At 35.9% G+C, this 144,179-nt stretch overlaps 1 protein-coding gene and 1 pseudogene across 1 annotated transcript; one reads left to right on the top strand and one right to left on the bottom strand.

The window, feature by feature from the left end:
* Window positions 1-39,182: 39,182 nt before the first annotated feature.
* LOC106667747 (extracellular serine/threonine protein kinase four-jointed) lies at window positions 39,183-126,905 on the bottom strand. The gene is made up of 3 exons (XM_014395886.2): window positions 126,742-126,905; window positions 61,698-61,743; window positions 39,183-41,819 (listed from the first exon to the last, which is right to left on the bottom strand). The coding sequence occupies exon 3, from the start codon at window positions 41,742-41,744 to the stop codon at window positions 40,515-40,517; it is 1,230 nt and encodes a 409-aa protein (XP_014251372.1). The 5' UTR covers window positions 41,745-41,819; window positions 61,698-61,743; window positions 126,742-126,905; the 3' UTR covers window positions 39,183-40,514.
* On the top strand, window positions 53,204-53,316 carry LOC112127747 (annotated as a pseudogene).
* Window positions 126,906-144,179: the final 17,274 nt, after the last annotated feature.

The raw sequence follows: 144,179 nt of genomic DNA, 5'->3' as shown, positions 1-144,179 counted from the left end.
GTGGCTCTTTATAGAGAGCGAGTAGGAATGCTACCCGATAAGAAAATTGTGCTAGATCACGGTCAATTTTTGGAGGAAACAGGGTTGTTCACTTTAGCAACAAATGGTCTTATACAAACCCCCAATTAATTTTTTTTAAAATGTCACAAAAAGCATACCACTTAACGCGTCGTCCGTAGGGCATAACTCCAAAATGGTTGATTCTATCCAAATTTTCCAAGGAGTACAAGTGGCGTAATATAAGCTCTAGAATCGAATGTACAATAAAAATAGGAGATTTTCATTTTAAATAACAATGTTAGTGTCATTTCCCAGCTAGATGAAAAAGTTATGTTAAATCTGTTACCACCACGCGATTCCTAGCCAAAATTAACTTGGGGTTTGTGTAAGACAATTTTTTTGTTAAATTTAATCGTTTTCGAAATAAAAAGCAAACCCCTAAGCGTCTTCCGTAGAGCATAACTCCGAAATGGTAGTTCCTATCAAAATTTTCCAAGGAGTAAAAGTGACATAACATAAGATTTTGAAATGTGTGGTGATGAGTGACCGTTAGTCGATGATTATTCGGAAATCGTGAGATAAGGTCTGGTGTGACGTCGGTTTCAGAAAAACATTTTCTTTATCGTGCCACGTTTCAATCATTACTGAGATCATCTTCAGGGCTCAAAGTGTTTGTTGTCTGCGTAATTGTGCCATTCTTATGTGTCGTGCTGAGAAAGCCCACTACACACAAGAATGGCATAATTACGCAGAAAACAAACACATTCAGCCCTGAAGATGATCTCAATAAAGATCGAAACGTTGGCACGATAAAGAAAATGTTTTTCTGAAGTCGTCACACCAGACCGCAGCACACGATTTCCGAATAATCATAAGCTTTAGAATCGAATGTACAATGCAAATATGGGATTCTCATTTAAAATATCAAGGTTACTGTCATTTCCCAGCTAGATGAGAAAGTTATGTTAAATATGTAACTACCACGCCATTTCCTAGCCAAACTTAACTTAGGGTTTGTATAGCACCATTTTTTGCTAAAGTTAATCACTTTCCGTTAAAAGTTGATTCACCCAGCATATATAGTTAAAAATAGGAACATGCTGTAAATGACTAGTTTTTTTAGTTTTGAGGTAAATTGAATAAAAATGATGCAACAATTTTTACACATTTTCCTTCATAAGCAAACTGACATGGACACACATGGACAGTAACATGTTACGGAAGAAAATCTATCAAGAGTCAGTACCAGAACTATACTAAGTTCCAAAGTAATTTTCCTGTATGTTATTCTATTGCATTTATCTTGTTAAGAAGGCTGAAGTAATCGCGATCTTATAATATAGAAATTTTTGTAGCTTGTCTTTCGAAACATGGACACGCACACCTGTGTTTGCCGCGGAACCGGTCGCCTCACGGTACACGAGTTTGAACGGGACAATTTCGATACCCCGGTCTCACCGTCCGCCCACCCATTCGACAAAACAATGGGCAGGCGAGGATGGGATCCTGGTCCGATTTTGGTGTAGATGCTTCAAGATAGTGGGCATTGATGGGTGTGTTGCGGTGGGCGGGAAGAATTCCCTTGCCTCGAGGCCCTACACAAGATAAGACACACCCTCTCCACTTCATTTAGATCCGCGTATAACCCCGGCCTCGATATAAACCCTTTATTACGGCAAATTATGATTGAAACTATAATAATGATCTCCTGTACGAGTTATGTAGCGCCGTTCGGTGACCATTCTCACGATCTGATATTTGTTTAGTCTCAAATGATATATATGCAAGAACCGAGTATTTGTTCATACTCCAAATGGTCAAATGGATGGCTTTTCAACTCTAATATTTTTTTCATATTTAAAACAATCCAAGGAAAAAGAAGTCCTACCTGAATTAGTCAAAATGGCACTGTAATTCATCAGATTTATTGTAACCTCCTCAGCTGCAGGTAACAATAAAACCTCGGGAATGTGAATTTTAAAGACTTTAACGTTAAAGAACTTCCAAGAAACAGCATTGAAACATTTAATTTGAGTACAAGAAGGATTATGCTAAACTGAGTTGTCAGTAATATATTATATACAAAAAATATAATAATGGGAATAAACCAAATACCCTTGGCAAAACTTAACTTCCCCTTCTTTGCGATAGAAATCCTCCGTCAAAGGATGTTATAACCTCACAAAAGTACAAGACAGAAGGTAAAGGAAATTTCTAAGAGATGGACGGCTCTCACAGGAAACATGAAATCCATGTCTCCAACTGTCTTACAGTTAATTTCCTAAACAGTTTGCCGATTAATTAATTAATTTAATGTTATGCCCACTATTTCACTATTTTAAATCTAGAGACCTTTCGTCCATTTGTTTTATAGGATGGTAGGGGTAGAGAGTCAAATGTTTGGAGGTAGGAGATAGGAAGAGTCCTTTCACAAAAGGAATGGATTTGAACCAATGGATTACGTTTAGGTTAGACAGCTTGCGAGTATTCCTAAATTCAAATCCGTAAGTCCAGATGGGTATGATTCTGTTTTCTATCAAGTTTCTTCATAGGTCTTATGAAAAAGCTTGTCGTCAATGACAGGATAGAGACCTCGAAATCTAAATTTCCTGGGAAGTTCGTAGAACTCCAGGTTATAGTCGACTCTTGCGAGATTGTGAACAAAGATGGTTCGTCAAATGCTGAGGATCTGATAGACGTAGAAGTAATAACTTACAAAATAAACATTAATGACCAGACGATTCCAGGCCACAAAAAGTGTCAAGAACTCATAAGAAAAAAGCTTTTACCTTAGCTTAGTAATAATGGCTACAGTGCAGGGGCTTAACCATATTTATAACGAAATTTTCTACCTGTTTGTTAGAATTTGAGCTCTCAAATTGTATTTACGCTGTTCAGCCAAATGGTCTGTTTTACACAATTGCTACGGCTTTATTGAAGGAAAGATGTATAAAGTTGATGTATTTTTAGCGATTATTTCTGCTTGTTTATACATAAAACAGCTAAATATTTTAAAGTTGTAAGACCATATGTATTTTATATACATTTTTAGGAGTCGAGATTCATGAAAACTTTTACGAATTGTAAAATGTTAACTATAAAATAAACAATTTTATTATGTGTGGTGATTAGTGACCATTTGTCGATGATTATTCAGAAATCATGAGATGCGGTCTAGTGTGATGTAGGTTTCAGAAAAACATTTTCTTTATCGTGCGAACGTTTCGATCTTTATTGAGATCATCTTCGGGGCCTGGGATTTACAAACATGTTTAAATTTAACAAAAACATGTAGGATGTGGAAAAAAGTGAATTTATACAATGTAAATGAATATTTTTTTTATATTCAATCGAAGTATTTGTATCAAAGTACAATCAAAATACTTTGATTGAATGTAAAAAAGTATTTATGTGAACGTCAGCTTAATTACTTAAAACTCACCAGAATGCAAGAACTTCAAGGGGAGACATAACACAAGACACAACGTAAAAAGAAAATAAATAAAAATCTAAAAAATAAAATGTAACTCGGATAAGATATGTACCCAGAGAGGTTGTCCACCAAGTATAAATTTTACCAGAAGCTCCCAGTCAAGAATAAAAATGGAAGATATAAGGACATCAAGACATAGCGCATGCGCACTTCGTTCAATTTGGCGTTACCGTTTACGCTAACGTTATTCAAAAGCTCATCATCAACCATAGAAAAAAAAAGAGCCAATTTTCCAGTCTTCAGGCACATAATGCGGGATATAATAGATCTGAAATTCTACATTTCAAGAACTAGACAAATTTTAACGCAATTTTTAACGAAAACTACAAATGTCATTGTTTAGTGCAGCATTATCTGGATGAATTAAAGGAAGAAGGAAGACACCCAGAATTATAACACATTTACTGACAGAACTTTGTCAAAACATGACATCGATGGCTCGGAATTCATAGATTAGACAAAGAAATAAAAGAACATCCGAATCATCCAAAAACAGGCCTGGAAAGAACAGCTTTTTGAAAGCGAATTCTACATTATAATCAGAACTCATGCCTTAGGGCTTGATTTAAAAGTTCGACCTTAAGATTTCGAACACGAGAGAACTCTAGATGTATACTAAACACCAAAAATAAAAACCGAGGTAGTATTCATAATTCTTCGTCACACAGCAAAAGTAAAATATACAAGGTTACCGTCCTTGGCAATGTTGAGACAGTAATCAAATAAATTTGAAAACGTCTCAGAAAAACGTGATTATGTCGATTTTTAGATGCCCTGATGATGGGTCGAAAACAACTGAATTTGTTTTTTCATTAAGACCATACCGTAATCCAGACTATTCGTGAACATATAAAATACATATATGTATAGAGAGAAAATACTTTATTCTTCTAGAGTCCCCTAAGAATAAGGTGTCAAATTTTTTAATGATTTTTTATAAATCTGGCACTTGAATAAATGAAGGTTTGACGATAACATCTAGTGAAATAAATTGTAAATAAAACACACAATACGATAATAAGAATTATGACGAATCCTTCATCATAGGTATCATTGGGACATGAGCGGGCGTTAAGAGCGTGGATAGAAGATTTGAATTGAATAGCTGGAAAATATTGTGAGGTAGACGAGAATTTATGTATTGGTCAAGGAAGTTACCTAGGAAATATTTCCTACGAAAAGAGGAGCTAGGATAGGTCTGAATACAGCTATGAGGCTACATATCCATATATGATATTACATAAAATATATAAAAGGGGCAAATTAATTTATAATATTATAAAACTTTTTTTAAGGCTTTAATTTAATTTTTATGCTTTTTTTAAAATAAGCAAAATTACTTTAAACTATTTCCTGTTCGCTAAATTCTATTGATGGGAGAGTGGATCTGGTGGTTAGTGGAGCAATGAGAGCTGTTGAATTGGTTTTGTCATAAATGGAGGTAAAAGGACAATTCTTTCAACAGAACCTGTAAAATTTATAAACGGCCGAGGAACAATCCCGAAGGTGAATTCAAATTGGGCAATGGCATCAACTCGGTCAACATAATATATATACAAAGCCGTTCGGACAAATAATCTTTCAACAAAAGAAATGGTGCTTACGAAGCGATAAATTTTATTTAAGCGCATAGGATCGTGTTCGGAGAGATATGGTGAGCTTTATATACTGCTAAGTTTGTAATTGAATAAGTGTTTTGTTATCGCCTTGAAATGACTCTTTTTTTTAATACACCTCTTCCTGCTGAATTTGAAGAATCGCATCTAAACTTCTGTCATTAAAATGCTTTAATGTGAACAGAATCCGTTCTCTGGACTTTTCAAGTCGTTTATCTCCGAGTCCGATGGCCGTCGTAGCGATTTATTTCCTCAGGTGTTTCTTTTTGTGTTTCGCACAGGAAACTACTCTGCAAAGGCACGGACGGGAAAAAGTACAAATGGCGGAACGTTCGAAATTCTCTTCCTCGGCTCCGAGTCGCATCCGGTCGTATTTCAACAGTCCGATCGCTCGTATTAGTGACATGACATTATTTGACTAAAAAGATGGGAAATGATGGCTTCATGTCAACGTTATTGAGGAATAGGAAACGAGTCAATTACAAAAGCTATGGAGGGATTGTTTATGAGAATCGGTAATCTCCACTAAATATAGTTGCTACAAGCGGATAGTTTATTGTTTTCTTTATGGGAGTCAGTCTCCGCGGAGAGCTTCACTACATGGCGATGAAGAATTATGATAATTATTACGTTATCCCTTAAATAAATTGTTCACGGGCTCGAGGGTGTATACCAAGGTCGTCCTCTTCAAGGCAGGCCCGCCTTGTCGAAAAACGAAAAAGTCCATCATATATTTTCGTGCAAAGCGACTCCATCATTCGATCAACGGCAATTTAAACATTTTTGCAAACACTACAATCAAAACTTTTCAAAGAAAATAAAAAATAAGTAAAGAATAAAAACAAGATAAGAAGACAGATTTTCATCGATAATTTTTTAATGCATACACAAAAAGACAAGTGTGAAAGTCAGCTTAATTACTTAAAACTCACCAGAATGCAAAAACTTCAAGGGGAGACATAACACAATACTCAACGGAAAAAGAAAACAAATAAAAATCTAAGAAATAAAATGTAACTCACATAAGATATGTACTCAGCGAGGATGTCCACCAAGTATAAATTTTACCAGAAGTTCCCAGCCAAGAAAAGTAGAAGATATAAGGACATCTAGACATAGCAAAGTAATAGGTGACAACTCGAGCTACATACGAGCATTTCCATACATTAACACAACGTTGTAACCAAGTTTCAGATGGGATCTCAGCTTCCGGAAGAACATCCTCATCCCACTGACTGTCTTCGCTGACACAAGGCACATGAAGTAAATGATTCTCCACGTCTCTTCCACATACAGTCTCAGTCATCTGAATTCCACAAACCAAACCGTCTCTCATCTGTGAAGAGAACAGACCCCCCCCCATTGTCCAGTGTCCAAGTGATTTGCGAATAGTTTTACTTGATGCCTCTACAGTAATAGAGAACCTGATGCGGGACGTCTAGAGACCAGGATAGTCTCACAAAACTTATTGATGACAGTTTTAAGTTCACCATTACGTTATGGACTTTTGGAGTTGACTTTAAAGGAAGATGTTTGACCGTCCGATAGAGCAGGAAAAGCAATAAAACTATCGCCTCTAGCAGTCGTACATCGCGTTTGACCACTACGATTGAGATTTCTGGTAGTCCTTAAGATCATCGTGGATGATAGAGTGTGGCATAACCAGAACTTGGGCTACCTGATAGAGGTCTGTCATTAGCCAAAGCATCTGCTCAGGCGAGATCTGAACTTAAAACCACGCTTTTATGAAAAAAATTAATAATTAACTTTATTTTTTCATCAAATCACCCTTCCTTTTCCTTTCATTCTAAATGTCGATTGTAGCGTTAACAACAACAAGCAAATACAACGGTGATAGAGAATATAATTGACTAGTACTGTCCTGAGCGGAAAAGTCAGTCAGTAGTGACACTCAGATATAAGGGGTATTCACGATCTTTGTGTTAACCATGTTAACTCTGTTAGGTCCTGTCTGATCGAAAAAAAATGATGACCTAGACTTGTAAGAATCGGCGGTAACATTGCACGATCTAACAGGCCAGAACCAATGTTAGGTGTTAGGTTGAAAAGGTAATCACGTTGCTATCCGTTAGGGCGTAGGTAACCAACATGGCACCAATTAATTTAACAGCTGTTTTTGTTTACACTTATTTTTATTCTTAAATGTGCATTAACTAAATCCGACCAATACATTTCTTTTGTTAATTTCTGACCTGTCCTTATACTCTCATTCATAATAGATACATCCCCTATCGTTATAAAGTTGTAGGCTGTTAGATGTTAGGATACAATGTAAGTATGTCAGTACGAATTGAAGCGTGTTATTTGTTAAATTCACTATTTTTCGTGATCCGCTTGTCCAATTAATATCATTCAATTAATTAAGGTTTTTAGTTGAGATAAAAAAGTCAGTGTCACGAGCGGGATTCGAACCCACGACCTTCGGCTAGATACTTATTGTTATTTGTCTTTTCGAGTGCATAGATAGCATTATTAATGAAAGAGTTGATTAATTTTCCTTTTTTATTAATTTCTGGCATCTTACAATTTAACACAAAAGAAAACCAAAACAAACAACAACCCTTAAAGGACTGTTATAGCTTTATTTTTGATTATACCAGTCATCACGCAAAGCATTGCTAAAAAATTAACGTTTAACATGCTAAGACACGAGTTAACATCTTGCAAACATCGTGAATACCCCTATAATCTGAGTATTTGTATTATTGCATTAGCTATCACTTGTATTAAGATCAAGAGGCCATCTGTCGCCTTGGCAGTTGTGGAATATCGGGAAGTATGGTTAAGGAAAGCTGGGTTACGGGATAGGGATGAGCAGTGAGTGAGGAGCGGAATTTGTTGAAACTTGATTTGATGGCGTGGGAAATATTATATTGATGTCATAGTGAATTGGATACATAAAAAAAGGAGCATTTGCAATACAATGGAGGGATTTGGACTAGAAGGATTGGAGAGCGGTGTGACCTACCATCTAATCTGGAAATAGTTCTTATACATAACACTGACTTCAAAGATAATCTTACTAGGTACTTAAAATTGATAAGTGCGTATGGATACATATAACCAACCACACGAGGTATATCTCAATTTTGCAGTGTGAATGTATTTATTAGCGTGGGTGATGAGGCCTGTCTGGGTGTAGGTATGGCTGTGACTTAATATCGAGTAGCTCACAGGCCCCCCAAATAAGTTTTGGTAATTATATATTTGTTGTGTGATGTGAGGGTCAGGGCTATCAAGGTTGTAGTAATACTACCGAGATGCTGCGACCTTTCCAATATGAATGTATTTATTAGCGTGAATGTTTTGTGTAAATGGATGTGGATGTCGAGGAATATCGAGTAATCCACAAGCCCGTCAAAAGGAAATTAGTCTAATGGAGGAATGAAATTCTGTACATACTGTATGAATGTATTTATTAGCACGAACGGAAGGGAATCGGTAGGATTATGCCAACTGTAGATTGGGTAATCATTTTCTTAGCGTGAGTGGGTATCGAAGTAGTTTTAACAAACCAAGTGAGGGATGGTAGGAACGAGCAACAAGACCCTACTCTGTTTGGTAGGTAGGAAACAAAATTAAAATAAGAGATGTAGTGAATGAGATAGAGATAAAGTTGAAATAAAACAAAGAAAAATGCGAGAAGCTTAAATACGTGAAGTGCCGGCAATGACCCTAGTAGTTAACCGCCGAAAGCGAAAGAAAAAAAAAGGATTGGATTCGAAAGGAGTTGGATGTTTTCCTGTGCCCCATATTTTCTTACAGTAAGTCCACGTCGGTTTCATTAATGTGTTGTAGATTAGTCTTTTATTTTTAAGGGATAGTTTGGATCGTATGTCTTAGCCAAGAAAAAAGTTTGTATCTTATTGTATCGTTTAAATCTATTATGGAGACTCCACGTGAGGCATTTGTTGTATAATTCTAAGTAAGACGGATTGCTCTCCGTACTGTGAAATTAATCTGCTGACATTTATTTTGCTTCATTGTGAGTGGACAGGATTGCAGTTCATCTGCAAATGTGAAAAGGGAAGTATTGGGGTGATTAGGGATGTCAGCAGTATGTAGTAAATAAAGGATTCGACCAAAAACACTACCTTGGGAAGTCCTGTCCGGACAGGATGGATGGGTGAATGGAAAGACCAGTAGTTTAGAATAAGGTTGTAGGTAGCAGGGAGGATATCTATAAGTTTACACAGCATCCCTGCATGCCAGACCGCTTGAATGCGCAACGTCGGGAAAGACAGTACAGTTTTCTCAAAAGAGGAGGCGATAACGTCAACAACGCCGTGAAATTGTTGAAATGGAGATTCGGAAAACAAACTTATGATCAGTGATTAAACGAAGGGAATTAAATGTTGGATAAAGACGTCCTATGATGAGTTTTTTAAGGATCTTTCCCATCAAGGGAAGGAATATGTTTAAAAATAAAAAACACAATGCCAACAATTAAGGCATTCTTTATATTTTAGTAAATGTGCTGTTGAATTATTAAAAATACTAATATGTATGACCATATGAGATTTTCATCTGCTAAAATTCAGGTACGTTATTCGAATCGGTTTTGTGAACTCATATTCGTTGGTTGATAACGATTAATTGTTACTTTTAAAATGCCAAAGATAAATAACTGTTTAAAAATGCATTCCAAGATGGAAATCTTTTGATAAAATTCAATTTTATCCTACTTTCACTGTGTTGTTGATCCTTCCTTTCTCAATCTAAATCGTTCAACCATTTCCGAATCTTTTGAATACACTTTATACGAAACAGTACACCGGCACACTGGTTCACAGTACAAATATCAGCCTGGAGACACAAAACATTTCTATTTTTGTACACTTAACGCGATTAGCACAATTAACGCGAATATTCCTAATACGGAAGGTCACAGGCAGTTTGAGAAGTATAATATAAAACGACAAACAACAACAAACAGGAAAATTTTTGTTATAATAAAATTTTCAATCACAAAGGTAAACCATTAAAAACAGAATATTATTATATATATGACGCAATGTATAAATACATTCGATAAATAATCGCTTGTGTGTTTTACTTCGTTGAAAATCTAAATTGTGTTCTGATGTACCAGAAATTTTCAGTCAAAACTTGAGCTTCAAGTAATGATCAACAATCATTGCATAAACATATTTTTTCAAACACTTTTGTTACAAACTAAATTCACTTTGTCACTATCAAAATCACAACTTATTACACTGTGCTTACACAATAAAATAAAATAAAATAATTTACGTTCTCGATTAAATAATTTAATTTTAATTTTCATAATTTATTTTTGAATTTATCCCAGTACAACTATTCAAATAATCACGTGGAAGACACAAGCATTAGTTTTCTACTTTTAGACTATGTAATTAGGTTGATGAATATGCCAGATGAAAAATTTAACATAATAAATTCACTTGGGTTAAGTTATTTATAAAGTAAACGCCAATCTCTTCCAAGATAATTATGCTGTTGTCTATAATTAAGCGTTGTCTGGCTAGGAAAATATCAAACTTATCAAATATGATATATGGATATGCAAAATATTTAATGTATGGAATAAAATAAATACATGTTAAAGTGTTTGCAAGAGAAGTATTTTCTTCTTTCTTTATATTTATATCATTTAACCTATTTTATTTTATGCACAAGCGAAATAAAATACTTATTTACTAGAATGATTATATTTTACAATGAAAACAACAAAACAGGCGAAAAATCTGGACGTAATTCAGGTTCAGAACGAGAAGAAGAAGAAAAGGCAGAAGCAAATCGTTTTATTGCTAGACTCCGATGATATACCACTATTGTCAAAACTATTGAAAATTTAATAATTTACATGTAAGGAAAATATTATTTTTTTGTATGTTTTTGTAAAACGCATGAATACGTAGGGACACAATTGGCACTGCATTAATCATTTTGATTACCGACAATAAAACAATTTGTTTCTGTTAAACCACCTATTTCACCCGTATTTTTATTGAATTACTACAAAACTGTTTATTATCATTTTAACAAAAAAATCGTCTTTTTAGTTCGATAATTCGGAACCATAAGGGAGTTAAGGCGTGGTTGAGCTTTCCGTCGTGTACTTTTTTTCCGTTCCTACGACCAGAGGGGATTTTCAAATTCATCTAGCAACGTACTTTTGCATAACAGCAAAGTTAAACGTTCCTTTGAAAATGATTATTTCGTGAGATGTGGTTTGATATGACGTAGGCTTAGAAAAACATTTTCTTTATCCCACGACACACCATAATGGCACATCAACACACAAAAAAAACATTTTGAGCCCTGAAGATGACCTTAATAAAGATCGAAACGTTGGCACGACAAAGAAAATGTTTTTCTAAACCTACGCCACACCAGACCGCACCTCATGACCTCCAAATAATCATTAATTATCATTAAAAAACGGTCATTACACACCACACGTTCCTTTGAAACTTTTCATACCTGAAACGTTCATTTTCTAACGCCATAGTTTTACCCGGATGTGCTAAAAATATATGGCCTTCTTATCGCAATTAAAAATGTGTTTGGGTTTCAAAATCGGCGCAATAGTCTTAAAGTTTTTCCGTCCAGTTTTGTATAACGTTCGCTCCATTAATAATCTTAAAAAAGTCTTATCCCGTGCTCTAAATTTGACAAGCCGACCTGAAAATGGTTTAACATCCGTTTGTCTTAAATGTTTAGCAATTTTTAAGGCCTTTTCTCGGAGTGGTATGTTGCAAGCCCAAGCCCAGTGAAAATATTCAAATATTTGGCCGAACCAGAAGTTTTAGTGGTGGGGGATTAGTAATTTCCATGTTTGTAAAATTTACCTAAACGCTCCTTTTTGCACTTGAAAATTTCAATTGACTATTACTTCGGACGGAAACCTCCGCAGTCAAGTCTCGCCCATTTTTTTCTCATTTAATCGCTTTAATTATATTATTTTCCCTTTATATCAAACGCGCTGAGAAGTGCCTAAACTTGTTTGCAAAGAGGTATAATCAAAACCTAGGAATTTTGGGAAAATATTGTAAGGCGAGCAAAACACAGAGACGATATGGCCTTTCTCAAAAAACGTTCATTTTCTGGAGGCTGCTGTCCCCTTTTGAGAGTGTTTTAGACTCAGAATACAGTCTAAAAAGCTGCATGCTTCCGTTACTGGGAGGGTCCGTTTTACGGAAGATATTAATGTGAAAAAAATAAATGGGAAAACAAACGCCTGGGAATCAGAATTTGTCCGTTCATGTAAGCTTTTTAGAAGTGTCCGTTAAGTGAAGTTTCACTATATTTAGTTAACAATGGATAATATATTGATCTATAATTATTTCTAAATGAGGATTTGGGTTAACTAAGTTTCTAAATAAATATTATTTATCGATGTTTTTACTAATTCGTTAACTTATGTAGACCGGTCTTGACTTGATGAAAACATCACCTAGGCATTTATCTTGAAACAATATTTCTATTCAATTTTATTTAATCAGTTGTCTTATTTATAATTTGATTTTTGACCGCCTGTCTTCGCAGGGTTGGTTTGAATTTTGCCATTTTCAGTGTGTTTGTATATCTTCTTCGTGTTTCTTTAGTGTAGCTACGTTTTTATTCTGAGCCTGAATTCTTTACTGTCTGTAGTTGTTACATTTTAGGATATTACAAATATTCATCCAAATAATAAAAAAAAAGTGCGAAGGGAAGGTTTGTATTTTAATAATAGTTATGGTACGAATGACGAAGTCTTTTAGTGAAGGAGACACTTTGTTTTGAATCCTTAAAATCCTCCATCCGCTTATTACAGGAGCCATCGCATGATAAGTTCTCGATCACGTCTTCTATTTCCAGCCTGTGGGAACAGGACTCCAGGCCATGATGCTTCCTTCACGTCTTCTGTGGGAAAAGAAAATAAAGTTTAGAAAATCCTTTCGTGTCAACTTATTAGAATAATAGTGAATCTTTTTCCCATGGCCGGCGTTTTAACATGGCAACTGACTCGGGAGAGGAAAATCCCTCCTGTCCTGCGGGCATATACGAAAAATCCTTTCGCGACCTGGACCGACAAGTTTCTCCGCCTGATTGCTGGTCATTTGGGGCGCAGATAGGATCTAAATTTATTGTTGTATTATAGGAAGGTATAAACTCGATGTTAGAGAACTATTAGCGTTGATATGTGAAAGCGTGGCCCGGGGGTAGAACACGGTGGTTTGTTATTACAGGTAATGGACCCGCTCGTCCCCCTTCTCGCCGACCGACTTGTATTTGTTTATTATCCGAACTTCGATGTGAGATAGGACCGTAGACAATAGAGCTACAGTGTTGTATAAAATTGACGATAATTATACAGACCGTGGGGGGGGGGGGTAATTGGCCATTAAGGAATGCACTTCTTGGCAAAACCTATGGGACGTTTGCAATATTACTGTTTGTTATTATTCAGAAAAAAACAACACCTCTAAATAGAATGTAACAATGGTAAAAAACCAAATTTGAAGGTTCGCTTTACCACAATACTTAATGAAAAAAAATTACAACTTAATACCAACGGGTATGTCTTGAGGTCTTATTTTGTCTCCATTCACCCTGGTCTGACTAATCTGGGGCTGCTTTGGATTTGTATCACAATCTCTGACATACCCAACGTTGAATAGGTGGTGAAACTTGCTATAAGCCTACAAAAAAAGACGAAACCGACGGACCAGTATGATCGGTGACAACTGAATTTATAGCTTGTAACTTATTCAGCTCAATCTCAGATCATCATTTATTTATTTATACACAACGTGTTCGGCTACTTGTATTACAAACTTTGCCAGTAGATTCTACATTCAAAATGGAACCAATAAGTCCTAATTAACTATGGTCCGAATCTCAACAGTTTCGGAGTTATTCCCCTTTTTCTGATTTTTTAAGATTTCTCGTAGAAAGTAAAAGGTTTTGGACAAATCCGTTAATACCAGTGAAAACTACATTAAATTTCCACTAAGATGAGATAAATGTAGACATATAAACGTTGGTGAAATAAGCGTTTTAGTAGCCAGAACATTAAATTTTTTTTTCAAAGTTGAAAAACATACTATGGTGATTCTAAACAACTATTTATAAACGTACAGACAAGAAAATTTCAGGAAACGTACTCCATTTAATAGCCTTTGTAGTGGCGTAATTGCTTTTTTAATTACTTAAGATGAAGAAAAAGAAAAAAAACCGTGGTTGACGAATTGGTATGGATTAAAAAAACTTAAGGAAAATTTACACATACACTTTTTAATATGTTTTTAGTGGAGTAATGTCTTTTTTTCAAAGATGAAGAAATTGAAAAAGGAAAGGAAAAAAACCGTGGTTGACTGATGGGAAAAGTGGGTAGATTAAATTAAAAAAAAACCTAAGAAAAGTTTGAATGAAATTATTAAACGTTTTTTAATTTTGATTCGAAATTCTACCCTCCGCAATGCATAAACGAGCCGTTTTCGCTTATTAGCCATATTATTTAAGTTTATGTTTTTAGCAACGGACAGAATTAAATTAAATACAATTACAACTTTGCTACTTCCATATCGTAACTTCACTTTTCATGAATCCTCAAACGAAATAGACAAGTTTTGGTAAATAAGTAAACACTTGAACTATTTCGGTTTCGAACCCAAATTAAAAATTGTTTAATAAATTCATTCAAAATTTTCTTAAGTTTTTTAATTTAATCTATCCACTTCACCCATCCGTCAACCACGGTTTTTTCCTTTCCTTCAATTTCTTCATCTTTGAAAAAAAGACATTACTCCACTAAAAAAGATATTAAAAGGTGTACGTTTTCTGAATAGGTTTGAAAATAGTAGTTTAAAGTCACCGTAGTAAGTTTTTCAACTTTGAAAAAAAAAACTTACTTTTCAAAGTTCTGGCTACTAAATCGCTTATTTCACTAACGTTTACAAGTTTAGTATTTATCACATCTAATTGGAAATTTATCATAGTTTTTAATGGTATCAACGTATTTATAAAAAACCTTTTAGTTTTGGCTTTATCATTGTTTATTAGAAGGAAGAACGTGATATCTTAAACAATCGGAAAAAAAGGAATAACTCCAAAACGCTGACATTCGGACCGTAGTTAATTACTTTTTGGTTCCATTTCGAATGTTGAATCTACTGGCAAAGTCTATAACACGAGTACCTGAACACACTGTACGGATCAAACATACTTTTATAAAGAATATAACAATAATAAATTTTATAAAGAATACAAACAATTTAAGTAGCAGATAAAAAAAAGATAAAATAAAAAGCCCAGAAACAACAACAAACATTAATAATAAACGAACTATATTTATATATTTTATATAATAATACATAATAGAAGAATTATATTTTATATAATACAACTAGATTTATTTTAACACAATATATACAATTGTTGCCTTTACTTTATGTTTAAATGTATTAAAATTTAGATGAAAACAATCAATATTTGGACTTATCTTATTTCCTTCTATCATTCTATTTATTGGTGAATAAAATATTTAATTTGTTTTACAAATTGGTACTCTAAACATAGATGAATGCATGGTAGCATAAATTGGGACATTGAATTTGATACATGGAATGAGGTCAGCAAAATTTAGTCGCCCATTTATTATACTGTAATGAAATAATAGATTAAAAAACGTTTTCTATCAGCTAGGTCTCGAAGATTATCTCTCTGTAATCTTAAACACAGTACTGAAGATGAAAGGAGAGGAAATCGAAAATGAAAAATTCTAATAAGTGTATTTTGAACTTTATTTAAAAATTCAGAATGAGAAGAAAAGTGTGGATTCCATACAACAGTAGAAAATTGAAGAATAGGCAAAATAAGTTTTACAATATCTATGATGAATTGAGATTATGAAAATTGCGAGTGTTTGTTATTAGAAATTTCGAATAGAATTTTATGAGCTTTCTTTTAACACTGATAATATGCTTTCAAACAACATACCCAAGTCTTTGGCACTCTGTTTGGTGTGTATTATTGAGAGAATAATTATTATAGATTGGTGTTAGAAGAACGATTAGAGGAAATTACTGTGCATTTAGGTACATTTAAATTTAAATAGTTAAGTTGATACCAGAGACTAAATTTATCAAGAGATGGCTGCAAGAAAAGAAAGTTTCCTGTTAATTTTATCGAGAAGAAAATTTTAAGATAATCCACATATAATAGAAATGGCATAAGAAAGAAAAGACCTAAAATCATTTATAAAAAAATCATGAAAAATAATAAATGGCCTGGATCCCTGTGTGGTTCCGGATTTAACTGAAATTGGTTTTGAAATTATTTCAGTTCGACAATCTGTGTTCTACCGGTTGCATACACTGACAGGCAAAAAATTCCACCCAATTGATTTTTTCATTTTTTTGATTAAAAAAATTCTGCCTTTAATTTGTCTCATTGATTTTTACCAATAATATTTGTATATGCTATGTTTTGAATTTGGAATATCAATTAGAGGTGAACACACTTAATCCTTAATCCAAAATAATTATGAAGGATTTTAGGATGTTTACTTTTTACGAAATTTAAAATGTGGTTGAAATTTTGGAACATTTGCCTATACTCAATGAAATCAGCGACAATCCTATTCTAATGCACGATAATCCTAATGTCGCTCGCATAGTACAAACGTATCTTCAACAGCATAACATCAGGATCTTAGCCAGCCCATTCTCCAGACTTTTCTCCAGAACTTTTATAACCTCCAAAAACGTAAAGAGCACGTCCATCTCTTCCTGATACACTCCTCCTTCTTGAAAGGTCTCTTCGTGAAAAATCGACTAACCTCCAGCAAAAAAAAAAAAAAAAAAAAATTCCAGACTGGTAGAAAGTATGCCGAGGCGTCTTCGAGATGTAATTAAGGCAAGAGGAGGAAATACACGATATTGAAATGTTAATTAAAAATCGAATTAAAACAAATTTTTTTCTGTCCCTTTTTATTTTCCTCTTTCATTTTCCTCAGCAATTTACTTTTTTTACCTTTTTAGACAAAGACCCATTTATTAAACGATAAAAAAACGTGAAACTTGGATTAATATATAAAATATATACAAATCAAGTTTTATTACAAATGAGTAGAGTTTCTTGCCTGTCAGAGCATGTATATAACTGAAGCTAATTTAACAAATTATACTCTGCATTCCATAACATTTTAATTTAGCATCTAAAGTAGCATGATCAACTGTGTCAAATGCTTTGGAGAAATCTGTAACTGTCAGACCGAGTCAACTTGAAAGCCATTGGATAAGTAGATTAGAATATAATTTTGATAGCAAAGTAGGTTACATACAGGTAATAGAATGTCCGGAAATGAAGCCATGCTGTCATCCCGGTATATCTTCCTCGCTGATTTGGTGAAGATATGGTGAACTCATTCTATGAAATACAAAAATTATAAACGTACAAACAACACTGATTTACGGCTAAAAATGCCCAATACTAAATGGCCCACAATGATGGACGGCGATCTAACTGCATCAGTCAGTAACTGCAGGTTTCGTCATGCCGATCATCCCCATTTGCCTTGTCTGGCAGAATTGTCGGGTATTCGCCTCCTTCAGACATGTTCTCCATCGGATTAAAAAAAACCTTCAAATTAAAGCATTACGCATCCTGACCGGACAAGGCGAGCCACCATGTTTTCTTCCAAATAGAAATGATCTCCCCATCCACCATTTTTACATCTCGGGGCCGGGGATCGGGCGAAATTGTGGGCGTACTGAAGAAAATCTGCTGAATAATTCTGACGCCCATCACTGAGCAGACAGGGAAAGAAAAACGATCCGTCGTAAAAGGCCGGCCGAAGGATTGACGATCGCTCCGGCCGATCCGGAGTTATCGCCTCGGCTAGTGTACGGGGCGGATTATTTACTGTCAAAATTCGGGATGCTGAAATAACTCTTATATCGCACAATGGCGGATGACGTGATGTGATCAATGACTGGACTCAGCTGCAGTCAGTACAGTTTATGCTGTCTTTCCATTTGCAGCCGACAATCGTTACTGTACAAAAGTTCCACAATCTCTGAGAACGCCTTGTTAATTTCGACATGATTTTATCTTGTAAGTCGCAATTCACTTTTCATTCAGTATAACATCTAGTTGTCGCACAATAGCAATAAACTTATAATAATATGACATAGCATAATTGGTGTTATACAACAAATATTAAGATCTATAGAGTTTTTAAAAAAATAACCTAGTTTGTTTGGCATTAAAATTTTTTTACAATCGCATTAAAACTATCTATATTTTTATAAAAGATTTTATTACAAAATTTAACATGAAGTACATATATTTTTTATGATAAGATTTTTCTTAATTTAATTAATAAAAAAAGTTCAATAGACGAAATTAGAATAAAATAGCAATCTGGTTTGACTTTTGAGTCCAAAAGACAAAAACATTTCTTACGTTTTGTATATTTTAAAATTCGTTATTTTAAACAGTCTAGTAGGAAAATAAATTTATTTTTATTTTTATTTAAAATATATATTAAATGCAGTGGCTTTGTGGTGTTTCTGTCTAGCGACACTTGTTTCCAGCTGGTTAAGTTCATCAAGGAACTTGAGTAGTAGGCCCGGTTTCAGTTGGTGAATCTCTTCTACGGTTACTTTGTAATCCCCAAAACACTTCCTTCTACCGGCAAGTGCAGCATTACAGTTTGTTAGTAGATGTACCTGTGTCTCATCTGCTTGTTTGGATTATGCTAATCTTTTTCGGATGTCCATTTAGTTTGCTAAATCCTGCTAGGATTCGCCGTTTTTCCTGCTTCCTTTAATGCATTCTGTTATCTCTTTCTTTCCAAAGTTTGTTACGAGGTCCTTGGATTTGTTGAGTTCTATTGTTCCCTCATTTTTCTTTTTATCCTTCTGTCCGAAGTGCTCAATGATAGTTGTATTCCTATGCCACAGAAGGATTCGGGCCCTATCAGCGATAAAGCCCCGTTTTCTTGCAAGCAAATTCGCTTTCTTGTTGCCTTCTACTCCCACGTGTCCTGGAACCCAGCAGAAGCAGGTTAAGGCATAACTAAATTATTAATAATTATATGACATCATGTTCTATTGGGAAAAAAACATATTAAAAACCCAAGCTATCTTGTCCAAAGTTATAGGAGATCGTTTGTTTCTTTTCCTGTGCATGTACTTCTCTTTAATCTCTATAAACCTATAACCTCTCTAGTAATTACCTATTTGGCAGAAGATTGTATTAATACTAGCTTCGCATTACTTAAAAATTGTAATGGTAACATCTCTGATGTATTCCAGCACCATCAACATGTTTGTAGCATTGTGCAGTTCCGATTTGCGTAAATCTGGTCGAGTCTGAATCCTCAGAAGCATAACCTGCAGGCTGGTGACATCAGACACGCATGTGAGACTTTAGGAGAGACACGCATACAGGAGAATAGGCCTAACCACCTCAAACCATGACAAAGTTTTTTCACATACATTACATACAGCCCAAATCTTTGGTTGGACGCCAGACATGGCGATTTTCACCTTTACGCCCTCCTTTCATTCACGCCAACAAATCCATTTAAGAACAATAAAAATCATGCATTCATTTGCAATCTAATTAGTTCGACAAGTCTGTGGGTATTCGCTATTCCATACACACTGTGTCCATACACATTTAATTACAATTGGTTAGCCAACATGTTTTCGTTATTACACCCCCCTATCACATAGTAAAATAAAAGATGACACATTTTCACCAATTCAATTTGGAATTTTTTTATACAGCGACGGTGTATGCTCGCTGAAAACTATTGTCTCCGTTTTATTATGATAATTTAAATTTTCCACAGTTGCAGAAAATTCCTACACAGCGCATTGCGTTGTCTACTTGTTCGATATTGTATCCATCCTCCAAGAGGAAGAGTAGAGTGCGACATTGTAAGCGTAAAGAGCCAGTTTTATATCTTTGGGGCGAGATATTGTTTTAAAATATGGAGGGACCAAAGATAGCGCCTTGAGAAACACGAGCAACAATGTCTCTCGGTTGGGAAAGGCAAAACAATTAATATTATTACAACAATAAATAAACATTTCTACAATTACTTGAACAAAAGGATCTTCAGTGAGGTCACAACAGAAACGACAATTCTTTAAGTTTTTGCCTAGCTTTCGACGATTATTGCTCTCCAGATGTATTTCAACACTCATCGAGTTAAATCCCTGATGATGACGATGTAACCGTCGAAAGCTGGGCAAAAACTCTAAGAATTGTCGTTTCTGTTGTGACCTCACTGAAGATCCTTTTGTTCAAGTTGTTCAACAAGCAGGTCGATACATCATCTCATCTTTAATTTCTACAATTCTCCGCATGCATGTTGTCCGTATAATATCGAAAAATATTGTAAAAGTTACGACAATGTCTTAGTTAAATATTATTCTAAACTTTAAATCTAATAGTGCTTGATGTTTGATTAGCAATAAAATGCAGTAGAATGTTTATAAATACATAGATTTTCTTTAAATCATAACCTGATTCTTCTATAACTCTCATTGCTTAGCTGGAATGTATATTTTAAGTTTTATTCCTTACCCTTCCATTACCCAAAGTCGAGTTATAAGTAACTATTTTAAATTAGAAAAGTGAATTCCCAAGGGGATGTTTCATTTACATTTGTTTGAACTCATGTTGTTTAATTTGGATAGCAAGGTTGCAGCTGGTTCTTTTTAACTTGCCCTATGACAATAAAACTAATAAATTCAACGTATCTTTTTTCTAGGACATACTGTTTCTTTATTCACAGAGCCCGTGAGCACTATAAATATTCGGAAGGACTTCCTTTACAGATAAAAATGCGGACAAACTTCTCGAGATAACAGAGATTACAGGAGCAAAGTTCAAACAAAGCGAAAGGGAGAAAAAACTCTGATCTTACATATATCACATGAGTTGTTTTTTTATGCTAAGTCATGATCTTAACTCGGCAATTTATTATTTTATTTAAAATAGATTCTTTATTGTTCTTTTAACTGTATATTTTACTTAAAGCTGTCAACGTAGCCGAAATAACTTGATTCCTCGTTTTGCATGGATTATTTTAATATATTGACAATAAATTTGTTTTAAGTGTACAAAAGTAAACGTTATTTCTGAAAATAGGATTGCAGATGCTTTTCGTATTTCTCAATAGAGGCGTTTTGTCTGTTCCCTGTCAATTTCCATAAACATAATTTTTCAAAACTGGTTTCTCAACCCTCGGGCTAATTCTTCATTATTACATTTTGAAGGGCCGTTCTTACCTGCGGGCTGTTTATTTAAGGGCACATCATTGGAGAAAAGTGTGTTTCTACTAAAATATATCGATATGAAAAACCGAAGCCTTCATTAGAAACACATTTTTTTTATAGTGAACATTAATAAAAACTCTGAGTCGAATATAGTTAAACACCTTAGATCTTTTAATTTTGTGTAGAAATATTAGTGTTTAATATAAAAACACTAATATTTCAACATTTCAATTCAACATTCACATATAACATTTTTCAGGCAAAACTAAAACAATTAACGCTTAAAAAAGTGAAAATTAATCTTCTTTTTGTTGAAGTTTATGTGGAAACTCAAGAAGATTCTTCACAGTACCTTATCCTCCGATCCTACCTGACAGACCGATATTGCCGTGAGGATATCCCTTTCCTCTTATATTCCGGCATAATCTGGAGTCCCTCATGGAAGTATCCTTGGCCCGATTCTCTTTACAATTTACACTCTTACTTCCCCAAACACAGTCATCACCACGTTTGCCGATGACCCGGCTATCCTCGCTTTTGACCAACCCATCCATTGTAAGTTTCTATCTGAAAAGTTAGAAGACTGGAATCGCAAATTCAGAATCAAACGAAAGCAAATGTGCTCAAGTCACTTTGACACTAAGAAAGTCACTTTACCGACTGACCGACATACCTGGGTCTGTACATTGGTGACTGACGTTGAAAATACACACTCGCATGAAACGACAAGTCATGAACCTTAAAAAACAAACTGACGGTTTACAAAATTCTCTCGTCCGATGTGGACTTATGGAGTGGAAGTTCTGGGCTCAACCAAACATTCCACTTCATCCTGTCCCTCTGCAATCAAAAATCCTAAGAAAAATCCTTAATGCGCCCTTCTACTCCTCCCATAAACCCTACGTACTCCATTCGTTCACTATGTTATAAGAACACGTTTTTCACAAATTCCACAGTATTCCTCTGTAAATCCAAACCCCCTCGAACAATTTCTACAAAACCCCTACCGTCTGCTGAATAGCCAATGCTAAGGGATTTGCTTCAGCAATATGTGTCTAGTGTGAGAGCATGTCACCAGGGGGTGGCATATCCCGTCATGTTTGATTATCATGTTACACTATGAATTTCCAAATTTGCTTATTGTAACTAATGCTTCAGGAGTAAATAATAATAATTTTCAAAAAATCTTTCTCGGTGGTTGACAAACTGTGTTTTTATTAATATAATAATTCTAGTAGCTAGTTAATATTAATAATAATAACCCATTTATGTTTAGTAGTCTAATTGACCAACTTACTTATTTCAATTAATTATTATTTTTATATAAGGTCTTGGTTGAGATGAATAATTAATGATTAATAATAATATGAATTAATAATAATAGTTAGTATAATGATAGTTTTACTCTGAAGATGTATATATAGTAAAAGGAGAAATTTTGAGCTTGAAACAAACGTTAGTGTGAAAACTACTTTATTTTTGGTATTTTGGATCAGGTTAGAAATTAAAACCGACCAGGAGGAGATTTTGTAGTCTGTTCCTATACTTCAATCATCTGTTTGTTAAATTAAATTTTATATTATTTTAAAATTAATTGTTGGTGTTTTTTGCATGATTATGCTCTGTTTGAAGAAAGAAACGTTATAGATTGTGCTACTATTAAAAACTACAGAAACTACAAAAAATTAAAGGGTGTATGGAGGCGTTCTTTTATAATAAAAAATATTTTTTACTAGTATATTTTTCTTCTACTACACTTTCTAAATAAGGTTATAGTCGATGAATGTTTCAAAAGCTTTATTGTCGAAATTTATAACATTTTGTGACCTTTAACAGTTACTCTCCTATCTCTTTGTCTTGACACGCATTTGGACTTTTTGAATGGTGAGGTGAGGTTGAAAAACCGTAATTACAGATTATACTTGGAAACAAATTCAGGCCCGTTATTTCTTTTTACATTTAATTTACATTTCAAATAGATCCAAAAGGATGACTGAAACACGATAGCCGATGATCCCGGCTGCTGGTAACTTAAACAGATTGTTTTTTGTCGTAAAAAATATTTAGGATGGGAACGAAGGATAATCGATTTATAATGTAAGATATACATATTTGGACGAAAATTTTTTAATTTTTTTAAAATTCTTCTTCTTTATATCTTGATTCTTCGACGGAACAAGAAAAACATGTAGTATCTTCATATACAATATAAACACTAAGATGTACAGAAACCAGTCAGTGATGGAAGCCACAATTACAATATGATTAGTGAGAAGGACTCCAACCTAGGGGACTTATGTCAAGTAGAGAGGTTGTCGCGTGGCCACCGGCTCTTCAGTCTCCCTTTAGGATTGATTATTAGGTAACCTGGTTGATGGCAGGTTTTTGACAAAAGGGTTCAGATGATGAGATAGTTCGATCGGTAGATGACTGACAAGAGGAACATTAGGCCGGTAGGGATCGTGTGATTGGAAATAGAGAAAGGGTCATTTGTTCTGAGATTCTACATCGAAGGGAATGGATTCGATTAAAGTTGGAACGCTTTGCTGTCTCGCAAAGTTCAAGCCCGTACGTCCAAATGGGGACCAGGAGGAAAATGTACAGTTTTCTTTTATTTTCAGAGAGATTTTAGATCAAATGTCGAGTAGTCGTGTATAAGGGTTCTTGTAGAGTCCGAGGTATCGTGGATGGTTCGCAACCGGGATGGCAAGATTGTGATATAATGGTGGGAACATTTTCTTGTTTAAATAAACCATAGTAAAAACTTTATAATTTTGGGATTATTCGAAAATTACATCAGATCAATTTTTATGATAATGCTTTTACGTTCGTAGAGTCCCATCCTCCCAAGGAATTCCGGCATCTGAAGGGGATTACAGGGCTATGTTTTAAGTCTCTTATTATTTTCTGTATTCTTGTCCGACATAGCTCAACTTTTCACTAACTCTATTGGATTACCAGTGGCTTGCGTTATTCACTAGATCTGGTTACTCTGTCGAAAAAAAAGGTTTTATGTACGGAAGTGCTTCAATAGTATTTGTAGAAAATTTTAATTACCTGGGTGTTCCGTTTTCATCTTCAGCTCAATTCTCACAAGCCAGTAAATATTTTTCGGGGATAAGTACGATAGCGACCCACTCAGACACTGGATTATTAAAATCAAGTAAAAGTGATAATTGGGCTTCAAAGTGCTGTACTCCTCTACCTAGGAAAATGTGTTACTGTATATCTCGGAGATTTGGGCATGTAAATACACTAACGAAATTGAAAGAGGACAGATAAAATTTTGTAAACAAATTTTACTTCTCCCAAAGAGCACTTCCCATCAGCCCTACGTCAGGTTAGAATGACGAAGGGTTCATTCAAAATCTAAAGTGTTTAAAATAATTCCTGGTTGGTAGCAGACAATTCTGAGAATGCCAATCTGGGTTCAGATTAATAGGGTTTTGTATGATAATGCTAGATCTGGTTACTCTGTCGAAAAAAAAAAGGTTTTATGTACGGAAGTGCTTCAATAGTTAGGGATGGTTAGGGATGGTTATACCGAGACGTACATACGACGTACAGTACGTTCGTATACTGAGAGTCCAAGGAATTCCGGTATCTGAAGGGGGGTTTCAGGGCTAAGTTTTTAGTCAGCATACACTTGTCCAAGCAATTTTATCTAAATTTGTTTGAGTTAATAGATAATAAAATCTCTTTCAACTGGTGAGAGAACTCGGAAATCCCTTGCTCAGTTGCCATAAACATATATTTGGGGCCCAAGAATTGAAATTTGTTGAGAAAAGTTCTGAAAATTTTATTGATTTATTTAAAAAGAATCTTATTAGTTTAGATGTAGAGTCTGAACTAAACAGTGGGTTTAATAATTCTTATAGTTTTTTATGCACCTTTAATTAGAATGAGCCACATTTCAATATTAATTTTAACATTAACAAAGTAAGACCCATTGCACAGCTTCGTTTAGCCAACAAAAAGATTATTATTTATATTTATTTTAACAGAGAGAAATTTGATTTCAATTAGGATAGAATGTGTACTTTTTGTGCATCTGAGGCACCTAATGACTTAATACACTTTTTAATTAACTTAGAAAACGTAATATTGTTGCTAGACTTAAATCCTGCTGACTTGAAATACAAACTAAATGACATGTTTTATATTCTGTACAGAAAGCTTTATTCATAATTGGCTGGCCTGCATGTTTAATGCAACTAATTTTAATTAAAATGTGAGTGTTTCATTGATGTCTACGGCACAACGAGCATGTGATTATGATTTTTCGATCATACTTTCCATGTTCCAAATGCTGGAAATATGGAAAATGTTTCGTACTATAAATTTTATTTAAATGGTGAGTGCTTTCCTTAGGGTTTGAGATGTGATGAACCACTTGTTTCCTATCGTCCTGGTTCGTCTATCCTCGCTGTTTTGATATATCAGTCGCGTTTTGGCATTCGCAACCATCCATTGTTGGCCGATGTGATGTTCATTCTTACATCTTTTTTTAAATATACTTTTAATAATACTTAATATACTTTTTTTTTATTTTAAGGCTTATTTTATTCTGTAGTAATTTGTATGGAAACATTGTCATGATGGATTTTTTAAAGTAACACACATTCCAGGTGAGTATTCTGTAAATAAAATTGATCGCTACGTAAAATATATTGCATTTTCTCTTTTGCTAATTAGTCAAACTGTTTTGCCAGGTGTGCAAGTAGGAACAGGAATTTAACAAAAGATAACGTTGTATTGAATATTTCATTTATTATTTTAGGAATTTGTTCGTTTTCTGTTTAATTCTCGCATAAAATCTTTGCCATAGTTGATGTATTACCTACCATTTTACTATAATCTCTAAAAATTAGTTCCAACCAATGCCTGAATGCATCGACATGCACGTTGAAATAGCGAAGCTTGACGTCGCCAACCCCCCCCCCACACTGGGCGATGGCGGTTATCCGAGCCGGTTTCGATAAAATCGCTTGAGCGGGGGAAAAGTTTTGGAAGCGGGAGCGGTTCAATTGTAAGGATGGAATGGAAGAAGAAGAGGGTTGTCACATTATAACGGTAACAAATTACACGGTTTTTGTTTCGAAGCTGGAATATGCAAATACATTTTACCTTCCGGTTGTCACGCGAGGATCGGGCCCTTATGTATTCTATTGTGAAAAACGTAGAAAATTAAAAAGCCAACAGCACTGCTACACGACCTTTCAATCAAACGGAAAGGTTTCCATTGTGCAATCCACGTTTCTGAGACGTGCTCCTCCATTCAGTGTTTTTTCACAAAGCGCTCACAGCCAGACCTCCAAATCAGACAAAACACAAATGAAACACAGGTCATAAATATACATAAAACAATGCCAAAAAATATGTACTTTGTTGGTATAGAGAAATCTATCAACCTATCTGCCAATACTAAACCAAATGTTCGCAAACGATTGTTACTTCCAAGTATCCCACTTTATTATCGCCTATCCATTCCATTCTAAATAGGTGTCCCACAGGGGAGCGTCCTAGCCTCTCTGCTTTACACAATTGATATCTCAGACCTACGCAACCTAATACTATCACCCTCACCTTTGCCGATGATACCACAATACTTTCTCCCGGTAAAGATTCCGACACGGCACAACCTCATTTAAGAGGTTAATTTCTGACATTTTCTATTTTGTGTATTGTCTTGTAGAAATCTTTTATATGTTTTTATGGTACAACGTCGTTAAAAATACTACGCTCCTTTTCTTTCAAATGGTATGCTTGATGTTAAAATCTTTTTAGCTATTTTAGAATTATTCTTTATCTTTCCGGACGTTAACAGTTTCATATGAAATTTGTATAGCACTTTCTCATTGTTTTCTTGTTCCTTCCGACCGGGCTGGAGGATTTTCGTTTTTAGTTAGGTCTTTTGTGGCGTGCTTTTACGTGTTCACTGTGTGAGTTATTTTCTCGGTTTTCTACCTTCCTCTTTCTATCTCTCCAAAGCCACCCTCCTGGACATATCTCGTCGAAGTAAAAAAAGAGTGCAGTCGGATTCGGGTCCGAAGTCCTGCATCTCCTGGACGCCTGCCTAACTGGAGCCAGAAGGCTAAGTTCCCGTATTCTTTCTATATTACAGTTGGTTATAATTTTTTTACGTAATTTTATTTTCTTTAAATTTCCATTGGCACAGGGGACTCCTGTACAAATTAAAGCGTGTCCTTCCCAATACTGTTTACCTAATCCTCCGCTCTTATCTAACAGAGCGGTTCTTTCGGGTCCGTCGATGGTCAGATTACTCCGAATACTGCTCTCTGGCTGCGGGAGTACCGCAGGGCAGTGTGCTCGGACCAATCCTCTACATCCTTTATACTGCAGATATTCCCACTAAACCTGCCACCCCACTTGCATCCTTGGCCGATGATACAGCTGTACAATCCTCCAATTCCGATCCTGCGGTTGCTTCGGAAGATCTGCAGGAAAATATCTCATGTATAGCAGATTGGTGTAGACAATGGAGAATGAAGATAAACGAAAGCAAGAGGCTCTATGTCACATTTACACTCCGAAGCAAACCTTCTCTCATGATATACTACAACAACGTTCCTATCCCCAAATCCGACTGCGTTCGCTACCTTGGGTTCCACCTAGACTCACGACTGACGTGGAATCAACATACACGACTGACACGACAAAACCTAAACAGACGGTATGGTCTACTGCACAGACTTATAGGACGACAGACTAAACTATCGAAAAAAAACAACTTACAATTTACAAAACACTACTACAACCGATTTGGACGTACGGAATAGAACTGTGGGGAACCGCTAAACCTTCCAATATCCAGCGTCTCCAATCCTTTCGATCTAAAGTCCTCAGATCCATTGTAAATGCTCCTTATTATGTCTCAAATGCTACCCTCCACAACGACCTTCAAATTCCTTATATTCAAAAATTTATTCCTCAAAACTTTACCAAGTTTCACAAAAAACTCTCCCACCAGTCAAATAGTCTTGCCCAAGCCCTGTCCGATAGAACCCATCCCTACAACCCCATAAGGCGTCTTAAGAGGAAATGGCCCCGCGACCTCCAAAAACAAAAAAAAACAAAGTGAAGAGAGAGATAACATTGATTATTTTCTCCCCTCAATGTAAATAGTTGTACATAAGTTCAGGTATCCGCAAATTACATATTGTATATAATAATTACAGATTGTAATAAAAATAAATAATAATAATAATTAAACAAAATTCATTTTTTTAAAATCCTTATTATTTTTATTCGGAGCCCTGCCGAAACAGGAATTATAGCGGTTTCAATCAGATATTCCTTAAAAATCAAAACAATTTCAGAGGTAAAAAAATTGAAAGTAAAAAATTATATTTAAGGGTCCTTAGAAGTGATAAAACGAAATTTCATATTAGTTTCACGAAAAAAATGTATGATCTGGTCTACTTAAAAAATATTTGATTGTTAGAAATTAGTCTTGGTCATTGATAAACTTTCCTAGCTTTTCCTATATTTTTATTGCAATCTATTTAAAAAATGCTGTTAACTGAGATATTTACATAGTTGACTTGAGCAAGTAGAACGGCAAAATAGGAACATTAAAAATCGGAAAATTTCAACTTCTCAATAAATTTTTTGTGAAACCTGGCCCTACTCACAAGAACTGGCAGATAGGTGTCCGATATTATGGAGTGTAGAATCACCAAAAAAGTAAGGTCCAACCCCCTTGTTAGCAAATCTTGAGAGGGGGCGCAGCTCTGTGACATACCATCTCTAGATGCTTATCCCAAGACAATTTTTGATCTAATTAAATCCTATGTTATGCTTTCAACCCCCTCAAACCTTTCTGATATGAGATAGACTCTCATACTCTGTGTTCGTTTAGTTATAGAGACATGGTTCCATATAGAGAGCGTGTAAGAATGCCACACTATGGTAATTATGCTTAAGGACAGCAGCGATGGGTGTTCTGTTCTGTTGTTTAGAGAAAACAGGGCTGTTTCACTGTATATAATATCTTATAATTAATATATCGTCTTGTGTTTCTTAGTGTATTTTGATCCTGAATGTATCAAATCATGTATGTGAGAGGGCCGATGATTTATGAGTACTCAACTACCCTAATTGTATGGGTTTGTATTTTAGGAAGGAATGTATTTAAGAGTGAGTGAGAGTGTGAATGGGTTTGGATTTAGAGGCTGATTGCGTTGGGGGCTGAAACTACCTAACTATTGACAGCCCCTGGCGTCCAACCTCGGTGGCTGGACGGACAATACGGAAGTCTGATTGGGCGGGTGATTCTCCAGGTTAATACAGGTCTCAAGCCGGTAATTTATTGTAAAGTACATAAAAGTTGGAATGTACATTATGTACATTCGTGTGTAGAGTAGGGCTTGTATACATCAGTAATCAGTATTAAGCTTGTGCTTGATCGCAGGTATTGCAATTCAAAGCAAAATAATCAAAAACTATATCAAATTGTTTTCTGAAGCGTGTTCAGAAAATCAAGTTTTCTGGTCTTTGAGGTCAGTACTTTGGAATACCTCCAGAGATTTTTTTTTCGATCCCTGGCTTTCTGTCAACAACCTTAACGAAAATAGCGGAAATATATTTGCATAAGGTATGAGTAAAATATGTGAAAAATGAATTGCTATATAAATATCAAAGTATGTCATATTAATGACAAGCTTTTATTATATTTACAAGAAAATATGGTAGGCGCATGAGCCGATAAATAAAATAAATGCAGTTTTATGTCTATTAAGACCTTACACAAGTCTTTCTGAGAAGCGATAAAACATTATTGCATAAAAACGCGAATTTGCGCAGTTACGAACGTCATGAATATAAATCCGAGGGAAAACTTATAATCCCGGTAATAACCGTTTGCAAATAATGTGTAATGTTGCCCTGTATTTTTTAATGTTTTCAAAACGCCGCTGATCATTTTCACATATGTTTAAAACGAAATATCCGAAGGTGAAAGGGATAGGGGAAGGAGAGAGACAGATCTTCAAGAAAGATCAAGGATGCAAGTTCGCACCGAGTCATAAATTATTCATTTCTGCCACATAATAAAAGTATGGGGTTTACGCGATTTGGGTCTTGTATGCTATTCACTCCTCGGAATATAAAACATTTTAAATATAGTTCGCAGACAACTTCCTATTTTTTTAAACTATTTTACTATACGTAAATTGTTTTCTTAAACGTTTTTTATTGAGTAATAATCGATTATTTATTCCACTTGTGTTCTTATTACTTAATCAAACACGTCTGACAAATAAACACGTTATTTATAGATAGATTAAAAGATTCCATACAGAACAATTTCTGCGTATATCTTCCAAAAAGGTTGATCGTCAAGGTTTGGCAAAAGTTGAGCAATATGTAATTACATAGGCAACAGAAAGGGATTTACTAGGATTCTCATAGTGTCCGATGTAAAAAGTATTGTGGCTAAAAACACCCTTTTACATTTTTCAACAAAATCGGTAGGGTCAGGTGGGGTAATTGGAAAAAAATCAAGATTTCACATCTAATCTTTCAGCTTTGGGCGACTTTATAGAAAAAAAAATTGAACCATCTAGTTAATACTAGACACCTATAAAGCAAATAGGACGCAAAAATTACCACTCCTTCACATTTGTAAGCGAGTGATAGCCTGTTTCCCCTGATCTCAGATTTTTCCCGTAAGAAGCAGAGATTTCTTCATAAGGTTGATGGAGTGAAAACGTAGCAAATGGAGTGATAAAGGACTTTCGTTTTGCTAAGTGCGAGGCATCCAGAAAATAATAGATAAAAAAAAACGATTGTGCTAATGCGTAAATAAAACCAAACAAAGGTCAACTCGTTGATTAAACATGAACCCAGAATCATTGTAAAATCATCTTCCTAAACCTCATCAAAATCTAATTTTACTGTAAATTTATAAGAAATAAGTGCGAACATTACAAACCAAATAAAAAAACTTATTTTTATAGGCTCACAAAAAGTCAGAAATAACCCTAAATTAGTTATTTCCCATTACCCAAGCGCACAAACTATACGGTGTATTTGGAAACATTAATTACTCCATAACATTCTATATAAGTAATAATAAAACTTTATATAGCTTATTTTGCATTTGCAGGTCATCAAATTAGAAAAACGTAATGCGTCAATTGAACGCCAACGTTTTATGCTCTGCCACATCCAAAAAATGAAAACAGCTGATCGGACAAAGTGGTAACCAACTCAATCTCTTCCAAAGATTGGAAAGTAAAGATCACCGTAGTTGCTGGACACATAGAAAGAGCAGTGATGACAGCTGTTTCCAATTACCCCCTGACCCTATACAGGTCGATATATAAATTCTTCACCTCGCACCTTTTAATAAAATCTCTCCTAATTATTGCGATTTTGTCATTAAGTAATGCTTTAATAAATTATGTGTACTCCCGTCGCACTGTAGCGTATACATGGCAGAATTGTGTGAGATTTATCACGCGCTTGGGGTGATTGGTGGCTTCGCTTACCTGGCCTGCCAGGCTCCCTCAACGCGGTTCCTGCTGTCCGCGACGAGTATTCGACTATTTTGTGAAGATCTACTACAGAAATGATCTGTAGGAGTATGATCTAGCCCCACTGCCTGTGGCCTTCCCTATCTAGGGAGCGCGCGGGAGACCAGGCTGATGTATTTCGGCTTAGGTAGTCCTTTGCGCGCGGCATACGGTTCGATGCTTAATGCGGACCCGACCATTCAGAATGGGCAAGCGGGAAGCGAGGTTGTCTTGGCCCCTCGGGGCTGAACTGCCTCTATACCAACGCTGCGGCAATAACACCCTTCTGTCGTATGCGGAGGTCCGTCAGGTCTCATCTTGTGAATCAAAGCGTCCGATAAGGCCAAAAGGTGCGGGCATTGTCCTTTTTTCCGAGGGGATACCCAATGTCCAAGACGGGTTTTCTTCCCCTCTCGTAATTATTTTGTTGGAGAGATACCGCGAATTGGATCGTTTCGACAAAACGGTGGTTGACTACACAGGTCTGGAGTGTAATAGAAAAGTGGACAGAGCGGCTAAGGACGTACGGAATTAACCACTGCAATTTTGCCCTCTTACGCTAAAAAAGCATAATTAAAAGAAAGTGGCAGCGTCGATGGCCTGGATCGGCGAAGAAGCTACCACGGATCATGAACACTGACGATAGGTGGCCTTCGGAGGGAATAATAATTCCAAGTATTCCACTATCCTAATTGAGTGAATGGTATGTAAATAGGAAGGAATGTATATGGAACTGCGTGCGTTCGATGAGAGAAGTTGAGAAGCTTAAACCTAACAAGACCACTGGGTCGCCCTGGAAGGATCTGAATCGTAGAAGAAGAGTCACCTTATCACCAAGGATAGGCCATGGGAGGTAGACATACGGACGCTTTCTTTTAGACCAAAGCCTCAATATGTCTGACATAGAGAGAAAGGATGCTCGATGTGTTCTATATAACTGAAAGGCGCAACTCCTTGGCTTTATATAGAGAGCGTGTATAATTGCACCCCAATATGAGAATCGTGCTTGAGAACTGCAGCGCGTATCTAGGTCCGATTTTTGGAGGTTGTTTTATCGTATATGGAAATGATAGTGTTGTGTCCTCTAACGTGTGTTGAGAATGAAAGTATTTATTGGTGTAAATGTGCAATGTGACGGGGTGAATATTGAATACTCCATTGACTCTCAATTAGGTTAGTTATATAATAGGTGTAAAGGGTTATGGAGGAAAATCGTGTTCCACCACTCTAATTGAATGAATGGTATTTATATAGGAAAGAATGTGATTAAGAATGTGTGAGAGTGCTTGGATCTCGGAACTGCATGTGTTGGATACTGAATTGATCTAGCTATAGGGCAACCGTTTCCCAACTCGGTAGCTGGACGGATAAGACCGAGGTCTGACCCCGGACAGCCAACATTCGAAGAGGCGATTCTAGAGGACTGCCGACAATTATTGTAAATTACAAAAGTTGGTATTGCCGGGGGACTAGGAGAAGTGATAGGTTCTTGTCTGTACATGTGTTCATATGTGTACATACATGTACAGATTTGAGCTTGTATAAATGCCACTCCAACTTTTGCTTAACTATTATTTTAGGCCCTCCTGTCTTCTGCTGTCCTCTGAAGTTGACTCAATTTCACGTTCGTTACATTTATGACACTGTCTAACATCTCATCTTTTGCCGTCCCCTTCTTCTTTGACCTTCATTCTTTCTCAGCATCAGGGTCTTCTCCAATGAGGGCTCCCTTCTCATTTGGTGGCCGAAGAATTCGTGTTTCACTTTCTGGCCTTCCAGGGAACAGTCAGGGTAGATTTCTTTTAGGATTGACTGGTTTGATCTTCTTGCAGTCCAAGGGATTCTCAAGAGTCTTCTCCAGCACCATAATTCAAAAGAATTTATTTTTCGACGCTCGGCCTTCCTTATAGTCCAACTCTCGCGGTCATTCATGACTACTGCGAATACTATTGCTTTGACCATGCGGGCACCATGCAGGGAGTTGTCTCTATTTTTTATCATGCTATTTAGATCCGCCCTCGCTTTCCTCCCAAGGAGCTGGCGTCTTTTAATTTCATGGCTGCTGGTCTGTGGTGTTCTGGGATCCCAGGAATTCTGTCACTACTTCCACGACTTCTCCTTCTATTTGCCAAGGGGTGATGGGGCCGGTTTATGTTACATATGAGTATCCGCTATTAATTAAATATACATCCTTATTACTCCTCAATCAACAACCAATTGCATTTTTAAATCTGAATGCGTTTTCTATAAAATAATAAAGGAAACGAAACTTGAAATATTCAACAATACTAGAAATTGCTATTGCTAATGAACACCTATCAAGCGCAATTCCAATATCGTAACCTCTTTTCGATCATTTGTTTTATTTTCCAGGACCAGACCAGATCCAGGATAGTTTATTTTATTTTTTATTGGTATTTCAACTGCGGGATTATTTGAACCCTCGGGGTGCCGGGTATGCACGTATCATATGAAACAGTATCTCTACATCAGGTTACATGTCAGCCAAGAAGGTTATGTAAATTTGTTGCCGGAAAAAAGCTCATTTGTAAGTATGTCGTGTTCGAATGCAGGGCCGCTGGATTCGAACCCGGAACCTTTACCTTACAGTGATGAGCGGCCGTGTCAACACAAAAACCGTTGCGGTCACCAACGCCCATAGGCCGGATTTTTAAAAACACTCTAAATTAATATACAACCAGGCGCTTTATAAAAACATATTAAAGTAAATATGACATCAATTAACCCACATATGGGCTATAATTTTCCTTTTAAAAGCTGATAACCCATTAACTTTTTATAACGCTTTTTTCCCCTGCCGCTACTGAAGGTCTGCTTTGTAGTGTAAGACATTTGAGACCGACTCGGAACTATAATAACTATATGAAGTTATCTATGTATATTTTTTACTTTTAAAATTACTGTTGGTTTTAATAATCAATTTAATATGATCACCCATTTGATCTGTCAGACTAGTTGTGGCAATGCTCGAGAAAAAATAAATATAAATATTACTATTAAAAATAATGAACCTGGCGTGAGTATATAGATACACTTTGCATAAATCATAGTTTAACTCAAAGATGTTTGTATGTCTCTGTTCCAAATCTGAGTAGAAAAATCATTTAAAAAAAAGAGATGTTTACGCCATGTAAAAGAAAATTAACTCTCCGCCATTGTTTTCTTAATTTCTTAATCAGTCGCACGCTTGAATCAAACAACTGAATAGGTTTTCTCCATAGGATCTGCGGGATAATCATGTATATTAACATTGCCACATTCAATCAAACCTGCTCACCCCTGTCAGTTACAATTAGAGTGCACCTTTTTCACCATTGGCAGTGACTTGGCTGGGTCTTCGAATGCCACATTCATGGTGAATAATCTCAGAAAGGCTTCTCCTTAGCAAAGGCTAACTCGGTATCTTCGTGTTGTACCACTAAAGCTGTGCGCCTGAAAATGGTCTCCCAACTTTCTCATTTGCATTCTTAACAGATGAAAAAAAAAATTTTCGACGATTGTATCGAGGAAAGCACTAAACATTCCGTCCTCCTAAACTGATCAAAAATGAATAGGAATGTTCGTAATTTATTATTATTCTCTTTATTTCTATTTTCGTTAGTTGGATAAACAAAATAAAAAATACGAACCAAAAACAAGCAAATGTTAATCCTCATTTTGAATAACGAACTTACTAAAGATTTACTTAAGCTCGATTCCGAGAAACTGGAACTGACAATAGGAGGCCTGGATCTCATCGCGTTATGACGCTAAAGCCGGGAACACACACGATGGTACGCCATGCGACGCTACCCGATACTACCCGACGCGAATCCATACTCCGATTTTCCATAAGGTTGCATTACCCCAGGGCACATCTTTCCGATGCTATGCCACACTACCCTACTCTATGCTACGCGATCCCCACTGCCCAGAATTTCATCGGGTAGCATCGAGTACAGTCGAAGTAAAAAAAAAAAAACAAAACCGGACACTCATATTTTTATTCAAACTACATGCATTATTGTCGTTATACTAATTACAACATGATTATTTTAATATAAATCAAGATCAAAAATTCGTTAGTTTTATTTACAAAAAATAATTTTAATGGTTTGGTAGACCATTGATCAAAACACCGGAATACCATTTTTTGATATTATGAATTTAACTAACAATTTATTACACGGTTTTGCTCATAAAATTTAACTACAATTTTTTATTACATTGTCTTGTTCATAAAATTTAACTAACAATTTATTACACGGTTTTGCTCATAAAATTTAACTAACAATTTATTTCATGGTTTTGCTCGTAAAATTACACATTTTCGTCGGGTAGCTTCAGAACAGGTCACTCATATTTTTTGTAGTTTATTTCAAACTAAGTATATGTAATTTTGTCGTTATATTAATTAAAATCTGTTATTTTAATTTAAGCCAAATTAAACGAGATCAAAAATTCATAAGTTTTTATAAAAATTATTTAATTATGATGGTTAGGCAGAAAATTTATCAAAACACCGGAATAACTTTATTTAAAACAATTAAGTTTAACAAACAATTTATTACATGGTTGTGCTCATAAAATTTAACTAACAATTTGTTACAAGGTTTTGCTCAAAATAGAGCATTGAGAATAAAAGAGGCGTTGCGATTGTGATACACGCTGTGTGACTGTATGTGACGTTCGCATAGATGTGCACACCCTACCAAAACGTGGCTAGGCTTCGGGTAGCATCGTGTAAGTGTGTTCCCGGCTTAAGGGAGGACAGAAATATTGTCACTGCTGCAAGTTCCGTCTTGCATTGCAACAAATATAATGCGAAATTCCTTCCTTCTTTCCTACATAAAAGGTATTTATTCACATTTCAATAGTGCCCGCCAGATCATAAATGAAGTACAAGGTTTTTTGGCAAGGCCTTTATCGACATAAATGATTCGTAATGGTTTGGTGGGAAGTTGATCTCGCATTGCATGCCCCTTTGAGATGACCAAGAACAGGAAATGCATACAATATTTTGTGCTCCCTCAAGGGCAGTTTGGACGAGGAGGTGTAATGGGCTGGGCTGGGAATTACACTGGAGGACGTACTGGACTCCATGTTGTTGAAAGCAACCTCACCCCAGTTATGTCCAAGAAATTATCGAGGAACGCATGCACACAAATCTCAGGGATTTTCGATTTCTGGATGGCAAGGCCAGACCTCATAGAGGCAGAGTAGTTCATCAATCTTTAGAAAACCTGGAAATTTCCCATCTGCTCCTTTCCCCATTGTCACCAGACCTCAATCCCATTGGGCACATGTGGGATGCGTTGCAAAGAAGGCTTTTCGATCACCATCCGCAGTCAGTTGACCTGCAACAACTGAGTGCAGCGTTGAAACAAATATAATGTGAAATTCCTTCCTTCTTTCCTACATAAAAGGTATTCTGAATTCGTATAATGAGAGATGGATTTACACCCCAAACAGTTAAGCCAGTTATTCAGATTGTCGAACCAATTACTACTTACGGGCCGGTAGGAATTTGTGTTATTTAGAGTTGCCAGTTGGAATTAAACCAAACTCAATTCTAACGTAGGGGTCTGAAGTGGTGAAAGGAAGGATTGATGCAGTTGTTTAATGATGCATACCTGAAGTTTATTGATTTCTTCCAGATGACTAAAAGCCCGTAGCTCAGCTCCATAAAAGCAGAGGCTGACACTATGGAATCGAAGAGCTTAACTTTCGTTTCCAGCGACGTATATTTATTTACCTTTTGTAAAAATTTCCTTGGTTTTCCCAAACTTTGATAAGAACGTAGTTGAGATAAAAAAGTCAGTGTCACAAGCGAGATTCGAACCCACGATCTTCGGCTAGATACGCCGCTGCTCTACCACTTGAGCTATCATGACCTCGATCCACTCGGACACTAACTTCCCATCTCAACCCCACCTTTTGAATTTAAAACCTTAATTAATTGAAATATATTAATTGGTCAAGCGCACCACGAAAACTAGTGAATTTAATAAGTTAAAATGAAGTATACTTCATGGCTCTCCGTGGACATTTCATTTGTCGCCGAGAATCAAATAGATTACACGACATTTGAAAAATGGCATAAAGGAAGGAAAATTCGAAAGGTGGGGTTGAGATGGGAAGTTAGTGTCCGAGTGGATCGAGGTCACGATAGCTCAAGTGGTAGAGCAGCGGCGTATCTAGCTGAAGATCGTGGGTTCGAATCCCGCTCGTGACACTGACTTTTTTATCGCAACTAAAAACCTTAATTAATTGAAATATATTAATTGGTCAAGCGGACCACGAAAACTAGTGAATTTGTTGAGAACATTCTTCGTTGCTAGGTTAAAAGAGCCTGAACAGTAAAACGGAATTCTAATATATTTATATGAATGACGTTTTCATATTCGCAATGGTCTAAAATATTTACATCTGGGTGAATTTCTGAAAACCAAACCCTTAAATTGTAAGAATTGAGTTCTCAAAAATGGAAACCTAGCTCTATCCTATCCTAACTTAATAACTGATAAACACACTTAGGTTCCAGCACTGATAGCTGGAATCGCCCATCGATCCGCAATCCTATAGGTCAGATTTGTACATACATGTGATTTTTGTGACCGTTAATCGATAATTATTCAGACATCATGAGATGCGGTTGGTGTGATGTAGGTTTCAGAAAAACATTTTCTTTATCGTGCCAACGTTTCGATCATTATTGAGATCATCTTCAGGGCCTGGGATTTACAAACATTGTTTAAATTTAACAAAAACACGTAGGATGTGGAAAAAAGTGAATTTATACAAAGCAAAATATATTTTTTATATTCAATCAAAGTATTTCTACTCACTCAAAGGTTTGTCTTCTGTGTAATTGTACCATTCTTGCGTGTCGAGTTGAGAATGCCAGTGAGATATTGCTGTTTTGTTGTCTCCGCATCTCACGATTTCTGAATAGTTATCGATTAACGGTCACTAACAACCACACATTTGTACATACTGTTCGCTTAAAGTAGAATATATTTTGTGTAATATATGAATAAAAAATATCAAAATTTTTGTTAGCCAGAAAAAGGAATGTATGCAAATAAAATCTTTGAATGTACAAACATGGTTTAAATTTATTTGTCTTCGTTGTGAAATTGAGCAAGGTAATGAGGTATAAAAGAGAATGTAAAATGAATACAATATGAATATTTATTTACATATCAGTTTAGTACAAGTTGTATAAACAATGTTATTCTACAATAATATATATATAATATGTTTATCTTTGAAATTTACAATATCTATGATACATTGAAATATTACAATTTTTTTTAAAAAGAGCTTAAGATAATCGTTTAGCTACAATCGCACAAATATTTACAACGCAGAGTCTTTTAAAAAATGTTTGGACTAGTCTCGAAACGTTTCGTAAAAAAAATTTCATCTATAATAATTTTCACAGTTGTAATAAATAAAGAAGGGGTTGGGGTTGGGAGAATGGTGTTAGTCGGTTTTAAGAGCTTAAGAGGACGTATAGGAAAGAGAGTAAAGGTGACGGGGCGAGGACCGGTGAAGAATTCGTCTTGGAACGCTACTGATCGGGGCAGGGGAAGGGTTCAGAAAGAAGCCGTCGGGAAGAGGGTGAGGATGTCTTTGGAAAGAAGCGAGACGCGGATGGGAGGAGTGAGTTTTTTCCCAACGAGTAGACTCCACTCTGTCAGCAATAAATAATGTTAATGCTTGGGACTTACACACTAACACGCACTCACTCGCACGCACGAAATATCGACATTCGCTTTCTTTGGTTTAGCGGTGAGGTCGACCGGCTTCCTTTTCGTCGGCTCGGCTCCGCTTCCGAAACCGGAAGGACTCTGGGTACAATCCGCCTTCGAGCACTTGTCAAGTGAACCCGGTTCGGTTGTTTCATACCCAAAAAAGGATCGCTTTCTACGAGCCTGCTCCGCACACCTGCATCGCGGAAGGTGTGAACTGTCAGCCGGCCGACGCGAAACGAGTCCAACGAAAATCCCAATTAATCACGGAACCTGAAGTATAAAGTACATATTAACAATACTACAAGAAACTAGGAGACTACGTTTTACAGTCTTTGTATCGATTGCAAGATAACGAGTTGCATAATTATGTCTCCATGTCTAATTTTTTATCCCCTTTACTAGATAACCTCAAATAATTTATAATTACAAAAATATGAAAATTTAGCTTTATTGGCTTAACATAGTTTATTCATTGTGCGTTATATTTTTGATTTATCACTTTTGATTCTATTTCATTTCTTGAGTTTTCAGGCCCCTTATGTTAGGAGTTTTTGTTGAACTGCCTGTTTAAAACGAACAACACTTCTATGCCGAGCCACATCTTTATGGTATATAATTAGCTTACCAGATGCGGCCTAAAAATAACAGTTTTCTCTAGGTATTCGACCGTTTGGGATCATGAATTTTATGACAAGCGTTTTGGAGGATATGTACCCAAGAGCAAGGATTGCTTTAAACAAAAGAGCAACGCTAAAGTTTAAGTTTTTAAAGTAAAAAAGGGATTATAACGAATTGAACCGAACTCGGCGGAAGAGATCGCCTCACAAATACTGTTTTCTACACCATTCCACTTGGTCGTGCACTCTGTTGAGACGGTCTTTGAGGATCTTGAGACTCCTGTCGGGTAGTCCGGGGACGAGATCCCTTTCAGAAGCGAGCCATTCATCGAGCCGTCTGCCTAGATCCTTGTCGTGTCGCAGCCTCTCGACGGCGTCGACGGTCGACCGGCGGAAGACGCAGAGAGCGTTGAGCAGGACGCTGTGGTAAGACTCGTACTTGTCGAGAAGTCTGTAACCGTGGAGGAGTCCGCTCTCGTTGTCGAAAAAGACGAGTAGGTTCGACCTGGAATGCCTGGCCAGGTTATGGGCCGGAGCGTCCATCATGCCTGGGTTCCATTGCAAGTTGTACAGGTTATTGACCACCCGGTCAAGATTTGCGGTGAGGTAGTCGAAAATTATCAAATCGGACCACTGGGCCAATTCGACGGATTTATTCCTGTCCGAGGTGACGTCCTGAGGGTGCAACTTTCTGTCATGGGTGCGGAGCGACCTCGGGATTAGAGCTGGCTGCAGATCGTCTATGAACTTAGTCAGGACGACAGGCTTTTCTTCGGACCATTGTGCTAAGGAGATCTGCGCTCTCACTTTGGACCAGACGGGATCCCTGCTCTGCACCACTCCGAGAGCGGAAGGCGCCAAATTGTTCAGTCCTAAAAGTCTCCCCAGATAAAAGCTGAAAAGTTCCCCCTGGATCTGGTCCGTGTTTTGGCGGTAGCGACAGCAGGCTCGAGTGCCGTCTTCGAAGGTGAGCAATCTGTTTTGCATCCTGCCACATCCTTCTTCGATTTTAATCACGGGGTTGTTCCGGACGAACCTGCGCCACCTCTCCGCTTCAGGCTCCCCGTATCCCGTTGGCAAGGCTTTTTCAATCTCTTCACCCCAAAATATGCCGTCGACCAATCCTTCCTTGCTCTGCTTGGGGCGCGGCTTAACGGTCGTCTCTCTCACGAAGCTCACCGTCTCGAAAGGGCGCTGGATCGGGATGACGGGCAGAGTTAAAGAGGAATTTTTCGGCAAGACAGGGACGATATAAAACGGGATCGCCAATCCGAGTGTGAGACCGAGGGCAAAGGCGACCAACGCAGTCGCGAAATAGATTGTCCTTTTGACGGTGATCCTGTCTGCGGGGACCAGGGCCCGCACGAGGTGCTCCAGTTTGCTGTAGCCTCTCCACTCCTTGTCAGACATGTCCGAGGCTTTCTCAACGCACATCCTTTCTCGTATCAGAGGCACATCTTGTTTGCACTGCCCTCGAGTCGTGTGTGGTCCTTCAAACACTCCAGCGACCTGCAACAAAAGTGAATCGTTAGTGACAAAACTACTTGATCTCACCCCAATCACGTTTTTACAGTCAGCGTTTTAATAAACCTTTCTTTTCTATTTTTATCTCGCGTTCGGACCATAAAGAAAACGGGGGCAAGACGTCTTGGAATAACACGTCTGGACAAACACTCGACAGTACAAACACAGTGACAAATCAGAAATCCTAGCCTCCTCCACTCCTCGGAACCTTCGGAAATATTCGCCTCGTTAGTTTGATATAACAGACAATAATAAGAAGAAAAACGTGCGCTTGCATATTGAACAACACTCCAGATTTTTATATTCAATGGGAATTACCAAACAGTAAAACCTTTATTGGAAACTTCTAACGTCAAGGCACAATGTAAAAAATGTGTTAAACGTTCTATATTGGACTCGTGGAACAAAATTTGCATTTCTTTTTTTGTTTGTTTAGTTTCTTATATTGTAAGGGTAACATATGCCACACACGGGGTCTTAAAATGAGGACAAATAGTGGGGAAGAATTTAATATATCGGCTTTACTTTGGAGAGAAAATATAGAGTTTTAGATATGAACAACATTTAAGCTAGGATAAAAAGTTTGTTTAACGGTTTTCCTCCACGACGCACATTTCGAGAAATTCAACAAGTTTGTTATCGTTCGATCTCCGCGGTCGTGAGTAATGACCCCTTAATTATAGTACACTTTCAAATATTATTTGAGAGTTATTTTACTCTACATTGTATAATAAAGTGGAGGGTGGGATGTTGGTCTGAGATATAGTGATAGGGCATTGGATGTAGGCGGTGGTCCTCGGGGCGCGCCCGAGGCTAGGAGCACCGGCTACCTTTAATCGATTCAGATAACGGATAATAAAGAGAAAAAAAACGAAGGAGCCGAACGGCCCGGGAGGGAGGAATGCGATGTAAAACAGACGAAATACTGATTTCCCCGCTGACCCGTCTGATTATTGACTCCTCTGCCGTAATTGGTCGAAAACTTTATGACCACGGCAGCCACCCGTTCTGCTAATACGGGGCGACTACAGGGTTCATAAACACCTAGCTAACATCAATCTGTTGTTTTTTTTATATCCCTCGCGCTACTAAAGAGCTTCGCCTTACCTTTAATCGATTCTACGTCAATCGAAACAACTTGTGGAAAGAAGACACTGGAGACAAATGTCACCTGTTCAAAACCGAGCCTACAATTTAAATAAGCAGACCGGAATTTTTGAATTCACACAATTAGCTATCTAAAATTACAAAAGATCGTAATTTTGTATAATATACAGATGTTCAAAATTAAACCCTAAAACTTCCAAGAGAAAGAGAAAATTCCTATTGGTAGAAACTGCTGTGCAACAAGACGCAAATATCTGGGCCTATTGTTGGGAAAACAAATTAATCTGGACATTTCATACAATGAACCACCAAAACGGTCGGAAACACATAATTGACTGAAAAGAAGGCCATATAAGTCGATTGTGAAATGACCTATCATCCTATCTTCAGGAATGGTATGCCCAGGACCTTAACGGTATGAAATACGACTTATATTGACTTAGATATACCAGAAGAAACTGACGTTCTATAGAATACAGAATGGCTTGATGTCTAATTTCCTTTTGTCTCGTTGTATGCACCCTCCACCACCAAGAACCAGACGACGACATTAGAAAAGTACCGAAATAATCGATTCAATACAATGTTTGAATTACTTATTTACAGCATTACATTCAACTGATGTTTCTACGATTTGTTCTTTTTAAGCACCTTTGCCTTACATCACGTATGGTAAGGCATACCACTATACGCTGCGTTTTTTGGTAAATCAAAATACAGATATGGGATGTTGTGAAAAACCTTGCGAAAAATCGATGTTATTGGCTCTCGTACAAATTTGATATTTTTGTTGAACCGGGACACGGGTCTTGTTACTGGGTCTTCAATCGCGGGTTCGAAAACAGACCCATAAGTGGCGTGTCCCGGTTCGACATGAGTCGACCACGACTCGCAGACAAAAACCCACCATCTACATTTGATATTATTTAACGTATTAATTAACTAAGAAATTAGTTAATTACTTTGAGTATGTGGAAAATGTAATTCTGTAAAAAAAAGAAAAAAAACGGATTAGGTTCGGTGGGATGGAGCGGATGTCACTAAAGACTCGAGGAAGAAGTCTTCGCGGCAGGGGCCGGGAAAGTGGATCTCTTCGTCAGAAGGGAGAGGGAAGAATGCCATAATTGACCCGGAGCGGATGACTGGGACCAGAAGAAACCCCTTGGCCAAGGTGGGGCGCACTTGCCCTTTTCTTCGGAAGAGGACCAAACTCCCTTGGCAGTTAATTACTTATAACAAGCCTGTCACAAATAGAACTGCCATTTTCCATCATGTGGTCCGCTTATCTTCGCTAGTTTTGTATCCCAGACGCGGCATTTATTATCCAATCGGGGGAAATTTTAATTTATTACTTCATCATCAGGTCATATTATTTAGCGAATTTCAGTAAGTATTTAAAGTTTGGAGTCTGCCTATGCCAAGCACGTTTTAATGTGATATGGAGCAATCCTTGGTCTAATTATAATTTTAAAAATATTTCATTCTGAGATAACATAATTATAACTCTTCTATTCTCCACATTTGTACAAACGTACGAGCAATATAAAATTACGATAATACTGGCAAAATGAACATCAACATGAGAGTATATGAATTATACGATTATATAGAGAATGCAGAGTGTATAACAATAACGATGTTCTACAAATTAATTTATAAAACCAACATTGAACAAGAAGAAATGAACAGAAATCATCCATGTTGGAAGAAATACTGCTTTGCAGTTAAATCCATGTTGAAATACTTCTCGCACTTGCTTAATAACGTTGCATCGCCTTCACAACTGTACAATAAACAAGGCTCGCGGTCTGGCTGACCAGAGAATAAACCGAACAAATGGCCAGAAAGCCGATGTTCATGCACATATTTAGACGTGACTCATCTCCCACATACCTAATGTGACGTGAAGGCGGATGTTTTGTATGCCGTCGGTTATGTCGAAGAGGTGTGATTTCATATAATAATCAAGCAGCAATAGCAATTTATTATGATAAGCTTAGTAACAATTTTATTATACTTAACTGAAACGGTCCACCGGTTTCTATTTAAAATGGTAATAAATACAATAAAATCCAGACTTGGGTGGGAAAAGCATAAAGGAACGTGGTTGCAAATGCGTGAGAGGAAGAAAAGAAAAATACAAGCAATGTTATTTGCTATTTCATTTTTATCTTTTACACAGACATTTTGTATATATAAATTTATTCAAATAGCCGCGTAATATATTACAAATGTCTAAAAAGTGAGTTTGAACTGGTCTTTTTACATTTTATTTGTGTACACAGCTCCCCTGGCGAATTTCACGCCTTTCAATGGCTTAATAATAAAAGTGAAGTTTTATTAATTGGACAACTAATCGATTTATCTAAAGAACGAAATAATTTAGAGAATCAGTAGGTTATTTTGTTTAATATTGTACTCGTGACTTAGGAAGGAAGAAGATTCAGAAAAGCGTTTCCAAAATCCATTCAATTGACTGTTTTTAAACTGGGATATATCGCGTCTAAAATTATATTTTCTAAAATACTAGACAATTGTGCACGATTTGATCGAGGTTTGTGTTTCACTTCATTTGAGGGTGTCTAAAAAGTAGATGCATTATTTCTGACCAATAAAAAACAGTAATAATAGAGCTAAAACGGCTAGTTAGCTCTGTTCTCTGAAATACCATGCTTATAGTTGTTAAATTGGGTTTTAATTTTATTATTGAAAAACGGTTCTGTACTTATATTCAGCAGCATAAAGTGTATGAAGGTAAAGTGTAAAGGGACTTGCCTATAGCAGCAAAACATTTAGGTGATACTTCGAATCTGCCGAAATCACTTAAAGTACTACATATTTATTTAAAAATTTGTTGCGCCATATTGATGGAAATTCTATCGTATTAACAGATTTGCAGGCTACGGTTGATTGGCATGCTGATCGTGAAATTGCCTATCAACCAGCCCGAGTTTTGATGTCAGCTCTTCATGGAGCTCCAATAGATGAGATTCAATCCAAAATTCATCCCTGCAAAGAGAGGTTTTTTCCACAAAATAGAGAAGATAGGTGATCAACTTTAAATACGTATTGGTACAAGTTTCGCCAGGTCATTTTTTGGCAGGCTCTTTATCCTGCTGCGTTAAAGGATAAATGACATCCGTTAACATAAACGGCAAATCAAATTATCCAGCGGCTTAGAACTGAAGCTGATGAGCCGGCCGCTTGTTTATTTCTTATCACAGTGCAAGACATTCGGGGAGGTGGCCTTCAGGCTTCTGCCACGCTACATGCTGATGATCTGGATTAATTACGCCTGTGGGAACCGCAAGGTCGTAAAGCAATTCTAACGCTGCGATAGTGTTGGCATGTAAAACAACCTTGATCGTTGAATAATTTTGTCAATCGTAAAAATAATCAACTGCTTCGGCTTTTGGGCGGATCAAAGCTATATCCTCAAAAATCGATTTAGGTTGGCCAAAAATTTGCAATACTTGATCAAGCATCTGATGCGCCAAATCATACTATAGACCACTACCCGGCTCTTTTGATTCTCGCCATCGTTGACGCACGGCAGGTGGATCATTTTTGTATTGGTAGCGACACTAAATACAATAAAACCGTCAAAAAGGTAAATTCGCCGAAGACAACACGATGTATTCGGCAAGTGCTATGACAATTGATTATTCCAGATTCAGCGACGCACTGTCAATCACGTAGCGCAAGATTATTATTTTGAATGAAAGAAAGAGTTATAATGACTTTGTAGCAAATAAAATGATAAAATAAGCTTAATTTCTTAAAATTATTGTAGGTTTGAATATTAATAAACACTGGCCAATTAGCATGTAAAAATAATTACAATAAATTCTGGCTGGCAACGGGAATCACCTACCTAGAATTTTGGCAGTTCGAGGTCAGACTTCGGTCTTATCTGTACCATTGCCGAGGTTCTGCTTGTGGGGCTGTCAACAGCTTGGTCATTTCAGCCCCCAACACAGTTCTTAAATTTAAACTCACTCTTAAATAAATTCTTTAGTAATTAGATACTACTCTCTCAGATGGGTCATTGGGTGGCATTCCTTCACGCTCGCTGTACGGAACCAAGGAATTGCACCTCTCAACAAGGCGGGACTCCTAAGCGGGATTTTTCCCGAAAGTAAGTGTGCGTGTGACAACCTCGCATTACCGATTCTTATCGGGTGAGGATGATGGCTCTTTTAGGATTCAGATCCTACGAGGGCCACCCATCCATAGTGTTCTTGGTAGGTTTAAGCTTCTCAACTTCTCTCGCCCAATACACGCAGTTCCTACATCCATATAAGTTCGTTCTTATTTTCATACAACTACCAATATTTCTCAACCACCATTTATACATATTATACAACTAACCTAATTGAGAGTCGATGGGGTACTCAATATACGACCATCTACCCTCTCACTCTAACCTTCACAGCAATAAATACATTCATTTTCAACATATCCTAGAGACACAACACTATCCTTCAGATGTACGATAAAACAAGCCTCTAAAAATCGACCTAGTACGCGCTGCAGTGATCAAGCATTCTCAAATCGCGTGGCAATCCTACAGGCTCTCTGTATAGAGCCAAATAGTTGCGCCCTTCGATTAGGCGGAGCTAACTTTCTCTACATGCTGGACAAATAAGTAGGTTTTGGTCTAAAAATAAGCGTCCGTGTCAATTTCGCAACGCCTATCCTTGATGATGAAATGATCCTTCTTGTACGATTCAAATCCTCCAAGCGCCACTTATCGACAGTGTTCTTGATCCGATAGCTTCTCGGCCACCTTTTTTAATTTTAATCTTTTAATCATGTTTTTATTGCATTCTTAGCGCAGATTGCGGTGGTTAAGTCCGGAGGATGGCCCGTCCCGGCCTTAGCCGGCTCGTCCGCCTTTTCGATACCAACCAGACCTATGTGTCCGGAGACCCAAACATCCACCGTTATTCCGAGCAACTATTGTTGTGAGTATTTCGCTAATAAGGGCACGACGAGAGGGTCCTGAACAGATAATATTGAGATTAGAAATGTGGTACTGTGAAGAAGTATTAAAGTGGAACCATCGCAAACTGTTTCTTACGTCTAGAAATTGTCGATCATATTTGTGCTTAGTTTTAAATTCGAAGGTAGTCTGTAAATGTAAAGAACAAAAACGTTATATAAAATAGAGGTCGGAAATACTGTCTGGGACTTTCATTTTCTTGGATAGACATAAGGATAATTTCGTTAAGATTCGGCTCCGCCTCCGTCTCCCAACGTTGAAATCACCCGGTTCTAAACGGAGCGGTCGGCGTTTCTCGGTTCGACGTTAACATTAACGTGTGTTTAAACTCAGTTTCTACCGGTCCCGATCCTGACAATTTGTATTATTAAGAGGAGTCGTGTCGAACGGATATACAAGCTGATAACAGAAGGCAACGATCCCTCGATTCCAGGAGAACATTTGGTCCCCGGCAGATTACGTAAAGGCCCATAAAAATAAACGAACAAAAAAATTGGGTTATCCTTAGATATTTAAAATTCTATTAATTTTATGTATTTTAACTTACAATCAATAATGAAATTTTTAGTTTTCTTATCATTATAAACCTACTTTATTGTTGATTGCTCTGTACTTGCACCGTTGAGCCCAAAGTGATCGATTCTGTTGCAACAATTGTATTTCTTCCGCTGTATTTTTAGTTCCAAAACAGGACAAGCACCTGCCTACCAGACAATGTGTTGAGGTTTCATCTGTCACTTTTCTACACAAACCGTCCTATGTTACCCACTGAGCCTACGGTGACCTATTAAAATGTGCGCCTCATCCTGCTTCCTATAATAGATTCTAAGGAAAATTATTTCAATGCTTGAGCCTATTGAAGAAGAAATAAAAAATAAACCACAGCAAAAAAAATACAAATAGACACCTTTTTTCTATTTTTTTGAAAATAAAAATGAATAATACAGAATAAATTCCTTTTTTTAAATTAAAAATAACTAATACAAAATAAATACCTTTTCTATATTTAAAATGAATAATACCGATTAAAACCTTTTTTAAAAATTAAAAATTAAAAATACTAAACCAATACTTTTTCTTCAATTAAAATTAATGACATTGAGCCGGCAATAATAAAGAAAATCAATTGGCAGAAATAAAATAATAAAAATAAAATGTTCTTGGGATAAGTGATTACCCAGCCAGTGCAGCTCGATGAAAGTCGAAGGTAAATAGCTGTCGAACTCAATCGAAGCCGGTTGCCCAGTCCGATATCAGAAAGATCTCCTCTGTCCAGAAAAAAAGGCCGTTGAATCCTGAGATATATATTTTGTCGTCCTCGGGGAAAAAGGCGAGAGCGCAAAACCGCAAAAGCGAGACGCACCCTTTCAGGACGCCACGCGTTCCTCGTCTGCCGGAGTCGCCGCGCATCAAACGAATTCTGGTGCACTCGCACTGTCACTATTCCAAGAATTTCACTGGATAAGGTTCGCAGTAGGGTTAAGGGCATCTAATTTTTCATTTACTTCAACTTCTTCATGTCTTGATACCCAATGATTCGGTTTTGCACGCCTAACTTCTTAATTTTGGCGTCTGAAATTCAGAACCATCTTTCAGCTAATGATGTTAATGAGATAATGATTAAGTTGCTTTAAGACTCGTTGACTAATTGACACTATTCCATAAAGACTGTAAATAAGTCTTTGGTTTTGTATCATCATTTCAGATTGAAAGTTATTGTTGCATATACCTACGATCTCGATGAATTTGATTTTAGAACCAATTCTCTGTATTCTACAATAATGTTGTACATATATATTCGAGCTGATTTGAACTCTCATAGAAACAGTCATTTCTGAAAAACGAAAAATCAATATCTTCGTCTATAAATCGAATAACATACATTACTTTTCTAAAATGCAAAATAAAATAACATATTCCTGCCTTAAAAAAGTTTATGATTCCATATATTAAAGAATGTACAGTAGTGCTACAAGCTTTAAAAACTTCTAAACAACAAGAATATATTAAACTGTTAACTAGACTTTTAAATAAAATTTTATCATTTATTTTTGTTTGGAATTAGTTAGATTTATATATTGTTATATTTTATTTCTTTACCTTATAAACAATCTATTTTATCCATATTTGCTTAGTGGTTATCATTGACCATATTAATTATTTCAATTAATTATTCTTTTTAATGGCCGTGGCTGAATCCCGCTCGTTACACTAATTTTTCATCTTACCAAAAACCTTAGTTAAAAAGAATAAATTGGAATCTATTTTATATTACGTTAATATACAAGGCTCCCTTTTCGGGGTGAGTTGTAATGTAAATTTAAGGAATATTTTTATTATAGTATTTTTTACAATTATACAACAAATAAAATTATTATTTTTATTATTATTTAATCATTACTTTCCATACCTCATAAAAATCCCACAATAATATCATAAATTTATTCGAAGCTCTCTCTCGAAAGAAAAATTGGTGACTATAAAGCACAAAATATTAAATACCAATGAGTGGTTACAGAAACTGTTAGTTGTTTATAACAAACTGAATAACAAAAAATACGCTTTTGTCATTCAATTAACGTTTAAAACAGTGACGAATATAAATAAGTAGGTCGGTGGTTTAGTGAGGAAGAGATTACAGTTGAGGGCGGTCAAGATCCTCATGGATGTCCTCCTGAATCTACCACTACTACATATCTTCATCTTGGGAGTGGCTAGAGACAACCGAAATTCAAGTTCTGGGGATACCTGATGACGACACGATTCAAAAATTTATACTTGATTAGAAAATTGAAATCCAAACCCCCCTATTGACCAGACTGGGAACAAAGAATTTCGACTATAAATGGTATAAAGACGGCCTTAAGACCGAATATGAGTCAGGCAGCTGGTATCTACGGAAATAAACCAAGGACTCAAATTCATACAAGCCTGTGTAATTTGCTACTGTCTTGAATTAGGTACTATACTTTTAAAAAGTGCCAGAGATCAAAAGCTCGGCATTACCTACAAAAGACAGCCAGGCTAAAGGCAATGATCTCATCGGTAGTTTAGTCTGGAGCCGTTTGGTATTGCATTTAGTCCCAGTCAGACATTGGCCACACCTCTAAAATTACCCTGGGCGAGGTATCAGGGGATACGAGGCAGGAGAAGGCTGATAAATTGGCTAAGGCAAGTTAGATAAGGATACCTACCAGCCCTGAACCATTTTGCGGCATGCCTTATTTCCCAAAAAGTAGATTAGACACTGGATTAAAAACAGCGCCTCGGATCAATGGGAATGTATTCCAGGGAAGAGGAATACGAAAATGTTCCTTAAAGAACCAACGGCAAAATTTCTGACCTAGATATGTTACGACTAGATTGATAGTAGGGCTGCTGAATGGACAATATGTATATGAAGCATATGTATAGAATCAGAGCAGCAGAAACAAACTAGTGCAAAAATTGCTAGGAATAAAAAACAGCAGAACATGTCTAGGAAAGGAAATGCCGAGACATAAAGGATACACATGGGAGCCCTTATCCAGATTTGTTGGGATATAAAAAAACCAAAAGGTGCTCTAGACAATAATGAAGATTACGAAACAGACCGATACAATTGGCGGTGCGCGGGGGTCCTTTAAATCTTAAACCTTGAACTAGTTAACAGTACAATCCGTTTGAAAGACTGGTTTTATGGTTTAACTCTGTTTAAATAAATACAAATATATTGAAGAATATCATTTTCAGGTTCACAGAGTGCTGACCATGAGGTTGGGCCGTTAACAATAATTTTGGTCCGCTTAGTTTCTATGGTTCGGCATGTAGACAATGGGAAATCGGAGACGGCAAAACTTTATTATCATAATGTAATAAACGTTATTATCATGAATTCACTACTTTCGTGGTCCGCTTGGCCAATTAATAGATGACAATTAATTAAGGTCTTTAGTTGAGATGAAAAAAAGTTAATGGCACGAGAGGCAAAAGATGTATTGAAAAATGGCAAAAGGAGGAAAACTCAAAAGGTGGGGTTGAGATGGGGAGTTGATGTCCGACTGGATCGAGGTCACGATAGCTCAGGTGGTAAAGCAGCAGCGTATTTAGCCGAAGGCCGTGGGTTCGAATCCCTCTGCCATTAACTTTTTTTCATCTTAACTAAAGGCATTAATTAATTGTCAGTTATTATCATGATGTAAAATTTATTTCCACAGTAAATATATTTTTTAATATTTTTGTTTAGATAGATTTCTACTTATCATAATTAGTTAATCATTCTACAAAGAGATATGAAACCTTTAATTATATCAATTTTTAGACATCTTTAAAATTGTTGTGACCTGATGATGATCTTAGGTCAAAATCATGGAAGTAACATTTGAATTTGTTTCTTCATCCAGATCATATCGAGAACCAGACTATTTATACCAGTTATTTAAAAGAAATTGAACCTAATGGTAGGAGAACCAGAGCAGCGGTTTATAAATACATAAATTTACAACCATCTGCAACATGCCTGCAAGGATAGGTAGTGTAAACGAAAAATAGAAACTGAGAAAGGAGATACAGGTAGATGCCAGACTAAGTATGCCAATCGATGCCACTACTCCAAAATATAACTTCACCAACAAGTACTAGGTATCTATACTACAAAGGGAAGAATGGACCACAAAACACTTCTGGAGGCCAATTCGTGACCGTTACTGAGTGCAAAAATTGGTGGAATAATACCCCAGGCTTGAGATGAGGCGCGCGAAGAGATTCATAGTTGGGCCATCCGCAAGATTTACAGAGGAATTACTGAAAAGTAACTGCCACCAGGATTCTGGTTGGAGTCCTGACAGAGCACTGCCATACAAGAAAGCACATGGACCGGATAGGAGTACAGATAGAAGAAACTATGCAGATACTGCCAGGAAGAAGAGACGGCAGAACACACATTGTGTGGTTGTGAGGGTCTATGTAAATGTAGATTCTGGCAACTAGGAAAGGAAGCTGGCAAGACTATGAAGGTTGATTAACAATACGAAGCTGGCCAGAAGTTATAAAAGTAGAGGAGTACAATAGATCTTCTCAGGTCCAAGTGCAGAAGACCTTGTAGCCGTCTATCCTTATCCATAGGTGGTGGCAAAAGACAAGCAACTAGACTGTTAGATTTAAATTGTTTGATTTTTCAGTAAAAAAACAAATAATACTGTAATATGTAAATGTGTAGTATTCAAAGAACTACCAATTTGATGTTCTTTCGAATATTTGTGTTTCCTAGTAGTCTATTAGTCTTGCGCAGTGGCAATATCTTAATCAATGAAGATCTTCATGGGATTTTTGCTAGTTGAAAACTATAAAATTATTTTGAATCACGATATTCATCAAATGCAATTATAATTGTACTAAATAACTGTGAGGGGAAAAACAACATTTTAGTCTAACTAGTTGGTGAAGGGGAACTCTGAGATGAAGATAATTCTGACAAATGTAATACACCGATCTTTTAGTCTTTTATTTACGTTCAAAGTTAGTCGAGTCGAAACGGAAAAAGGCTATTTAATATAATTAGAATTATTTAGATTCCACGGCCGGACTGGAAAAGGAAAGATGACGGCTTGTCGGCGTTGCCCTGGAAACGGGAATCGAGTGCCAAATAGGGTATCGTGGAGACCCATCTGTGGCTATATATCACTCCGGACGGGATCTTTCACTCAACCGTGGGGCATAATGACGAAATATATGATTAGGATCTCCGCCCGATCATTAAGGACTTGGTTTCCCGGGCGTGGTCGTCTGCGTACACCTGGCGCTTCTCAACACCAAGTACATAACGATTTAACTACAAAAGATGATGTCCATCACAGAATCTTCACCGTTAAAAAATCAATTGTCATACGAGCGTAGACTATAATTCATGACCTTTAATATTTTCATGATTGTGTCTGCTGGATTTTTAGCGATTTCAAAGTTGGTCAAACTTTCTTTTTGAAAAGGAAAATATATTCGTCCTGATTAGTTGTTATTTTCAGCTTCGCGTGTTGGTTCTTTTGTCCGGCTAATTAGTTTATTTAGCAAGAGAGACGATGCTTAAAGGTTTTTTGCTTTGTTTTTCCAGGGGCGTTACTTCCGACCAGGAGGACCGTAAATTTTTCATTCTTGGCGCGCCAAGGTTCCGTGACTCATCTGACTCTGGGAGCCAGACGAGTTATCGTGACGAAAGAATATGCCATACCCGCACAATATCGAGCACGGCTGTTTCCAAACTCTCTGGTAGCTCATTAACATAAATATTCGGGTACCTCGCCGCCGCGGACGGGCTGCATCCCGCTCGGACCTTTTCTTCCTCATCTATTGAACTCGTCTATAAATTAATCTCAAACTTCAACGATTAAACTCAGCACCCGTCGAATTTCCGTTTATTTTAAAAACATTACGAATTATTTTAAACACTAGTTAAATAAATACAGATATCGCGTTTTGATGACTGAACAGACATTATTTGATTCGTCCAGGCTGTTTTTATCATTCCTTTTATACCGTCCCTTCCTGACTTGTAACTATGAGATAAGCATAAGTGCAAAAACTTAGGCAGCGGAAGTTTCCGCAGAACGTCACGTTTGACCTTCCGTTAATTTTCATAAACGTGCCCGGACTGCTCGCTAGCAAAAGGCATTACAAAGTAGGCCCAGTTTAGAAATTCACTCGTGAAAAATGGTAAATTTTCATCCATGGGATCTCGTTTAGAAGAACGGTTAAAAGCGTAGCAGCGATACCCGTCCGATTGGGGATAAACAACGAGAATAGAGCCGCATGAGATGATCAGTTTTGATCAATCTGCTGGCAACAGTTTATCAACTCGAAGACCACCCAGCATAATTTCAACTTTTTTTCTCTTAGGTATTCCGAACGCGATTAGATCTGCCCATTTCGATTACAATAGCGTGCGTATATATTAAATATTAATTGTTAAAACCGACTTGTGTCACTTGGCGAATAATTATCAGTTGACCCTAAGATGTTTTATTCATCTGTCTTAAATTATCAAAAAAAATTGTGAATTGGATTTTTTTAATTAAACATCGATAATTAAATTAATTAAAAAATTCTTGTGCACTGTTTTTAAATAATGAATTTGGGGCGTCGGTGGTTGTAACGTTTAAAGCGTTGGCACGACGCTCTCCACTGTAAGGTAAAGGTCCAGGTTCGAATCCAGCAATGGATTCCGATGTACAATAGAGTTTTTGCAAACACAATTAGGCAAACTTCTGATGACGTGACGTGATGTAAAGATACAATACAAAATACTTTGCTATTTCCAAAAATTTGGTTTACACCAATTAATCTTATTTCCAATCAAAAGATATACAACATTCTGAGCCGTCCAATAATTTAATTAGGTTTTCTTTTAATAGGGAAAAACTCCCAAGTTTATGAAGTAATTAATTACGAATCTCCCCCATGCATGAATAAAATGAAGAACATTCTGCACAGTACGTGAGTTGCATAGCGTACAAATCGCGCTACCAGCTGAGAAGCGATTCAGAGAGTTCAAGTTTCAGGGTTTCTCATTTGCATTTAATCAGCCATCTAAGGTCCTTCAATGACATCCCCTCAAAATTAAGATACAATTTTAGATGATACATATATCTACACTCCGACAAATCTTGTGAGATCGGAAACTATCAAAACAACAGGGCAACTATAATCTTAAATTATTCTAACTATGGACGGAATTCTAGCAATACGCAACGAAGAAAATGCCAATTATATAATTTTTTATCAATTATTAATACAAACCCATAGCAGAAGATGAGGAAATTCCGAAACGTATCTTAAGACCAAAGCGAGCAAAACTAGGCTTACCAAGATGAACGGAAAAGACCAAACTATATTTAAAATTTATTTTTTCTTATATTAAACATTTTTCAAAATGTTAAAGCTGATTAAACAACATCTCAAGAAAATAAATTATTTTATGCATTATTGTAGTTATTAATTGGGACATCGATTGGGCAGAGTACAGATGAAAGTCGATAAATTGAAAATATTTTAATTTTGGAAATTTAATAGGCTTTCTTCTTTTTCTGGGTTCATGTTTTGTCAAGATAAAATAGTAGGATAAATTGCAATTTTTCCTTTTACTTCGTTTTGATTAAACCTATAATTCGTATTCGCGTTATGATAATAAATTTCTGAATTGTGTCAAGAAACAAATTTAAAATTTTAAAATTTTGGAAATTTAATAGGCTTTCTTCTTTTTCTGGGTTCATGTTTTGTCAAGATAAAATAGTAGGATAAATTGCAATTTTTCCTTTTACTTCGTTTTAATTAAACCTATAATTCGTATTCGCGTTATGATAATAAATTTCTGAATTGTGTCAAGAAACAAATTTAAAACTAGCCGCAGGCATTAGCATATAAAAGCTAAATAAATAAACCACCAAAAACTGGAATTGAGCGAAAAAGTAAAATACCTGGGAGATAAGTTGGGAGAAAAACAAAGCGCAACACCGTACAAGTTGTTTGTAGAATCTTACAAGTAATGACCTTAAAACAAGAGATGATTTGGAAAATGTGGAAAAGTAATTTGCGGTAACAATTAAAAATCATACAATGCCAAAACTCTATTTATAAAGAATGAAAGTGTGAGAGTTGACCATACCGATGGAAGCATTAATACCTAAATGTGGTATTTTTATGATATTTTTATTATTTTATTCAAATGAAATTTTTTCGGAGGATCTACGGAAGAGTTCAACACAGGGAAAAAACTTCCTTTCAGTTTTCGCCGAGCTTTCGACAGTTTTTATACTGTCATCTTCAGGGCATGTTTTATTATCATACAAAAACAACAAGTAAAAACATGAAAAAACAATTGGACAAAAATTGAAAATTGTATAGATCTTACTTTAACCTTAATGGGGAAATAAAAAGAAACATGGTGTCGTGGGCAGACTTTTACGAGGTAACCTTTTCTCAACTCCGTTTTCACTTGTACTTATATTTGTAATTTTTTTAATTATTAAGTTATTAAATTGTAAATAATGTTATGCTGAGAACCAAAAAACGTAATGTACTTCGGTGTAATTTTGACATGTTCCAACTGATATTGGCTAACATTTTATATCATTCAGATTATTGCAAAGAAGTATCTTACAGCAAATTTAGCGTACTTTCAAATGGTGTAATTGGATTTGTTGTAGTCTCAACATTTTTGAAGTTGTAAGCGTTTTTATGTGGTAAGGTAGTGAAAAGTTGCAAAAAACCTAAATTGACGAATATCTTAAAAATAGAGAACTTTCCGAAAAATGTCTCCTGGGCATTTTTTGCTCCAAATGAAGAGTAGAATCGATTCCCTGAGTTTCGTCAGAAGGAACTGGGACACCCTGTATATAGGATAAAGCGGTAGAGAAATAAAAACGAAAGTAAAAGAACACTCGCCTAAATCGAGCAAATTTTCGAAATTTAAGGACCATGTAAAAGAAACAAAACATAATTTCAATTCAAATTTAAATACAACAAAGGGAGAGAACTAGATTGGTTTGAGAAGTTTGAAATTAAAAAATGTAAAATTGAACATGGTGATAAATGCATTAATAATATAACAGATTTTGATCTACCTCCCAATTTAAATATGTACATAAATAATATTAAACGTCCAAATAATTAAATCAATTATTTTAGTTGTTATTATTTTTATAATAATTTAATAATAATAAGGTCATTCTAACTTTTTATATTTTATCTTTAATCACTAATTTATAATTAATTTATTACAGTGTTTACTATTATAATATTTATTTGTGTTATAATTCCCGCTTTTCGCACGTTCAAATTGAGCGCCATTGAAAAACCAGCTACTCGTTATCGGCGGGTTCCCTTTTGCAGTTCATGTCGATAGACGTGGTTGTAGAAATCCTTCAACCTGATGATGAGCTAAAAGGCTCGAAATCCGGACTGTTGCAAAACAACGTACTGTGAGTAGGAACTTTTTTTTTAAAGAAAAAAAGGGCTGAACACCACACTCACTCTATCATTCATATTTCTATTTATATATAGTATTTACGTCACCTATTCTATGAAGTAAGGTTGTTCATTACTGGATTCTTGAACCAGTATTTCTCTACTGATTAACTTCTATCTCTTTCTTATCTGGTCATTTCATATATTTGCCTTTGCTTACGTAGGGAAGAGATTTTATTTGTGTATCTTGTAAAATTTCAACGAGCTCTTCTCCCATACCATCGTACAATTTTTCATTCAAATTCAAGATTCCGTGGCAAATAATTGATTGATTGTCCTATATTTTGACGTTTGACATTTTGAATCAAAGAAAAACCACTTCCTTCACAACTGAAAACAAAAGCTTCACCAACAATAAAAAACATTCAAGAAGGTTTATACCTTAAAAAAAGTGGTTGGTTCTAGTAGCCAGACGCCACGTTTGCCAGAGTGAAGAACATGTTAACAACGAGATCAGGAAAGGGGGGTCAGGATTAGTTTGGATTAAGCTTAAGCCAACGATAGAGCTTAATTTCCCACAAATTCATCTTCTTGTACGTTAAGTTTGAAATTTGATTAAGTGTGTAGTAAATCAAAACAGTCAGACGCTGTATTTTCCCCTTGCTGAACAATTTTGTACTAAAGCGTAGTAATTAATTAAGACAATTATTATTCAAAAAGTATGGTTGTTATGTTGCCTGGGCGTTAGATTAACCATGATTACCAACGCCCGGGTTTCATAAAAACAACAATAATAATAAAAAGCAAAAAGTGAATTCTCAAGATTTAAGTTTCCAAGATGTGCCCTCGGATGAAAACGGGCTGTCAGTGACCTAATAAATAATTGTCGATGCAGATACTCTGTGTAATATTAAAATGAGGGGTCTGTAGGAGTCCTCCCCCTTCCCACGTCGCTCATATCGGATTATGACCCTGAATTCCTTTTGAGAGCACCTGCATATCGAACAATCGCGAACACGGTCTCTTAGAAAACGGCCGTGGATTTTCGCATGAAGATTCTCAAAAGTAGATGAAATTTCTTCTCACTGGGTATTATCGTTTTCAGCAAGGCGTAGATATTTCTCGACCGCTATGGCACACATGACATTTAGAACCTGACCGTCTGATTAAATATCGCCGGGATATTCAAAATTCGAAACTTAAGTACGAAACGGTTCAAATTACACGATATTCGATCTGGACTTTCTTACCGTCAAAATTTAGCTAATTGAGACGTCAAATCAGCCTGTCCTAAGTCAGTTTTAAATTAATTACTACAACGGTTCAAATCGAAACAACTAGATTAGACAAGCTTAAAAGTAATTCAGTAGTAAGTCCGGAACTTTCAAAACTGTGTGGGACAAAAAAGTCGGTTGCAATCAAGCCTACAATAGCGTCACGTTTCGTTCAACCTCAGACCAAGATATATCATGTTACTTGACGCAGATAAAAAACCCTTTGCGCGGAAGCCGAATACTTTATTATTTTTAGTATAAATAAGGATATTTTTGCATGAGAAGAAGGATATCACCGGGACGTTTTATCTTGTATCTCGACCACCGTGTTTTATGCAAGTGTTGAGCATAAAAAATAGATGTAATTATAGATTTTTCAGTATGATTAAAAGTGAAATTTTCATATCTTTGCTATTGCGTAAATGGCATTGGAAATGGAAAAAAATCCTTAGTGTTTTGATAGGACAGTTGTCTAGGTCAGGTAGTGCCGGCCGGCGGGATGAGCAAGACAAACGAGGATGGTCTCATTGCGTGCTGTATAAGGATGCCGGGCTCCCTGCCTGTTAGCAACGGAGCGGAGTACTAATGGTAGAACATGTACTCGTACCCGTCAGTAGCAGTCCGTCGGACCCCCACCCGCCGTTATTTATGGCGCCCGGGATCTAAATCATGTAAGGCTGGGCAGGCACCCCTGGCAAATGAACTTCACGAACGGTAAAAGAAAGGCCGACATCGAGACTAGGTGGATAGACTCGAACATGCCAACGATATATCCCCGGTCTACACACACATTTTTTCAGGAAGACACAGACAGAGAGTGACTAATCTAAAAACCAAATCCGCACATAAATATATTACTTATTACATTAATTATTTTGCAATATCTAGAATATAATATTCTAAAAGAAAACAGACGTCACAAATTGTTGAAGATTCCAGCACTTATACGTTTTTCAATAGTCTGGAGATCTTCCTCATTATGTTATTACACGATTTTCACTTTGGTTGTCTAGATAGACTAGCGTTTTTACTGTAAAATTTCTCGATGAACCCTCCACTTTGGGCGTTTCTAACACCTTCGTGTTCCTAGTCCCGCTTGGATCTTCATAATTGGAAACTTTTTTAGGATTTTTATTGTCAGAGGTCAGAGGCCAGGATATGCTGTTACTTCATATTCAGTTATATTATTCCGGCATCCTATCGTAATTTACAATCAATTAAGCAGAAACATCTAATACACTACGCAGACCTCGTATTCGATGTACAGGAAGAAACATCCAAGGGTGCTTCTCCCAATACATACCAGACCTAAATATTTATTTATAACTAACGATCGAATACCTAACAATAGTTCAATTTTTTAGACATAAATCTAGCAATGGATTCCAGTTTCAAAATAAGGATTCTTTTGCAGGTCAGTGGAAGGATGAACCTGCGAATCCACTAATCCTCGCGTGCCCAGTTTCGTTGGTTATGACTTGCAGGTGGTTTTCAGCATTCCGCAATCTTCAGTTATTAGTCTGTGCATTTTTTAATCGTCTCATTGACTTATGGCCGTATGGAGTTAACCTTATCATTGAATATGGGGAAATTCCGAAACGCGTCAGAATGACCAAAACAGCGAGACTAGGCTGACCAGGATCATACAAAACGATCTAACAATAAGAGTTTGTATATTAAGCCATTTAATCGATTGCATACTATTTATTTTACGTTAGTTTTATCATTTTGTTTGTGTAGCTTTTTTCTTATGAGTAAGTAAATTTGGTTATGTGATGAACATTTTTAATTTCTTTTGGCAATCTCTTCTTCTGCCACGTTTTCATCACTTTTTGATATAATGCAATGTCTATATAATTGCTTTAAACATGTCGCAAAAATTTTATTCTACCGAGAGAATTCTAGTATAAGTTTTTTTTACCAGCATTTTCGAGTCAATAGAAAAACAAAATCAAGCTTTCAAACCACACATTCCGTTGCTTTTCTGGTTGTAGTAATAATGAATTGTGCTTTGAAAATATTTCCAATAGGGTAAGCCATCGCAATCGTTTAAAAAAAAAGAGCAGTCACATAATGCGTTCGTTTTATGCGACTGGGTTTTGCACTCTTCGACATTTACAAGCCGATGCCTGCCAGCAGTAAAAACGAAAATGCGCATCTACCCCTAGGGTTTCGACGCATTTTGATGGGGAGGCCGGCCCAATTAGTCATTTTCTCATTAATGAAAGGGTAATGACGAGAAAAAGTTGGACGGCGACCGCGATGCACCGGATATGATTTACGCCCGCCGACCTCACCGCAATTTATCACCGGTCCCGAAGTATATCACCCAATTATCCCAGGACGTCAACCTTATATTTTATATTGTTTTATTTATTTTTACATCCTATCTGCTGGTTCGTTACATGTATTGGCAAGGCCGACCAGTTCCTTCGCCTTATCCACCGACCAACTATTCAATTGTTAATTTTTTTTGTAAACAACAAAATACACAGACTAAACGCTCAATTCATAAATGTCATTCAGTATTTGACCATATCTTACCTCTAGCTCCGCAGCTAATTCACGTCTTTGCTGCTACATGAAAAATCTGAAACAGAAAGAAGATGGTTGTTGTAATTATTTCTTTACCATAGCTATCACACAATCACACATAGTTTTAAAAGTTGTACATGATTATTTCTTCTTACGACGAAAAAAAAAAAAACTGCGATTTTCGTCGCCACCAGAAGCTGTTTAAAATTTGGCTTCATTAACAGCCAGCCAGTAGATTTGACAAATGCATTTGCCATAAAAATCCTCTACAATTACTTATTCGTTGCGATTTGGAACATGCAAGTATTATTTGGTCGCCTGGATAAAACAGTGGATCGCAATGATGAGCCCTGAAGAAGTTCTCAATAAAGATTGAAACGTTGGCAGGTTAAAGAAAATGTCGTACCAGACCGCATCTCACGATCTCCAAATAATCATACATGACAATGGTCAGCTCGCTCACAGTGAAAGACTGAATTTGGTCGGACTGGACTCTGGAAGAGAGAATTTTGGCTTCGGCCTTGTTCTTATGGTAGTTGATTAATAGGACTGATTCCCAGGAGGTTAATTGGGACACTAACTTCCCATCTTAACCCCACCTTGAATTTTCCCTCCTTTTTGCCATTTTTCAAATTTCGTGTAATCTATTTGATTCTCGGCGACAAATGAAATGGCCACGGAGAGATTTAGTGAAGGTATACATACAAGAATAAGAAAGGTTTATTTACAAATAAATATAAATATGTATAAAATTGTGATATATTAAATTCACTAGGTTTGTAGTCAGCTTGACCAATTAATATATTTCAATGATTTAAGGTTTTACTTGAGATAAAATTAGGAAAATTCAAAAGGTGGGGTTGAGATGGGAAGTTAGTGTCCGAGTGGATCAAGGTCACGATAGCTCAAGTGATAGAGCAGCAGCCGAAGATTATGGGTTCGAATCCAGCTCATTACACTGACTTTTTTATCTCAACTAAAAACCTTAACCACGAAACTAGTGAATTTAATATATCACAATTTTATACATATTTGTATTTATTTGTAAATAAACCGTTCTTATTCTTATGTTTACTAGCATTAAAAGAGTGGTTCATTGAGCCCAGTTTTTTATGCTTGATTTTTTCCTTTGGCACAAGGGTTATTGTTATCTGTTGCAATTATTATCTAGTGATTTATTATCTATTATTTCTAATTATTCAGAAATCGTGAGATGCGGTCTGGTGTGATGTAGGTTTCAGAAAAACATTTTCTTTATCGTACCAACGTTTCGATCATTATTGAGATCATCTTCAGGGCTCAAAGAGTTGGTCTTCTGTGTAATTGTCCCATTCTCCCGGGCACTCTGAATACGACACGCAAGAAAGGCAAAATTACACAGAAGACTTTGTACTTTTAGCCCTGAAGATGATCTCAATAATGATCGAAACGTTGGCACGATAAAGAAAATGTTTTTGTGAAACCTACATCACACCAGACCGCATCTCACGATTTCTGAATAATTATCGATTAAAGGTCACTAATCACCACACAATCTTTTTAATGTTAATTGTTTATATTCTGAATTTTTACCCATGTTTTCTGAACTCCTGACTGAGATTTGACCCGTTTGAATTTCAATAAAATAAATAAATAAATAATTATACATAAAAAAGACAATTGTGTTGTTTTAGTGTTATCTTCGAGACAAGCAGAAATAATTAATTCACAATACAGTAAAACACAATTATTAATGAACAATTGGCATTTGTATCACACAAATTCTAGTACAATAAAAATGAAATATTAAGATATAAACTAGCCTTTAGCAAGCTAAAACATTTACATACATTCGTACCATATTCTTGAATTTAATAAACATATGAAGAATTTCGTTTTTTTATTGTCACTTCATAGTGAACATTGGTTCGAAACATTTATATAATGCTGTCATAATTTAGATAATACATGATATAAGAGTACATTTATGCATGTCGCAAGAAATCATAAAACGGGCTGTTATTGGTAAATTAAACACTATTTTAGAAGTTAGAAGTTATTTCGTTGAGTTTGATACGTGGAGTGAACGAAGAGATACCTTGAGGTCTAATCGTTCCTGATCATCTTGATACCCTATTCTCCCTATTTATTGTGCGTTTTTTTGTAGTCAGAAGGGGCTTAACGAAACGATCACAAAGATGTCAGAAGGCTATCTACATGTTGAATACCTCTTTGGAGCTTTTTATATGCGCGGACGAACCGTTTTACGTGGCGAAGGGTGAAAGTAAATGTAGTTCGTCTGTTTTATCGTGTTATCAGTTGTAGTTGATTTGGTATGTATTTTGGTATTTTATTTACTGCATTTTTGACAGAATACCAACTTCTTTATTTATCATAGATTGACTTGAACAAATTTCCAAATGAAAATATGTATGGAATGTAAGCAATTAGACAATTGCGTTAGAGTAAATTTAAGTATGTTTTCCGTTTCGCCTTATTTGGGTTGTGTTAAATAATATGCGAAATAAACTAAATCATCAATAAATAAAATTCTTTCAATTAATTAATCTTTATGTAAGGTATTGGTTGAAATAAAAAAGCCAATGTCACGAACGGGATTCGAACCCACGACTTTCGACTAAATACGCCGCTGCTCTACCACTTGAGCTATCGTGATTTCGATCCCCTCGGACATCAACTTCCCATATCAACTCACATTTTTCCCCTTCTTTTTGCCATTTTTCAAATGTTGTGTAATCTATTCGATGCTGGGCGACAAATGGCCAACGGAAAGCTTTAGTGAAGATATACTTCATCATCGAAGTCACCATAGCTCATGGGGTAGAGTAGCGGCGTATTTAGCCGAAGGTCGTGGGTTCAAATCCCGCTCGTGACACTGACTTTTTTATCTCAGCCAATACCTTTCATAAATATTAATTAATTGAAATAAGTTAATTGGTCAATCGGACGACGAACTGTAATGGATCTATTATATTATTTATACATTTATCTCCAGTTTAATTGTACATATTTCAAATTCCTCAAATCAATCTAGTTCTCTCCCATTGTTGAAACTGTGTAACCCTTTTTTACTTAAATTTAAATTGTGTTTTATTTCATTTGGATGGTCCTTAAATTCCGAAAATTTGTTCGCTGTAGGCAAGTGTTCTTTACTCTCTTTTTAATTTCTGTGCTGATTTGTCCTGTCAATATCATAATCATTCCAATTAAGGTTGTAAACCGGGCTTTTCGACATGTTATAAGCCATGTCTTCGAAGTCTCAAGTGGTAGAGCAGCGGTGTATTTAGCCGAAGGTCGTGGCTTCGAATCCCGCTCGTGACACTGGCTTTTTTATTTCAAACAATACCTTACATAAAGATTAATTAATTGAAATCAGTCATTTGGTCAATCGGACCACGAAATCTAATGGATTTAACAAATAAAATGTTGGTGCGGGGTCAGTGTGTTGCCTTGTTTTCGCCAGAAAAGTGCTAAAATACATTACTGGTTTTGATGGGTATATTCCAAGGATTGTAACGAACGAAATGATATTTGGGCCAGTCCCGCAAAAAGACCACCTCGGACGTCCAACTTTGGAGGTGTGGGACAAAGAAGGAGCGACGGCTTTTATTTTAGCTTAGAACCGTGTTAAACCCGGCCGTGATTTACAGGCTGGAAAAGGATGGGATAAGGCCATACGTTAAGGGAGACGAGCCGGTTGCTGGGTAATAAAAAGGCAAGTACTATTGTTATAATCCTCGACTCGCAGTTGCCGGGAACGGCAGTTATTGCCGGCTCCTACTCCATTTATGAATATTAAATGTAATCGGATAAGCCTCGGTCCGTCCCCTGACACCCATGGCCCAACAGATTCACCGTATCGAAAAAATGACACGTTCCTTGTCCCGCGGAATCAAGCTTAGGGTTTGGGTTTCTGCTAAGCGAAACTCCGCGACTCCCTAGAGAAAAAATAACTCCCGCCTTTAAACAAAACGTTTGCATTTAAAATAAATTGTCGTTTGTAACTTACTTGACGAGCTTGTTTCAAGTTACCGATCATTTTGGATTCCCAAACCTTGTTTGGGCGCCATGTTCTACAGACCAAATACTAAAAACTACGAGAACCTTAGTAGGAATTAATTGCACACCGTGGTTTTCTTCTAATTTCATTCTCTCAACTCTTAAATAACGACACCTGTCTGAATTACACTTGGTTGAAAAATGAAAAAGATATTTTTTGGGTCTGTCTATTCTCGTTGTATTCCATCACACATTGAAGATGACCGAGAAGGTAAAACAAGAAGAAAGAATAGATAAATCCAGTAAAGTGATTAGAACAAAAACTTATGGAGAAATCCATTAACTGATTTGTAAAAAATGATATAGTAGACCTGTAAATGGTGCCTTAAACATACCTTGCTATATAATTATTGTAAATTTAATAATAAATTTTATGAAATGAAAGGGTTCCCATTGCGGTCTCCATCATTCCCACTTTCTGCTGAAATATTCATGGAACACTTTGAAAAAAAAAAAAATCTATTCAAATTAAATACCAAATTAATTGAGTCTGTCCTTTTTTTGGAAACGCTAAGTAGACAATATTTTAGTATACGGTCGGGAACCTTAGAGGATCTCAATGAATTCCTCCAATTAATTAATAATTTACAACCTAGTATGAATTTTACATTACAATTAATTAAGGTTTTTAGTTGAGATGAAAAAAAGTTAATGGCACGAGCGGGATTCGAACCCACGATCTTCGGCTAGATACGCCGCTGCTCTACCACTTGAGCTATCATGACCTCGATCCACTCGGACACTAACTTCCTATCTCAACCCCACCTTATGAATTTTCACTCCTTTTTGCCATTTTTCGGCATATCTAGCCAAAGATCGTGGGTTCGAATCCCGCTCGTGCCAATATCCTTTTTTCATCTCAACTAAAAACCTTAATTAATTGTAATGTATAAATTGGTCAAGCGGACCACGAAATTACTGAATATAAATTTTATATTGAAAATAAATAAAAATCGTTGTTTAAACTTTTTAGACATAAAACTGTCCATAGGTAAATAACCCAATAAAAATAGACATATAAAGAAAACCCACAACAACACACACCATGATACCAGCAGTTTCTTCTCATCCATGGATCCAAGAAGCTACTGGATTCATTTGGCTCAGACTATATGTCGAAACTCCCAACACCTGCTAATTATAAAAAAAAGAATTACAAACACCCTGCTAAAAACGATGGATATCAAGAAATATTTATTGATAGGTTGTTAGTAAAAAGAATAAAATTAAAAGCAATAAACACAGTCACCCCACTAAATGCAAATGATTAGGTTTCGTTCCTTGCCATATATTGGGGAACTATTCGAATAAGGAGGTAAAATTTTTAAAAGAGGTTTTACAGTAGCTTTTAGAGGTGTTCACTTAGCAACAATCTCTCAAAACCGAAAGACATGGCTTATAACTTGTCAAAAAGCGCGGTTTACAAACTTAATTGGAATGATTGCGATATTAATAGGACAAAGCAGCAGAGAAATTAAAACCAGAGTAAAGAATACTTGCCTACCGCGAACAAATTTCGGAATTTAAGGACCATCCAAATGAAACAAAACACAATTCAAGTTTAAATAAAACAGTGTTACACAGTTTTAACAATGGGAGAGAACTAGATTGATTTGAGAAATTTGAAATATGTACAATTAAACTGGAGATAAATGTATAAATAATATAATAGATCCATTACAGTTCGTGGTCCGATTGACCAATTAACATTTTTCAGTTAATTGATATTTATAAAAGGTATTGGCTGAGATAAAAAAGTCTATGTCACGAGCGGGATTCGAACCGTCGACCTTCAACTAAATACGCCGCTACTCTACCACTTGAGCTATCGTGACTTCGATCCGCTCGGACACCAACTTCCCACCTCAACCTCACCCCTCGAATTTTTCCTCCTTTTTACCATTTTTCAAATGTCGTGTAATCTATTTGATTCTCGGCGACAAATGAAATGGCCACGGAGAGGTTTCGTGAACATATACTTCAGTTTAATTATTAAATCCATTACTGTTCGTGGTTCGCTTGACCAATTAACATTTTTCTATTAATTAATATTTATGAAAGGTATTGGCTGAGATAAAATAAGTCAGTGTCACGAGTGGGATTCGAACCCACGACCTTCGTCTAAATACGCCGCTACTCTACCACTTGAGCTATGGTGACTTCGACGATGAAATTTATCTTCACTAAAGCTCTCCGTTGGCCATTTCATTTGTCGCCGAGAATCGAATAGATTACCCGAGATTTGAAAAATGGCAAAAAGAAGGGAAAAAAGGTGTGTTATGATGGGAAGTTGGTGTCCGAGTGGATCGAAGTCACGATAGCTCTAGTGGTAGAGTAGCGGCGTATCTAGCCGAAGGTCGTGGCTTCGCATCCCGCTCGTGATACTGACTTTTTTATCTCAGCCAATACCTTTTATAAATATTAATTAATTGAACAATATAATAGATTTTGATTTACTCCCAATTTTAAACTTGTACATAAATAATTTTCAACATACAAATTAATCCTATATTTAAAATAATTTTTCTTACTGTACATATTAGTTTTATACTTTGTTGTGATATAATACGCACGAAAACCAGCTGCTCTTTGGAACGCGCATTTGCAAGCCATTCGAGAGACGAGTTGTAACTTCTGACTGATGATGGGAATTTTTTATTCGTACTTGGGATAGCTGCTTAAAAAAGTAGAGTGATCAGTGTCAAACAGTTATACATACGAGTTTGGAGTTAAGATTAGTTAAATCGTAGCTTCCGCTCAGAACATGCCGATCTGTAGTCTCGCTCTAATTTGTCTATTTTTCACATACAAAACACTGACTTTTGGTCGAATAGCGAAACACTCCTGACAAGTAAAACTCGTGAGAAAGCTCAAGAGAATAGTATCAACGATCAAACGACCTCGCAGACAGTAAGCTAACACAGTTTTGAAATAAAGGGTGAATTCCTGGCCAATAGTCAAACACCGTACCAGCTAAAGACATATAATTCGAAAAGCACTGACAATTTTGCAGTCAGTATTATTGTTTTATTAATGTTTCCGAATGTCTTGTTCTGTCTAACTTCGCTAGTACCGAAAGGTGCGTTTATGGAAAATCACTGATCCTAACAAACCAGAGGGTATTGTAAGGGTTATTACAAATGGCAATTAATGCGAATTATTCTCTTTATACAATTATTTGTGTACTATACTCGTATAATCATACCAAAACCAAGTGCCGTTGTTTTAACAAGTTTTCTTACGACAACACTTTTGCCGGGGTTGTTAAACTTGTTTTCAGGGTTGGTGAGCCGAAAAAGGGGTTGGACCGGTTGTGTGGTTGCCCGGGGGTGATCCGTGGTTGCGCCCCGTCTGCTGAATTAACATAACGAACGACTGCTGATCCCCGGGTCGAGTATCTCACGTGCCTGCCCCCGACACAATGAATCCCATTACACGTAAACACATCGTCCGTTCTTTTTGGTCCGGCCGAGGGAAAAAACGTGGGAATGCTTTTAGGATTTCAGTTTCATCTAAATTACAAATCCTCGGTGATTTACTTCTCTTTCATCACGCACGATAAATAAAGTAACAAGTTGAAAAACAGTTCGATTTGTATTTTAATCGTTTCCACGCGTAATATTTTTTATTAATGGGAAGAATTTATTTATTAAAGTGTTTCGGTTTGGACACATGTCTGAATAGAAATGCTGAAAAAATCTAGAGGGTCAAACTGCATGACTGACCACCAAAACATAATGTATCTTTCAGAAGAATTTAATATTTTACTACACTCATTCCTTATTATTTTTCATTAAGATTATTTTTTATCAAAGTTACGTCATAGAACAAACGGTAAAGGTTTATATCGTTAAGTCATAATTGTAATTTATGGGTGATTATTTATGAACAGAAAACAATTAATCCAAGGCAAAGGTATTCGCAGTAAAAAGCAAAGTGTTATACGTTTATTAGTCATTAAACTAAATTAACGATTTGACTGATCTTTAAGGTTTTGAATCCACTCCTAAGTGATTTGGGAAAATTGTGATATGCTTATGTTGTTATCTGAGATGAAAATGTAAACAATCCGACCAACGTCGAAACAGAGAAAAATGCGAACAAGTTTGTTAAAAACGTAAATAAGAGAATATATTAAGGAGATAATTAAGGCAGGAATTTTCAATAGAGTTTGGCTTTCTTTTTTGGTCAGAGTGGTTTCAACATCCACGGGCAATTTTTCAAAGAGCTTAACGAGCTTTTTTCCGCTTCGCGAATCGACGGCACTTTTCAATTATTTCCTCAGACGACCTGGAAACCGAGTCGGAGATAAGGAACGAGTACAGTTTGTTTTGTCTGCTTAATGGGTTAAGTTTACCTGTTTATTGTATGCACATTAGCCGGTGGAAGATTCGACCGTTGAGTGCATTGCATTCTTGCTAATCTAAGCCACGGTGGCGACCCGCCTCATCCTGCATTTCTTATTCATTAATGAACGGCTGAATAATGGGCTTTTCCTGTACTGCAAAAGTGGCCGAGAAATGACCTCCCTGTATCTGTTTTTCGATTTTTTTCAGTGCCTTGCTCTTTTCTCCTATCTAACTTCACATAGGCCTCATTATTCTTAATCGGACCGGTGCTTTTTTTGCGAGGTTTGGTGAATAAACCAGTTTTTTCTATATGGAAGATGCTTTCTCTCCAAACCGGAGATGCCGGAGACTTACATTTAAATTATAACTTAAACTTTTCTGTTTTTATAATTTCCAACTTTTTAATATCATTCCTACGTGATATCGGTACAAACATTCTTCGGGAGACTGGACTAATTGACTTATGCACGAAACGACAGACTAGGAAAAAGTAGACCCGTGTTCAAAGCTTTCTAAAGATAATTAATCAGCCTGAAAAGACGATCTTGTACTGAAATGGATAAACACGTTTAATTAACTTAAGCAATTTTGGTCTCATCACCACGGTTTCTAATCAATAAGCCAAGCCGATTAGGATAAAAGGCCGGTTTATAATCATTAGTCGCTTGACACAGCTATAACTGATAAGGAGTTGTGTTCAGATTCGCAGGGGGAGGCTTTGAAATGTCAAAAGGATCAGTTTACACTTAAATCACAGTTAAAATGTAATTAATTTAAATCAGAATAGCAACAAATTGTTTATCGCTCTCCATTGTGACCGACTTCAAATAATGTTAATTAGCTCGTGTATCTCCCCCCCCCAACCGTAGAATACTAAAAGCAGTTTCCTTAATAAGCCCCGGTTTAACGAGTCACGCTAAAAGGATGAATTGCCATCAGGATGATCTTTTTATCCCGCCGAGTTGTTTACGAACAATAAATACCGGCGTGTTAACACAAATTAACTATTTGTTTAACCATTCTTATCAATTTTGAATTTCATAGCTTTTCAGACGAAAATCGTTCAGCCTCATTGGTCACAACTATTACTGGGCATTAATTTACCTAATACAACATTCTACAATTTATACCGTGCTAATTTTAAAGGCAGTGGACGTAACAGCCATTTATTTATTAATTACAACTACAATATGTATCATTTGGTAACTTTTTTGTTTCCTAGTCTTTTGAGAGTTGCTAAAAAGTTTTATGCACTGGATTCAAAAAGTATCGGCACAGTACATTTTTTCGTAATCTCAAAAAGTTAAGGAGTTAATTTATTATTGTTATATTTTTCAAGAACCGAATGCATGATCTTGGTATCGATAAGACATAGATATTTGAAGGTTGCTTCAAAGTTATATATATANGTGAGAGAGAGAAAGAGAGAGAGAGAGAGAGAGAGAGTGAGAGAGAGAGAGAGAGCGAGCAAACAAAATCATTTACAAGTTCACTGGTTTTCGGGGTCCGCTTGACCAATTAATATCTTTCAATTAATTAAGATTTTTAATTGAGATAAAAAAGTCAGTGACACCAGCGGGATTCGAACCAGGATCTTCGGCTATATACGCCGCTGCTCTACCACTTGAGGTATCGTGATTTCGATCCACTCGGCCACTAACTTCCCATCTCAAACCCAACCTTTTGAATTTTTAAAAATGGCAAAAAGGAGGGAAAATTCACAAGGTTGGGGTTGAGATGGGAAGTTAATGTCCGAGTGGATCGAAATCACGATAGCTCAAGTGGTAGAGGAGCGGCGTATCTAGCCGAAGATCGTGGGTTCGAATCCGCTCGTGACACTGACTTTTTTATTTCAATTAAATACCTTAATTAATTGAAAGATTACAAGGTTGAACACTGTTTAAACGACCATCACATTGGCAGATTTTCCATTTTATTTGCAATTCCCATGGTTTAACATCTAACTCTACATGAAAATGGATAAACTAATGAATCATCTGTCTAAATTTTTTTCTGACCAGTTCATATTCCTTTACAATGTCAAAAACCAGGAACATTGTTTGCCGTTGCAATCTCTAGGATTAAGTTTTGGAGTAAGTTGTAAATCGTATACGCGCATCAGCCCAGGACTGGCCCGAGTGTTCTCCCAGGGAGAAAAAAACCCACTTTTTCAAAATAGCATAGACTGGCCTAACTTTTATCAGAAACTGCAGGGATTCAAACGGAAAAAGCATAGTTCACTGTTTTAATTATAAATTAAAATAACTAACTTTATTTATTCAGGAGGGATTACCGTCCAACTACACCGTTTGGGTGTACATTACTTATTGCATATCTCAATTAAAATGTCATGGGCGATGCCGGGATTCGAACCCAGAACCCCCTAACCACCCGGCACCAATGTAAACCAAAAATTCGTTTATCATTCAACAAGATAACGATCGCAAACCCACCGCCGACAAAATGAATGAACGAAGCTACATAATTTTCAATGACAAAACCCATTCACAATCCTTTCAAATAGACGCCACTGAACATTTACTGTAATAGTTGAAAGTAAAACAAAATTTCTTCAAAAATGAACTTACAAATGATTTGTCACAAAAGTGGGGACAAATTGGATCTAATACCATAGAATTCGATGTGCTCGATAACACGAAAACAATCGATGATTGGGGCATAGAGGCGCTTTTAATTAATTATTAAAAAAATTTACCTACGAGAAAGTTTTCGTTTTTTTAAAATTTATTTTTATTATTTTATTATGACATTTTAACCGTGTCTTTCCTTATTTGTTTGCTAATTTACTTCCTTGAATAAACGATACTGTTTTCTCAAAAGTACTTGGTTTATTTATTTATTTTTTAATGTGCAATACAAAAGTTTGACTGTGTCATTACTTTTTACTCAATGCACATGCATTATTTTATTTTTAATTTTTCCTCTTCTTCTTCTTTTTATGAAATCTTGGTCATTTTGACGTGATAGAGGATTTATGTTAGCCCTAATTGAGGAGAGCCGAAGGATTAGAGTTTAGACACTTCGAAATCGGGATTGGACGAGATCTTTTACAAAAATTTGATTAGTGAGGTATCGATTAGTTGCATGGTAGAAGCATAGAGGAAAAGTTCGTACAAAAGGAACTGATTAGTACACATGGCAAATAGTACATCTGTGTACGTCAATTTACTTTTATGAAGCCCCAGTCGTCTTTGTAAAGTGTGCGGATTTAGGTTTACTGTCGACAAAGTACAGTAGGTAGATCTTTTAAAGACAAAAGTTACCAGGTTGTATCTTCTTTAATTGTTATGGGCTATGCAGGGTTATGCACCAGAATAGCATAGATAACCATCTTCAGAGTGAGGGCATATCAGCGATGTAGAATACAGCAGAGGGTGAGACCATACACTGTGCTTCCCCTTCATATGCAATGAAAGATCTTAGAAGATAAATCCATTAGAGTTCGTGGTCCGATTGATCAATTAACTTTTTTGAATTAATTAATATTTATTTTAGGTATTGGTCGAGATAAAAAAAGGAGGGAAAATTCGAAAGTTCGGTTGAGGTGGGAAGTTCCGAGTGGATCGAAGTCACGATAGCTCAAGTGGTACAGCAGCGGCGTATTAGCCGAAGGTCGTGGGTTCGAATCCCGCTCGTGACGCTGACTTTTTTTATGTCGACCAATACCTTAAATAAATATTAATTAATTAGAAAATAAAATTGAACTTATACAAAAAGCCACGTTTATCTTTAATAATTTGAGGTACAATAAGTTTGAACGACTGTTGCAAGAAGAACAACTTCAGAACTTCAGAGGAAAATTCTGATTTTCACTGATGTAACCACCCTTTCGCTACTATAAAATTCATATGAGCGATATTGCACGTGGAGGAGGTCCAGGCTAGTCCATCCTTCATTAGTAATTAGAAACGCATAAGTTTTCGATCGGGGCCGAAATTCTTAAGCAGGAATGCCATCATGGATTGGTGCCCCTTTTTTCCGGCTGTGCACTGGCGATTCCTTTCTTACTCTGAAGGGCAAAAAAAGGCCGACACGAAACCGCATATTAAAGAATTTCGAAATAAAACAAAGAGGGGAGACGGGAGAATTTCGTGGTCCCTAGAGGAATGCCGGGAAAGCGGTTGGCTATAAAGTCGGAGATATAAGGTTGCATGCAATCTTTATATCAAATACAATAAAATTCTTCCTCAGAACCCAACTTGTGGTATTTAATTAAGGTACGGGCACTGGAATGTTGTAATGAATGTTTTTTTAGGAATAGAGTTATCAACATTTTTTTACCTTTTCTCTGCCAACCTTGTCGTCGACAGTCATAAAATCCGATGACTACGCGGGATTGCTCGAAAACGGCTAAAACGAATTAAAGAGGAATACCAAAAAGAAAGATATGAATACTTATTATTTACACTTCTTTTAATATTTTTATAATTTTGGTGAACACAACAGAAGTTGCTATGTTAAAAATATTTTATTAAAACAACAAGAAATAAATAAATGGAAGTGAGAAATTTATTGTACACATTGTACTCCTTTTGTCAACTCTGATACATTCCATCAGTCCTGATTTGTTGAGAATCCTTTTTGATCGGACAGCAATTCTAACGGTTGTCGACGATGATGATAGTTGTTTCCGAAAACATGACCGATCCAACGTCAAGCGATGATGGACGATGATGGATTATCCAGGAAAATCAATTAACAGTTCTGTAAATTAAATGGAACAAAACACGTTTATAAGCATCAGTTTATTTGTAAAGAGGAAGGCAAGATTTGATAGCCAGATCATTTTCCGTTTATGCGTCTGTTCTTAGGTGGCTTGTTGAAGGTATGAATATGATAGATAAAACGATGATACCGACTGTAAGTACGGATATATGATACCCATGTACGATGAGGTACAGAACGCTCCTTTGGGCACCTACTATCAACCGGAGGTTTTGTTTACGACCTTTTTGGCTAGCGTTTGTTGATGAATCTTGATCATTAGAGCAATCGGAATGCCAGATTGGCTTGATTAATGCGAGGTAAATCGGGTGTTTGACAGGAAAGAGGATGGTTTTCATAACGATTTCCTAAACATTTACCATATCAGCGCCCACCAAAATTCTTATTTCGAAACGACAGAACATCATCGGGTTATCGGAGATCACTATTGACCTCATTAATCAACTTGAAATGTAATCTGTTTACCAATAAATTTGTGGAAGGGTAAAAGTACTACCAATTCCTTGTAAAAGTTGAATTGTAAATAATTTATTGCGTCGTAGTCTTTTGAATTGTACTGTTATTCTCTTTTGCACCATAGACCCATAAAAGTCAGTCACTAAATTTTAAAATAAGCGTCAAAGCCTCCGTAATGGAAGAATACTCTCCACTTGTGACGCCTCGGCAGTGAATATCGCTATAAATGTGCCGTGAAAAGTAGAAATGGGTAGGAGGCAATAAAGACAGGGTTATGGATATGTAGGATAACATCTTTAAACAGCCGGATAGGGAAAAATGTGAAAAAGATCCAGTGGTATTTTTATTGCCTTTTCGTTAAACGTGACTACGAGCCGTAACATTTCGTTTCCAAAAACTAGCAATTACCAAACAAAAGCTCTCGTGTATGTTCGGAGCATAAATTGAAGAGTGTTTTGAATACAAACGATCTCTATGGGCAATAACGCTACCTCGGTTCCATCCTGCAAACTAGCGTGTATGATATACGACGAGCTAACTCCTGCCTCGGCATATATAAGGCCGGGGTCAAACCTGGGGCCGTTTATTTGTCAATTAAGGATGGGATGAGTGGCGGGTTATGTATATGAATGACTCAGTTTACATATATCTGGGCTCTGGCCACCCCCGTCCTCGTTTTTTTAATGCTTTTGGTTTTTCCCGCCTCTCTCGTCATAATCCGAGACGATCGAAAGCTCGATTTGTGACCCATATAAATATTATGACGTGTTTTCATTTGGCCGTTCCGTTCCACGAGCCATTCCGACATTACCATACTTATCGGCTCATTAAACCCGTGATGTTTCCTCGCTCCCTAATCCGATATCACTTCCATTCCTTTCCGTATCCGAGTCGGTTAAATTGTAGTCTAATGAGTGAAAAACATGCTATGGTACACTTTTGCCCAATTTATTGAACTGTTGCACTTAACTACGTAGAAATAGGACTAAAGATTTACTAGTAATAAACAGCCGCAACAATATGTTCATACACAATGTCCCAATGCCCTTTGCCACTCTGTCGACCATTCAAGTCTCCCGGTACGTACAATTTTCTTGAAGCAAGTCCTAATTAACTAAATAATGTTTGACAACCGCTCTGAGGAGTGAGGAACTTGGAAGGAAGGAGGAATCAAATCAGCAGACTAGTAAGACCTAGAAGATCGATCAAGCAAGGACCGTATTAACGTATGAATAAGTTCTTTACAAGATGAAAACTTAGCTATATGTTTCAATTCATTAACGTTTTTAGTTGAGATAAAAAAGTCAGTGTCACGAGCGGGATTCGAACCCACGACCTTCGGTTAGATACGCCGCTACTCTACCATTTGAGTGTGTTCTTCTTCGAATTCTTGTTTGTTCAAATTGGGGGTTATCGGGAAAAAAGGGCTTGAGGCGACGGTGGGAATCGAACCCACGACCGCGGCGTGAGAGTCTCTCATGCTAACCACTCGGCTACCGCGGTCCCCCATAAGTAATATTAAACGTCCAAATAATTAAATTAATTATTTTAATTGTTATTATTTTTATAATAATTTAATAATATTAAGGTATTATTCTAACTTTTATCTTTTATCTTTAATAAAAGATAAAAGATAAAAAAATTCATAATTAATTTCTTACAGTATTAAAATTAAATTAAATATTAAATTAGATTAAAAAATGAAAAATGGAACATGGAGATAAATGCATTAATAATATATGATATAATAGATTTTGCTCTTCCTCCCATTTTAAGTACATAAATAATATTAAACGTCCAAATAATTAAACTAATTATTTTTATTGTTATTATTTTGATAATAATTTAATAATATTAAGGTATTATTCTAATTTTTATCTTTTATCGTTAATAAAAGATAAAAAAGGTCATAATTAATTTCTTACAGTATTTACCGAATATTTACTTGTGTGATAATTCCCGCTTTTCACAAGTTCAAATTGAGCGCCATTAAAAAAACCAGCTCCTCATTGGAACGTGGCGTTGGCGGGGGTATCGGCGGGTTCACTTCTGCGATTCATGTCGAGAGACGTGGTTGTAGAAATCCTTAAATCTGATGATGAGCTAAGGGCTCGAAACCCACGATCATACGCCGATGCTCTCCCTCTTGAGCTATCGTGACCTAGATCCACTCGGGCACTAACTTCCCGTCTCAACCCCATCTTTTGAATTTTCCCTCCTTTTTGCCATTTTTCAAATGTCGTGTAATCTATTTGATACTCGGCGACAACTGAAATGGCCACGGAGAGCATTAGTGAAGATATACTTCATTTTAACTTATTCAATTCACTAGTTTTCGTGGTCCGCTTGATCAATTAATATCTTCCAATTAATAAAGGTTTTTAGTTGAGATAAAAACCTTAATTAATTGAAAGATATTAATTGGTCAAGCGGACCACGAAAACTAGTAAATTGACTTAGCTACATGGTTGTGTGAACGGGACACTTGATCCCAGGATGGAAAACAAAGATAGAAGCATTTGTGCTGTACTTATACTGGCGCATGCTCAAAATTTCATAGCATCAAAAAGTAACAGGTAAAGAAGTAGTGAACAGAATGAATAAAGTACAGAACCAATGAAAACTATGTAGGAAAGAAAAGGAAAATATCTTTGACACTTTAGGCGTGGCGAACGTTACGAACTACTTAAGCAAATCTCGGAAGGAAAAGTAGATCTTAGACGCTGGTTCAGGTGTACATCGGTGGAACTCCTTCAAAGGTTCAAAGGCTATGTGTATCGCCCACCTTCGAAAGGAGACGGCGACAAGAGGAGAAAGACCTTCATCAACTTACTACCTTATCCTTCGAAGCTACGTCACTGACCGATTGAATTGAGTCATTGAAGGGTCGGCGTTTTACCCCAAACAACCTTCTCCTCGCTGGTATACCTCAGGTCTCAGTTCAACCAGGGGAGTACAGGGAACCCTTCCCAACCCATCCCTAAGAATCTAATCAGATTACACAAAAATTTGTATATTTGTCAAAAGGAAGAAAATTCGATAAGATGCAGATTGAGATGATGAGTTGGTGTCTCGTGGGACTGATGCTCCAGCTCAAGTGATTAGAGCATTGGGGTATTGACCTGAAGGTCGTGGGTTCGAATCCCGTGACACTATTTTTCATTTCAACCATATTATACATAAAAATTATAAATCAATTTAAATCATTACTTTGGTTAAATATTTTTTTATATTTTAATATGAGTTGTTATACTTTTAGGTTTTATGATGTCTTTATACTTATTAACGAAACGTTAATTTTTGAAAATCATATATTTGATATACTTGAAGAAGCTGTTGATAAAATTGTACAACAAAACCCTATGGCGAACTTGAATTAGAAGTCCGGTCGTTTCCAAACATCCGGTGGTCTCAATAAAATGGCGCCGACCAAAACAATGACAGGCAGAGCAGGATGATCGGGAACGACCGACCTACTGGTTGATCACCTCGCAGATCTCAACAATTAATCTCACACCTGTACTTGCAACGGTGTCTAAAAGTGAACTATTGTTGAAATATGTAGTTTATGGAGAACTAGTTGAAATACGTATGTCTTTATGTAGGTTTATTGGTAACACTTGATTATTGCCTTTCTGCTGATCTAACACGGTGTGATTCTGATTTTTACCCATGGTAAAATTAATCAATGGTCGACGTGGCCCCGGATTAAATAGAAGGGGCCGACGAAATTCCTCGGTCTCCTTTCGGCAGATTCCATTTTTTGATTTTCCGCAACGGCATAACGGTTTGGGTAGAGCGTGCGTTCCTCTGGGTCGATGTTATCCGATAAAAATCAAGGTTGTTCATCTAGGTTATAAAAATACTTTGTATAAGTGTAAGAAATGCTAATGCTCTTCAGGCTCGGATACGGTCTGTTCGTGATGTTTAACGTTGGTTGTACCCCCTAATCAGGATCGCCCGGTAATCACAACACTGCCCCCAGGGCAACCCCTTCGAACCCCCCCCTCCAAAAAGACTTTTATATCTCCGTTGTTGCTTGGTGAACTCCGCATCGGATATAGGAACTCAGGAATGTTATAACCCTTTGTTATCTTGGACAAAAAGACACGACACGGAAATTCCCAGATAATTTCATGGTCTTTTTTAAAGACTTTCAAATATAAAGTTACAAAAGAAAAAAAACTAGTTGAATTCAACATTCAAATATTCTTCCCCCTTATCTCTGATAAGTGGTAAGAAAAAACCAAATGATGGTACTTTCGTTCAATCTTGTGATTAAATGTGAGTAAAACGTTGGAAAAAATCTTAATTAAAGGAACGATTGGGAGTATGCAAAAGTGATTCGTATTGAATCGTACATATTGCTTTGTGTAACTACTACAACTGAACTTACAAACAAAAGTTCGCCGATGAAACTGGTTTCGTAATCCCAGATGTCGAGAATCACCCACCACGGGTGTTGGCAGTCCGAGGCAACCTCGGTCTTATCCGTCCAGCCACCGAGAATGGGCTACGGGGGAGAGGATGTCAACAGCTAAATCAATTCAGCATCCAACGCATGTAGTTCCAAGCCCATTCATACTCACGTTCATTCTGAAATACATTCACTCCTATTTACACACTTGATATTCTTTCATCAACCTTCACACATTTATATAATTAACCTAATTGTGAGGGTCGATGGAGTAATTAATATTCGCCATCGATCCTCTCACACTGCTCGTTCACTCTAGTAAACGTATTCACGCTAATAAATACAATCACTCTCTTAACCCGCTAGGTACACAGAAACTATCATTATATAAAATAAAACAATCCTGTTTCCTGCAAAAATCGGATCAGGGGACCGAGATACTTGCTGCTTTGCTCAAGCACGATACTCATATCGCGTGACATTCCTTCTCGCTCGCAATATTTTGCCAAGGAATTGCACCTCTCAACTAGGCGGGACACATCGAGCAACTTTCTCTACATACGCGGGCATTGGCACTAAAGTCCGTGTGTCACCCTCGCATGACCTATCGTTAATCGGGTGAGGATGATTCCTCTTCTACAAGTCAAATCATCCGAGAGTCACATATCGACAGAACACTTATTACCTGAGTGCTTCTCTGACGTCCCGTTCCATTGACAATACGATTTTCTTTTAATCGTGTTTTTTATTGCATTCTTAGAGTCAGAGGACTAAATCGAAGTGGCTAATACCGGAGATTGGGACGTCACGGCCTTAGCCTCCTCGTCCGCCTTTTCATTCCGCCATGTACCCAGACAGCACCCACTGTTTTGCCGAGACTCTCCAACTCGTGGTATCTCTCCAAAAACACCACGAAGATCGACAGAAAACCTGTCACGGACAGCTGTAACCTCGGAGAGGGAGTCGGTGCAGATTCCGCCATGTAAACTCAACATTGCGGCGGGAGCGACCACGATGTGGACGCACCCTGCGATACACAGCACACGCCACACTTTCGTCTTTCTTAGGCCCATCTGTAAAGACGATCCGAAAACCAGTATACATCGACCTAAGCTCCAAGAACTTAGCTCGGTAAAGGTACGAGATGACTTGATTAACACACACGTGTACGCCCGGGCGGAGCCAACCGGTCATCATCCCTGCCCTACCTAATACTTCTTCGAAGCATATTCCTAGAGGTCGCGTCCGGGTCTGAAGTCACTTGAATTCTGCTGCACTGCCATCTAAGTATCGACCCGAAAGCGGATGTCCCAGTTTGCCAAGGATCGCTCGAAGACCCTGATAGTAGAGCTTATCGAGCTCTACGGGCGCGGTTTTCGGACTGACGAATAGGCCGTGCAACCATAAAACAAGGTCGAACATAGCAATAATTCTCCTGGTCCTCGCCCTGTAACCTGAAGTTACAACGAACTTTATTAATGTTTTTCCTTCCCTGCACCTCGAAGGAGTCAATTTGTGGCTGCCATCTTAGCTTTTGATCAAACGTGAACGAACGAACAGCGCTGAATCTATGTACCTTTATACAGCGCCCCTCAGGGATGGGCTGCGAGCCTCTTGAGCCTGCAAAAGTGGACGAACTCGGTTTTCGACGCAGAAGAGGCGAATCCAGTTTCCTCGGTCCTTCCAGGCACAACGTTTATCGCTGATATCACCCCCAACAATCATATTTAATGTATTTAGGTTTTTTTACATCGTTTATGCACTTATTGACTACTTTGTTTTAGGAAATCACCTATCAAGCAGTACAGATCGATGAATGAAAGCGTGGTGGAAAAGTGTGGCGTTTATTTTGCTAAAATCCACCTTGCCATTAGTAAAATCATATTTCTTTATAAATCATTGGGAGGAAAAATGATTTGCAGACTCTCCTTATCATATTATTTGGAACAAAATAACAACAGGTCAGCGGCGAATTTTAGAAGACGAGGATATAATGCTTCATAAAATTTGAAAAATGCTAATTTAAGAGATAAGAATAAACACAATTCTTCGGTAGAGAGTATAAATGATACAAAATCACCGCAGACTCACTTTTACTTTTTCTAAACATGCACGTAGCCATTAGGGACAGACGGAGAAGGCACGTATGTAATTTTAATGTAAGCACAAGAGGAAAAAAAATTAAAAGTGGGGGAGTCCGTTCATGCTATCGGTTATCATCTAAATGCTTAATATTAATAATAACCACTATTACTGAACTAATTGACAGAAGAGATAAGAGTAGGCCTCGGGGGGTTTCGGGTCGTTTTTTTTATCCCATTCCCTCTCCTCCCCTTTTATCTTGCTTTTATTCCCAGGTACATGTGTCCCTCTATCATGCACCATTGATCACCCGTCACTCGGCATTAGCCCTGCCCTAAAGCTAAAAAGTGTCCACAACTTAATTCTTAATTTTATCCATATGGAAATAATGGCGGAGTGGAAAGGAGGAGCCGACTCAACAGGTGGACGGGCCCCACTACGTCCGATCTCTCCGTCTTGCCATGCCATAATTACAATAAAATATATTTTAAATTATAAATAATACTCATACAAGTTCGGACCTATGAGCTAAAGAATTATTTATTTCGCGCCAATTGCCGGCCTAGACTACACACCGGCTCCACGATGAACAATAAAATTGGGCGTTTACTGGAGAAAATGCTATACACAATCACCAAAGTTCAATCATTAGGACGTTTGACAATCGGTTAGTATGGAAATTATCGGTTTCGGTCTGTTTCGACATTCAAATAGGAAAGTGTGTCTTTAAATTAACACACTTTATTAGATTCGCGTTTTGTAATATACTGCGACCTTTAAGCCATTTAAGCTATTTAGCTAAGTGATTTTGCTTAACCTTTCCGATATTTCAAAGTCAACCTTATATTTAACCCATTTATGTTTAGTGGTCTAATTGACCAAATTACTTATTTCAATTAATTATGCTTTTTATCTATCGTCTTGGTTGAGATGAAAAAGTTAGAATCACGAGGATTCGAACCCACGAACTTCGGCTTTATATTTAACGTCTTTCAAATAACGTTGACACTATTTGAAGAATTTCTGCATTACTGATTTTGCCGCTAACGCTAAGTTTCCTTGAGAGATGGTTGTAATTCAGGCTATAGTCGTATCCTGCAAGTTTGTAAGCAAAATCCAAGTCACCTTCACGGATGTTATAGATTTTCTCTTGATTACTGACAAAAGTTTCGCTGAATCCTGATATCTACAGAAGTTTAGGGATGGTTAGGGTTCCAATGTACAAAGTAAGCTTTAATAAATGATTTGGGGTCAAGTCCAGTTTAAATGAAATTAAGGAATAAAAGTGTCAAACATCTAAAGAAAAAGAACTTATAGCTTAGCAATTTAAAAAAAAAAAAAACTAAAATACTACAATGCCTTTACTATATACACCATTATAACCACATTCACCCCATCCCTTTGAATTTTAGCTTGTTGATTGTATTTAGGTGGTCCAGCCAAAGAGTCGACGCAATTGCTAAGTCTTTATTGAAAGAAAAATGTATAAGGTTGCTGTTTTCCTAGCTGCCTGTATTTCCTACTTGTATGCAAATAACCCATCTATATATTTTAATGTTGTAACACCAAATGTACATACGTACATGAGCAAGAGTCATGAAAACCTGTACGGTTAAAATATTAACGATAAAATAAACTCATTAAATTCACTAATTTCGTGGTCCGCTTGACCAATTCATATATTACAATTAATTAAGGTTTTAGGTTGAGATAAAAAAGTCAATGGCACGAGCGGGATTCGAACCCACGATCTTCGGCTAGATACGCCGCTGCTCTACCACTTGAGCTATCGTGACCTCGATGAAAAATGGCAAAAAGGAAGGAAAATTCAAAAGGTGGGGTTGAAATGGGCAGTTGATGTGGATCGAGGTCACGATAGCTCAAGTGGTAGAGCAGCGGCGTATCTACCCTAAGATCGTGGGTTCGAATCCCGCTCGTACCATTGGCTTTTTTATCTCAACTAAAAGCCTTAATTAATTGTAATATAAAATAAACAATTTTATTATATTTCTATATATATGTAATATTTTATTTTTTAAATAGGACAGTATCTCCAACAAAAACTTTGTTGTCGTTACCGTCATCCGTTAACAAGCAAGCTATTCTAACGCAAATAACGTAGGACGCTATTTCAGATAGCCCTCCGTTAAGTCTGCGCATATGCACTTCAATCGTTTGAGCGTTACAGTTTACACTAACGTTATGCAAAATCTCTCTATTTTTCTATTTTATCTGTACTTATAGCACATCAATGAGTGCTAGTTGATCTGGTTTATCAGGATGGCCGTTTTCAGTGGTTGAATTTCTTCTAAGGTTACATTGTACATCCTGGATCACTTCCTCCTGCGGGGATGGCACAGTTTGATAGTAGGTGTCTTGCTATGTCCTCTTTTTCTTTGCAAAATCTGCACGTGCGGTGTTGGGTTACCCCAATCTGCTTCAGCCCATTCAGCCTCCAGTGTACTGTTAAAAGCCTATCAGGATTCGAAGTATTTTTCTGCTTCCTTTGATGCATTCTGTTGTTTCACATAAGTGTAACATTGATATTAATATGGATATTGATATGCAATATTGATATTCATGTTCTTTACGATTGTTTTTTTGCCGACCTTTATTCGGGTCATCATCAAGGAATAAAGTGTGGTGCTATTCTTGTAGTGCCATGTTTGATTCGTGTGAACTCTCACAACAATTACACATGAAACAAAAACGACACCACAAGAAGAGCATCACATTTTATGCTCTGTAGATGTCCCGAATAAAGATCAAAACGTCGCCAAAAAAAAAAGAAAAGAAAAAAAAAGGTATTTTTCTAAAATACTTCAACCCTCACTACTTCAAAAATTAAATTTAAATAAGATGGATTAGATTTCAAAATTTCATGTTTTAAATAAAACAACTTAAAAAATATTAAATCCATTATATTTAGTAGTCTATTGACCAAATTACTTCTTTCAATTAATTAATCTTTTTATGTAAGGTTTTGGTTCACTTCGAAGTTACGATAGCTCAAGTGGTAGAGCAGCGGCGTATTGAGCCGAAGGTTGTGGGTTCGAATCCCGCTCGTGGCACTATATTTTCATTTCAACCAAAATCTTACATAAAAAGATTAAGTAATTAAAAAAATATTATTTATAAGTTTAAATTGACAATATTGGTTTAAATTAAAACAAATTTACATGCATTGTCCTGTGATTTATTTATTTATTTTGAGTTCTTGATTAATTGATTTTTTTTATAATAACAAACTTATGTAAAAAGACAGAGTTACTAGACTAGGTCATTTATTTAAAAGTGCCTTGGTTGAAATCGTTTGTTGGAATCAAATTTTTTCCTGCTTTGAGCACCATTTCGTTCTTGTTCCTTCTTTTCTGATTCTGTTGTGAACACCTAACATTATAAGCATTTGACACGTGTTGAGTAAATAAAAGCCGTACTTTTGAAGACTACGAAATGGTTCATTTGCAAATCGATTAACAGACTTCAAAACCTTTCGGCGTTAACACAATTAGCACAGTTCGCGTAGTTATGCTATCAGATTTGCATAGTTTAATTAATTAAGTCCACTTCCGATAGTCGTAAATCAAGTCTTTCTAAAAATACAATTTTAATTAACGATCGAGTGCGAACAAACGTGTTCAACGTTGGTATACAAAGTAATTCCATAAAATGATGATTATAAATCAATTTTTCTTTTATTTCTCTGCCCGTTTAATTTCCAGTTAAAAGTCATTATTTATGACGGCTAATGATTGTACTTTTAAAGTCCGTTGTTGAAAATTATGAATGGCGAAGTTACACGATGTTTTTTTTCCAAAAAGAAGAAGCCAATTTTTCTTTTGTGGTTGCCTTTTACACCAGTTTATTAAACTCAAAAATTAATAAGAATTAAAAAACCTTCATTTGTATTGTAATGTCGTCTAATTTCAAAAAGCTTCAAAATAGTATTTATTTTTATCATAATAATCACGTATGAAACAATTAAATATTTCACCTTAAATTTTGTAGAATTCGCTACTTTTTGAAAGGCACAATAATATTAAATGATTTAACTTTTTTAAATAAAATAAAGTATATAATTTTCTTTAAAAAAATTACCATTCAGATCTAAAAATATCAAATATTAAAGTGTGTCGATTAATTAAGCTTATTAGCACGATTCTCCAAAGACGGCTTTTCCTGTCTTTTCATTCGGTAAAAAAAACTATACGCTAAGTCAATAATTCAAAGATGGCGGGCTTGTACTAATAGAAAGACATGCGGTAATGATGTATGGGCGTGCTGGAGGTTCTGGAAGCCGATCATCGCTATAGATAAGCTCAGGGGCGCCCCTGGGTCATCCAACCCCTTTTTTCCAGTCACACCCGTGTAATACAATGCCGAAGCCCTTATCTGATTTACTGCCTGATGAAATTTCCAAGGAAAACTGACCGTCCCCCCCGAACGAGAAAGGTGTCTTTGGGTCAATAAAATCTGAGCAAAGCCCTGGCTGAATTTTTTTTCGCACTTATACTGGAGACAATAAAAACCGAAATAAACATTATTCTTGTACAATTTTATGGAGAAAAAATGAAAAAAAAAAGGCTATGGTACAAATGTGCATGTTATTTTTTCCTCACTGTTGTTGATATTCTTCCCTATCTATAACAATAGTTCAGAGCAGGATGTAGTTTTATACCTTTTCATATAGATATCTTTAACCAGAGGGAAAATTTGTTAAATTTCGTCCATAAGCAACTTTTCTCTTTTGTTAAATGTTTCCTTTCACCATCTTTATCAGTTTTCGTTAGCAGTTATTTCCCAAGCCCAAACAATTCTCAACAGGAGATATTCTTATATTTTTATTATATCCAACTATTTTAAATTGACAGTAACGCTAAATTAACACTTGAAATTATTACAAACAGTTATATAATTGGTTCTGGCCATTTTTTACAGTATTTTTCGTATTTTTTTTATTTACTGGCAACGTTTATCTTGATTGAACTTGATTGATCATTTTCTACGTTACAAATGCTTACATTTACACAAGAATTTGCAAAAATTCATTTCATACCGTAGCTTACATATATTGAGTTTTTTTTTTTTTTTTTTTTATAACGAAAATACGTTGTTCCCATCTGGAAATATATATCGGTGGTATTCATGGAGGGTAAAAGTGTCTATGTAATTTCGATTAATTAGTCTTTTTATGTAAGGTCTCGGTTGATCTAGACATTTGAAAAATGGCAAAAAGGAGGGAAAATTCAAAAGGTGGGGTTGAGATGTGAGGTTGGTGGATGGAAGTTACGGAAGCTCAAGTGGTAGAGCAGCGGCGTATTTAGCCGAAGGTCGTGAGTTCGAATCCCGCTCGTGACACTGCTTTTTTATCTCAACCGAAACTTTAATTACCGATTAATTAATTAAAAATATATGAATAATATTTATTATGAATCTCTGGCCGACGATTTTTAAAATTTTTTTAAATATTTTTACGAGGGTTCGCAACAGCAGAGGTTATATCAACCCTCGGGGTGCCAGTGTTTTTGAAAAAAAAGCCCATTTGTAAGTATGTCGGGGGGGATTCGAACCCGGGACCTTTACAGTGATGAGCGCCGTGTCAACGCCTAAACCGTTGCGGCCACCGACGCCCCATATTGAGTACATTTCCTTCTTCTGAGAGCAACAAAAAAAAATATATAACACAATAAGACCATATAATCAAATACCATTTTTTACACTTGATAATTAATGCGTTACCGGTAATATTTAACCTAAAAAGGTTGTTTATTGGATTAAGTTTGAAACTTGTTTATAAAAGTTTAACTTACTAATTGATAGTTTACAGATTTAAAAAAAGTTTCTAAATAGTTTTGATTCGTCAGATACGTTTGGGCTTTTGAAATCCACCACTTTCCATCAATGGGGAAAACCGGAAGTGCATCTGACAGAGCAAAATGGGAGGATAGGCCGATTAGGATGATAGTATACGGCTAAAATATAATTGCTTTATTGCGAGATTGCTTCTTGATGTGTGCAGGTAATGAATCTGTAACTTTGACTTTTCAGGTCATCCTGGTCTTTCTATGGTCGCTGAATACGGGCGATACCTGGGGTACTCTGTGACAAATGGTACGCACATGCGACACATAGTTTTAGACTATCAGACGCATTTCGCCATATTTTTTTAGACTATCAGACGCATTTCGCCATCTTCAGCGATGGCTTTGTTAAGACGAAATCAAATAGCATCAAATAAGCAAATGCTTATAATAATAAAAAATTTCCTCTTCGATTGTATGTAATAACTAATAACCTAATAAGTTGGCCCGATTTGCCCTCTGTGTAAGGCTGTACAAATGCAAACTATCGTACAACGATAAACCCATACCCATGAAGTACTTCTACGTCAAATCAAAGTAACTTTAATTTAACATATGTTGGTTTTGTAATAAACGGAATCTGCCAAGGATATGGTAGGTTATGGGAATAAAAAAAGCAATCTTTAACAATTTAGTTTTTGCGTTTTAAAAACAAGTTTATTTTGGTACTAAAAGATGCCTCCCAATGTTGCTTTAGGATATCGGTATAAAAAAGCCTGTAGTTACTTATTTTTTGTGCTCTTTTGCTTTAAACACTAGTAATTTATTTTTAATTGCCAAAAAAAGAAAGAGGTTTAAAAATTTGGAGGTGCACTCACACCGCCTGCAGTTATGTAAGGGTTAATTTGAATGTGGCGTAGATGCCGCCCGAGGGTTTCAGAGATATTCGCCCTAGATACATACAAGGCTAAAAAGGCCCCGGGCCAGGTCTCTCCACAGATCCACCATCGAAATACTCAATGGACCCACACAGAAGCACACACACGTAGAAACACGCGCACATACACAAAGCATCCGGGACATGAATCGATCCATTCAGATTCAAAGGAGTTCTTAGATTCCTCTCTCCTTCTTTCCTACATCGCGGCCGTCTAGACGCATAAATTAGGCGACAATTGTAAAATCTCGTCTCGGGAAGAATTTAAAACTTGCCAACTACCATCACGGAAATGTTTACATACTAATCTATTATTTAATTTGGTTGAGACTAGGAAGGTTTAAGGCATAAATGAATATGACTTGATTTCCCGACTATATTCTTTTCGATTTTTCTTAAGGTCTGAGGGATGATGAATGGATAGTTCAGCTGGTTGACTCTGACATGTCTGTGAAGAATGCAAGTGACAGACAAAACCAGCGCGTCTAGACTGAACCAGACAGGCGATCAAAGACGACCAAACTATAGATAAAATACTCTTTAATTGCCCATAAGACATTTGAAGAGAAAAGGCCGCCTCATAACCTTAAAAAAGAAATACATATCCCACAGTTGAGATATTATTAAATTAATAAAAATAGAATTGCCAAATTGAAAAACAATTCATTCATTGTTATAAATGGTAGAACATTCTGTCTGATACTACATATTTGGTATTTTTGTTCTGACCAAGATCTGCCTAAATGGTTGGTCTAGCTTTTTTTAACTGATAAGACTAGTTTTGGCATTTCCTCTCCTTCATAAAAATGATAAATGATGGAGTGAGTGTGGTGTTCAATCCGTTTTAAAAAGATAGTTCCTCCTCACAGTATGTTTTTTGCAACGATCTGGATTTCGAGCCTTTTAGCTCATCATCAGGTTGTAGAAGTCCTTCAACCTGATGATGAGCTAAAAGGCTCAAAATCCGGATCGTTGCAAAAAACTTACTGTGAGTAGGAACTATCTTTTTAAAAAGGATTTTCCTCACCTTCTGTGATTAGTCTGTGGAAAATTTTTCTAATACATTCTTGGTTTTTTACTTGCCTGAATTGCAATCCACGAAACTTGAAATACAAGTAATAATCTTGTATTATATATACTGAAGAATATACATTATTTAATGAACTACTGATAATTTAATGAATAGAGGCTAAACGCTATTGTCTATCACAGTTTGGGCCACTGTGTACCTCAGTACCAGTCATCAAGGATCACCCACCTCGTGTGTTGGCAGTTCGGGGGGTTATACCTCAGTCTAATCCGTCTAGCTAGCGAGGTTGGACTGCGGACTAAATGGACTGTCAACAGCTAAAGTCCATTTAGCACCCAACGCAGTTCCAAACCCATTCTTACTCATTCTTACATTCTTACATAACATTTACTCAAAAGGTGGTAGTGCACCATTTCACCCTTTATACTTATTGAATAACTAACCTAGTTTAAGGTCAACGGAGTACTCAATATTCCGCCATTATCCTTCTCACACTACATTCACTCTCAACATACGCAAATTAAACAAAATTCTCAGTACTATGCACAATAAAATAACCCTGTTTCCTCCCAAAATCGGGTTTACAGAGTTGAGCCTATCAACTTTTACGGTCCACTGGCAATTCCAGCTTAAATAAATTACAGCCAGACCTTCTGACTCATGCACCCCGGGTTTTGGCAGTAAAGGGACATCTCTCGGTCTTATCCGTCCAGAGGTTGGGCTCCTGGAGCTACCGACAGCTAGGTCATTTCAGCCCTCGACGTAATCAGTTCAAAACCAAACTTTTTCACTCTCTCACGCACTCTTAAATACATTCTTTCGATATTCCACCATCACCCTTTACACCTATTGTGAAACTAACAACGATGGTGTACTGAATAGTCCACCCTCATTGCACAATCACTCTCGACACCCCTACACAGAACCATCAGTATTATATGCAACGGAACAATTTTTCCTCCAAAAATCGGCATAAGAAAAAGAGATACTCGCTAGTGTTCTCAAGCTCTTGTGACAATACTACACGCTCTCTATATAGAGACAAGAAATTTCACCTTTCAATTAGTTAAACACATCGAGCAACCTTTCTCAAGCGGGCTTTGTCCGAAAAGTGTGTGTCAACCTCGAATGGCCTACATTTAATCGGGAGAGGGTGTACCTTCTTCTGCAAGTCAGATCCTCAGAGGGCCACTTATCGACAATGCTCGATACGTGAGAGCTTCTCGGCTGAGCCGGCCAACCGTTGCTGCCACTTTCTTTTAATCATGTTTTTTACATTTGTCATTCTTATTCAAATGGAATGTAATATTTACGCTTAGTTTAGTGAACTTTTAACGCTATAGAATTAACAATAGTTAACACATTTCGATACGTAATTTTATTTGGCATTAATCATCACTTCAAGGTAGTAGTTGTGACAATGATAATGCCCGCAGCATAATAGTTATAAGAATGTAAGATAATAAAACGTACCTAATTGGAAGTGATTCTTGTTGAACTTAGCAATAAACTTACAAAGTACCATTGAAAAAACCACGGCATTCATGGGCATGTTATAAGAACAACTCTTATGAATGCTTTCTTCCTTAGGTATCTGATTTTGTTTAGGCGATAGATTGTGTCGTAAAATATTTCATAAAAATGGCAGGATTTTCAAGACGGTTCTCCAGGATGGAAATGGACGGTGTAAGGAAGTTATCCATGGATGGGACGAGGGAGAGGCCGGTAAACATTGTATAATATTTGCGGTTAGGCGTCGGGGTCACAGGGGGCAAAATCAAGAGGGCATGCTCAGCCTTCATTAGGCCAATCCTATTTCGAATCTTTCACGACCACCCACCGCAAAACTTAAATATTAGTAAACCCAGTGCCTTAGCCTTGGGCAACCTTTTCTAAATCACGCCTTCTTCAAACGACGCGCTCGAATCCACGATGCATAATAATAAAAATAATTTACGATAAAGAATAAACCGTTATGAACGGTCTTTTTTTCTCCTTTTGCCACTTTTGAGATGTATGTATACTTGTCTTCACTATATAACACTACCCTGTCGGATCATGATATTACATTGACGTAAAACCCTGTTAAAACTTAGTGTGAATGATTTTTATTTCCTTATACATATGCCTTTCCGTTGTTGACATAACTTTCCAATATAACAACAATAATAGTCTTGATCGTCAATCGATACCCAGTTGTTTGAGAGGGTATCATGATGTACAATTTCAACCCTTTGTTTAGATTATTTGGAGATCGTGAGATGCGGTCTGGTGTGATGTGGGTTTAAAAAAACATCTTTTTTATCGTGCCAACGTTTCGATCTGTATTGAGATCATCTTCAGGGCCTGGGATTTATAAACTTTGTTTAGAACGAAACCCTTTCTTTCCGACGTTTTTAGGGTGAAATGACGTGCTTGTAAACCTTGGTTAACCATTATTCAGATACACAAATGGCCAAGTATCCCGTTGGAACGACAATCCTCAGCACCCTACCAAAACGGTCCAAGGTGAACTATTGCGTAAAACATGAAATATATAAATTAATGAGAATAAATAAAGTCAATTAACGTTTAATTTAAAAAGATTTACCAGTCTCACTTTGTTATCGTCCATAATAAACACTTTTTCCCTTATTCAGCCATTAGTCAGTTACTTGGAGATAGCTACTCCGGGCTTCCAATCTAAAACTTTTAATCCCAAGTCATTCCCAACACGACAAATTTTGTTTCTAAATCACTAATGGGGGACCGCGGTAGCCGAGTGGTTAGCATGAGAGACTCTCACGCCGCGGTCGTAGGTTCGATTCCCACCGTCGTCTCTGGCCCTTTTTTCACAATAACCCCCTCCCCCCAAATTTGAACACACATATACGAATTATCACATGGCTAATATGCATAGTTCATAACGACAAAAAAAAAAAAAAAAATCACTAATTAAACTGGGCGCAAAGATCTTTTGTAAATAAACCCGTGCAGTTCCACTTCCACCAGATACACGGTTACGACTTCCACCTCTACTTCTTTGGCTATTTCCCATGACTCAACCAGAAATTTCCTAATCTCTCCAGAAAGGCTGAAACGACAGTGATCAAGAGATCTCTTCTAATATTGAAAGAAAGACGAAAAAGAAAAAGAAAGAAGAAAAGAAGAAGAAAGCAAGAAGAAAAAACATATTGCCCATAAATCTGTGGCCCAACTGGATATGGGATGCTAAAACAATTTACTAACTCCTCAATGTACAAAAATTATTTTAACAACAATTGCTACATGAAATAATGTAATATTGTAGTTGTAATAAATAAACAAGTACCTATTAGAACCTAAGTTCTAAAGTTATGAATCGTTCAAAACTGCACAATTAAGTTTCACTTATAATAAAATTGTCGAATCTACTGAAATAGTAGATAGGTTCATAGATATCTATAACAGTGTGGTCAAATGTTTTCGTTTATCTTTCAATTAATTAAGGTTTTTAGTTGAGATAAAAAAGTCAGTGTCACGAGCGGGATTCGAACCCACGACCTTCGGCTTGATACGCAGCTGCTCTACCACTTCAGCTATCGTGACCTCTTTCTCATCGACGGTGAGGTCGATAGCTCAAGTGATAGAGCAGCGGCGTATCTATCCGAAGGTCGTGGGTTCGAATCCCGCTCGTGACACTGACTTTTTTTATCTCAACTAAAAACCTTAATTAATTGAAAGATATTAATTGGTCAAACGGACCATGCAAACTAGTGAGTTTTCGTTTATAGTTTGTAAATAAATACCTACGAATTTTTGTTTTCTCAAGAGTGCCACCGTGGAAATAGGAATTAAAGTCTCCCGAGCTGCGAAAACCCAGCTTTCTATACCTGCGTTCAAGTCTCCTCGGATTTATGTCGGCCGGGCTGTCATCCGGGCCTGTTCGGATTCATTCTCGGGATGTCCAGGTAGTCACGTTTAAGGAGTTATTCTACACCGAAAGCCGCCGAATAAAGGCCCTCGTCAGCCTGTCAGCCCTTTGACGTATTCCAGCAACTGCCGCTTCTCGGACGCTTCCCCAGCGGGGCAGACGTGATCTGGTACCCCGTCCCGATTGACCGATAGATTCCCCCAGGAGTTAAACCTGACTAGTCTTAGATCGGAATAGTGGAAGAAGATAAACGAAAAAATACAAATTTAAGTGAAACGTCACGTTTTTCAGTTAACTTGCGCTTTAAACTGCTTAACAATGATATTCCTATTTACAGGCTTGATAACGTGCGTGTTTATTGAATTCTATTATTACACTTTTAAAGAAAATGAACGAAAACCGCAAATTTTAGGTACAGAATGAAAGCATACCATTTGTAAAGTGGAAAGTCAAGTTTTTCAATTTATTCAAGATTTTATTTTCTTAACTAAATCACAATAATTGTACATAAACATGTTTAACGTATTTTTTGTGTTTTAAAAATTTATAAACTACGTTTTATGAATTGATCAATAAATAGTTACAATATTATCATAATAGTGATAATCCATTATATTTCGGGGTCCGATTGACCAAATAATTTCTTTCAAATAATTAATATTTATGTAAGTTATTGGTTGAAATAAAAAAGTTAGCGTCACGAGAGGGATTCGAACCCAAGACTTTCGGTTAAATACGCCCCTGCTCTAACCCGAGCTATCGTGACTTCGATCCATTCGGACACTTCCCATCTCAACCTACCTTTCGAATTTTCCCTCCTTTTTGCCATTTTTCAAATGTCGTGTAATTGTAATAATACATTCATTTCAACTAAAACCTTACATAAAAATATTACTTAATTGAAAGAAGTAATTTGGTCAATCAGGCCACTAAATATAATGGATTTAATAATAATAAATTTTATGTGCAAAATTCTCTATTGGCTGTACGCCGATTATCAGGAGTTCAATATAATCATTATTCATAGAGTAATTTTATTAACAATTTTAACTGTTTTCAGCAGATTTCATTAGCTAATTTATAGGAATAAAGATAAATAAAACGACTAAGGCTTGTAAAAAAAAGCTCAAAAGCGACGGACTATAGACGAGTGAATTTGTAATAAGGGAATAACGTTAGCACCGTTAATAGTTAAATTGACTAACCAACTTAATTACTTCCTTCTCTTTCTGTACACGAATGCTTTTATTAGATTATTACTATTTCGAAAATTCATGCTGAACTGGTCAATTAATGGGTACATCTTCACTCGCGACGACCAACAATTTTCATCGTTTTGGAAAATTTATTAAATTTTCATCATTAATCACAGTTTTCACAGAAGAATTTGTGTATTTCATTCGATACATTTCCCAATTAAATATATATCTTTATTATTCCATCAGTTTACACGATAAAATAATATAAGTTAATTTTTTTTTTGTAACCAGAAGTTAACAATTTTAATAATGGTTACATTTAAATGTCATCTTCTGTGATATGGCACAATTTTGAAATAGGTCTTTGTTTAAATTTGTAAAGTTTAAATGATGTATACCTTCACTAAAGCTCTCCGTGGCCATTTCATTTGTCGACGAGAATCAAATAGATTACACATTTGAAAAATGGCAAACAGAAGGGAAAATTCAAAAAGGTGGGGTTGAGATGGGGAGTTAGTGTCCGAGTGGATCGAGGTCACGATAGCTTAAGTGGTAGAGCAGCGGTGCATCTAGCCGAAGATCGTGGGTTCGAATCCCGCTCGTGACACTGACTTTTTTATCTCAACTAAAAACCTTAATTAATTGAAAAATATTAATTGATCAAGCGGACCACGAAACTAGTAAATTTAATAGGTCTTTGCGTTGAATCTCGCACCATTAACGGCCTAACTAGGAAGAAAAGTGGGCTTTTTTTACTTTATTGTTTGTGATTGCATAAATTAATATTAAACCACTATTGTAATTTTTTAGTATTTTCTTTGCATGAGCAAACTGAATGTGCATTTGGGGATTCAGTCAAATTTCAAGCAGACCAAATAATTTTTTTGTATTAGAGTGGCCTATTTTTGGTATATGCTGGTTTTGAAACGGTGTTGTTTACCTTTAATCTGACATCCCGACAAAATACATCTAGTTGTTGACCATCGAGAGTCAATCGTTTTTGCGATCATTTAAGCGAATAGTATCGTGGATAACACTAAGATTTTTTTTTCTTCTGGAAAGCAGTTGTCCCTAAGGACCACCTCGTCGACCGATTGGACAAAAGGGGTCACGCGCCTGGATCCGAGACCCTCGGTTGATCCCGGGTAGAATTATTCAAATGATGAATACCGAGTGTGGGACGGCCGTGTTGCAGAAATGATATACAACGCAGTGTTGCCATCCCATTTATTTTATAACCTGTATTTTTCCCGGATATCGTTATGCACTCTTATCAAACCACATTTGTTACTGAAAGTTCCAAAAATAAAAAATTAATATTAATTTTATCGTAACTTGCTTTTGTGCAAAGAAAACTCTTATAAGAAAAACTGCTGAATCTTTTAGCATGTTGATGAATTCAAGAAATCCTATTTTTGCTCAAAACATACTACAATTGCAGATATTGTAGGTTAAGATATTTACTCGATTTTGAACAACTTTTAAACTTTAGTAAAATATAATTAATTAATGTTTGTATACCTCAAAAAAACACAACGCAAAGAAGAAAGTCATGCTTGTGTTGAATTTGTTTTAGAGAAAATATCTACCACTTTTGAATTATGTGTTGAAAGGTTTTTTCCTTAACATAGGGATGCTATTGAAGAATTTATTGTGGATTGATCGTTACAGATGGACGTCAGAAATACTCGTTAGCGAAACAACCAGTCATTTGAAAAAATATCGGACCAGGGCTACGGGTTCCGCAGAACTGGTCATCACAGATCAGATCCTCCGATTCGTCTTAGCGAGTAGCGTCCAGGGAGGACAAGGACAGAGGCTTTGGAGAAGGAGAGAGCGATCCGGAGGAGGCGATCCCGAGAGGAAGAGGGATGCCTCGCCTGGGAGGGGACCTGGAATGCGTGGCAAAATACATTAACAGAGCGTAGCTGGATGTTTAGCCTCCGGGCCCTTCCTTCCCCTCCCAACCACGAATCTGTCCTACCTATCCTTAAATACCTCCCAGCCCATAAAAAAATTATGTGTAAAATTAGAATATTTAAATTTCTCGGGTCCAGTCCGACCTTTGTTGCTCCTATCTTGATGCTTTCGCCTGGAACGTCGTCATGATCGCCCAATGAGGAAAAATTCTGCATTTCTGGATCGTTTGTCGTAAACGATTTTGCAAAGATGATGATTACAATAAAAATTAAATAAGTAAATTAAAAACAACGCGACGACGATGACGTGCTTATTAAAATTTGACATGTCTTTTACTCTGAAATCGTTACATTAATTTTTAATTTTTTTTTTTAATTTTAAAGATTTTCAGATATTAAACGTTTAACAATTTCTAAGTCACATTTTAGAAACAATTTTTGGTAATAATGCAGACACTTCTTTTTTTTATTGTTTGATTGCTACCTATCATCTTGATCTGACTATCCTCGCTGATTTTTGTTGGTTCATTTCTTTTTGTTTCATATCAAGCGACTGAAATCTTCTCTATTTTTACGTTATCTCATTAGAAGCATTGTGTATAAAAGCGCTATTTTCGAACGGCGAATATCATTGATGATACTTTTTCTGTATCCCACAGACCTCGTTTTTCCATTACAAAGCGAGTAGTGTCTATTGTGAGATAATCAAATTATGTAATTCCACACCTTTTCAACCCAGTAATGACGGCTCAATAAACCCATAAATATTAACAGGCATTCCGTCATAAATGTGTCTTGTCACACGATGTAGATCGCGTGAGGTCGAACAGCATCAGATCACGAACGAACGGCGAGAAAGATTGGAGATGATCCACAGCGAAAATCTTCTGACAACTGTTCATCAGCTCACATGAGCTACAAACCAATTAGCATAATTCAAAAACAAAATTGAAGGAATATTATAACCGATTATTACTAGTGATATTAGGCACGAAACTGCATTATTTCTAATTTGTGAGGCTTTGATTTTTAAAAAATATTATATTCATGTTTTGAACATGTTTTATTTATTTCATGTGGTGGCAGAATGTATTTCTATATATTTAAAAATAAAACATATCCGTTTTCTTCCTCATATAAAAAATAATCCGAGAGAATGAAGACACGATTAGCTCAAGTGGTAGAGCACCGGCGGATTTAGCCGAAGGTCGTCGGTTCGAATCCCGCTCGTGACACTGACTTTTTTATCTCAACCAAAATCTTAATTAAAGATTAATTAATATTCTATCTTAGGTTAGCTATATCCCTTCTGAGTTATATAAACCTCTGACTCCAAACATTCATTCATAACCTAATCTACACTTTTTTCTTTTTCTTTTCTTACGAGGGTTTGCAACACCAGAGGTTATATCAACCTTCGGGGTGCCGGTGTTTAAAAAAAAAAACATTTGTAAGTATGACGAGTTCGAATGCAGGGCCGCTGGATTCGAACCCGGGACCTTTACCTCACAGTGAAGAGCTACGTTTCAACACATAAAGCGTTGCGGCCACCGACGCCCCTCTAATCTATTGTCATCGAAAGCTTTAATTTATCCTTTTAAAATACTTAATTTGGAAGGCCAAATGTACGCAAAAAAACCCATTTTTAAATTACAAAATTTATTCCTGCTTTTAATTAGAATTTCGAATTTTTGTGAAATAATTTAAGCATTTCCCATAGGTTAAAAAATATTATATTCATGTTTTGGACGTGTTATATTTATTTCATGTGGTGGCAGAATGTATTTTTAAATATTTAAAAATAAAACATATTCGTTTTCTTCTTCATATAAAAAATAATTCGAGAGAATCGAAGTCATGATTGCTCAAGTGGTAAAGCACCGGCAGATTTAGCCGAAGGTCTTTGGTTCGACTTTTTCGACTGACTTTTTTATCTCACCAAGATCTTCTAAAAATAATGTTTTCAGTGTTTATTTGTAATAACTTTTGAGTACAATGATTTTATATTTCGTTTAAACTATTACGCGATAGAAAATATTTTATAGACGACCTTTCCAACTTTGGAGAAACAATCAAGTACTCGATTTGTTTAAGAATGTACAAGGTCTCACCGTAAAAAACAAAAATATACGAGGTAGTTGAAATAAACTTAAGTTTTTTAAAATGTGTGGTGACCAGTAATCGTTAGTCTATGATTATTCGGAAATCGTGAGATGCGATCAGGTTTCAGAAAAACGTTTTTATTAATCGTTCCAACGTTTCGATCTTTATTGAGATCATCTTCAGGGCTCAAAGTGTTTGTTTTCTGCGTAATTGTGCCATTTTTGTGAGTCGTGTTGAGAGGGTTCAGCTTTTTTAAATTATCTGTAATGTATGTTGTTGATATCATCAATAAACCCGGTTTTCTAGCATCCTTCATCCATCACCATCACCATAATATCATGAAACGGGTAAAAATTCAACAATCGACAACAACATACAAATATACGAGACAGTATTTGACTGTCCAAAGACAGACAAAAGAAACCAACGAGTCCAATAAAATTCAAAAGAGCTTGAAATGCCAACCTGTAATCAAAGGTTTTGTACTCGGTAATGCAGCCTGTAATTTTTTAACTTCGTCAATTTATATAGCGTGCAATCTTATTGGGAAATATCTTCATGAAGCACCCTGGTGTAGAAAATTACGTAGTGAAGACAAAAATTGCTTCGGTCTCACGGCCAAAAAGACCGGCCCGGCGGTCCTACATTTAACATAATGACAGTTTTAAAAAAATATGATCTCGAACCACATACCACGAACTCAAAATAAATGATGATTACTAAATTCATAAGCTGTCAAAAAGTAAAGAACAGGTTATCTTTTCTTTTGATGTGTTTCGATATAAAAATATTTTTGGGCTTTTAATAGACAACTTTCTTATTAGACTTAGTTTAATTGAACCTGCAATATCATACAGATTATTGTGTAGTTTGCTCATCTCCGATCGTCCTCGTATCTTACAGGCTAATGTATTTATTTTTATCGCTGCATTTCTCCAGTCAATGTTACAAGATGTTGTGATGTTTAAAAAAATCTGGGTTTTACAGAGACACACAAAAATAAAGAAATCAGCGGATTTTCTGCCCCAATGACCAACTGTTGTCTCTTTTCTAAATTATTTCGGTAAATATTTGTAGAACCACAAAGCCCTCGCTCGATGTGCGCACCTTAGTCTCATCACAATTAACCGTATCAATTAAAGACCACTTAAGCTCATCGCCGAAGGGCAGCGTTAGTCCTTTCTGGGCTCCGGCTCTCCACTCAGTCACTTTCCAACTTCAATTAAACTTTGGCACATCTTAATGTGACTAGCCCGAGGAAAAGAAAACCATATGATAATTGTGTGGTGATTAAAGTAGAAATACTTTGATTGAATATTAAAAAAAAATTTTTTTTTTTTGCATTGTATAAATTCACTTTTTTCCACATCCTACATGTATTTGTTCAATTTAAACAATGTTTGTAAATCCCAGGCTCTGAAGATGATCTCAATAAAGATCGAAACGTTGGCACGATAAAGAAAATGTTTTTCTGAAACCTACATCACACCAGACCGCTTGTCACGATTTCCGAATAATCATTAACTTTTACTGTTGTTATCCTGCATCATACGTTTGAAAAATTAAGATGAAGGCAGTTATTTAGAGGTTTCTACCCGTTGGAAAATGATTTCTGTACATAATTTGGTGATATCCTTTAAATTTATGGAAAATCTATATTTCTGTATATGTTTTTGAAAATATATATTGAAAATATATAAATATATTGTCTAGACACAGTATGAATCCAAGAAATAAGTTCATAGTTTTTTATAGTAACACTGCTCTTTAAAACATCTATATCGACTAAATTATTTCTTATACTAAACCAATTTATGAAATAAATCGTGGTTGATTTTTTAATTTTTCATTAAGCAACTAGTTGTTGGTGCATGGACAATTGCCAGTAGTATAATCTGTTGTACTGTTATCTGATTTGCAAAGATTACGCCATTTTGTTAAGAATTAAGCTGCGAGCAGGTTACACGAGGAATTGAATATTACTTACAAATTATAGAATCCTTGTTTATACACTTGGAGACAAAAAAAAGTGGCCACCTTAGTTGTGTTAAGAAAATACAATCGTTACAACATTTATTTTTTATTGTTTTCGGGATATTTTTAAAGCCAAATGTAAGATATAGCTAAATAAAAAAATTAAATTGAGTAAACAATTTTACCGAAAATGTTGATATGAACACAATGAAGAAAATTCAATTAATTAAGGTTTTTAGTTGAGATAAAAAATCAGTGTCTCAAGCGGGATTTGAACCCACGACCTTCGGCTTGATACGCCGCTGCTCTACCACTTGAGCTATTGTGACTTCGATCCACTCTCGCACTAACTTCCCATCTCAACCCCACCATTTTGAATTTTCCCTTCTGTTCGCCATTTTTCAAATGTGTAATCTATTTGATTCTCGTCGACAAATGAAATGGCCACGGAGAGCTTTAGTGAAGGTATACATCACTTAAACTTTCCAAATTTAAACAAAGACCTATTTCAAAATTGTGCCATATCACAGAAGATGACATTTAAAGTCACCATTATGAAAATTGTTAACCTCTGGTTACCAAAAAAAATTAACTTATATTATTTTATTATGTAAACTGATGGAATAAAAAAGATATATATTTAATTGGGAAATTTATCGAATGAAATACACATTCTTCTGTGAAAACTGTGATTAATGATGAAAATTTAATAAATTTTCTAAAACGATGAAAATTGTTGGTCGTCGCGAGTGAAGATGTACCCATTAATTGACCATTTCAGCATGAATTTTCTAAATAGTAATAATCTAATAAAAGCATTTTCCCTCCTTTTTGAATGATTGAATGATTGGTCAAGCGGACCACGAGATATAGTAAATTTAATGAAGAAAATATTCAATTCAGTTCGGAGTATTTTCTCCTATTTTGATCACCTCTTGCATTCGACGTGGCATCGATTTTATAAGGTATGAATGTAGCGCTGTGTAAGATTTTCATACTCCTCCAACTGCGCAATTGCTGCAAATTCTCTGGCATCACTGGGCGACTTTTTACCCTCTTTGACAACTCGCCCCAAAGGTGTTCGACAGGGTTTAAATCGGGACTAGATGCTGGCCACTCCAAACATTGAAATGAAGGGTTCCAAGTAGTCACCAACGACCCTAGCAATTCCATCGCCAATTAGTGTCTCATAAGGAATAACTTTTTCTAATTACACATCTTTAATGTATCAAGTAGATTAGGGAACCTTCGATGAAGATCAAGATTGTACCAAACCATAACACCGCCATCTCCATAGCTTCTCCGGAATGAAAATGTTGCGGGGATAGATCGCTCCTGACCTTTTCTAAAGCCTCTCTCGACCGTCAAAAGACCTCAACCAAAACATTAATTCATCCGAAAACAAGATTTTAATCCAATCTTGCTCAAACAATAACACCACCTACAAAGCTTTTCCGAAGTGAAAATGTTGCGGGGATAAATTAAGTGCCAGAGCGGTCCAAGAGACTTAATTTTGCGTGGTGATAAAAAACATTATCACTCAATGGAGACAAAACCGAACCCTAGGTATGTGAATAATAACTCTAACAATTTTTTTTGTAATGATTTCCGTTGGTAAATTTGTCCCCACTGACCATTTTAACGAATTAAAAAATATTGGCACGTTGACGAGCATGTTGAGCTTTTATTAAATATTTACTTTTGACAATGAAAAGGTTTCGATGCACATTCGATCCGTTTGATCAAGTTGCTAAAGTCGAGTGGATCTGTGAGGGGCCGGGGGCCGGTAAGGGGGAAATGATGAAGCGAGAAGAGGTTGTGACGTGCCACATTTCTCCGATGACTAACGATTGAATACATCGTGAAATCATTTGTCATAGGAAATTGATATTGATGCGATTTTAATTTGTTTATCCGAGCAGACCGGCTAGGCTCCGGCTAATTCGAGCCGACAGGTGTGTATTCTATTCCGTTATGTAGTCTCTAGTCAGAGAAAAATTTTATTTCATCTCCTTTTTTCCATCCTGTTCTCCCTCCGTCTTATTGTTTTTAGAGTTGGGGCCCCGAGGCAATTAGTTTTACCCACGATAACGGCCCCCGAACGAAAGCACTTTCGGCGGTTGTTTTTCACCTATTACTTTCCTCTCATTGTTCCTTTTGTTTCATTAAAACACATGACATTTGGCTTGATTTAATTCTAAAACGCTTCTTCACAATTGAAAAAACACCGCTATTTTTCTATTCCAGCCAATAAAATATCAGACCAGACAAAAATCGCGGAATACCTGTTTTAAAAACGGTGCCGTTTTCACCCTGTATATATCAAACAGTTATAATTCTCGTTCTGTCTATCTTTATTCATTAATTATTATTTTCTGGATAGTAATTTCATAAATAACTTCTGAAAGCTGATTCAGAGTATTTACAGGGCTCTCGCCGTTTCAAATTTCCTAAAATATGTAAATAGCAATTGATTGTCGATTGTAACACTGCTAGTTGGATTAATGTTGACGAGTTTTTTTACCAGGATCAAACTCGATAGGATCTCGCAGGTCCTGTTTGTCCACTGTGGACCATCGTCATAGATCTTGTTCTTTTTCAAGGCTCGACTATCTGTATTTTTTGAGAACACATCTCCAAAACCGAGTCTCCTTTTCTTACGATGTAGGTTTCAATGGCGTTTTATTATAATTTAATCATTCATATGTACTAAATTTCATCAAATTAATAGCAGTGCTGGGATTGACGACCTGATACTGTCGACCGGTACCTGAAGAAGATTAATTCTCAAGTCAATATTCATAGAAAGGGGCGTCGGTGGCCGCAACGGTTTAGGCGTTGACACGGCGCTCATCACTGTAAGGTAAAGGTCCCGGGTTCGAATCCAGCGGCCCTGCATTNTATATTCATAGAAAGAATCAAGTATTTAATCTCTTAAAAAGTTGTCATGTTTGACTTAGTTGCATTAATGAATTAATATAGTTTAATGATTTTAGATCATAATCAAAATTGAGATCAAACGTTGACATATTTATGAATATAACCTTTTTGTATGTTGTAAATTGCAGTTAAACGTTATATTAGAATAAATTCTCTGTTTAAATAGACTGGTTTGCAATAATCGACGATTTTCTTGTTCTTATGTTGTAATTTTATAGGTTAGTTGTATAGAGGTCGCCGCAATGACTTGCAAATCGCAAAAGCTTGAATTGCTGGTGGACTACGAAAAATGATACGCTCAACTCTCCACATGTTTGTAATATGAGCGGATTTCAGCGCATATAAATCTAAATCAAAATTGGTGTAGTCATGGGCATTCCACCATTGAAATGCCCTTCGCATGGATAGCAAAACGCGCACAAATCTCTAAATAATTTTATGACATGTATTTTGTATGCTATATGATAGCGGTCTAAAATGTAGAAAGTTTCGGAGATAACTTTTTGGCAGGAAATGTTGAAAAGAGTAAAATTTCTTCTTCGGTTAGAGTAAGCCTTGCTTATTTATTTTTATTATTGAATCATTTAATTTTGATGGATTACTTTCACAATTCAAACAATGACGTGAATACATGAGACATAAAATCTATAAGTAATATTATCTTGGCGTACGCAAAATTCTTTGTAGTTTGATGAATATTTAAATTTCTCGAGAAAAGCTAGTTATTTTTGATTTTTCAATATACTATAATTTGTTTCTCCCAAAAATCAGTATCTCCCAATTTCTTAATAATTAAGTATGTAATATTAATATTAGAATTAGACAGTTATCTTTCATGACACATTTCTAGTAATTTAATTCACAATGCTATAAATTCTTCGTGGATTCTGCCTTAGTAATGTAAACTTTAACAAATTTATAAATATAAACTTTTTATATATTATAAATTGCAGTTCAACGTTATATTCGATTAAATTTTTCCTGTAGAATAGATTGGTCCGTAGATGGATTTCTTTCTGCCTTGTTGTCTATTACTATTACAGCTGACTACAGCACCTTTTTAGTATATATAAAAAATGTACACGTTCTATAAGTTTTAGTACTTATAAAAAACATAAAATGCCTTACATTTGGTGTAATCATGTGTGTTATGTTCCGCTATTAAAATTTCCTTGGCATGAATAGCAAAACGCGCACAAATCTCTAAATAATAGATCCAATAATTCTATGACATGTGCCTATTTCATATGCTATTAAGACATTCCGAGATAAGTTTTTGGCAGACAATGTTGAAAAGAGCAAAATTTGGTCGTGGATGTCTTTGGTTAGAATAAATATTTTTTATTTATTATTACATAAATTAATTTTAATCGATTGCTTTCACCAACATTGACATAAATATATGACACATAAAATAAATTTACAGGCAAATATTAACCTTATGAAAGTAATTGACATACTGGCGTATGCAAAATCCTTTGCTGTTTAGCCGTTTTTTGATTTTCTCGGGTAAAGTTATTTGTATTTGATTTTACTATATACATAATTTGTTTCTCTCAAAAATCAGAATCTCCCAATTAGCAAGTAAGCATGTTGTTGTATTTCTTGTAATTTAATTCACTCAAAAGGGAACGATTACAATGCTACAAATTTTCTGGATTCTACCTTGATAAGCGACCCTATGCCGGTTCACTATGAGTTCACAGAGTCGCAGACCAACACCCAACATCAACTTTGACACATTTACAAATCATGTTTAACCGTACACTTTGTTATGTAGTGTACATACAAATAGAAACTTTTTATACGTCATAAATTGCAGTTTAACGTTAAATTCGATTAAATTTTCCATTTAGAATAGATTGATCCACCCCTGATCGACGATTTTCTGTCTGTTTTGTAATAGATTACCGTTTTAAAGAACATTTTCAGATCATATAAAGAATTTACGCTTTCTATAAACTTTTAGTACTAAAAACATAAAACACCTTGTAAATGGTGTAGGCGTATAAGTAGGTGTTATAATGATAATCCACCATCTCAAATAAAATTGCTTACCAGATCTTGGGGTATAGAAAAGTTGATTTTGCTGAAAAATAATTTAGAGTTTTTTTTTTGTTTAAAAAAGCGTTTAAATTACACTCAACATCTCAAATTGCATTCGACGCGCCCTAGAACTGAATCCCCCATGCATAGATTAAATTACATTTTTTATTTTGTATAACATTTAAATTACGTCTTATATATAATTCTATATTCATAGTTTCAGTTCCTCAGTTTCCCTGAGTAATAAATGGGTAAAAGCCTGGAGGATTTGGTATCACAGCGGTTCAGCAGGGTCATTTTATCGATCATTGTTCCCGGAAATAAATATCACTCCATGGTTTTCGACAGAGTACGGAAGCAAAAATTTTTTTCTGCCTCAACATGCTTAAGAACAAATCACGGCATTTGTGGATCTTACTTGCATCGAATTGGTCTTAGGCCGTCGACAAATTGCTCCACATGTGGTGAGCCAGAAAACATGAAGCATATTGTCTTTTTCTGTCCTGAATACGATACAGAAAGAGAGAAGTGATTTAAGCCTTTTAGTTATGAAACCTTGTTAGCATCAGGCAATGGTGTTATATATAGACTCATTTTTCAGTTCTTGCAAGATGGCGGAGTAGATATATATATCGACTCTTCAAACAATAATCGATGTCTGGGAGGCCTCTACCCCCGCGGCCCGGGCGAGCCGGCCGAGCGGCCGTCGGGTGGAGGAGTGGAGTGCTCAGGGCGCCTTTTGCCCCGAGTTGCGGGGAGGATGTGGACTTTTCCACAGCGCTGTAAACCGATGTAAGAAGTTTTTATCTATATCCTCCCAATGAACCCGTAAGAGAGGGCAGAGTTCCCAAATGTAAAAAAATAAGTCTAAAGGGGGGCGCTCTAGGTGCCTTCCGGAGGGTGGCTTTGGTCGGCTCGCACGGGTTGGACGGGTGGTGTCGCTGGCAAGACGGGACAATGGCTGTATGCATCAAATCAAAGCGAAAAAAAAAGTTCCTCAGTTTTAAATTAGACCATTTTAATTATTGTAAGTCTAATATAAATAATTGAATAGTGAACTTTAGGAGGAAAAAAGATAATAGAATCAATGAAATCAAAGGCATCATAGATTGTACCTGAAACTTTTAAAGAACCAAAATTATGTTTATAATAGAAAATTTAAAAAAGGAATATCCATCATTGAGATACTAAACTTCCAGTTTGACTTTCTACAATTTTGTATTTGCTGTTTATGAAAAACAACAAAGATAGAGGAGGTATCTATCAATTAATTAAGGTTTTTAGTTGAGATAAAAAAGTCAGTGTCACGAGCGGGTTATTAATTGGTCAAGCGGACCACGAAAAGTAGTGAATTTAATAAGTAAAAATGAAGTACATATACCCTAACTAAAGCTCTCCGTGGCCATTTCATTTGTCGCCGATAATCAAATAGATTACACGATATTTGAAAAATGGCAAAAAGGACGGACAATTCAAAAGGTGGAGTTGAGATGGGAAGTTAGTATCCGAGATGATCGAGGTCACGATAGCTCAAGTGGTAGAGCAGCGGCGTATCTAGCCGAAGATCGTGGGCTCGAATCCCGCTGGTGGCACTGACTTTTTTATTTCAACTAAAAACCTTAATTAATTGAAAGATATTAATTGGTCAAGCGGACCACGAAAACTAGTGAATTTAATAGAGGAGATAGTTCATTCGCTTGTAGTTTGTACGTATATGTGAAATATTATAACTGAACAGAACTCAATATTTATTTTATTAATTAGTTTTATTTTTATTTTAATTATAGTTTAATAATATAGTTATAATATTTTTTTTAATATAAAATCGGCTAGTTTGTACAGAAAGCTCATAAGTTTGATTGTATATTTACTTATTTTATTTCTTTTCCATTCCTTGTGTATTTTATACTTCATAAACCTGGCCGGCGAAGGTTTTCTATGCAAACAACGTAAAGTAATTCCAATTATCCAGGAGGGCACGCTGATTACTGTCCTGTAAGAACAGGAGTGCCACAGGGCAATGAGTTCAGAATACTCCTGTACATTACAATTAATTAAGGTTTTTAGTGGAGATGAAAAAAAGTTAATGGCACGAGAAGGATTCGAACCCACGACCTTCGGCTTGATACGCCGCTGCTCTACCACGTGAGCTATCGTGACCTCGATCCACTCGGACATCAACTCCCCACCTCAACCCCACCTTATGAGTTTCCCCTCCTTTTGCCCTTTTTTAAATGTCGTGTAATCGGTTTGGATTCTCGACGACAATTGAAATTTAGAAGTTGAACTGGCAATGAAGTACTTTGTATAATTTTTTTCCAAAAAAAAAATAAAAATTTGAAACTAGTGTAAAAATATTAAACATCTATTTTTTTATAGCGTCATTGGAACAAGAGTAGGTGCTCCTTCAAAGTATAGGCTAGAACCAGGACACCGCTAAACCTATCCAACGAATTCAGCCCTTCCAATCTTCAGAATCATAGACAACTTACTTTACCATGAATCCCATCAAATTTTCTAACTTCCTCGATTAACTCTCCACTCACCCCAACCTACTAGCCCCATCCATGTCCAACATAATCCATCCCCGATAATACCGTCAGACGACAAAAGCGGAGATGGACTCGGGAATTTCGTAGAACAACAATGGTCGTTAATTCCCCTCATGGCGTAGGACATTGTAAATTATAAAACGTATTATTTTATACGATGGTAATAAAAATTTTATTAAACAAAATGAGCAAATAACGTCCAAGTACACGCCCTAACCATTCGGCCACCGCGGACCACGTAAACGTAGTATATAATTTCGTAGTAAATATATTTACTAATATTAAATAATTAATAAATACAATACATTGTTATTAATTTGGCAATTCTGAGAATGTTATATATTTGTTATTGGACTCCACGATATTGGAAGGGTAAGAGGAAAACGTGTTGTAAAAACTTTGATACAAAATAATCATAATTATTATGTATACGGATAAAAAAGTTCAAGCAGTACAATACCTGGAGGGTTTTTCGAAATTATTACGGTGCAACGATAAAACTACATCCCGCTTGTGTAAACCGATCTCGGTTTTTTTGATCTCAGAAGAAATAATTTGAAAGGAGGAGTTGAGCCAGGAGCCGTTACGTATGAGTGCTGTATTGGGATATCGATCGAATTTCAATCATAGTCAGCACAGAAGACACGCCACGGAGGCCCGGGGCGGCACCCGGGGCGACACAAATAATCTGAATTAGCTGAATGGAAGAAATCGCCATTCGGAGCCGACGCGAACGAAATCCGGCAAATTGAATGAATTACGATTCCACGTTTTCGCATTCAAGTTGAATTTAATTTTTTCCCCTGGGAACAAAATTTGGACAGAATGAATAACAACTTGCGATTTCTCCGGTAACAGCCCGTCTTTTTGAAATACTTCACGTCATATGCATAAGTGTTTTATAACATGTAATTCATCATGATTTCATTATTTTTTTGTTATTTGTACTGTGAAATCTAACGCTTTACTTATTAAATCGGACAAAAAGCCCAGTAAACACCATACTGTATTGATTATTTAATTGGTTAAATATTAAAAGAGTTTCTATAATGAAATGTTATTCGCTGGGTTTCACAATTAAAAAATAAAACGATACATGTAATTAGATTTTTAAAATACTTTTATGGTTTAGGTAGAAGAGATGTGAATTTACTTGAAGGTTTGATACCATCAACTTAGTGTGATTTCTTCTGGATATCTGCACGGTGAGAGACTTGTATTTTGCTCGTCTCCGGCGATCCCAGTCAGCTTATTTAAGCTGGTTTGCTCAACCCCCCTCACCGCCAGGCACAGGCAATCGAAAGAGTTTGTTAAGGTGAACAAACCAGCAGAATCGAAATGGCTATTCTCTGACTCAAGGAAGGGGATGCTGATAGGTATCCTGACGGGCCACTCCCCACTGAGAAGACACCTCACCGTAATGGGTATTCTACCCGATACCTTTTGCCGCTTCTGCGACATAAAATAAGAAACGGCAAGGCACTACCTCACAGAGTGTGATAGGTATGCTAGGTCCAGATTTGAAATCTTTGAAGGATCTTTGAAAGGACAGCACCAATTCACTCCCCGAGATTGAATGGTCCAAAATCTTGGGGTTTGTGAACAGGTCCAAGAAGTTTATGCAGGACACGTGAGCCGACCAAGTCCCGGACCTTTTAGGGATGGGGTACGAGTCTACCCAGGCATTTAACCCCTCGGGTCTTGGTCGCCCACCCTGCATAATATAGAGAACAGAGAGAATTGGCAGATCAGGATGATCGGAGACATCACAGAGACAGTTTATCGATACCTCACAATATTCCTACATGTTAAACAAGATCCTCTAATATTTCAGAGACGCAAAAATATGTACATATGTTGTATCGTTTCAGTGTAGTAAAGTTCACATGTTTTTAATTACTTTCGGATAAGTTTATCTAACGAACCAACGAAGTCCTATTGTAGTAAATATTGGCAGATTGTTCCCTATGCCAGAGGCGTTCCAGGACCACTCCAAGCTCAACTATTGGAGTTCTTTAGAAGTCAACACTTAGCATAATGCGTCAATTTGAAGCGTGTGAAATTATAAAAGAAGGAAGGAATACAATAGTAGAAGTAATAAAAACTTAAAAAGGGTACTTGCTTGACCAAATTAAATTCTTTAAAATCTTTAAGAATACAACAAAATAAACTCAATTAAAATACAATAAAATGGACCTTAGATTCTTACCTAATTGGAACAAAAGACGAAAGAACAAAAATGTGGTACTCATTCGACTAATTAAGAGACAGGGGCCACATTCGCATCAATCGAAATAGGAAGACTCTTCGGCGGGCCATGCACCGGCGAGATAGGGAAAGGGTAGCCAATGCCGCGTAGATTATTGTACGGTGAAATAATCGTTACCATACTAAACCGGTTTTGTATATTCTAATATACTTTTGGCAAAGGTTGATCGATGTGTCCCACCAAAATAAGGGGTTCTTTGCTACATACTGAGAGCGCGTAGGGATACCACCAGATATCGAGCCAGGCAGCGAGTATCTTGGTCCTCTTTTTCGATTCTTGGAGGAAACATGGCTATTTTATTGTAAACATGTGTTGAGAGTGAATGTATTTATCAGCGTGAAAGTGTAGTGGGAGAAGAAATGGCGGAACATCGAGTACTCAATCGCCAATTGAGCGAATGGTATGTAAAAAGGAAATGATGTATTTAAGCACCTAGACACCACACATTTCTACACCAGATGTATTTAAGAATGAGAGTATGAATGGATTTGGATCCAGGAACTGCATGCATTGGGTACTGAAATGACTTAGTAATTACCCGGTGGCTGGACGGATAAAACCGAGGTCTGACCCCGAACTGCCAACACCCTAGGTATATGATTTTGGAGGCCAGCCGGTAATTTATCTAAATTATAAAATTTAGAAATGCCGGTGGACTGCGAGATGTGATAGGCTCAACTCTGCACATGTGTGTACATACACGCACATATATGTGCGGATTCAACCTAATATAACTCCAAATCCAAAGTATATATTTTTATTCGCTGAGCTTTATAGTTAAAGAATAAATAGTAAGAAATAAGATCAGATTTCTAAAGGATTTGAAGGTTTAATGTTACTATCGGTATGCTATTTAGAACGTAACGGACAACGGTCAGAGATGACTCTGACAAATGGCCCGATTTATCTGGTTACCTAACCAGCTTAATCAAACAAAAATGGTAAAATTTTGCGAAAAATGAACAAATTTCAAAGAAATATGTGGCAACAGATTCTGATGATATTCTAGCATAATTCTCTAACTACTGTTTATCATTTGTTAAACTTAGTTACTTTTATCTTGCAATCAGGGTTGTTTTACCGATTTCGAATAGAAAAATGTGAACTTTTTTAAGTTTGAGATTTATTTTTGAAGCTTGCTGACTGATTGTCCAGTAGTTTTATATTTTGATGATCCCGGCCATCATCCCTAAACGACTATTGGCAAGTCTTGCTGGTTTTGTTCGAAACTCGTCTTACAGAACAAAACCGCAAAAGGACCAGACCATCATAATCAGATATCCAAATTCATAATCTACATTAGTAGCTTGTCTGTCTTAAAAATAAGTAACCATAAATCTGGACGGAAAGCGCTTAAAACACTTTACTTTTTAACATATACTCTACAAAAAATTGAAAAGCTTGTATATTCAATTTTCAGACTTGTTTAACATGTGATTCTGTATCCGACGCAACTGCGCGAGAAAAACGATCCCTGGCGCGAGTGAACCCGTTTAAACCGGAGGTGTTTTTTTAAAACAGTCACATACTGTTCCAGGAACGACTGGACATTCCACATGTCCAACTCGGGCCGTATGCAGCGTGTTTTTATATAGATACAATTCTTTCGACTGTTTTTCCTTTTATTTTCTCTTGATGAGAATTGAACTCACCATCCATCCTCCAGGTCACGTCATAAACTCTAGGTGCAAGGTGATTGAAACTGTGGAGACTGCGTTAAAAGAATAAGTAAATGTTGCCAAAACAACACTGAAATGAATGCATGTTACAACTTTTTTTCAAGTACAATGACGCCATATTTTATCTGGAACGTGAATCTCTGATCATGCTCATCCGCATTTTTGCCCAAGGAAAATCAACGTACGAGCAACAACAAATGTAATGTTGATTTATTACATATGTGCGTACATGTTATAATGTAATATCCATCATGGGTGTGTTGCCCTGATTTGTTCTCAACACCTACCATTGAAAATGTCTAAATGCCCCTGCTAGAAACAGCGAGACTAGATTAGCCACTCCATTGCAGCAATTCTAGTGGTTGTATTATTTGTTCACAAAGAAAATAACAAAAAATAGCTATTTCCAACCGTAGTATAAAATACTAGCAAATTTTGACACAGTCGACATTACCATCTTTAATATTATTTGAGTTATACATGACATAAGCGTCTTTTTTATGTTTTAATAACTTAAAATATAGTCTTTATTTTACAAATAGATTTTCACGGTTAAAAAGACTGAATTGTAAAATAAACCCGATGCTTGGTCGGTTTCTGATCAACGAGGTCTGATTAGCCTCACTGTTTTGTTTTGTCATACGCATTTTAGAATCTTCTTCAGTGGGCTTGTGTATAAAAAACACCAACCCACCAGTGATACCCGACTGATAAGTACATAAAACGGGTCTAACAAAACCGACGGATTCTTTGATGTTTTAGAGATGTAAAGTTGTTTTTGTATATTGTTAGTTTTATATTTTTTTAATTAGCTTCAGATATATTAAAATAACTCAACGTTAAAAACGTGATTACACGTCAATTTTAAAAAGCGTTCAAAGATCATCGGACTGTTATGATCAACAGACTACAAGTCAATATTCAAAGAAATTGCACTTTTAAGCCAGGAACACACGCGATGCAACGCCATGCGACGCTACCCGACGCAAGTCCAATTTTCCATAAGATTGTATTACCCCCGTGCACATCTGCCCGATGCTATGCAACGCTACCAACTCTACGCTCTGCGATCCCCACTGTCCAGATTTTCGTTCGGTAGCATCGAGTACAATCGAAGACAAAAGAACCAGACACTCAAACTACATGTATTAAAACAAACTACATGTATTATTGTCGTTATATTAATTACAACAAACTTATTTTAATATAAACCAAATTAACCGAGATCAAAAGTTCATTAGTTTTTATTTTTTTAAATTAATTTTAATGATTTGGTAGAAAATTGATCAAAACACCGGAATACCATTTTTTGATATAATGAATTTAATTAACAATTTATTACACCGATTTTCTCATGCACTTTAACCATTTTATTACACGGTTTTGCTCATAAAATTAGACTATTTTCATGGAGTAGCGTCAAAACAAGACACTCATATTTTTGTAGTTTTTCAAACTAAGTATATATAATTTTGTCGTTATATTAATCACAAAATTCCTATTTTAATGTAAACGAAATTAAACGAGATCAAAAATTCATGTTTTTAAAAAAGTATTTATTTATGACGGTTAGGAAGAAAATTTATCACAACGTCGGAATAACTTTATTTAAAACAATTAAGTTTAACAAACAATTTATTTCATGGTTTTGCTCACAAAATTACACCATTTTGTAATGTCGGGTAGCATCAGAACAGGACACTCATATTTTTGTAGTTTTTCAAACTAAGTATATACAATTTTGTCGTTATATTAATCACAACATTCCTATTTTAATGTAAACCAAATTAAACGGGATCAAAAATTCATGTTTTAAAAAACATATTTATTTATGACGGTTAGGAAGAAAATTTATCACAACATCTAAATAACTTTATATAACGCAAAGTTATTATACGAAATAACTTTATTTAAAACAATTAAGTTTAACAAACAATTTATTTTATGGTTGTGCTCATAAAATTTAACTAACAATTTATTAATGGTTTTTCTCAAAATAATGCATTAAGAACAAAAGAGGCGTTGCGATTGCAATACTGATTTGTGATACACGCTGTGTGACTGTACGTGGCGTGCGCTCGACGCCGCATAGATGTCCACACCCTACCAAAACGTGAGAAGGCGTCGGGTAGCATCGGGTAGCGTCGCATAGCGTTGAATCGGATGAGTTAACAAATGTTGACATTTTTATATTCGCAATTGGCAAAGCAACTTTTACAACATTGTGAAAGTAAATAAATACTTTTTTAACATATCTGAACAGACACTTCTTTTGGTAATAGTTAAGGGAATAGAAAGCTGGCAGCTTGATGTCTGTGTATAAGTAGTCTTGATAACGGATATAACAAAAATCGATTTTTTCCATAACTGACCCGTATTGCTTGATAAATTGCATGATATTTTACGTGCAATCCTGAAATGTGTTATGTTTAAATGATACACAAATTAACAACAGACCCCAAAGACGGTTAAGTTCTTAAGCTTAACTTCGCAAGGCCATCTGCCTGTTCATTTGGTCCGACCTTTGTGACCTGGAACCCGTTTAATTTATTGAGTGCCCCCAGGTGCTTAAGGGCTTTTTACGTCCCAACCTAGTAGGGATCGTGTATCAGTTATTGCTAGTCATTTATCGAAGCGTGGCTATACGGACAAACCGAATGCTGTCGGACTCGTTCAAATTTTATTACAGTCGTAACAATCTACGTGCAATATTAAAAATTAATTCGCTTGAGAATGTCGTATTCGATTATATACGCTCTTCCTGGCAAAGCGTCTCCGAGAATTTTTTCTTCTGAGGTGTTTGAGCGTAAATGGACCGTGATTTATCCTGTGACGAACTATAATCTACCTCCACAAATAATAAAAGTCGGCTTAAGTGGGCGATGTTTATTACAGGAGCATGCATTAATGAAATTGTAAATTATTCGGCCCTATGTTGCCCCGGGCCGGGACGAAGATTTATAAAATCTTTAAACTCTTTTTTATGAAATTATTCGTTGTTAGATTTATTTTGATGTTTTTAACATATCCGAACGAAGAAAATTAAGAGGGCAATCAACCACTGATGATGAAAAATTCAAAATGAACGATGATCGGAAACGACTAATTTACAAAAATATCAGTGTTTTGATGCTTCGAAAAAAATCCTACTTAACGAATAGAAAATTTAATTAATTCATTTTAACCTAAGTCCTAAGTCAATTCGATTAAAAACTACCAAAAGAACAATTGGAACAAATGGAACAAGACAAATTTTTTATTTATTTATTAAAAAATCGAAAAAATGTCATAAAAACGCCCTTCTCAAAGACTTAACAATGTTTGATTAAATAAGTTACACATCCTGCACATAAAGAAATATCTTACTAATAGTAAATTTTTAATTATTTTATCAGCTTCTACTTAATTATATAATATACTCAATTAATTATACACAATTTGTTCGAAATGAAAAATTTGTGCCACAGGCGGGATTCGAACCCACGACTTTCGGCTCAATACGCCGGTGCTCTACCGCTTGAGCTACCGTGACTTCGATCGCCCATGCCACAAACTTGTGATTTCGACTCCCCGATTTTATTCCAATTATAAGCAAATCGCAGCTTCGTATAGAAACACTTTTTATACAGGTGTGATTCTAGATTAATACTAAATTTTTAATTATTTTATCAGCTTCTACTTAATTATATAAATACTCAATTAATCATACACAATTTTGTAGTGTTCTATAAGAAGCCGCAATTTGCTTTGGAATAAAATCGGGGAGTCGAAATGAGAAGTTTGTGGCATGGGCGATCGAAGTCACGGTAGCTCAAGTAGAGCACGACGTATTGAGCCGAAAGTCGTGGGTTCGAATCCCGCCTGTGACACAAATTTTTAATTTCGAAAAAATTGTGTATAATTAATTGAGTCTTACTATTGGGTTGTCCGGAAAATAATGCAGGATTTTAAGTTTTCATTAAAAAAAATCTATATAAAATATTCTGTTTACGTTTACAGGATTACTCATTTGTATGAATGTCAACACTTATTAATCCTCTTCCAAATGATATTGTTTGTTTACCTCTGTAGCATTCCGCTACTTGGAAATAATTCAGTCATCCTTATAATGTCAAAGCGAGAATTTCGTACGATTTTCTTTTACGAGTTTAAACTCGGCCGAAGCGGAGCCCAAACGGCTAGAAACATTAACCAAGTCTGGGGCGAGGGTTGTGTTAATGAGTGCACTGTGCAAAGGTGGTTTAAAAAATTTCGGGAGGGAGATTTCAGCCTTGAAGATGAAGAAGGTCGTGGAAGGCCTTCCTCTCTTAATGATGATGTTCTGCGATCAGTGGTGGGTGCAGAGCAACTCAAAGTCAGTAAAACGACCGTCGCTGACCACCTCAAGGCGATTGGAAAAGTGAAAAAACTCGAAAATTGGGTTCCACACTCATTAAACGATCGCCAAAAAAATCAGCGCTTTGATGTTTGTGCATCACTTCTTTGTCGAAACAAAAATGACCCATTTCTGGCCAGAATTGTTACATGTGACGAAAAGTGGATTCTCTACGATAACACTAGACGTTCTGGACAGTGGCTCGACAAAGGAGAAGCTCCAATACATTTTCCAAAGCCCCCAACTCATCAAAAAAAGGTAATGGTTACGGTATGGTGGGCTTCATTTGGTTTAATACACTACAGCTTCTTAAATCCTGGCGAAACCATCAATGCTGAATCATACTGTAACCAAATTAATACCATGCATCAGAAATTGGCAGTAATGAAGCCCTCTTTGGTCAATCGGAAAGGGCCCATTTTGTTGCATGACAACGCTCGACCACATGTGTCACGTGTAACGTCACAAAAATTATTGGAGCTTGGCTATGAAACTTTGCCTCACCCACCCTACTCTCCGGACCTCTCGCCTACTGACTACCATTTTTTTAGACACCTGGACCACTACTTACAACACATAATATTCAAAAATCAAACGGAACTGGAAAATGCATTTATTGACTTTATCAATTCTAAAAATTCTGAATTCTACTCAGACGGAATTAATAAGTTACCAACACGTTGGGAGAAATGTATTGAGAGTATGGGAAATTATTTTGATTAAAGAACATTGCTTTAAAGTAACTAGTTTCTTTTTTTTTGTTTAATACCAAAATCCTGCATTATTTTCCGGACAACCCAATAATAGCAATATTTCAAAGCAAAAACAAGTAGAGATAAAGTAATTACTATTAAATACTTAAATATTTCTCTATACTATCTGATTAACTTTTTATTAACCCGGAGTCCGAAGGACGAAGGGGTATATACTTGTATACCACATATTTTATTATTTACTAATAATTAATTAAATATAAGTTAATGGAATAACAAGACAATTATGCAACATATCACAAATTAATCAAATTTTAAAATTAAGAAATTACAGGCAAATACTAATACATAACATTTTATAGAAGAGGGTGTTAATATGTCCGATATTTTATTATTTACTAATAATTAATAAATAAATTAGTATTGAATAACAAGACAATTATGCTAACATACCACAAATTAATTAAATTTTATAATTAATAAGTTAAATGCAAATACTAATATATGATATTTTATAATTTATTATAAATTAACATATATATTAGTATTATTCGGAAATCGTGAGATGCGGTTAAATTTAAACTAGTTAACTAAAAACAGTTTGTAAATCCCAGGCCCTGAAGATGATCTCAATAAAGATCGAAAAGGTTGGCACGATAAAGAAAAAGTTTTTCTGAAACCTACCTCACACCAGACAGCATCTCACGATTTCCGAATAATCATAGACTAACTGTCACTAATCACCACACACATATATATTAGTTTAGAATAACAAGACAATTATATTTTAAAGACCAAACATTCTTTAAAAAAATCCCATTTCACCAATTTAAATAAACAAAATTGTCAGAGGCGCATTCCAATCGCTCCCATGATCCATCGGGTTCCCTATCGATAGGGCGTTGCAAGAAAGAAAGTGAAATGGGATTTTTTTAAAGAATGTTTGGCCTTTACAATGTTAACATACCACAAATTAATTAAATTTTATAATTAATAAATTAAATGCAAATACAATTTAACCCAATATTTCCTTCCAATAATTAATTTAAAAAAAATTCTTTTACTGTAAAGGAAATGGTACTTAAACTTTAATAATTCAGCATCAAAATGGAAGCAGATGTTCATCTTATTGATGTAGAATAAGATATAGAATAATAGAAGACCTCGAAATTATCTAAATTGCACAAAGAACACGTAAACTTCACCCCACTAAACTTAGGCTTGTACTTCAGTTCAGCAGACTTAGAACTACAAACAGCACAGTGGCAATCAATAGATATCTCCACATGAGATCAAAATATGAAAGAAAATTCAAGTATATCAGCAAGAAAAGAATGCTCCTTAAAGGACATGAGCCTTGAAATTTCTGTTGTCCATTTTTCCTTCCGAATCCGTCATTGGGTCTACAAGAAAGTAATTGAGGTCTTCACATCTCAAAACAAGGTTTATTAACTGCTTAAAATGAGAACAGGAGGTATCTAAGTCGGAGCCAGACACCCTCCTCCAAAGCACGCCCCACAAAAATACAAATTAGTTTTAGCCCAATGGTCTCCATTTATGAAATTGTCAATTAAATCCTGCATTCCAAAAACCAATTTCTCACTCATGATTGGGCATAGACCTCTGACCAACTCTAAGCTACAAATTGCAAATGACTCGTCATCAACATACCAGTGTCACATCAACACCGCTCAACTACTATCTGACCAGTGACTACCCTTTTGGTAGCACCCACATTTTGGAAACCACCCTAGAAGTCTCTACGTGCCGCTTACTACCCATAGGCGTCGCCGTTTTGCATTTCTTGAGCTTTCCTTTGGATTCTTGAACGTCCAAGGAATACACGAAATCTTCTGTTTAGAATTTTTCATATCCTCATTCTAATCATTTAATACAGTTAATACACAATTAATTATTATTTAAATACACAAATAATTAGCTATATACATTTTTTTTTCAACCTAATGCAGAAATGTCAAGAATAAACGGCCAGAGAAGTAGAGATTACTGTAAATGCGGTGAGATCTAAGTATTTGAAAATAGGATACGGTTTAAAATAATAATAATTTAATTACATAATAAACTAACTTGTAAACTTCATATCATTGTAGAAGACATTGCATACAATGAATTTATAAAATAAAATGTTAAGTAATTAATTAATAATTAAAATAAAACGCAATTGATACAATCAATTCTGGGAATTAATGTCGCAAGGGGACGACCAGGTTGGTGGGTTATGGATTCGGACCAAACTTTTATTGGTGATTCCACACTCCAAAATATCGGACGCTTATACGCCGCTTATTGTGAACAGGCCCTGGTTTCGCCAAAAAAATTTGAAAGTTGAAACGGGAAACAGACCGTTTAAAAGAAGAAGAATGTAGCTTTTTTACGAAGTATGTAGCATTAAAACATATTAAATATTTCTAAAAGAAATACACAAAATACCAATATTATTTGTCAGAAATTGACCTCGTTTTTTTAAATGGAAATAATAGTCAGATTTTAATGTTTGATACAGTAATAAAACGCACTTAACAATTTCTTTGAATCGAATTATCAACGATGAAAATACACGAGCTTTTGAGAAAAATGATGTTAAAGCACTAGGAATGCGTCAGGCGACGAGTAGGTCGTCGAAATCATCAGTCAAAAATTTAATTTAAACTGATTTTCCGTGTCTAAAAAGTATCTAAGGGTTTTACAACGCTCACGACAATGAGGTCAAATCCAAGTTCTGACCTACTTTGCTTAAAGAATGTTTGTCAAAATATGAAAAAAGGGGTATTTTATTGATTAATCTTTTTAAATCATACGAAATTGAAATATTCGGGGTCGTAGTACACTTTCCTTTTTATGTTAACCCACAATGAAATTACTAATTAATAAATTTCGAGTTATATATTAATAATAATAATAATAATAATAGAGCGAATTGTAAGGTGAGTGAAACATTGCTACTTTCAACAAGTGATTTTCTCATTTTTTCCTTATGCTATGCAATTTTTTTTGTTAATTATTTAAGAATTTAATTGATTTAATTTTTAAGTTTTATATATATATATAATAATGAATAATAATAATATTTTATATGTTTTATTGGTGCATACGTCTATAAAAAGTTACGTTCTTTTTGACATTAAAATCCTTTCAGATGGTTTTGAATTACAACAGTTCCAATCAGATATTCCGGTAACGACTTTTCAAAAATTAGAAAAATTTGAGGGGTCAAAAAATCTATAAATTTTAATTCAAACAAAGATTTATTTATACGGGTCTCTAGAGGTCCTAAGACGATATTTCATATTAGTTTCACGAAAAAGATTTTATGGCCTAGTTTATTTGATAAATATTTTGTTATTAGAAACTTTTTGGTTATTGATAAACTTCGATAGCTTTTACTATATTTTTATTGCAATCTATATAGAAAATGATGTAGTAATAAAAAATCCATATAGTTGATTCGAGCAAGGAGAACGGCGAAATAAAAATATTAAAACACGGAAAGTTCAACTATCAAATTTTTTGGCGAAACCAGGGCCTATTCAAAACAATTGGCGTAATCACCAAAAAAAGTTTGGTCCAAATCCGTGGCCCAAAGACCTAGTTGTCCTCTTGTCAGCCCTGTTAACAACTTCGGTAAAATTAAAACATGATAGAATACCTGACAGGCGACAAAAAAAAATTGACTCCCCTTTAAATGAATCTTTCTTTTTATTAGGTTAATATAGTTTGTCTAGGGTCTGGGCGTGGCGAAGCGCTTCTGTAATTGAAGGGCCCAAATTTGTAAATTACATAATAGTAGTTTATTATACAGGCCCAACCCCACAATAAAGGGAGTTGACAGCTTGCCCAACCCCCAAGAGAATCATTCCGTCTCATATTGTTTCCATTATTCCGATCCTTCGGTTTAAAACCGTTGCAACAATTCTTTAATTTTGTACAATTCAATCCTTACAAATCTGACTTCTTGAATAAACGTTAATTAAAATGTTTTACAAATAAATTAAAAGACATTTACATATATCTATTGTCAGTGGTTAATCTAATATTTTGAACGGTGAATAACCAAGTAACATTCTTAATTACAATTTTAGTGTGATTTGATAAAAATGTCTAAGTTAAAAGATTTAGAACATGGCATAAACGTGTACTATTATCTACAATAATGTGTGGTGATTAGTGACCGTTAATCGATATTTATTTAGAAATCGTGAGATGCGTTCTGGTGTGATGTAGGTTTCAGAAAAACATTTTCTTTATCGTGCCAACGTTTCGATCTTTTATTGAGATCATCTTCAGGGCCTGGGATTTACAAACATTGTTTACATATTACAATTACATTTTGGATGTGGAAAAGTGAATTTATACAATGCAAAATATATATATACATTTTTTTATATATTCAATCAAAGTATTTGTATTTGTAAATCCCAGGCCCTGAAGATGATCTCAATAAAGATCGAAACGTGACACAATAAAGAAAATGTTTTTCTGAAACCTACATCACACCAGACAGCATCTCACAATTTCTAAATAAATATCTACAATAATATTACGTTTAAAAATTATAAAAATACTTGTCGATATTAACCATGTGTCTGTCTTCTTAGTAATGAATCCATATTTTAAAAAAATTGAATTAGTAACTTCTAGCATACTTGATAGTATTTTTGGATTGGATTAAGATCTTGATATAAAAAGGAATGGAACATTCTGCATTATAGTACAATTAGATAAAAAATAATTATCGATAGTTTCAACATGTTTGTTCTAGTGACGAGTCAAAATTTTATCATTTTTAATAAGAAACTTCCACTAACTTGATGCTATTTGTTTAAAATATCAAATTTCAAATATAAAATATTTGGATTTGGATTTATATAAGATCAAATCTGCACATTTATGTACATACATGTATCCATCACCTCTAGCATCAACCGGCAAACCCAGCTTTTGTATTTTACAATAAATTACCGGCACGCCTCGAGAATCATCAACCTCGGGTGTCGGCAGTCTGCGGTAAGACCTCGGTCTTATCGGTCCAGAAGTTGGGACACGGTTTGTCAACAGCTAGGTCAATTCAGCATGCAGTTCCTAGATCGAAACCCCTATCCCACTCTGACTCTCATACATTCTTTCTTAATTACACTCAGAGTGGTAGAATCTTCGATATTCCTCCATAACCCTTTAATCTAAAGCCCCCTAATACTACCCATTCACGCTAATAAATACATTCAATCTCAACACGAAACTATCAGTACTATACAACACAGTTTCTTCCAAAAATCGGAACAGGAGATTCTCGATTCTCATATCGGCTGGCATTACTACACGCTCTCTTTAAAGAGCCGAGGATTTCCATGATAAATTCTTTCTATGCATGCTGGGCACATACACGAGTTTTGGCTCAAATGTTAGCGTCCGATTGTCAACCTCGTATTGGTTATTCTTAATTGCATGAGGATGGCCCTTGTTCTATGAATCAGATGCTCAGAGGCCACCTATCGACAGAGTTCTCGATACATAAGAGTTTACCCCCCAAAAATTCTGATTATCACATAAATGTACTACTTGATGTTAGATAATGAAGCACATGAAAATTTATGTTCATTGTTTAATTTCTCTTGAGTTCTGTATTGAATACACACCAAAATGCGTATTTTAAAATAAACTAGGTACTTTAAAAAAAGTGAAATTTGACTAATCTAAGCGGTAGAAGGATTTGCCGTGGGGAAAAACTGGTAGCTTTGGACAAGAGATTTTTCAGCATGTTAACTAATTTCACTAGTGGACTATATCGTTTCTCTTCCTTTGCCACCGGTATTTATTATTCAGGTGACACATTTTAGCTCTTAGTGATTCCCAATGTTTTTCTAAATGGCCAGACCCTTTTTCTTATTTTGATCCTTCGAGTGATTAGTGATCGGCTTAAAGCGCCCAAGGAGATTTATCGACTGTAATTAGCCTTATAAAACAAGAACAGATGACCGTGACTTTTTCCTTATAATGATACAGTTTATCATTATTTTATGTTTTTTTACCATCATATAAAATATGGTGTATTGCTTTCATATTTATGAAATACTGGCAATATTTTTTTATTTTTTTAGCCGAAAGATTTTCAATAAATATTTCAATGGAAAAGTCGTGCGGTGATCACTTTACGTTCATTCAAAATCTTTCCTTATACTATTCATTGTATGAAAAAATGTACGTTTTTGTATGGTAGCCGACGCATCAACCATTGAATGTATAACTGCCTAATAAGAAAAAATTTAATGTCAACAGGAGAACAGATAGGGTATTAATTTACCAAATTTTAAGATTTAAATTAGAAACAGCACAATTGTTTGTTTTTCTTTTTAATTTGGACTTTCACTGTTTATAGCAATCTTGGGAATTTTACAAAGCAATTAGACGAAGCTGCTTAATGTAAAATTAATTAGTCGTTCGAAATGAATCAATAATTACGATTGTTCTTATACAGTCACACGGTATAACATCCAGATTGCTTGTCAATTAAATAATTATTTGCTTAGTAAAATAATAATGGCATTTTGAACTACTTGAAAGTTAAAAAGCAAGTTAAACGTTTTGCTTCTTTGCTTTTATTATTTTTTTAAGAAGCATTGCATGGCCTGTAAAAAATTTATGGTGAAAAAATGGATTAATTTGGTAATGCCAAACAAGATAATTTTATCTTTAAAAGCCAAAAACTTGCAACTCATAATCCAAGCAGGAAGAGCTTTGAAATATCTTCGCAAACGATTTTTTTATGTCTACAGATTAATAACGAGTTTGTTATTAATAAAGCAATACTAATTAAGTAATACTATTGTTAGTAATTTTATGAAAGTCAGTTTTTTCGCTTTTTAAATCTTAGAGGAGGATTTTAAATTAATTTTAAAAGTTAACGAAAATGTAGTTTAAGGTTTGTAGATCTTGAACCAGTAATAAAATATTACATGAACTTGAATTATCAATTAAAGAATATGTTGTGCGTTTTATTTGTTTTTCAGATGTTTTGACAGTTAATTTTGATTGAATCACTTCAAAACTTAAGTTTTTCATTGGTAGGTTTTTTTCTTACAATAGCTATTGATAAGTTTATTGTCGCTTTCGTTCACTTTGAACTTTTTCAGAGTTTTTTGTTTTCACCACAAAAATAACAGACAATTTTTAAAAAAATAAATCGGATTTTATGTGGTAAGGATCATCTAAATTTAGTGGCCTGGCAATTTTATCTTTTAAGATGTTTTTTTACATGATTTTAATTCGATTAGGTTTTGTAAAATTTAGGAATATTTCGTTCGGTAGGATAAAAAGATATATATAAAACATTTTGTTATCCTAACTTATGAAAATTTTTAGTTCTAGCTAGTGACTTCTAGTTCGGATACAAGTATTCCACTCCCATCCAAAATTTAAGAAGATTGTGCTTTATCTCTAAAAAATGTAATGTAGGACTAATCATATTGATAATTGGCAAACTTATCAGAAGAATTTCACCAACAGAAATCCTTCAAAAATAGTTCCAAATTACAATAGGAATACCTATTGAATCACTCCAAAACTTATTTTTTAGATCGTTGGTATTTTTTTTAATACAGAATTTGATAAGTTTATGAGCGTCTTTTTTTTTTTTTTCTTTTTTTTAGTTTTACTACGTAAACAGCTAAATTTATTTTGAAATAAATTGGATTTTATGTTACTGGTATAATCTAAAATTAATTTTAATCTAATGTTTTACAATAGTTCAATTTGATTAGAAATTAATTAAATTTAGGAATTTTCAATTAGTTTTTTCATTGGGATAAAATTATACTTGATTCAATCTGCTATTCAGTGATTTCGATTGATTTGAAAAAACACTGGAAGTATTCCATCCACATCTAAAATTTAGGAAGTTGGTGCTTTACATATAAAAATTTAAATAACGACTTATTATTATTTTGTTATTATGTTATTGGGCTAGCTGTTATAAGCGGTAAACTTATCAGAAGAATTTCACCAACCATCCACATCTAAAATTTAGGAAGTTGGTGCTCTACGTATAAAAATTTAAATAACGACTTATTATTTATTTTGTTATTATGTTATTTTGCTAGCTGTTATAAGCGGTAAACTTATCAGAAGAATTTCACCAACCATCCACATCTAAAATTTAGGAAGTTGGTGCTTTACATATAAAAATTTAAATAACGACTTATTATTTGTTTTGTTATTATGTTATTGTGCTAGCTGTTATAAGCGGTAAACGTATCAGAAGAATTTCACCAACCATCCAAATCAGTATCGAATTAATAGCTTTATCGCTTTTTTAATCAATTATTATTAAATTTTTTATTTTTGAATTGCATAATCACGTTTATGTTGTAATTAGTTCTTGCGTGCCGACGCGGAACATTGACATTGTAATGTTCGTTCAAAACACATTTGATACAATAATTCGCATAAAAACAATAGGTTTTTGTTGTGTACATATTTATATTTCTGTTGGCATTACTGCCATTATAAAGTATATACTATCGTGAAATATGGAAAGTATACCACTTTGTTTTATTGATAAATTTAACAATAGATTTGTCGAATATCCACGAATGTCTGGCGGATTATTATTTCTTTCCGATGTAAAGTATATAGTCTTAAAAATTTGCCAGCAGAATCAGGTAGTTTTTCATTTTCTATTACTTTAAGGTCATAAAATATTGATTGCCATTCAACCAATTTTTTGGCCTACGAAATCCAATTTTTTTTCTTTGAAAACCAAGATTTTGATCATTAAAAAGATGCGTAATGATACTTTGTTAAAGCCCAAGTCTTTTTGAGAAAACGCTTGGACAGAAAAGAGTCGGACTTGAGTGCACCCGGCAGTGAATTCCTGAGCCCAATTTTCAAGTCCCGGTCGTAGCACCAATGCTAACAAGTTCGAAAAACAGCGTTTTGACACATTTGAAAACTACTATTTTCTCATAACTTTAATGTTTTAAAATAGTTCTACAACACTGATTTTCTCACGGTTGCTCGTCTCTAGACTATATTTGAAATCATTTGTATTTTATATTACATATATATAATATAGACATATGTAAATCATAAGTGATATGCTGGTAGTCATGGTTTAAATGGATAGATGAACGGATCGCGATTTGGTCTTAAAAGAGCAACCGAAGAGGAAAAGTCTGAACAAATCGTTTTACTCATCCACATGCTTTTATCATTTTATTCTATTTATTTCTAGAACTTTCAGTCGTCTAATTAGTTCTTAAATCAATTAAATAGAAATATATATATATAGAAATTATTTAGAATTAAAGTATTTTTTATTATGAGAGGCTATTAAAATGGATTTATTTGTGGTACAAAATGTTTTTAAAAGGCGCAGAAATCAAGTAAGTATAAGTAATTAATTTAATTTTTAATTTTTATAGTTAACGGATCGTAGTTGTAGGAAGAAATTAAACATTGTTCATAAATTAGAGCTAAATAAAAAGAAAACAATTACTTACAATTAATATTGCATCCCATTTAAAAAGTGTTATCAATGTTGATATCGACTATGGAGATTGATTGCGTTGAAAATATTAGTTAGGTCCGATGAGAGATCACAGGAGTTGCACATTCACTTTGGAGAGAGAGCACAGAAGAGGGTCCGGAGATGGTTAGCCAGAGACTGAACTGGTGGGGTCTCTGAGATCTCTAGGAGAGGAGATCACCCCACCAAGGACCCCTCCCCGGGTGCCCCACCATGCCTCCTTAGAGATCAGATAACTCTTGTAAATCTTATTAACTCTTTACAAGCCGTGGACTCACTGTCACTTCCTAGCTCCTACAGACAATGCCGGGCCCATTTGCTATTCTGTTAAGAGGCCAAACACACATTTCATTATCCCGCCGGTTGACAAGGTGCCGCCGCGCTGATGCCATTTACGATTGAGCGATTCGGTACAAATTGTCATCCTAGCTTCCTTCCCCGGGGATTTTCATCCTTGCCCTCTGCTAGGAATTGGGTCAGGACGACGGCGTTTTATCACTCTCATACGTTACATCCGTTTTTTGCAGAGTCGCCCAGATCGACATAATTTATAATGGGACGCGGTAGATCTAAGGACGGAATAAGCCTGGAAGCCGCTAAACATGCCACCTCTAAAACCTATATGTAAACATTCATGTCAAATTGCTTTACATACTAAATAATGACGTCATAAAGTTTGTGGACTTGACATGGCGCGTAGGTTTCGTACGAGGTAATCATTACAAAACCAAATGGTCTATTGTCATCTCTGATATTTCCTCGCATTACTGATGACGTTTTTATAAAAAATATCTCTTCTTAAGGACCTTCCAGATCTTAAATGTTTCCGAGCTTTATTGAAAATTGTAACAATTTATTTTTCTAACTCAAGACGCCCCTAGTCGATTCGATGCTTTTCAAACAACAATGCCCAGTGATACTGTTGAAATGCGTGCAAAGTAAGGTATTTACTTACCTGCCAAACGATAAAGGAAGAGGTGAAATGAAAGGACAGAAAGCATTGATGTTTGACTTGTTTCCACGGCATGAGGTTTAGCGAATTTGGTCAGAAGTTTGTCACACCTCACGTCTCGAGTATGTAAAAATTCGTTATTGCTGTGGGTGGCTCAGCGTTTCCCATCATTTGTCGGTAAATTCTTCAAGAGTCAAAAACTTGACGTATGACAAGCCATAGTACGGCTCAAGCACCCCTTCGCACGAACTGTTGTGTTGCAGTTGTTCCCGTTTATTCTGAACCAAATGCATTTTTCAACATCTACAAACCAACACTTTAGACCAAGGTATGGCCATGAAGAAAAAAACAAATTTAGTTATTACTGCCAAGCTTCGACCTATTTTAAGGTCATCATCAGGGTTAAAAATCTTAAAAAGTTCTACAGATTGGCATATTTAAGGTTTTTACAGGCGGTCTCAAATTTCCAATATTGCCAAGAACAACAAAAGGGGGTTGTTGAGTGGGGGTTCTTGTCGATACTTTTAACATTGAAAATTACAATAAATCATAATAGAGCACTGTACTAGCGTTGATATTTAAATCAAAACCGACTATATTAAAAAAAATTTACACAATGGGTGTGGAAAATTATAACAATTTATTGTTCTAACTCAAGGCGCCCCTAGTCGATGTTTCGGTGGTCGTTCGAGCTTTACCGTGCCATGGGAACGGCTAGCGATCGGAATACGACAGACAAGATACAAGTTTATGAGTTCGCTCGGCAATCCACACGCCGTTGGAACAAGGCTTAAAGGTCCACTTTCGGCGATGAACTTTTGAGAGAAATTTGAAGAACAGGTTCCAGAAATTTTATTAGGTTGTCAAATAGTTTCAAACCTCTGTTGTATATAACTGGGAAAAAATTGAGACATTAATTTAACTTATTGATTTGAATTTTGATAACGATCTTAGAAATAGATGGCGTAAAACCAAAACTAGTCTAGGTGACATATAAAGCAAAAGAGTTGACAGACATGTAAAGTGACCAAGCACCCATCATTTTACCAATTATCGACTGTTTCAACATACGATTTCTTCATTTTTTTCCAGTAAACCTTCTTTTTATAAACACTCTATGCCACATCACACAAACAAGTCGTACTATGGATCCATTGACACAATTAAGCTCAATGCCATTTAAAAATTACCAAGAAAAAAATGGAGGTGGGCCTAAACAGCTCTTTGTTGAGAGAAGGGGTTGTACAGATAGCTAAATCACAAGTACCAAATAAATTTGAGATTACTTACATTACTACATATTTAACATATAATTATTTTTGGGCCTTAACAGTGTTTATTACGGGGATTCTAAACAGAAGAGACCATAACAACCACCGAGGTGCTGGATTTTTGAAAAAAAAAAAAGCAGGCCATTGAAAGTATGTCGGGTTCGAACCCTCCATCCTTTACCTTACAGTTATGAACACCGTGTCCGTACCTTAACTGTTGCCGCCAAAATAAAACAGTTATTCCAGAAGAATATACGAAAACCTGTCGAAACCTGGGAATTGTAAACTCAAGTGTATCAAGAACTGCATACCTTGTGGTTTTTGTCTTTTATGGATGAAACTGCTAACTAAGTATCGCTTCAGCCTAGAGAAAGTACTACAGCTGGAAATTTATTTTCAAATGGAACATGTCCAAGGGAAGAAAAACCTGCATTCTTTACTGCTTGTTATACGTGGCAAAAGTTTAATTCAAATAGTTATAAATTTGACAAAGCTTGCTATTGATAATGCCTTCAGAATAAACAATGTTTCTGAACAAAGTTTCGAACAGTAGCGAAACACGTTTCAGGGCGGTGCTTCTAAGGTGCGGATGGAACAGCAGGAATTTATGCTGCATGTTGCGAGTTTTATTTATTTTACTTAACACCCAAAGAAACTAAGAAATGGAAAGGTTAGAGAAAACGTTAAATGGGCAGTACCAATGATTTCGTAGCTATGTTTATATATGTGACAATCTTTACAATCTCATTATGTTATATTTTATTGATTAATTTTCAATATTTTTCTTGATTCTTCATAATCTTAAAACCGAAGACTCCGGTGGACAAAATTGGTTTTTTAAACAAGTCCAGAAATGGTCAATGCTTACTAATAAAAAATAAAACAGAGTTGAGCTTTTGACTCAAAATTGGAAACATTAAAATCACTAATTTGGTGGTCCGCTTGACCAGTTAATATATTATAATTAATTAAGATTTTTAGATGAGATAAAACAGTCAATGGCACGAGCGGGATTCGAACCCACGATCTTCGGCTTGATATGCCGCTGCTCTATCACTTGAGCTATCGTGACCTCGACCACTCGGACACCAACTTCCCATCTCAACCGCACCTTTTGAATTTTCCCTCCTTTTTGCCATTTTCAAAAGGTTCGGTTGAGATGGGAGGTTGGTGTCCGAGTGGATCGAGGTCACGATAGCTCAAGTGATAGAGCAGCGGCGTATCAAGCCGAAGATCGTGGGTTCGAATCCTGCTCATGCCATTGACTTTTTTATCTCAACTAAAAACCTTAATTAATGATAATTGGAAACATTGTTCAACAACATCGTTTACAGTCTGGATCTATTATATAATTTCACCGTTTAGACTATTTTTCGCCTGTAGTATGTTAAAATTGATGCAATTATATAAGCAAGAAAACGTGCGTTTCAGTTTATTCCATTCCCTATTAACTCTAATAACGGCTTATGCCCGTTTTACCTTGGAATGAAATCATTAACAAGTGCATAATGTATTTCTTGGTATACTGTTATTTTAATATCTTCATAATAGGTTTTTACGATCTTACAGTAAAGATTGTTAGAAGCTTAATCGTCCATTGAAAAGATTCTTTTATAATTAAATTATACAGAGTCGTTTTTGCGGATTCATAAATAAAACAGTATCTCTAACAATATGGCAACATGAACTTTCTGAGAAACTTGGAACAATGGGGTGTAACGCAAATGATTTTTCCAAGGTGCCAGAGGATGAGGTTCATCCTGTTATCTCGTGTTATGTACTCACAGCCATTTACCTTTTCCGACGTAAGCTTTCAGCGATTTAATTTGTAAAGCGTCGCTTTTCAGTTAGATTGGAGTAGTTTTAATGTCAATAAAGAGCTAATTGTATTCCGTTCAATCTCAGTCAGTTTAATCCATCAAAACGTCAAATATCAATGTCTCCATCTTACCATGTAAGATCTATTGACATATCTTGACATACACATATTAACTATAGCTTACTATTCAGCTAATAGTAGTTAGTTAGTTAATAGTCTAATTTAGCTACCATCTTTTCAATCCTTTTTAAAAAAAAGATAGTTCCTACGCGTAAGTTGTTTTCTAATGATCCGGATTTCGAGCCCTTAGCTCATCATCAGGTTTAAGGATTTCTACAACCACGTCTCTCGACATGAATCGCAGGAGTGAACCCGCCGATACCCCGCCAACGCCACGTTCCAATGAGGAGCTGGTTTTTTTAATGGCGCTCAATTTGAACTTGCGAAAAGCGGGAATTATCACACAAGTAAATATTCGGTAAATACTGTAAGAAATTAATTATGACCTTTTTTTATCTTTTATTAAAGATAAAAGATAAAAGATTAGAATAATACCTTAATATTATTAAATTATTATAAAAATAATAACAATTAAAATAATTAATTTAATTATTTGGACGTTTTACATTATTTATGTACATATTTAAAATGGGAGGTAGATCAAAATCTGTTATATTATTAATGCATTTATCACCATGTTCAATTTTACATTTTTTAATTTCAAATTTCTCAAACCAATCTAGTTCTTTCCCTTTGTTGAAACTATGTAACACTGTTGTATTTAAATTTGAATTGAAATTATGTTTTGCTTCTTTTAGTTGGTCCTTAAATTCCGAAAATTTGTTCGATTTAGGCAAGTGTTCTTTTACTCTCGTTTTTATTTCTCTACCGCTTTTTCCTGTATATTTAATATCACAATCATTACAATTAAGTTGGTAAACCCCGCTTTTTGCTAAGTTGTCTACCTTGTCTTTAAATTTTGAGAAGATATTTTTAAGTGAACCCGTACTTCTAAAAGCTATTCTTAAACCTTCTTGTTTAAAAATTTTACTAACTTTTTACCGCTTTTCGCACGTTCAAATTGAGCGCCATTGAAAAACCAGCTGCTCGTTGGAACGTCGCGTTGGCAGAGGTATCGGCGGGTTCACTTTTGCAATTCATGTCGAGAGACGGGGTTGTAGAAATCGTTCAACCTGATGATGAGCTAAAGGGCTCGAAATCCGGCTCGTTGGAAAACAACTTAATGTAAGAACTATTTTTTTTTAAAAAGGATTGAACACCGCACTCACTCAATCCATCAATTCTACTATCTTTTCCATGCCCATAGAAATCCCCTCCTCGATACACTTTTTGAGTAAGGAGCATCTAGTGATGTTTCCTCTTCTTCCTTGAAAAACCAACATACCCACGTTCATTATGCCTTTTTTTTTTTTTTAATACTGAGCCGGAAATGTGTAATCAACAATCAACAGATCTAATTTTTTTTTCAGCTTTGTTGCAGCAGATATATTATAGTACAGTGGTATGTAATTTATGAACCGAAAAACATCGCTGTCCCTTAGGCCTGACCATAATTTTTTATTATTCAGAAATCGTCTCACGACTTCTGAATAATTATCGATTAACGGTCACTAATCACCACACATAATTTTTTATCTTGTTTTCGTAACTTGCTATTCACTCGTTGTCTTAGGATAGTCAAATTATTAATAAAACAAGAAGACACATATATAAAACAAGATTTTCATGCTCCTCGACTCCCTCCGAAGTTACGGGAGAGCCCTAAATCTGTTTTAATTTCAGATTTTTTTGGTTAACACTTTTGTGTCCTGGAAAGCTGAAATTATTTTGCTACTACTATATAATTGCAATACGAAGTAGCCGTTTATTTACACTGACACACCCACATATCGAACATGGAACAATGTTTTTGAACTGGTTGGGTATGCTGTTGTAAACTGACGCCCCCATGAAGTTTTATGTTATCTTTAATGAGTGTTTAGGCCTGAGAGCCGAGTTGAAAACTGCCATGTGGCGAGCGTGTTTTCCAAGTGAAGGATGACGAATGCCCGTCTCGGATTCGTCGCCTAAGGCTCTGATTGAGAGATGACGGGGGTCAATGTAATACATAGTCACAGCGGAGAGAACTGCACTCTAATATATGTCAGGTTTACAACTGCTATAAAGATCTCTCGTAATTGCCATCCAGGGGCACCTTGGGACTAAATTATATTTGTCCAATAAATTTACAACTTCCCCTGGGCGATTGGAGCCCTGGTTGGGTGGGGTTCGTGATCCACGAGTAATTAGACTCTTCTGCTCTATTTTAGAACAGATACCACCTCAAATAAGCAGTTTGATAACTATTGCCATTTTCATGAAGAATTGCTTCTAAAAATGCTTACAGGCAGGATGAAAAGAATTTTATTTCGGCATGCCTTTATTGGCAAACTGGCAACATATAAATAACTATTGTTGAAAAACATTAGAATAATATGACCTTATCAACGGGTGGCCAATATCTATCCTCAAGGTCTTGATATTAAACATTCGGTAAAAAGGCTAAAAACATGCCAACTTGTTCCACAAAGGCTGCAGCATCTCTGATACCAGGGGACCTCTAAGAGGAATCAGCCTTTTCTGTCATACAACGATTGAATGGGCATTTAAATTTCTTATCTACCCATAGGATTTGAACGGTATGGTTGAATGGTAAGTACGAGAATAATAAAATGGATACACGTTAACGCAACCCATTCGGAAAAAGCATTAATATGTGTACCAAATAACTTACTATTCAAAAAAATGACTCCACACTTCCATACCGTTCATTCAAATCGATTTGAATAAAGTTTTATTGTCAATTTTTAGGTCTTAGCGCATATTTAGGTACTTTCGGTGTAGTATTGTTTATTGGTTTCAACTAGTCTAGGTGGAACTCAAAGTAGTTCACAGTCAGATTTAGGGGTAGGAATATTGTTGAAGAAGATTATAAGAGGTTAATTGGATAATAAAGCACCTGCTTTCAATAGTCTTGATTTCCCGTTGCCTACACATGAGACAATATGTGAAGGTTAGTACTGTTTTGTTATCGGGACTTTCGAGTCATCAGTGGCCACTCTCAATCAGCCGGCTATCGCACAGATGCAGGGTACCACAAGGAAGTATCTTAGGTCCTATACTTTACACGGTATATACCAGAGACATTCCTACTCTTCCTGAAACGATCCTTACCTCGAATGATACCGCCATCCTTTGCTTCCATAAATTTCCTGTCACCTCAACGAGAAACCTGCAAATCCGTATCACATCCTTTGAGAAGTGGCTCGAGTGTCCACTACGTTAGGCTGTACATTGACAAACGACTTCATGGAATCCTCAAAAGACAAGAGCCTAACAGACGATGCTTAAAAGACAACTGGACAAACGATTCAAGCAGACTCTATTGAACTACCGGTCCATTTTTATAACGTTTTTGAGATCGATTTGGATATACGGTATCAAACTTATAGTCGTAAAGAAGTGCTCCAAACAATGGTCTTTTGTCATCTGATTCCGATCATATCTAAATGGCTGAACATTTAGAACGAAGGTCTAAGAAAGATGAAAAGACTCCCAGAGCAGTAGAATTTTTTGAATTGAATAAACATTTATTTTTAAAAAATACTTGTACATTATGTTTCATTAAACATTCATTAAACATGGGAAGTGGCGGGGTACTTTTACGTCCTATTTCAAAACTGTTCCTATCAACGCACCTGGACCTAGTTTGTTATTATTTTTAAATAATCAAACAAGAAAATATTTGGAAAAAATTTTCTTAAAAAACCCTCTATGTATCAAATAGGATAACAATTAACAAATGAATTCACAAAAATGTGTTAACAAAAATATAAATAAATAAATGAGATTAACAAGAACAGTGCAACATAGTAATTGAATTATCACAAATTGTCTTATAGTATCACAGCTCTGGTAGAGGAAAAAATAAATATCTCACAGATCCTAGATTTATGCATTCCCTAATCCTTCTATGTTTCCATGGAAAGTTTCCATCATACATTCCTACTTCCCTCCAAGTAGTGTTCTTGCTGGAGGAGAGACCCATAAAAAAATTCCTGGACAGACTTTAATTCGGACTTAATATACTCCACTCCCGTTCTCTGATGGAGGAAGCCAATTCTGATATATCGAGGTAGTGAGGTTATAAATCTAAGAAATTTATTTATTACTTGCAGTTTTTGGATGTTCGATTCGCACATGTAACTCCATGCTGGGCAAGCATACAGCAGTATAGGTTTATTAGCTACTTTATAAATAATTAGTTCATTTTCGACGCTCATTCCCCTCTCACGGGCCATCAGCGGAAAGAAGGCTTTTATAGCTATTTTACCTTTGTAACTATATCATTTNATTTTAAGTTAAAAAATAATTAAAAAGTTGTATATATATATATAATGTGATAAAGAAATACATGTACCTGAGATTGAGTGTTAACTTATGGAAAAAAAATGAAACCAAAGGATGGACCGATGAGTGTCACTAGACTTTAAGCAAGACTGTTTTTGTTTTTAGTATATAGATTCATTTTCACCTTCACTCAAAAAAACAACAAATCTGTGCAATAAATTTAATTTTCCTAACAACTGGGTATAGTACGTAATTCTATTTTGTAATGTATTTATATAAGATGTGTTATGTAACTCTGTCCATGTAAATTTCGTTTTTAATAAATTAGGCCCTGAAGATGGCGGAACATTCGCCGAAAGCTTGGTGAAACCCAATTAGTGATGTTCTTTATTCACCTGTAAAATGACTTCAAGAAGATCCAATACAGCATCAGTTTATATCATTTACATGCCAAGAGAAGTTAAGTTTTCGGCCCAGAGTTAAACCCAAGTACTTTACCCTCTCACACCACTCGATTTTGTGTCCGTGAAATGAAATGGTTTCCCTGAATATTGGTCGTCGTTTTGTGAAAAATACTGTCTCAGTTTTGGGAAGGGCATTAGATGGAACCTCTGCATACATGCTACATTTAGACAATAAATAATCCCTACCCTTAAGGAAGATATATCAGACAGGAACGATAATACATTGCATCCTGGGTAAGTTCTCAGCGGTGGAGTCCTGCAACAGAAGAGGGGTTTTAATCTTAAAGCGAAATGTATAGAATTAGAATAAATACAATTAAAATAGTAGCATGGAGGAATTCATTACTGGAACGTGGCGATAACGTGATGATCCATAATGGCCGAACTACGGTAGTCACAAGGCATACGGTAAAGCTTACACAGATGTTTGATTTGGTATCTTCTTCGATGTAACATTTTCAACTGAGTAAATCTAAGTAGCTTTTTGGCCTGATAACCTTTTTCAAACATGTCTGTCCTGAAGGAAACAAGACGTGCATCTTATCCGAATGGGGTTTCGGTGTTCTGAGTATCAGAGAACATAGGAGTTGATCTAAACCGAAATAAATAAAAGTCAAATAAAGGACCGGGCGGGATGACAAATTAGTTACACAGGTGGTTGTCTAGTGAGTCGGTCTGGTACGGGAGACCAGATTTACATAAACGCAAGCCAAGGTCTTGTGATCGGGACGAGCCCTTGTCAAAACATCGCTAGGCTGTGTCAATCGACAAAATCGGTCTTATACACAGGGATGAAAAATTGAATTTCAAAGTGTGATGAAAAATATCCTTTTTTCACGTTTATCTACTGGGCGCAGGTGGAGGCCGACAGCGACGTCATTTCGATCATACGCGGATGCCGGGGAGTGCAATAAAATTGCATGACATGATTAACAAACGGACCGAGGATTATAAACAACATATCTTCCCACGCGATATCCGCAATCAGCGGAGGTGAATATGCCTTTTTAGAATAAATTCCAACACCGGAACGTTGATCCCTCACATCTTTATGACCACCCGCGAATGGAAACAATTATTACTACATTGTGCCCATCCTTGCAGGCCTTGCCCCCTCGGAAATTATGCAGACGGCATGCCGATTTAAATATAAAAAGAGAAAATATCTTCCGACATCGGCCTCATTCGAATAAGTGATAGTTTCCGATTACCTCGATGTATAAACTCGTTTATATATTGTAATGCATTGCTAATAAAATGACGTAGGCAATAAAATATTAACGGATTTGCAGTATATGTTCTATATTGTTAAACAAATAAACATATATTAGGTTTTGTTAGTTTAGTTCTCGTTAAAACCAACTCCACGATAGGAGATTCTATTAATAACAGTCTCGGTACAAAATCTCGTTTTTCAATTATATTCCTAAATTATCAATCTTTCAATTGCTGTAATATTTATACCTACACAAATAGTATATGTGGTATCAGCAAATAATTTAAAAAATGATAAGTGATAAAAAGACTTATTTGAGAAAAGGTAATTCATTACTGTCAAGTAGACTATAATATGTAAGGACCATTTTAACTTAAGCTTCCTCCATTTGATGAAATTCTTGCAAAACTATGACAAAATCCAAGTGTAGACGCCTGCTGGAGAATGTATGACATTTCTAAGCTCCAAGACGGTTCAAAAGAAATTGAAAAACGCTAATTTTTTTGAGTTGCATTCCGTTCAGTACTGAACTGGGTTCAAACCAAGTTGGCCCCTTTATATATCAAAACGATTGCTTTTTGATGATACGGTCAGATATATAAACTGCTAAATGCACTAGTTCTCGTGGTCCGCTTGACCAATTAGTATCTTTCAATTAATTAAGGTTTTCAGCTGAGATAAAAAATTCAGTGTCACAAGCAGGATTCGAACCCACGATCTTCGGCTAAATACGCCGCTGCTCTCCCACTTATGCTATCGTGACTTCGATCGACTCGGACACTAATTTCCCATCTCAACCCCACCTTTTGAATTTTACCTCCTTTCTGCCATTTTTCAATTCAAAATTCAAAATGTGGGGTTGAGATGGGAAATTAGTGTCCGAGTAGATCGAAGTTTTTAATTAATTGAAAGATATATAAATTGCTCAAAAATGAATAGGGTATTGCCAATTTTGTAGTATTTACTTTCCCTAGCATTTTTATTTTATTTTTATTATAAATTGCATTAAAATTTATTAGAAATTATTATGCATTTCACTGAAGGAAAATTTAATTAAGGAATTTTGAAAAATAACAAAATAACAGGTTTTAATTCATTTTTTTTTTAAACAATACCGTGTAAATTGTTCTCTTTAGCTAAATTATCTGTGCAACCGTTAGGCATACTGATAATAAGGTTGTCACTAATTTCATAAGGAATTTCGCTTCTCAGATGTTGCAACGCTGGGCTGAGTTGTTGCATGTCAACTGACTGCGGATCGAAAAGCTTCTCTGCAAGCATCCCTCATGGGCTCAATGGGATTGAGGTCTGGAGATAATGGAGGAAGGGGCAGATGGGAAATTCCCAGGTTTTCTAAACATTGGTGAACAACTCTGCTTCTATCAGGTCTAGCATTTCATCCAGAAATGGAAAATCCCTGCCAATGAGATTCCTAGTGTGAGGGATGTATTCCTCGGTAATTTCTTGGACATAATGGACTGCGGTGAGATTGCCTTCGACAATATGGGGTCCAGTTCGTCCTCCAGTGTAAATCCCAGCGCAAGGTGCACGAATTGGGACATTGTAGGCATCGCCTTTTCTCGGTCATCTCAAAGGGGCATACGATGTGAAGAGAGCATTGGAGCTAGCAAATTTGATTCAGGAATGGATTTGGAACTCTGGAGGCATTATTTAGTCTTCAAATTCTATTTCCGCGATGCCAATGTCGATGTTTTTGTTTGCTTCATTGATTATGAAAAAGCATTTGACTCAGTTAAACATGATAAACTTAGTATAATCTTAAAAAAACTGGGCCTAGACAATCGTGATATCAGGTTGATTGGGAATTTGTATTGGAACCAGTGTGCTGGTGTCTGGGTAGATGGTCAGATATCAAAAGGGGTGTCAATTACGAAAGGTGTTCGTTAAGGTTGTATTCTCTCACCTCTACTTTTTAATATCTATTCAGAAAGAATTTTCCGGGATGCTCTGGAAGGAAAGAACCAAGGTGTGAAGATGAATGGAGTTCTTGTTAATAACATAAGATACGCTGACGACACTGTCCTGCTTGCACGAAGTCTGGCAGATTTACAAGGACTGTTGGATTCTGTTGCTACAGAAAACAGTTCCACGGGATTACGACCTAACGTGAAGAAGACAAAATGGATGGTTATCAGTAAAAAACAAAATGGTTCACAGAACCTTCTCGAGATTGGCAGTGAGATAATTGATAGAGTATCACGTTATAAATACTTTGGGTGCTATGTCAAGGATAACTGGGACCCTGCATGCGAAATCCGTTGTAGAATTGAACAAGCTAGAAATTCCTTCCAGAAAATGAGGAAAGTCTTGACAAACCGGGATTTATTTATCAGGCTTCTTACTCGAATACTTCGATCCTATGTATTCAGTATACTTCTCTATGGGGTTGAAACTTGGACCCTTACAGACACATTATGCCGTAAGCTGGAAGCATTCGAAATGTGGACGTACAGACGAATTCTGAAGAAACCTTGGACAGCTAGATTCACTAATGTGACTGTATTACAGCGCATGAATAAAAAGCTCGAAATACACAATACCATAAAGGGAAGAAAATTACACTATTTTGGGCACATAATGCGCAATGGGAAATATCATCTGATGCAGGTTATCATTCAAGGAAAACTAGATGGGAAGCGTGGCCCAGGGCGTAGAAGGACATTCTGGATTAAGGACTTAAGCCAATGGTGCGCAGTGAACACAGCTGATCTATTTAGAATAGCTTTGGATTGAAACCGTTCAGGATCGCCAACATTCTACGAGGTCAGGGCACTTGAAGAAGAAGAATGATGTTCTGGTGTGAGAGATGTATCTCCATGTTTTTTCTCCCAATGCAGGGTCGCTGGATTCGAACCCGGGACCTTTACCTTACAGTGATGAGCGCCGTGTCAACGCCTAAATCGTTGCGGCCACCGACGCCCCCCATGTTTACTATTCTTAAGTAAATTCATTTTTAAAAATGAGGATTAACATTCGTTTGTAATTTCTATTTCGTTTTATCCAACTAAAAAAAGCATATCGGTTAATTTAATTAAAATTAATAGAATAAGAATAAATTACAAATATTCCTATCCATTTTTGAGCATTTATATATACATTGTATTCGTTTTTAAAAACTAATACTAACACCAATAATAATAATAAAATATTCGAAATATATATATATATATATATATGTATATTATATGCCTTACCCGCTGGTTTTTTCAGGTCCATGGTATCTGGGTTTTTAAAAGCGACATGAATCATCTCCTTTTCTTCCTTTTTCCTTTTCTTTTTCCCATGTCCTTTTTTCTGTTCCTGCTTTTTTTCATAATGTGATTTTATCAATTCAAATATATTATTCCCATCATTGTTTCGAATATTTTATTATGTTTTATTATTATTATTGCTGTTAGTATTACTTTTTTATATGTTTATAAAACATAATTGATTTCAAATATATATATNAATATATATATAATTTACTCGTTTCTTAGGTCATCTTATTCTCAAAATTGTTTCTGTTTTGATCTCTCAGACCCATTTTTGCAGGTGCAGTCCTCTCATGCTAAAAAGGTTCTGACAACCCAAAAAGTCGATTGGCTGACTGGAATGATCGGAAGCCAACAAAGTGCAAACAGTGAATAGTTATCGTTTTAACTTTACAAACTTTATTTAAACTCTTGTGAAATGTCCAAGTGATTCATTGAGGATTCAGTTATCTTCAATCTTCTTGACATTCTAATCCAGGAAAGGTGATTGAGTCTCAATTCAATCTGGACCCGGCAATTCTTTTTTAATCGAATTGTCCTTTTTTTTTAAATAAATCATGAAAAGAAACCCAGTGTTCATTCGCAGCCCGGGAACGTCGTTTCTAATTAGTGTCACTTTTCGGCTTCAAGTCGGATGTGAACGCGTCCCGGATTCAAAACTCGAGTAAAAAATCTGGAATAGAAGACTTTCGTCCTAGAAATTCGCCGGCCGAGAGAGTTTGGAAGGTGGCTGTAAGGGGAAGCTGTAGATGGAATGCCGGGCCACTAGTATTCCCCCCCGAACACGTCACTATACCATAGTTTTTATTTCCCTGACCATCTCTCCATTCGACAGGAATCCTTCGAGGAGAAAAAATAGTCAGGCAGGCGGGGCGCGGGGAGGGGCTTTATAGTCCCACACACCAACTATTATCGAAAATATTTCCACATTTTTGATGGTCACGTTTATTGTGAGACTCGGACGAACAATTTTAATTACGCCTCTGATTATGTCGCTTTGTCCTGTTTAAACTAACGGTAAGACAAAAGTTGAAAATCACCTCTTTTAACATGTTGAAGAATAGAAGATGTGATATTTCTGACTCAGTCTGTAGACCAAATCATTAAAGTGCGGAAACATATCATCTGTCAATCAAGCAAGTAGAAATCGTTTTAACTTGCTTGATTGACAGAAATGTTTCTGCACTGTATGATTTGGTCTCTAGTCTAAGTCACATCGGTGTTTAAGGTTTTATCGTTTTTCCTTTCTTTTTGATTTATTGTTAAGGACTTTTGTTAATTTCTTTGTCACATTTAGTTAGATTCGCATAAATTGACGCTAATTTTGTAACTCGTCAGATTCCTATTGGTGATCCGCGAGGTTATAAACATATCGTTTCCTGTCATCCTGCCCTGTCCAGTCTAGTTCTGTCAGACGTTTCGGCAGTTCACCGTCTTCAGTGTTTGAGCTGTGGAAAATGCTTCTGACAGGTAAAGCCAGGGAAACTAGGCGAAGAAAAATTTATGTTTTAGTTATTTGCATAACATTCAATATGGGCGTAAAAGACATGAAATCATCACTCAAACTTCAAATGAAAGTTGGATGGACGATTATTTTAATGGTAAAATATTTTGGTTAATAAATTGGTTTGGATCGTAGTTTTGTCGTTGCCTACCCAGGCTAATCTGAAAGCAGAAAATAACTTTCAATTAATTAAGGTTTCTAGTTGAGATAAAAAAGTCAATGTCACGAGCGGGATTCGAACCCACGACCTTCAGCTAGATACGCCGCTACTCAACCACCTGCGCAATCGTGACTTCGATCCACTCGGACACTAACTTCCCATCTTAACCCCATCTTTTGAATTTTCCCTCCTTTTTTACTAAAGCTCTCCCTGGCCATTTAAATTGTCGCCGAGAATCAACTAGATTACACGACATTTGAAAAATGTCAAAAAGGTGGGAAAATTCAAAAGGTGGGGTTGACATGGTAAGTTGGTGTCCGAGTGGATCGAAGTCACGATAGCTCATGCGGTAGAGTAGCGGCGTATCTAGCCGAAGGTCGTGGGTTCGAATCCCGCTCGTGACATTGACTTTTTTATCTCAACTAAAAACCTTAATTAATTGAAAGATATTTATTTAGAAATCGTGAGATGCGGTCTGGTGTGATGTAGGTTTCAGAAAAACATTTTCTTTATCGTGCCAACGTTTCGATCTTTATTGAGATCATCTTCAGGGCCTGGGATTTACAAACATTGTTTACATATAACAATTACATTTTGGATGTGGAAAAGTGAATTTATACAATGCAAAATATATTTTTTATATATTCAATCAAAGTATTTCTACTCACTCAAAGTGTTTGTCTTCTGTGTAATTGTGCCATTCTTGCGTGTCGTGTCGAGAGTGCCAGTGAGATTTTGCTATTTTGTGTTTATATACGTTGGATTTTGAAGGGGTGGGGAAGGATGTCGGTATAGAAAAGACATTTTTGTATAAGGCGTCGGCTTCTTTGAGGTGAAAAGAGCCGACGAAGGGAAAAAATGTGTTGGTAATGGTTCGGCCAGATTATCCTTTCAGGATTATATAGAAAGGGATAAATAGGAAAAGGAAAGCTAAATTGTTGGGAAATTAGACTATGTGAAAAATATTTGATGTGTGGAATGTAATGTGATGATATAGGTATGTTATCTGTATTGAATTTGATTAATGATATTGGCGTAGCTGCGACTGAGTTTACATGTATCTGTTCTGTAATTGATGCTGTGTTTATCTCTGGTGATATAAACCATTTCTAAGAAATTACGTTTATGTTTGTTTTGTTCTGTGTCTAATACTTTTGGATTTTTGAAGTCGAAATTGTGTTGGTGTTCAAGATGGTGGGTAGCGAGTGCTGTAGGATTTTGCTTAAGTTTGTAAGACCGATGTAAGTTGCCGGACAGTTTAAACAGTTGATCTTGTAGATTACGTCAGATTTATTTGTTATTGTTGTGGGATCTTTAAATTTGGAAAAAAGAGTTTGAATTGTTTTATAATTTTTGAAAACTATTTTGAAGTTATCGGACAAGAGAAATGTGTGGCACGATAAATAAAAACGTTTTTTTGAAAGCTACATTATACCAGACCGCATCTCACGATTTCTAAATAAATAGCGATTACGGTCACTCATCACTACACATAGTTGAAAGATATTGATTGGTCAAGCGGACCACGTAAACTAGTGAACTGCAGAAAACAACATTAGGCTGGAAAAGAGGATAAGTAAACCATAAGGATCTGTGATGACCAACTACAAAATTCCATAAATATTTATCACTCTTATTGTTATTTTCGTTTAATTGATTCAAAGCTCTCAGTACTAAAAGTAAAAAGAATTTATTACATGCCTCTTACCAAGGACCATCAAACTATGGACGCTCGTTCCTCATCTTAAAGACACTCTCAATAAATCCTATCACGCGTTCTTCAAATCGCATAACTAAATGAGAAATTTCAAAGAATTTCTGCTAGTATTTTTTCTTCTAAAACATAACTACCTCAATGACTTTAGGATGCTTTATCAATCACTGGCAAGTATGTTAATAAAGGGCAGGAAACGACAGAACTATATTAACATGAATGTTTAAAACATAAGTTTCGTAAGCAAATGTGTTTTAAAACAAGTTCAAACTGTACCACTAAACAGAGACAAATAAAAACCTATAAATGATATAAAAAAAGGGTCTTTCTGTCAAGCGTTTATTTTATCTTTGGTCTTACGTGTGATCAGCCTGTGTTTTTGGGTGGATCCTTTCTGTGCCAAGGAACGATTAGGGGCTGTAAATAAATATATAAGGGGTCTTTGTGACCCGGAGGCCTGAGGTGTGACGACGACAATGGAGACCCGTGACCGATCGGCCCTCATTGTTGGCATGCCCAGGTGTCTCAGTACTTTCCCACTCTTTATTCAATGAACGGAGGCCTCGCATTTCCTCAGCTTCATTGATCCAAGGCTCATTCAAAATCAAACCTTTTCACCGGTGGGAA

The sequence above is a fragment of the Cimex lectularius genome, unplaced genomic scaffold, assembly GCF_000648675.2.
Source record: "Cimex lectularius strain Harlan isolate CLEC.00 unplaced genomic scaffold, Clec_2.1 scaffold200, whole genome shotgun sequence".
NCBI classification, from domain to species: Eukaryota; Metazoa; Arthropoda; class Insecta; order Hemiptera; family Cimicidae; genus Cimex; species Cimex lectularius.
The sequence above is the reverse complement of the archived record's forward strand: the minus strand, read 5'-3'. Positions and strand labels throughout refer to the sequence as shown.

Excerpts from the sequence above, each read along its gene's own strand:
- LOC106667747 (XM_014395886.2), bottom strand. The coding sequence starts at position 41,744 with ATGTGCGTTGAGAAAGCCTCGGACATGTCTGACAAGGAGTGGAGAGGC.